Source organism: Dicentrarchus labrax, unplaced genomic scaffold (assembly GCF_905237075.1).
Source record: "Dicentrarchus labrax unplaced genomic scaffold, dlabrax2021, whole genome shotgun sequence".
Lineage (NCBI taxonomy): Eukaryota > Metazoa > Chordata > Actinopteri > Moronidae > Dicentrarchus > Dicentrarchus labrax.
In genome coordinates this window covers 15,217,027-15,332,122 of record NW_026136714.1, presented here as the reverse complement: position 1 = coordinate 15,332,122, position 115,096 = coordinate 15,217,027, and the positions used below count along the sequence as shown (strand labels likewise).

The window sequence follows — 115,096 nt, the reverse complement described above, 5'->3', positions numbered from 1 at the left end:
TACAACGTGATTAAATCACTTTGAATTGTATTGTTTGTGCGAAAGGTGCAATGTAAATAAAGTTTAGTTTAGCATTGTGTATATTTTGGATATGTGTTTATATTTATTGATATTTTATATTTGGATTCTTTATAGTGGCGCTTTTGTTCTACTTTGTACTGCAACTGCTGCACAACAAACTTCCCACCGGATAATTAAAGTTCTATCTTATATAATCTTATATAATATATGCGATAACATAAGATATAGGTAAGCGATGTAACCCTGTAGATCTGTAAATTGGCGTTAGATAACTCATAAGGGGAAGTGACAAAGTCATAACCTCTACTGGGCAATGTGAGAGAGATCATGTATTATTACTATAAATAATAATTGCAGTGAATACATCAGATACACAGATTATCAATCAAAATAAAAATGCATAGCATGAACAGAAACGTTGATCCTAACAAAGAGCGTTTCAGCTACGATTCCTCCTCAGAATGAAAATAGCCACCATGTGTTTGGTCATGTGACCACGCTACGTGCCCCAGACGACGTGCGTGACGTTACGTTGTAGGCTTCGCTAGTTTCCTCAACCAAACACTCAACTGATAATTGTGTGATAAAAACTGGAAGTCAGCCGGTGGACGAGGGGCTACATATTCAGAAAAAGCACGCGAACCCAGCGGTTCTCGTCGTTATAAACAAACTCGGTCGTTTGTGTACTGAAAGCGGTTTCACTGGCGAAGCAGACGGCGACAAGAATCCTGCTTTTAAACCCACCAAAGGTTGGTTTTTATTTTGCTGTGGCTGTCGAAAGGCGGGGAATACAAAGCGACTTGTGGTCTAATCTACAAGATTTTGGACTCACTGAAGCAAAAACGGGAATACTCCAAAAGCCTGTTCGTGCTGCTGTGACTGGTCAGCGATAGTACATGGATTATCTGGTAAGTAAATGAGTCGAAATGCTGTGGTATTTGCTTATTACAACCAAATACTGGTTATAACGTTTGGTTTCTTGCCAGTTGGGCTCCCAATCAGACAGTGGTGTCCCTCAGGTGTGTGAGTATCAACCATAAGGTGTAGCTTTGTTGTTGTTTAATGCTAATATGTCAGCTCTAGTCTGTAGATTTTGTCAAGTCAGTGTTGTGTGAACAACTGGTTGACCCAGACCCCGGTGTGTTTACATGTGAAACACGATAACTAGCCGACTAGCTACACCCTTAAACTACTGTTGTAATGTGTTGTAATGTGTTGTAATGTGGCATGGGGATGTTATTTTCCATAAAACTCACTGCTGCTGCTGTGGATAAAGCTGCACTGTGCAAGTGAGACTCTCTATAACTGTACTGGTTGAAAATATTAGTCCTCTGCATACTTGTAATACCTGTGACCAAGAAATTATTACAGTCCATGCCACTGTGCCAGCTTCAGTCTGAGAGATTATGGTTTTTGGGCCTTTGCCCACATTGTAGGGATGGGATGGGTGCTGCTGAAAAAATACAACAATAGAGAGGAAGCTGTAACTGAAGCCTTTTCCCTGGGAATGTATAAAGCCAGAGGAAAAATAGTACACAGACATTGTCCTGTCATCTCACAAAGGGGGGGGGACAGTGTGAAATGCAGTGAAACTTGCCCACCCAGTGTTATCAGCTTGTTTATAATGGGCCTCCCAAGATGTGGGACCTGAGAGGAACTTTGAACTTCTTCTTCAGACCGTTCTTGAGTTGAGATTACAAAGTCCTATCCGGCCACTGGCACCAGCACAGTCGTGCTACAGTTAATACAAACTGATTTATGTCTATTATGCCTCCTGGCCTCGGAGTAACAGATCTTATGGGGAACAAAGTGGGGCATTCACAGTTTACATTCACGGTTATTGTGTAACCTTAGTTGCACGTTAATGCAAAGTATTGGGTACCAAAGGTAAACACAGGACGCATTGTTGTGAATTCACTCATGACATGTAATAAAGAAATTGATGTCTTGTTTTTCTTGTTTCAACAGTGCGTTTATATTATAGTCAGTTTTAGTTTTGCGTGCATGCTAAGAGGAAAAACAAAGTGCAGCTTACTTGCTCGAGGATTTAAGATTTTCTGTGACAAACAGTTTTCTTTGGAAAGCTGCACAGCTGTAACTCTGTGGACTGTTGGAGCCGACTGCTTGGCTGTCCTCGGAGGTCAGGCACTCAATAGGCGCAGGGCCTCCTTCCGTGCTGTGAAACACTAGAGACCTGGCACAAAACCCAGGCCAAAACTATGTCTCTCTCTTTCCTATAAATCAATATGAACTTGTCACTAAACCTTTGACAAATTCTGCTAGTCTTATGCATGCTTTTAGGTAATGTTTTAGACCAGTTCCAAGAGGATGGGATGAACAGGAATGTAAGCACTTAATTATTGCACACTGCTGGGTAATAACTATGGTTTGAATCATGACTATGGCAGAGAGATCTGGCCTATGGTGGATTCTGTTTCAACTGCGAGCTGGAGCATGGTGAAGGACTGTACTCCTGCATAGTCAGCGTAGTGTTAAAAAAGACCACACAAAATGACAGCACTGACAGAGGAATTTGGTGCTAGCTGTTGCCATGATACAACCTTACCAAATTACAAGTGGACTGTGTGACCAACTCTCGGACCCTAACTTGTTGCAGACAGGACACATTGAATGTGTCGTGAGTGACATCGAAGAGAGGGCACTATGTAAGAAAACCAAACTATGACTGTATTGATCATTTCTGAAACCTATGCAAACATGCATTATTCTTCTTTGGAGGTTTTACTGTAGCAGACACTACTTTTATAAATAAAGACTTTTACTTTGTCTTTTACTGCTTAATGCTATTATGCTTACATGGTCATATTTATGCTGCGGCTATTCCAGCCTAATGGCTGTAGGCAAATTTGCAGCCTGTAGACTACTTTTTTTTTTTTTTTCCAACTTACACAACGTTTGCCTTTGTTGAGGAGATGACTAGTTGTTTATTTCTGCTACACATGAGTGACTAAACCCTCAGGTGAACTGACATTCAGTTATTGTAGCTCTGCCCTAAAGGAAGCCAGTTCTGAAAAAACTTCTGTTTTAAAAAAAACAACCCAAATTTTGTTTTGTGTAGAACAACTAGTGTGGTTTTTATGGAATTTAGCTTATGTCAAAGACCCAGTGACAGCAGCCGCCAGGCATTGACCTCAAACCATATGGTAATGATGGGTGTGACAGATAACTGAATAGAGCCTTCTCTGCTAATAGGCTGGCCTGCACATCTACTCATCCAGCTCATGTTCACAAACAATAAACACGAGGAAAAGTAAGACTAAAGGAAAGGGTGATTTTTTAAAACTTAGGTAAGAAAGTGTTGTAAGAAAGGATGTTTCTTGTTTATATATCAAATTATCCTTGTCTTGATTTTCAATTCAAGCTGGCTAATGATTGCATTTTTGTGTCGAGATGGTGAACCCTAAATTTACTCTTTCCATATTTCTGAAAAGACAAAGTATTTTAGACGGCAGTTATATCACAGGCATCAACTGAGAAGTCACTTATTCAGCTGTCAGACTATTAATAGTTTTGTCAGACTAAAGTGACAAACACCTGTTTTCAGTTAGTTTTAGATTATTACCCAAGCTACCTGCCACCTGTTTGCTTTGTCGCTTCTTTGTGTCATAGTTGTATGTAGGTTGGAGCAGCATTAAGCCTTTGAAATATGACCTGGTTTGGCTATTTGGATATTGTAAGTATGATGGTTGAATTTTTATACTCTTTTAAGCTATATTGTGAATAAAATCTGAGTGGGTGCTGTAGATGCTTGTTACTAAACGGGCATTTAGCCACCTCGATCACATGACAAACAAGCAACATAGTCTATAAGTTATCATCGACCCAGAAAGTCTTTTGTATCCAAATAATTATCCGTCTCCTCCTTTGCAGGCTCTTATTTTGGCAGGATTAACATATTTCTTAATTGATGACTTGTGAAGGTATCCTTAAGAAATCTGTACTTCTTATACAGAATACCAGTATTTGTCAGTGTTGGGCATTTTAGAACATTAAAACTACAGTATTTTCTCTTCATCATTTTTTGAAATTCATAATGAGCCACTAACCACCCAGCAAGACCTTTTTAAGCTTTAATCTGCAGTTTGTGAAGAAGACACATTTCCTAGTAAATAAGCTTAAAATGATGAGCTTGAAATGTGAGAATTCCTCTGATGATTGCTATCATTATGCTGAAAGCATTTTAGTGCTTGATGCCACTAACTTACAGGAGTTAACAGTTCACAGGATGTTTGTGTTGTTCCACAGATTGCTCAGGGAAATTAACAGTATTTTGGAATAAAAGGTTAAAATGATTTTTTTTTTTTTTTAAGGATAATTAGCTTTTGCCTTTATTTGATAGCAGACAGAACAGAAGCAGACAGGAAACGGGGGAAGAGAGGGGCATTACACACAACAAAGGCCAGAACCGTACCGGAGATGGTGCAGTTATGTGGTATGTGCCTTAACTATTCGGCTATCAGGACACCCTGTTGTTTATCTGGTCAACACTAAGATCACACCTCCATGAAAATAAATGGTCTTAGTCGAGGCCTGCATGTGTTTTTGGCTGACCAACTGTATTTCAGAGCAGGCCTGTCCAAGGGCACACAGCAGGCTATAGCATATTGACATCTCACCATTGAACACAGGAAAGAAAACTGATGGGAAGTTCTTGGCAGCATATAAAAACAGCTTGTTAGCCTATGGGATGCAAGGCCGCTGCTACTTTTTATCTCAGTTTTGTCCTCTATCTGACCGTGTTCCACACCTCGCTGGTGTTGGCAGAGGTCTCCTCCACCAAGCTCCTTTCAAAGGCAAATAAAAATGACCCATTGTACGCAGATAAGAGCACCAAAAGTCTCACAAAAAACATTCAGCAATGTTTGTGCTTTTTGTATGTGGATGGATATTAAACTAATCTTTTTCTTAATCCATCGGTGAGAGCAGATTTACCTTACGGTTTAAGTTTGAATGGACGTTAAACCTTCCCTTGTATTTAAAGTGCATATAGCCTCCAGCTGTAATGTGAAATATAATAAATACCTCTCAGAGCAGAACAACATTCCTGAACCCCCGTTCCTGATTTTAACCTGCCAACAGCATGTCACCCAGGTTTTTGTGTGTGCTGGCTAGCTCATTGCAGTGATTCCCTTGTCTCTGTGGAGAGCGCTAGTGAGTCAGCATCTTTGGGCTACAGCAACATCCATGTTGCTGTTGGAGATCAGGGAATGTTTATGGGGTTTCATAATGCTATGATCATGATCAAGCACAGGCACTTTTCCTTTCAGCAGTTCCTTGTTGATGGACCATTGCGCTAAAGAGGCATTAGTGAACTGTTTTCGTATTTTTTTATTGCATTTCATTTCCTTTACTTTCTCTCAGGCCATGCCAATCTCATTGCTGTGCCTTAGTAGAAAAACAAATAAGAAGGACATGGATAGGTGGAGGGATTTGTTGTGGTTTATTATGCTTTTATTTTATTTGAAGAGTATGGGATGGTCCATAAAAGCCCTAAGCAAATACTTTATCACTAACTCAATGAATGAATGAATGAGCATATCTTGTTGAGACTATATAAACTGCTGTAGAACAAGCCTATTCTATACAATCTAGTGTTACATGAGTAGTTGCGTTACAAAAGATGTCCGTACTGTATATGACATGCACTGTTCAATGAAACTTCGAAAAGATTATTTTCTTGTTTTTTTTTGTTTTTTTTAAGAGAGAGAGAAAGAGAGATGTGACAAAGGTTCTGGGCTGGATTATAACCCAGAAAGTTTTACCATGTGATACTGCTCCTAAGAAAATTAGACACAAATTAACCCCAGGGTTTTGGTTTTAAACCAGATAACATGACGATGGACAGTAGTCATTTTTTGGAGTAGCAAAAAGCTAATTAGAACTGCATTCAATTTTAAATGGTACAAGTAGAATCCGAGCAAGAAATGGTTTATGTTATGTTGTTAATGTTATTCTATAGTGCATACAGTAGTATGTTTGTATTCTTCAACAATGTAATCACATTCTAGGCTACCTGTAGTCGGTGTAACTAGTTGTCTCTATATTACAGACCATACAGTACTGTATGTCAGCAGGTGGTGGAAGCAACTCTCAGACAGCTGAGCTGACCAAAACAAGCTATTTGAACATGACTCACAGTTCTCTGACTTGCGACAAAGCGTCCCACAACAGTTATTGAAATCCCCATGACCGCTGTAAGCTCAAGTGGTCGATCCCTTCATCCTCCTCCATGCATAGAAAGCAGTGGTTTCTCATACTTCACAAAGCAGTGCGTACAGTATGGGCATAGTGTGTGGGTGGGTAATGGTGACTAATCCAATTTGTAGTCTTATTCTGGATCCCTAGTTGTCACTGAGCCCCTAATCTCTGTGGAGAGAGAGATCCTCACAAACTAATCTCAAGCTTGTGTCCGTCTGCTAAAGCTTGTGGCAATAGATTTTTATCTTTCTATGAATGAATAAGGGAAGTAAGCACAAGACAGCCTTCAATCATGCTCATCTACAAAAACCCCCCTGTAATGCTCAGATTTAAAAAGAAATGTCTTGTGGATACAGGCTGCTGACAATGAGACGGTGAAGGGCTGGACTCATGTTGTTGACCTGACACTGTTGTGCTCAGCTACTCCTGATCCTCCTCCATCCATTCACTTACTCCAGAGGCTTGGCTTGTTTGTTGCCGGGGGTTACGCTTGTTGCTGAGTACAATGTCGGAGCACATGCAGCTCTCCCTTGCCTTGTGCAGGATTGGGCTTTACACGGTAAGAAAATGCATACACGCTGCTATCTGTTTGTGGGGGAACGGCAGGGATGTGCTGTGTTGTGTGTGTGCCGGATTGAATACTGTTAGTTCTGCTGGGGTTTCTTTCCTTGTGTTTTGAAACAGATATTGACCAAGCAAACAGCGGCTGCTGCTCCACTGTTGCTTGGTCACTGAATGGAGAGTACGCTCCGATTCACGAGAGTGGGTGTTCACATAATATTAAGGTGGAACTGGTGGACGTCAGTACTGTGAGATGTAAATTAAACCTATAGAGAACAAGCTGTCTTTGAGTAAAGGCAGCTTCTCTGAGAATAAAAACAAAGGTAGATTATGGTCCCTTTTTATTCCCTGTAGCTCCTAGCAACTGGCTTGGTCAATGGCTGTAGTTCAGACAGTCTTAAGTACAGTGCAGTTATGAATGGATCCATGAATATTATGCTCCAGAGGCAATGGCAGATATCTTTTTGAAGTTGTTTCTGTGAGAGAGGGGTTAAAAATTAATATTCTGTAACACTGCAGTATTTACTATGATAATTACCTTAAATGTACACTCATTGATCACTGTGCACATTAAGTACTGTAATGATTTTGAGTAAGAAAAAAACAAAACAAAACAAAAAACTAAAAAAACTGTAATGCACATTTCTGCTTTTATGATTTTTTTGTAACATGTTTTTAAATAGTTGTATTTCAACCATGGCTGATGACTCATGTTGCGTATTGTCAGGTCCCCTGTTATTCCCTAACCAGCTGGTGAAGCTTTCTCAATGAGCAATAACAGAGAGGCTTTTTTTTTTTTTAAATAGGAGTGTTTTTAACAGAAAGCTTGTACACAGCTACAGTACATGGAATAGCGTATAGTACTACTGTTCATATGTTGTATGGAATATGTTGGCACAAGGTTTTGAAGGCAGGTAATAATTACTGTTTCTGGTTATAACTATTTACAGTGGCGATTTGACAGACCATCATGGACCTGTCATATTAAAGGGGGAAGTGTATAACATTTAGGGGGATCTGTTGGCATTAATGGAATATAATATTTATAACTTTGTTTTAATTAGTGTATAATCACCTGAAAATTAGAATTGTTATGTTTTTGTTACCTCAAAACCTTCAGTCACCACAGGTCACCTTCTATGGAGTCTGCTGTGAACTGCCATGTTTCTACAGTAGCCCAGAAGAACAAACCAAACTCTGGCTCTAGATAGGACAGTATATGTTTTTCATGTATTCCAGCCACCGTAGTTTTTCCTTTGTGAGAGAAGGATAAAGCGCGGGAGTTGCAATCTGCACCTTCACTACTGGTTGCCACTAAATCTTACACACTGGTCCTTTAATAGGACAGTTCGCCTTAACAGCCACTGGATATAATTGCATTGCATTCAATAAAGGCTCTAATGATGTTTTCTTCATTACCTGCCAGCTCAATAGCCCATTGAGGAGGCTTCATCCTCTTGGGACCACGAACTGTATACCGACAGACATTGTTATTCCGAGAGTCATCCTGCTAGCATGACAAAAGAAATGACTAGCAATATTATACATTAATTGTTAGCCTCAATAAGCCTAGTAGCATGAATCTTTTTGAAACGTTTTTTATGCTGTGGTTCAAGTTAGCCAGTTCTAAGTAAGGTAAACAGGCAAGAACAAAACAGCATTATGTGCCATATAATACTGTGGTGCGCAATGGAATACAGTTAATTGAGAACCCCATAAAATAACAACATAACAATTTGATGCAATTTATGACAAATTTTTAACCTCAGTTTAAACTGTGAAAAATTCCATGCATGTGAAAAGAAGGTCAAATCCCCCTTGGACTGTTTCAGTTAATTTTCAGATTTCAGAAGATTAATGAGTGCTTAAAAAGGGGGATCAAACTGAACTGGGAAAACTCAAGAAAACCTTTAATTGTTTCTTTACATTGGCCTAATAATTTACTTAATCAGTAGTTTCACACAATATTTACTGTATATTTTGTTGTATAGGCTTATTATCTCTAGCTCTGAACCGGCTCTGTATGAACAACAAACCATTCTTGTTATGACTGCATATAATCTGTGTTTTTGATGCTTCAGACTCTCCCATGTTCCAGCTGATTGTTCTCTGTAAAGTCACTCACTCACACTGTGCACAACAAAAATAGCAGAAGAGACAGCATATTAGACTTTTGTCAACATTGTACAGTACTTTTCATCAGTCTGTGTGATTGCGATGTCAGGAATGCCAATCCGATTGTAGGACAGAGAAGCATTGTTGATGCCAAATGTGTCACAACCAACTTGTTTGTACTTAACTTTTTGTTTTACCTTTTTGATCCTGATGAGGAATAGTTATGTGTTTGTAAAGCAAATTACACTGTTGCTATTTTTCTAATATTCCAATGCACCTGCCCAACCCTGGTGCTACTGCTGTATCATTATTGACCCAGCAGAGTCTTATATTTCCATAAAACACAATGTTAAGCTTATTAATGCTTCATCACAAAGTAAAAGCCATGAATTAATGAGTGAAGCAGTTTTTCTAACCATTTTGATGAAAATGAAATGCGTCTGGATCTGTCTGATTCAGCAGGTGATTGATTGATCAGATTATACATTTGCTTCACGGTAATTAATCAGAGCAGCATCTCATAGTTTGTGTAAATCCTGAGCTTAACTACATGGGGTTACTGTGTATCTACATGTGTAGCTGTTATGTGCCCCCTCAAAAAAAATTAACTGCGTGTCATACTATGGTGGCTACGGATGCTACATGGGGACAGCAAGAACTTTGTTTGGCTGCTTGTGTTTTCTCCTTCACCTCTCTGATGCTGTAGAGACTATTGAGTGAAGCCAACATGAAGCATGCTGGAAAAAAGAGCTCAGTTATCTTCTCCTCTTCAGTAACACACATCCAAGCCATTCTCTCTGCAAACCTTCTGCTCACCGCAAAGCATGCTGTCTATCACAGTGAATGAAACAATGTATATACAGCAACTGCACGGAGTCACATATTCATTCACCTTCCCACTGTCATTTGTATCACATGAAACAATGTGTGTGGGGAATATAGTAAAGCATTATAAGGCCTAACCCTCAACTGCAATATACCAACAACGTGTTAAGTCCAACGCTGAACTATAAATCAAAGCCCACACTGTAGGTGTCTGTGTTTCTGTCTATTGTGTCTAAATCAAGCTCAACAGTCCAACCCCAACTCTCTCGCACTGTAGAGGGATCTGCTTTTTGTATACGTTTCCATCACAAAATCATGTGATTTTTCAGTGCAAGACTGCAGTTACATTTTGGTTTAGTTCTTGGTCACAGCAGGTGCCATGATGGGACTTTAGATAAGTGACCATGTGCTGTGGGTACCATAGCTACTGCTCTTTAGACCCTGTCTTTGCAGGGTGCCTTAAACATTAAGAGTCTAAGTGATCATATTAGGTACTTCGTGGTCACCTCATTATGTTATTAATGGAGTGGAAAATGGCTGCTCCGCTGATTTGCTGGCTCCAACCCCCAGGCCTGGGCGACATCATTCAGCCCAAAAGTCTCAAGGCAGGTTCATGCTTAATTTGGAAAGAAACCCAGCGGAGTGTGCATGATGAGAAGTTAAATAACACGGTTGCACACTACCTAAAACCTGATATAACATGGATGTTGCAGCAGCACCTCCATACAGGACTGGTTGAAAGAAGCAGGAACTAGATTGGCCTGTTCATTTTTTGGACAATGGTGAGAACTGATTGGAGGCTGTAGGTTTTTTGTTATCAAGTTTAATCACAGTAACTTGACCTACATTATATTTTTGCAATAATGGAAGAAAACATTAAGGTTATACAGATAGTAGTTGATGGTACATTTGCTATACCAATGACATTTCACATTTGTTTGTGTTATACAATAACAAGGTTATCGGTTTATAGTTAGATAGTATAGTTATAAAATGGAAAAAGAACAGTTAAAGTTGTGTGTTTCGTACAGATGCCACCGCAGTGGTAACACCTGCATCCTGTTTACCATATGAAGATAAAGGGTAGTAGAGTAGTGTACGAATTTTACGCCCTTTTTTTTTTTTTTAAAGAAATAGTGCAGAATACCAGTGTCTCTGTATCATTTACTGGATCCATTTATCATCTCTTGCTGAAGGCTGTATTTGACACCTGAGTAGGTAGAGCAGTGTGAGGATGTTTTGTCCATTCTTGTCTCCTGGGTTTCTGTGCTGTGTCCCTGCATAGGGCTTACTTTTTTCCAGTTACCACAGGCCTCGTAACTGTTTGTTTCCACTCATCAACTGTGAACAATAACCTCCTCCTGTTAAATTTGACAGTTACAATTAGTTGAGAGTTGTGGTTGTTATAATTCCCAGTGTCCTCTCTGTTTTTTGCCTTTAAGTTTGAGATGAGACTACTGTATATAGCAATCCTTAACTGTTTTCAGTCAGTATATTATTCAAGGTCCCGATCAATATTTTATATGGAGCTGCGGCAAAGTAACAGCTGGCATTGCTTGTATTTTATTCCCTCTCCATTAAGATGAATATGTCCTACTGATTCATGCAGAAGCATGACAACAAAGTTGAACTGATAATACGTTTCCATTAGATAGCTCAGCTAATAGCTGTTGAAACAGAGTTAAAACAGTTCGGCTTAGCTTGCAACTTAATAACCGGATGGCTCTTGTGCCACTTTTGTTATGCCTGCTTGGTTCTGAATAGATAACTGCTAGACATTGCCAAATGGCTTCAAAGTTCAAAAAGACCCCTTGGTGAGGGTACAAAGTGGGAAAACACAAATTATTGACCATGGTGCTCTTTGAGCTGTAACGTTAAATTTCTAGCGTGAACAGTTTGATTTGTAATGCAATATACATGCAACATTTCCGAAACAAGGGCACACTTCACTTTCTATTTAAATTGTGAAGGAGTTTTGCATAGCAGTGGCCAGTTTTGTGCGCTCCAGTGTGCTGATTCATTTCAGTTTCAATTCCCATTCATTTTGTGTTCAGCAGCTAGACTTGTTATTTAATAATAACAGTTTTAAATTGTATTAACTTGTCAAAATGTAATGTATAGAATTAATTTTATATTTATTAGCAGGTGTTGTCATATTTTCAACCTATTTACACTTTTGTTATAGTTTGACAAATTACTCCATAGTCTGCCAGCCATTCCATTAACACTTTTTAGAGAAAGGCAGGTTGGTATATCGATTAGGGATTGCTGATGCCCCTGTTACTAAAGAATCCAGTAATAATATGAAAGACACTATCTTTCTCAGCAGCAAGAACTTCTGTGATTACCTTGGGTTTTGCCCACTCTGTAGAGAGAAGAAGTGAAACAATAAGAGCATAACAAAAAATAAGCAAACTTTTACTTCATAATTCAATGTAGAGAGTGTTGCACCACTGTACATTTGTAATTTTTTAGTTGTTGACAAATTTGTCTTTAAACACACAACTTTTCATTGTTAGTGTTAGTATGCCAAAGAAAAACTTGAGTTCACAAGAAGAAATCCCAATAGTAGTTTTTAGAGGAAATCCCAACACCTACCTTTGAAACTGTGCTATTATTGTTCGACCAGATAAATCATCCTGTTTTCAGGAAGAGGTATTTTTAGCTCTTTTATCTTGAGATACTGCAGGCATTGGGTGTAATCCACTCATCTTGTTAAGACTTTATCTCACTGATCATAACATAAAATGAACTCTGTATATTCCATATGTCCCAGTTTTAATTAAGTTAGAATTGTGTTAACCATACATGTTGTTTACCAAGTACATTTACTACAGCTGTGCTAAAAATATTTACATTGAATGGATTTGTATTTATTTTTAGTTGTATTAAATTGTGTCTTGAATCATAATGCTCTTTTGAGCTCAGACCTTCAGAATTCAATGCAATAATAGGTTTAGACAATTTTTAAAGCCCTTGGGACTCATGAATCCCAAAGAGTTATTGTTTTTGTGATGCCTATTATGCCGTAGAAATGTGTTGCACAGTAAATAAACTCTCCTTCTCACAGTGTGTAAGCAGAATACATTTTATACTTGCTTCCGTACTTTTCAAAGGCAGGATGGGAGCAGCCATTGCCCTATCCTGCACCATGAATATCCCACACTTCAAAATAGCCATATGACCTGGTGGGATGATGATTGAGAGATCACCAAGGGTCACCCACCCACTATCGAGTACTGTTTCCGAAAACCTGGCTGGCTGTCCTTACTGATTTGTTTTGTAGCGTCAAGGACATTTTTGGATGGAATTTGGCTCTGGTTGTTTGGGAAACTACAAAGAATAACTTCCTGTTGGAGATGTATTGCCTGTTTGGCCTTTGTGTAGCATGTATACCAGGAACTTCGAGATTTTTTTTAAGGACCACATCCTCTCTAGTTGCACGTATTGTGCAGTGGTCATGCCCATGAAGTTCTGGTACTTTTTGTGGACTTCAGTGAGGTTGCAGCCATGTCTTAATAGCCAGAATATTGAGCTTGACTGAGTTGTGCCACGCCACGCCTGGGATGGACCATTCCGACAACTCCCCTTCTCAAACAAGTGTGTGTTGCGAGACTCTGGGCTGGGTATTGTTTAAAATGTTTGGATACGTACCGATACAATACCTTGACTTCAGTACCAGTCCCTGAATGATTTTTTGATACCAATTTTATTAAATTAATTTTAATAAATGTTATTTTAATAAAATGAAATTATATTATGCAGTTACTCAAAGTGAGGATGCTGTTCAAAGATCTGGGAAAGAGAAGAAGAATATAGAAGAAACTTATACAATATTGGTACAGTATTGGACTATATAAACAATATAACTCTTAAGTCTAGTCAGTCTGTCTAACCCGAAGAAGAGGGGAGTGACTGTGTGGGTGACGTTTGTGATGTTGGGAAATAGTGGCAGAATGAGAGCTGTTACTTTCTCAGTGCTGGAGTGGGTCTGACAACTTCAGGTGTATTTCTCTCTGTTTACCATTTGTGGGTCTGTAAGAAACACCATGTTTGCCGTCAGAAGCGTTTTCCACGTCAGCTCGAGGTTATCCAGTCAGGAGAGGATTCGCCTGGGGGTTTCATCTCATGTGGTGAATGGACTCAACGATGACCTGATACAGGTTAGCTAACAAGCAGCACAATGTGACTATGCCAAGTGGTTTGTTACATAAAACCACCTGTATGTGTAACAAACAGGTTGTTTGTTAGACAGAACCATTTGGAAAGTCATTGGAAAATAATTTGGAAAAGGCAAACAAGAAGTAGTCATGGCAGAAAGGAAGCCTCATGTCAGGAAGAAAATCAAACTACTATAATAAATTAATAAAATAGATAGTAATAAAACGGTTGTGTTGATGCTGAAAACCTGCGTAACGTTTGGGACTGATAAGCAGAATCAATAACAGTATTGGTATCAATTCCCATCCCTGAAGATGGATTCTCCTGTGATCTTGTGATTCTGCGGGTTAGGGTGGTGTGTGGGTGGCACCAACAGAACCGAGGAGCAGTTACTTAGGAGTGAAAACTTAATATTGTCAATCACAGGAAATGACACATGGATGTGGTTCATTGGGTTATGGTGGCAAAATGATGACAAAAATCTGATTTGAAATTTGATTTGTTTTGATGCCTCCAGGCTCTGTGGCTGCCAAATCTAATCTTTCTAAAACTCTGTCCAGTGCATGAACTACTTATAAGTCCAGTTCACTTTTTATGAGTTCTGATGTGTTTGTAACTTGACAGTGCAATTGAACAACACATTAATGATGTAAATTTTTCGTAAATTTGTTTCAAGTCCAGGAGCTAGGAGCCAATGTGCTTTGGGATCAGTGGAATATCTTGAATTTCTAGCAATAATTGATTTTTTCATGCCAGTGAGAATTAATTTTGATCTGTTAAGCCGTATTGAAAGAGAACCAGGAGTAACATGCTTTGAATAATAATTTGTGTCTGATATAGTTTTTCCACAGAAAAGTTAAATTACATGATAAAAGGTTCTAAGGAGATACATCTACTCTTCCTCCTCATTGAAAAATCTATAAATGTGCAAATATTTTTCATTTCGAAAGTTCGAAACTGGGTGTGAGACATCTCCCACTTCACTGAAAAGCCCATGTGTCAAATGTATGCGCACTGGAGGTTTCAAGTCTCCACATCACACTTGTGTAAGTTACACATTAGACCACGATTGGCCTCCAAACTAGACGTGATGTGACAAAGTAATCTCATGCATCGTCGTAACTCAGATTTAAGGTGAGAACAGAGAAACTTTCCCCTTCAGCAGATAATATTGAAACCAGCTCTCTACAGTTAAACACTAAACATAGATCTTTCTCCACAGTAATGGTACAACGTCTGAGTGAATAAGCCAAACATTTTAGAGAGGAGGGAGACTTAAAATGTTGTTGCAACAGATTTTCAAAATGTACATTTGTGGCACCTTTATGATACATCACCATTGCTCTGTTTATACATTGAATAAATCAGTTCTGCTGGCCTATATTTTTAGAGGCCTCGCTCACAATACCCTTGATTATGAAACCTCTCCCTGTAGGCTTTTGTTGTGAGACGCCTTAAAGCATCTTTCTGTTACACAATAGTCTTTGTCCCCATGACATGACATGGACCCATCTTCACACTCAGCTCAGGGTCTGAAGCACATATTGTAATATGCTTATCCACAAGACATTGTAACACATGAGTGGGTTGCAAATTCCTTTTGTAATCCAACCCGGAGGGCCTCTTTCTTTTTTACAATCAGTCTTTTTGGCTACCAGTCATTGTTGTCTTCAACCCAAGTGATTTAAACATTTTCAAATTGACTACATCAATAAAATCGAGAGACTACTCTTTACTCTGTTTCTCTTGCAGTTTTTCTCACAGTCATTCTACTATTGATTTAAAGTTTTCTCTAAATGTTTTAAGTTTAACCATAGCCTTTATATTTAGCATCTGTATTGATATCAGCGATATTATACAGTGGTTTTCAAATTGGGCTTCAGGTACCAGTAGGGGTCTTTGAGTGGCTTGTAGGGGGTCCCAAACAAAAGGACGAATAGAATATGTAAACTTTTATCCTATTTCTTGAAAGTTGAAGCAAGGGTGGAAATAAGGTTGGCCATTTTGACTCATTGTAATTTATAGTGAATAATTGTATCATTCATTGACTAGGAAGACTATCATCTTATCAAACATAAACTAAAGTAATACTCAGACGGGATGCCTTAAGACAAAATCCTCCCTAACAGTGAGTCTGTGGTCTAATGCGTATCAATTGTGAGGGTCCTTCACATGAAAAAGTGATTGGGAACCTGTGATAGACTATGTTGTACTTAAGTTCTGTGTCACCATCATGCATTATCAATAATTAATAACATAATATTGATATTGTGATATGCAGTATTATATGGTTTGATATGGGAGCTTGTTATCATAATTCAAGATTAGACAAGACAATTATGTAGTTAATTAATGACAGACAATGAATTGAATGAATTTTAATAAGAGATTTATCATTTAAGCCATTTTCAGCTTCTCAGTTGTATTACTTTGTTGCTTTTATTTGTCTTTTTTTGATTAATTGGACAAAACAAGCTTAGGAACTGGGGCAGGCACTAACATAAAAATTGGGAAAATAATCAAGAAGAGTCAGATGGAGTAAAATTTTAAATAATTGTTAGTTGTTGCCCTAATTGTAGTACGGTTGTGTATAAATATCCATGGAAACACGGATAGTCATCACTGTATTACAGCTGCAACTTGGTAACTCAGACAAGGTATATTTGCTTTTCATTCTCCATATTTCATTCGGTGAGTTGCCAAATATATTACAAGACATAAACTAAATAAAGTGAGAGAGTAATCTGAGTCATAGCTCCACCCTTCACAACAGTCATTACACAGCCATCCCATTATGTCTGACATTTCTTAATTGCCTCTTTCTGTTTTTATTTTTAAGATCCTTATCCCTCGACAATTCAACAGCAATTTAATGTTAATACATTCTGTGTTATTATCATACAGTATGTTGGTGTTACATCCGATTCTAATACTTACACAGTTGAGCTTAACATTGTCAGTGGCAGCTTTTTGCAACAAATCACATTTCTAAAACCTTTTAAAAAATTAAAATGGCATGACCTGCCATTTGAAATAATTAGCTTATTAAAAACCAAAGTTGGTGATTATCCCTGCTGTGAACCTGTCTAATTATCATTAATATTTCTCAGCCATGAATACCTGTGTAGCCCTGACAAGTCCTTTTCTCCCTTTCATAAATGTTGGCGTTCATATTTGTGTTTATCAGTCTTGGAATATAATGAAATGTTGAAAAGAAGTCTTTCATCTGATTGTGGTTGATTGACATTTTATCTAACAACCTGCAGCTGGTACATGTGGGCCAAACCTACTTTTATAGCCTTTTTCCAATGGCATCTTCGAGTGACTACACATGATTATGTTGGAACCGTTCCACAGAAACACAGATTATTGTTTTCCAGTGACAATTACTGCAAGATGAGCACTTGCCGAATGTGTTTATAGCTGTAAGGGTGAGCATCAAAATGTATGTAACTAAGTAAACATTGTTTCATTTTCAATGTTTACATTAACATTTTGTGAGCTTGGATTTAAAATGTTCAGTCAGACCTTTTCTCTTTTAGGTTAAATATTTGAAATGATAGTGAGTTTTCCAGCTGGTATGCTAAATGTATGCCGGTATCTAAAATGTATGCTTAGTATCTCAAGTGTACTTAATCCAGAGAAAACCTTACAGTTGGGGTTAGAAACTCACAATATTTTGGTTCAAATTACTTTTATAATTAAAAAAAACTCTATGGATTAGACATTCACTGAATGCATTATGTCATGCCCCATTTCACGCTGATTTGTGATTTGGCCAACCTTCAGTCCATTGAGGGTCCATTCAGAATAAACTCATGTAATCAACTTGATCAAATTGTTCTAAGAAATCCGGTTCTTTCTTATAAACCAGGGGATAAAATATGGCATATACAGTAAATGTTCTTTCTTATTACTTTCTATTTTTGGAATGTGTATAAATCTCTGCACATGTTCACCCACTCGAATTAAGATGCCTTTGGAAGACACTTCATGTATTCTATCATTTGGGGTTCAGGTTGTATTGGTCTGTTGGCAAGGACTGATCCATGGCCTCGGCCAAACCTTACTTGGCTATTGGAATTAAATCACGAATCCCTAAACAACAAAACCTGATATCTGACACGGCTCAAACAAAAGATTGATACTTCATCACATTAGAAATTACATTTGTTATCACTTAACAAACAAAGATCTCTACATGGAGTTCACATGTGCTGTAGGTAGCTCAGGAAACAGGAGGAGATACATGAAGCGCTTTGTTTGAAAAAAATGTCCACAAATATCTACAAATGTTACTTTTGTTTTCCTATGAGTATGATTCTAATAGAGACTTCAGGTATAGTCACAGAGCCAGGAACAATCCTTCACCCAATGTCTGACGATGAGTGTCAGCACCACAGTCAATACAATCTCTCAGGGACTCACTCTAATTATGACAATGGAGCGGGTGCAGATCATGCTCCAGTTACTATTTCTGACAGCTCTATTTTGCAGCGGCATATAATAGGCATCACTCCTTGTTAAGCACAAGCGATGAAATTAGTCACTGCTGTACCAGAAGAACCAAATCAGGTCTTATGAACTTTTTAAACAATGCTTTATGTCGAAATGCCACTGTGAACCCAACAATCATTGAGCATGAGCTTCCTGCCTGTGAGATGTGAATATTATTATATTATTACACTTTGTGGCCGCATGAATGTTGTGCCCACTGGAGCTTATTCCAGCCCCCGATGTAATCCTCCTTGATATCAATGATGAGAGAGAGACTCAATCCCATAAAAAGGGGTTTCCTCGTCCAATTTTTTTCAATGACTGCAGACATTTTTGGCCTCATGTGGGGGAAGTGGTGTGGGCAGCGGTGTTGTGGATGTCTGCCCATATGCATACAGGCACATTTAATCATTTATAAACTGTTAGCTTCCTACTTAATGTTTATGTGATTCAGGGTTAAAAATAAACCCTGCCTTCACACAGTGGTGTGCACAGACACCCTGCAGGCTCACTCTTACATGGATATTTAACGTCCAGGTGACCAGAGCTGGTGCAGGAATTTGTCTGTAGTATTGAAAACTACAAAAAACTGAAGTGATGCCTATGTTTAGAATTGTGAAGTTTTACTTCTTCTGTTAAATGGTAAAAGGCATTTGTAGAAAATATCATGTTCAAAACAAGATATTATAAAAAGATTGTCACAGAAACTCCTGTATTATATCAGCACGAGTATCAAAAATGTTAAATGGTAACCAGCCGTGGCAGTGAATAAAGTGTGAATTAAGTAGAATTTATAAAGTCGTAGCATTTTCCGATCCCAGTATTCCCATATGTAAAAGTACAGGTACTACTCGGAAAATTAGAATATCGTGTAAAAGTTGTTTTATTCAGGCAATTCAACATAAAAGGTGAAACCAATACATTCTATAGACTCATTACATGCAAAGTAAGATATCTAAAGCATTTCTTTGTTGTAATTTTGCTGATTATGATTTACAGCTTATTAAAACCTCAAAACCAAAAACTCAGAAAATTAGAATACTGTGAAAAGCTTCAGTATTGTAGGCTCAAAGTGTCACACACTAATCAGGTAAGTAATCCAAAACACCTGCAAAAGGGTCCTGAGCCTTAAAAAAGTCTGTTTGGTGTGTCTGGTTTGGTTTAGAAGAATTCACAATCATGGGGAAGACTGCTTATCTCACAGTTGTGCAGAAAACCATCATTGACTCCCTGCACAAGGTGGGTAAGACACAAAAAGTGATAGCAAAAGAAGCTGGGTGTTCTCAGAGTGCTGTCTCAAAGCACATTAATGGACAGTTAAGTGGAAGGCAGAAGTGTGGAAGAAAACGGTGTACAAGCCGGAGGGATGACCGCAGCCTGGAGAAGATGGTCAGGAAAAGGGCCATTCAAAAGTGTGGGGGAACTTCATAAGGAGTGGACTCAGACTGGAGTTGCTGCTTCAAGAGAAACAACACGCAGGCGGATGCTGGACATGGGCTTCAAATGTCGAATTCCTGTTGTCAAGCCGCTCCTCACGAGCAAGCAAGGCCAGAGGCGCCTTAGCTGGGCTAGAGAGAAGACACTGTTGGCCAGTGGTCCAAAGTCCTCTTTTCTGATGAGAGCAAGTTTTGCATCTCATTTGGCAACAAAGGTCCCAGAGTCTGGAGGAAGACCGGAGAGGCGGAAAATGGAAGATGCATGAAGTCCAGTGTTAAGTTTCCCCAGTCTGTGATGACTTGGGGATCCATATCCGCTGCTGGTGTTGGTCCTCTGTGCTTTATCAAGTCCAGCATAAACGCAGCTGTCTACATTTTAGAGCACTTCATGCTTGCTTCAGTGGACCAGCTTTATGGGGATGCGGACTTCATCTTCCAGCAGGACTTGGCACCTGCCCACACTGCCAAAAGTACAAAATCCTGGTTCAACAACCATGGGATTATGGTGCTTGACTGGCCCGCAAACTCACCTGACCTGAACCCCATAGAAAATCTGTGGGGCATTGCCAAGAGAAAGCTGAACGGGAAGAGACCAAACAATAAAGAAAAGCTCAAGGCCGCGATTGAAGCATGTTGGTCTTCCATAACACCTGAGATATGCCACAAGATGGTAGCATCCATGCCACACCAGATTAAGGCAGTCATTCGTGCAAAAGGGGCCCCAACCAAGTACTAAGTACAGATGCAAGATTTTACATTCAGAGGCCTGACATTTTTATATTTAAAATCCTTTTTTTTTATTGATTTCAAGCAGTATTCTAATTTTCTGAGTTTTTGAATTTGAGGTTTTCTGAAGCTGCAAGTCCTAATCAGCAAAATCAAAACAAATAAAAGCTTGAAATATATTGATTTGCATACTATTTGTCTATATAATATGTAAATTTCACCTTTAAAGTTGAGTTACAGAAATACACGCACTTTTTCAGGATATTCTAATTTTCCGAGTAGTACCTGTATGTGCATATTGATTTTTGTTACACTTTTTAAATTTCTTTCTTGTGGTAAGTGGTACCTCTTTTAGAAAAGCCAAAAGCACTGTATAAGAAACTAAAAATAAAGCATGCTGGACTATTAATGGTATTACTGGTCACAATATAGATCAACTGAGCTCCGATCATCACTCTTATTTCATAATCTCATATGGTTTTATATGAAATAACACTTTCACTTATACTGTTGCTGACATTTAATCAGTTCTCAGATCACATGGGCATCTAATCTTCCCAAACTGGTTCTATCCAAGATGAGTACTGATTTCCTGACATACTTCACCCCAGTGTCATGGGAAGTGAGGAAGGGATCGTGTTTGGACATGCTTAGTATGTCTGAGTGAGCTGCTGATTCCAAGAAAGGGCAATGGCGCCCTCTATTGTTATTGAACAGACACTGTTGTTCATCTCCAGCTGCATGTCCCTTTTTTAAAATAATTATTGTGTGTATAGTGTGATTTTTATTTTAGTTTGTGTGTGTTGTTATGACATCTGACAGTCATCAAGTATTATTTATGTAAGAGGGGAAATATTCTATACCCAAGTTGGGCAGTTTTTGAGGCTGACGCTCCAAAGTCATATAGCAGGTTGGTTTACAAAGTTAACACAGCGTTTTACAGTGAGATATTGAAACAATGCACAAAACAAACTGAGACTAACAGCAACAACACATCAATAAAACATCACAAAGGGTTACTTAAAAACAAGTCTATAAAAGTGATTAAAAGCAAATTCTGTGCTGCTTTCCACAGAAGAAGGGTGGTTGCAACTCACCTCAGTGGAATTCAAGACTTGTTAGATGCACATTACAGACACAGAAAAAGATTGTTGCTATTTACTGAATTGTAAACTTGCAGAAAGTTACCACAAAACTTTTAACCGTCAAGTACAGCTGACAAAAGAGTTTAGAGCTTATAAAACATTCACCTCAAACTGTTGCATGGAAAGTTACTGGTCTGATGAGTCATTTTCACCTTTTTAGTTGGGGATGATGCTAGGAGAAAGTCAGAAGATGTCTTAATTCCATAATATCTGTAATTGTATTGGCAGCCATCTGTTGAGTCCATGATTGCTCTGTATATTTGTGTAATGGGCAAGAAATATGAGACCACCTTGAGGACCCGGTGAACTCATCTGTGCAAATACTTGTCCTCTCATGATATTCCTGTTTTTTAGGATGATAACTTCCCTTTAAATGTGACTAGACAAATTCAGGGGTGTTTTTATGAGACAAGTTTATCTTCCAATATGACTGGCTCTACTGTTCACAGAACTCTTATGGGATGTAGTTTAGCACAGAGTGTACATTTGGTTCCCAAATCCCCCTCATCTGTCAAAGAGCTTGAGATTTTCCTTCTTGAAGAATAGTCTAACATCCCAGCAGACACAGCTTAGTGCATGAATGACAGCATTCCAACACAGACTGAAGCATGGACTCGATTCATTGGAAGAAGCTTTTGAGGTGTTAAAGTTTGTCAATAAGTCAGTTGTTACCAGTCGGGCTGCAACTAATTATTGTTTTGTTTACCATTGATTGATCTATCAATGATTTAATTTGATACATTTTTATTGTTGTTAATCACACATGCCCATCACAGGTTGTCAAAGTGATACCTTCAAACTGCAGTTTTTTGGATCAACAATTAGAAAAGCCCAAAGTTATCCTGTGTCCAATGACACGAAACAGAGATGGATTTTGAAATGTGATACTTTTACTTGATAAATTAAAGATATATTTTTGTCAATCAACCGATCTATTAATAAAATAAAAATATGTTTCACTTCTAGTTGCTAAGAGCACTTGCTTTCGAGATGAGCAAATTGGCAACAATGGGCAACAGATTTGACCAGCATTCTTTCCTGATGAGCTCTAAGGAAATTTGAAAATTTTCCTGAAAGTTGCTACAACCTGAAGGCATTTTAATTTGAAACCAAGCTGAAACCTTCTACAGTTTTGTACTAATAGGAGGCCTTACTGTTGTTTTCCAAGTATATCAGAACTGGATGCTGAAACACTGGCTTTTCAGAACTAACACAGATAATGAAATTCATATTTCAGTAAACAAAATTCAGTTTAATTTCTCTTGTGGTAAAAGACCATAAAATTCACTCATGCGTCCTCTGGGTGGAGCCATGTAGTCACTAATCAGCTTAGCTGCAAATGTACTACAGAAGTTTATTATAATCATTTCCTCTGAAACAAACTTGTCTCACTGGTATTAGATGAACCTAGGCTGTTGGATGCAATGCATAATATGAACCATGCAAAGTAAATCATATGCTATAATATTCAATGGGTCAACTGAGGTTACTTATCCTAGTAAAGTAAATTCCTTCAGTCTTTTGATAAACATTTTACATCACATATTTAACTGTGGTTTGTTTTAAGAGGCATTAACAAGCATGGTCATAAGAAGATGTATGGAAAACCTTTGCGCAGTTAAGGGCAAACTGAAAGTGGTGAATTTTTGGTGGTATTTGAGGCAATGTGTAATAGCATGCAAAAGCCACATCAAAGAAGTGCACCATTTAAAGGATTTTGTCTGAAGAAAGATCACAGTTCTTTCTCCAACTTTATTGTGTGCAATTGTTTTCACTCTTTTAAAACAAAAGTTCAAGGGGCCAAAAACATATGAAATGTTTCCAAACCCTGCGTCACTGATGATTGAACACTTGAGTTATTTGCCTTGACTCTATTAAAAGTATTAACCTGTGGGTATTTGATTGTGCCCTTTCTCTTCCTGTTCTTGATGCCACATTAACTTTACATGGGGATTTTACTAAGCAGAGTACTTGAAGAGAAAGATGATCAGACCCTGATAATCACTTCCAAGTAACATCTTCAAGGCTCAACACAAGTTAAAGCCTATTTAAGATCTACAGTCTGAAATCAATTCCCAAATTAGAAACGCCTTGAATCTTTTGATTTTGATCTTTCCGTAGAAGGTTAACATCGGGTGATATCATTCAAGTTAGTTTCTCTAGATCTCTGTAGCCATTTCTGACATGCAGATATTTTCCCTGTCCCCTATCATACTCATTCATCTACAAACTGTCAGCTGGATGCTCTCTTTATGGGGAGCGGGCAGGCCTCTGGAAAGGCTTTGGCTACCTCTGATTCAGGTTGCACTGTGTAGTATCATAGGTAGGCCTGTATTGGATCATGGCACAGTTGGCCTCTGTCTGTTCTTTCCTGTCTTTGACTAAGTAAACGTTTCCCTCTGTGCTCAGTCGTTTATGGAAGCTCCTTTGCGCAATACTGCCATACGCACATCCATCCATCAGCCTTGGCTCTTCTGTGTGTGTGTGTGTGTGTGTGTGTGTGTGTGTGTGTGTGTGTGTGTGTGTGTGTGTGTGTGTGTGTGTGTGTGTGTGTGTGTGTGTGTGTGTGTGTGTGTGTGTGTGTGTGTGTGTGTGTGTGTGCCTTTCTCCTGTTTGTCTGGTGTTCATCTCTTCTTCCAGTAAAGTATGATTTTGTTAGTAATGTCGTCTTATGTTCTTTCTGGATCACAGCAAGCTGTTGCACAGTCTCACATGCTGTTAATCTGCTTTGTGTTTTATGTAATTATTTATTTTGTCATTTACCAGGGGCAATTCCACAATGATTGTTTGCGTAATTATGTTATAATGGACAACAGACACATTTGTTTGAGTCAGACAACTATGGTAGACCTGTTACTAGAATAACAATTTTGGTCGTCGTAGTTAGAAGATTAGAAAGGTAACTGGTTGATAATCTGCAATGTGGTTTCATGATACTGATTTGATTGTTATTTCAGTGAGACACTGAGGATGTTTAGCCATCCAGTAGGTGTCAGGATAATGCAGACAAACATGCATTGAGGATGGACTCAGTGAAGAAGTGATTACAGTGATTACATACAGTAGTTCCTGAATGATATTGGTTTGACTCCTGGACATTTACCAAGATTTTGATACCTTACAGTTTATGTTCATAGTATATCGCTGTCATTTTATTGTAGGAAATTCTGACTATCAACCGTTTTCTGAGTTAGTTAAAAAGTTAGCTCAGTTATATTGGTATCATATATTGACTTTTATGCCTGTCCCTGAAAGGAAGGAGGATGGGCTTGTATGATGTGATACGTCTTTTGTCCCCTTTGAAGTCGGAAAGACATGTGGAGTCCATTGGCAAACACTCCCTGTGTGGGATTTAGTCATACAGTTTGTATAGCGGTATTCTACACTCACATGTTTCTCTGGTTTTCTGTCTTCACCATCTTTCACACACATGTACACTGCAGTCAGAAAGTATTAGGACAGTGACACATGTTGTGTGCTGTTGACTCTGTGCCCCAGCACATTGGATCTGAAATGATACAGTGACGGTAAGGTTAACGTGCTGACTTTTAGCTGTAATTCGAGGGAACAGCACACTTCAGTGTATGAATCATAGCCCTTTTTATAAATACTCATCCAGATTCTAGTTGATGTCAAAATAGGACAGAAACCATCAGATCCTTTGTAGACACTTGGTATCTTCACTGGTGATGATGGTGATCTTGTCAGATGTTTGAGAATCAGTGTCCTGATGCAGTGTGAGTTTTATACCACTGCCCCTTAAACACCCTTAAAGCTAAAGTCACTGTAACCGCATTGTTGTTTTATTTTAAATTGAACTCCAAATGTAATGCTGGAGTATTCTGCAAAGAAGGATGACAAACATTTCACCATCATAATACTTTCTGGCTGCACTGCATACACACACATACAGGTCAGTTACTTTCTGTCTCCTGGCCAATGCTCGGTCCTCACACAGCTAGTTGCATATGGATATGCACCATATAACATCTGTATATTAGACAAGCACATGTTTAGCATTTATTGTCACTGGATGATCTAAATGAAAACCAGTAATGCAGGCGTCATCATCACTCAATCTGGCGTCAGAGAATCTCCCATACCATGATTCAGGAATAGACAGCTGCTGGGTTACGAGGTCACTGCAAAATGTTCTTGCTTGTATCAAAAGAATGTGACACCTGTATCACATGGTGAAGAAGTCCTGCTCCCAGAACTTCACTTGGGTGGGGTTGGACCAGTGGAGGCCACAATCTGGTTCTGATTTACTATTACATAAGTGCTTTTGAGACTGTTTTTTTTTTTTTAGACGTTTTGCTTTGTAGGGGAAAAAGCTAAGAAAAATAAAATAACAAACAAGAGAGTGGTTCCAAAAGCAAATGTGGTGTGAAACAGTTCTCTGGGTGGTGTTTGATTGGTTTTCACTCACAACGGAGGGCATTTTATCTAGCCACCCCTCAAACCCTCCAACAACCCCCATCTCTCCACAATTAGTGGGAGGTGAATGGGTTTAGATGGAGGGTTGAGGGGGAGCTGGTTAAAATTGGCGCCCATAACAGTCCCCCTACAATGGAGAGGACCCCCTCAAATGGTGGGTAAACAATGTACCTGAACCAAACAGCAGGCCGTGATAGAGGCATTTGCCTGAGAGATGGACTCAAACTAGCGATGATGGGGTGAGAAGAGGTAGGTGAAAGTGGAGTTGAGATTTTTGAGGCTGGCCCTACAAAGAATCCGCCAGTCACAACTGAGGGGCCCAAAGCGTGTGATTATTAATTACTGATGGCTTCCCAGCCTTTGAAAATGAGGGGGCCGCAGACATCACATGTGTGGAAGAGGCAGAGGAGCGAAAGGCCTGTCATTACCATCACAGAAACAATGTTCGAATTTGGCTGTCATGCATTTTTCCCTAATTGACTGTTTTGATGCAGTTTTTTTTCTCCATTTTGTTTTTGAGGGGGCACTGATGCCCCCATTCCCCAGTCTTGATGAGGAGAACTTGGTGGGCTTTCAGCTTCACCCAGCAAGAACCTTCCGGAGGTTCTTTGATGGCAAGAAAAGCCACTGGAGACCTCAGGGGCCTCATTGGCCTCCATTTATGTATCGGCACCATAACACTCCATTTCTGATTCCTGACAAGAAATGAGTGAGGAGGAAAAGTAATGTATGAAAGGCATACAGTGTGTGTAAGTGAATGTATGTGCTATATGGAGTGTGTGTGTGTGTGTGTGTGTGTGTGTGTGTGTGTGTGTGTGTGTGTGTGTGTGTGTGTGTGTGTGTGTGTGTGTGTGTGTGTGTGTGTGTGTGTGTGTCTGTGTCTGCAGGGTGGTACTTTTTTGTGTGTGTGAGGCTGCAATGAAAGGGGGAGGCCAGGGACCCAGAAACCACATGAGGGGTCTCCTAATTTGCATAATTAACTGTTGACACTAACTGTGCTTAATGAAGGCCTATTGAAGTCATTGACCCTTTTACACAGCCAGCCCCTGGGAATGAGACAGAGGCTCCTCCGGCAAAGGTTAAAACAATGTGTCTGGTTAACTTCCGACAAACGCGCCGAAACGCCCCAAAGTCTCTAAGATTCATGCTCAATGGAAGAGGTTATGGCACAGAACGACCTGCGATTTCCCAAACCTGAAATACCACCAGATGTTTGGCATGGGTGTCTCATCCTTCTTTCTAATTTTGCTGTTCTACAATCATTCAATTTTATCTGTAATACACAAGCTAATTTGAGAGCAGAGTTGTGTAACAGTATCAGATAGCGTAATTTTTATCAACAATTGGTTCCAAAAAACCTTGAAATATGTTTTCAATTTTGTAGACATGGTTACGAAAAAGATCTTTTGCAATAGTGATTTCTATTACAGTCTGCAATGTTTATTGGGAAGATGTTATTCATACAGTAAGCAAGGCAAGGTCTCAGTTAAAATGTTTTTGACCAGTTACTTAGGTAGCCTAAATTGTTTCCTTGTTTCCTGTGTGTGGGCCTTGTTTTGTTTATAAGACAAAAAGCATACAGTAGGGGAAAGCACAGTATTAAATCTGTTATTTCTTTAAAGCAAACATGTAAAAGGCATACTGATGTCAAACTATTGTTCATTTTTATCAAATATATATAGTACATATGGGTCACATACTTCCACCATGTTATAAATCTAGGCCTATAGCATATGGTGTGTAACTAAAAACACTCTGGGATTATGCTTGAATGTATGTATTATAGATAGTGTTGTGTGTGAGGAGCAGTATTTGGGGTGCATGTGTAAGTCAATTATTAGAGAAGGGTGGCACCAGCCACTTTTTGGCCATTAAAACGCCAGAAATCAAGTGAAAGCCGACAGTGTGTAAACCAGAGGTGTGTGGTTAGGGTGGGCTGTGTGCCTGTGGTTCTGTTGTAGAAAGCACTCTTAAACACTGACACACCACTTACTACATGGCTGTGATCCTTTTATATAGCCTTGTAAATACCGGTAGGCTCATTCACTGTTGCTATTTTTGTTAAAAAAGTTGTAAAATCTGATGGATTATTGAGCTTATTGAGCCTTTGTACGTGGGGTACACACTCTACCCGGTGAACTACCAGGGTGCCCCTAATATTAAATCATTTTAAAGTAGACGAAGGAGAGGTACAGTTTATAACTTTGATTACCATTAACCACAAATATTCAATAATATAGTAAAATCTGTCACTGCAATGTCTCTGACCTCACACACTTGTTCTCAAAGCATACTTTAGCAGACTTTCTGAGGTGGTCAGGGATGCTTTTAATTACATAATATGGCGTGAATGTCCCTAACTACATTGATGAATTACCCAGTCAAATCTTATAGTATAGCTCAACAGACTTCCCAAACACAGATTCAAATGAATTGTGCCAGATGACGTTTAAAGTCATACAAGCTATATGCAAAAGTATGTTGTTGTTGTTTTTTTTTATTATTCTTCATATAACCCATAGATACAAGAAAATCTCCACACAAGTGGTCACTCTGATGCAGTTGAGATGCATTATAGTTATACAGATGTGGACACTGAAAAGGTATTCCTGACCTGGGAGGACATACTGTAGCAGTTGCACACATGTTGAGTTTCAGCTACTGTAACTGTAACTGTAATTCTATGAAGCACCTGTGAAATATTATGGAAAGGATATGCACAATAAAAAAAGAGTTTCACAATTACTTCGGGGTAGAAAAACTTCTTGTAACAGATGGCTTTTGTCTCCTTATTGCAACCCACAATATGCTGCAGTCTTCTAAATATCAAAGCACGGTGATTGTCACTTCTCCAGAGTCCAGCTGTCTTTGATGTGTTATGACTAATTTCTTCTTATGCTTCTGAAACCGCTTGGTGCTCCCTAATGTCTAACAATACTCAAGGGTCATGATCCTTCTCTTCCTGAAAATGTCCTTCTGTTCTCTTCTTGACGTCAATATTTGTAGTTCACTCCTATTAATGGGTTTTCCATTTAGTTGGTCTTAAAAGCCTCCAGAGGCCTATCTACCATCCCCTTTCAGGGTTTGTAGAACAGAGGGATTCTCTCCCTATGTAGTTTATCTGAGATCGCCAAAAGAAGCTTTTCTCTTCTCCTCTTAATCTGCACACTTTGACGTGTTCAACGAGGTCATCGGGGATGTTGTGAACGATCATTGTTGCCTGGCCTTGTTTGTATGATGTGATGTGAGGAATAGTTCACTCTGCTAAAGAATCAAAGATTTTCCATATCCTGTGAGAATCTATTTGCATTGAAAAGGCTTTTCCAGCTTGGCCCCCCCTCCCACTCATCAACCTAATTCTCGGCTACCACACAATGTATAAAAACAGATTTATTGTTCGGTTGGTCCCCATCAGGTTTTTTTCTTGTCTCAAAGGGGCCTAGAAATAGTTGATGAGGAGGGGTCTTTCACATTTAATGACAATGTCCTTAAGCCTGAAACTTTCCCACACTTGTGTCAGGGAGAATGGGGGCCCTAAGATTTGTTTTTATCAAAAATGTAGTTAGTCGTCGATAGATAGATGCTGTATGAAAATGTGCCATAACTGATGTAAGTGGGACAAGTGCCCTCCCCATCCACCCACCCTTTTTATGTCTATGAGATGGGGCGCCCCCCACCCCCCTTGGTTCTTGCACACTGGTTTCAGGGCCTTCAAAAGGGGGCCCCTCATGCTTTGATCCTCTACATGGGTGCGGAAAAACATCTTTTTGCCCTACACTGTGCCCAGGAAACCAAAGTTTTTGCCGCCGCCGTATGCTAATGTAGCCAAGCTAATCACCCTTCCCAGTTACAAGATTTATATACCATAATGGCACCCAGTGGTACCCCCTCAATTCTGTGGCCCCCTTATCTACCCTCCGGATGTCCCATGGAGCAAAGGTGTCTTCTGTCTCTGAATGCAGCTGCCTTGCCACCACCTCAGCCTCTTGCTTTCTTTTGCAGAAAGAGGGTAACATGAAAACAGTCCTGTGGGTGGGCCCCTTAATGCTGTCCCTCTCATTCTCTATCTAATGTACTTTTCCAGTAAATGTCACAAAACACACAGGAGCTCCAAGGTAGGCTCCAGACAGATAAATGTGTCGGGGTGGGGGGTGGGGGGAGGAGAAGCGGTGGCCCCTCAGTCCCCTCAGCATGTCTTGTGGACCTGCTGCTTGGATTATATTTCTCCTCTCAATATCGTACCCATAAAACCCATTTCATCTTCTTCCCATCATATGAGTGAGATCCCTCAGTGTGACTGATTCCACACTTTGAAAACACATTCTCGTTTAGGCTTCCTTCTTTTGCTCACTACTCTTTAATGCTGTTAAACTTGCTGTTATTATGGTTTCAAGGGACACAGCTTATGAACTTTGTTGACGAGGGGACATTTGTACACTTGAAAGAAACAAAAGTAGTGAGCTATTGGAAAACACAGTTCAGTCCTAGTATGTCCTGTGACCCATTCCTGGCCCCTCTGAATGGGACAAATGTGGAGCCCGTGCAGTGCTGGCTGAACCCGCCAGAGCTCTTGGATCTGTCCCAGGTTCTCCTCAGGTGAACTCTAGTCCCGCTTGTTGAAGGGGGGGGCATGTTCTTTCCAATAAAAGGGCAGTAATTCAAAAGGAAATCTATTTTTGTTCAACTAAATATGAGGGATGTGTGTGTTTTTGAAACTTGGAGATTATGAATGTGAAAATTGGAGGTAAACACTAGCTCAGGTATGAGACTAAAAAAAGCATCTCCCCTTCTCTTCCAACATGATGTCTTTTTGTGGCCTCTTTAACATTAGTCCCTGAGGTAATCAGTATGAATCAGTACATGTACACTTTGATCTGACATATGGCAGCTTTTGTACAAAATGGGCAGGCATCATGCCCTACAATAAAGTAAAACTCATTAAACTAAGACATATTAAAAATCTTCAATTGTGTCCATGGAAGCCTTCTTTCAGTTGTTACACCTAAGATGTTTTAGTATGTACTGTTTTAACTCTCAGGGATCCAGATCAGCACTTTGTGTTTGTGGCTGTGGTGTGAGTAACATTCTCAGGTACTGGGGTCAGAATTGGGAGATAAAGGTAGAGTGAGTCCTGTAAGCCTAAAACCAGTACATTTTCTCTGGAAATTGTCTTCTGTAGGGCACCTTTTGTATCTCTTCTTAATCTTACACAGAGAATGTTGTTACCGTGCGAGCCTACAGATATGATACAGGTAGACCAAACTCGCTTACATGTGCACTGTGCACAGCATAGATTTCAATAAATTCCTGAGCTGGTCTGCTAAGTTGCCTTTGGGATGGTAAAACCAAAATATTTAAGGAGGCCATTAAGTGCTTTTTACTATCTGGAATCCTCCAACTTTGGTCTAATTACTTCAGATACTTCTCACTGCTACATGCTCCTGTACACTCATAATGTAACTGCTGTCTTTAATTATTGACGTAAACTTTAATAAAGGTGTTTCGTGTACAGGAATGTTGAACGTAGCACATAAAGCTGTTATAGGTAACAGGTTGTTGTAAGATTTTCCTGGAGTGATACAGAAATATACTGTCATTGCATTGCCAAAATAAATTCAAATCGATGTTCCGGCATATTAAGTTCAAAGCCTTTGCTCTGTCATTAGGAATGGTGCACTTTGTATACTGTCTGCGTGTGTGTGTGTGTGTGTGTGTGTGTGTGTGTGTGTGTGTGTGTGTGTGTGTGTGTGTGTGTGTGTGTGTGTGTGTGTGTGTGTGTGTGTGTGTGTGTGTGTGTGTGTGTGTGTGTGTGTGTGTGTGCATGCGCATGTGAACCATAGCAGCGGGCACTTACTGCCACATCCAGATGGTGCTAGAAACAAACAGGGCTACGCTGTAGGACCCCTCAATAGGACCGTCTAGACTGGTCCCTGACCAGACAGATACAGCCTCCCATCAAATTAGCGTTTGTCAGATTTATGGTAATGGTCCGCAACAGTCTTCCTGTCAGTGACATCAAGATTTACAGCACTGACACCCATCCCCACCCCCCTGCCACACAAATACACACATATACAGCATCCTCATCCTGAGCACTCCCTTTATCCCACTCGCTCATACAAGTGCACCCCCCCACCCCACTCCATCCTTAATTTCTTAGCCTCTGCTCATTGCTACTGACCAACTCTTACCTGCCAGCAGGCCTTGTCTGCACTACTGGGAGGAGAAGTTGTCGAGGTGGTTGTGTGTGTGTGTACATCAAGGAAGTTAGTAAGATGGCCATGAAGTCCCCCAGTCTTCTTCTCTAAAAGCATCACAACCCCAATGAAAAAAAAGACCCTCTAGGGGTGGCAAAACCACCCAAGCCCCCTCTGCCTCCTTAACAATGGGTTGTGTCAGGGTTTCCTGTTAATCCTCTGTGATGAAGCTTGAGTGTTTTTGGGGTGAAGGGTTGGGGAGGAGGGTGAGGTGGTGCATAGAAGCTTGGGGGTGTGTGTGTGTTTGGGTGGGTGGGTTGTTTGGTGGGGGTGTAGGGGCTTGTTAGGTTGGTGTAGTTTTTTTTTTGGGGGGGGCACAGAGATACTGAGTGGTGGAGAGTTTAGAGGGCGAGAAGCGGAGGAGAAGAAGGGATACATTATTGGTGGTGGACTAGTGCGAGTGGAGGACGGAGAGAGAACCCCATGTATGTGGATTAGCGTCGCCTCCTCTTTCATGTCGGCGTTTTTTGGGTGGTAACCCGATCCCTGTGCCCTAGCACTAGTGAGCCCAGTGGGAAAGACTTCCTGACAGATATCCCGTCCATTCTCAGCCCAAATGTTTTTCCAAGGCTGGTCCTCTGCCTTTGATGTGGCCTCCTCCTCAACCACGCAGGGTCACCAGCTACCATGTCAGGCCAGATAGTAGAAGGCTAGCACTGGAGCTGCTTACTGAGAAAGGGAGAAAGGGAGAGAGGGAAGGGGGGGGTCGCTCTAGGCTGTTGTTGAAAAATCTTGCCCCATAGTCTAGACCTGTCTTAGTTGTCTCTTTAAAAAGTAGACTTTACGCCCCAGATGGTCGGTTGGTCACATCACCTCATTCAGTCAGATGAAACTCCACCTTGCACCTCTGTTCCTAACATGCACCCTCATTTTCCACTATTATTCCAAATATGACGATATTCCGTATTTGATAAGGGTCATATAAACAGCATATTCCCTTTGGATATTCCTAATTAGGCCTTACTCCCAGTGGATCCTTTTCCAATCAAGACATGTGGGAAATGCCGATATTATTCAGGTTTTAGAAGCATTCTTTGAACATGTATACAGAGCATTCAGAATGCGTGTCTCATTTGAGGTTTTTACCCCAGTTTGTAACACATGGCCTCTCTGTTATTATATCTGTGTGTTGTAAACAAACCAACTATTAGAGATGCATGCACAAAAGAAAAGCTCATGTTTCTGGTCAGAAGGAGAAACACACCGACTATTAAACATTATCAAAGAGTTGGGTATCAACTGGGTGCAGAACATTTTTAAGATGGTGGTTGAACAAATGACAAAGGGAGGCTATGTGTGCGTGGTCGAACAAGTCTGCAACCAGTGGAAAACTTTGAAGAAAAATTCCTCTTTTGATGCAAAGAGGCAAAATGACCCAAGCAGCTCCAGCTGTTCCACTTTTACCTCGGGAGCAACATGACTGCAGTTTGAGAAAGAGGGAAAGGGAAGCAAGAGGAGAAAGGAGGGAGATTCCTCTGTAGGAAGTACACTATGTCACTGCATGTAAACAGGAAAATTAGTGGAATATTCATTTTCACTTGCGATATAAACAGCTTGGTAGGAATATTGCCTCTTTTGGAATAGGGGAAAAAACTTAATATTTTGTGCATGTAAACATAGTCACTGTGCAACTGAGTCTTATGGAAATGTTCTGGTGTTTTGGGCAGGTTAGATTTGGCTTATAGTGTTTTGTCCATTTTGTCTTTACGATTTTTGGTTACTAGAAGATGCTAATTCAGTTACAGTAACTGAGTTATCGCAATACATTGCTTCTCCCTTTGCAGTGCCATAGATGCAGTGTGTTCCAGTAGAAAGCTGGGGGGCGCTCTAACTTCACTGTATGGCTGTGTGTGTGTGTGTGTGTGTGTGTGTGTGTGTCTGTGTGTGTGTGTGTGTGTGTGTGTGTGTGTGTGTGTGTGTGTGTGTGTGTGTCTGTGTGTGTGTGTCTGTGTATGTGAGCTTGTCTCCTTGTCCAGACACCTTAGCGTCAGGGCAATAGTGTTCTAGCTCTAAAACAAGGACCAGACAGACAGAAGTGGGATGAATGAATTGGGTAGCAGGGGTGATGAGAGAGAGAGAGAGAGAGAGAGAGAGAGAGAGAGAGAGAGAGAGAGAGAGAGAGAGAGAGAATGTTGCTTCAGAATAAGGGGATGATGTGCCTGCAAAACAGTGACAAGCAAATCAGCTTTAAAACGGGGCCTCCCCGTACACACACAGACACGCAGGCATAATGGGTTGTGAGTTGTTTTGTCGACTTAAGTAAGACACGGTCTACTTCACCAGACGGGATGTTGAGCTGGTGCAGACAGGGTCATCTTATTATTACTGTATGTCTGTCATTTCAGTCCAGTAGGTCTCTGTGATATTGTGTTTTAAGATGTTGAAGTCAACAGTAGACATATTCAACATTCACTGCATCAAAAACACTCCTCACAACTGGATGTGCATTGTCGAGGCATGGAATGGGAGTGACGCGTATCCCCCAAACGTTCCTGTGTACTCTTTCTGTGTGTGTGTGTGTGTGTGTGTGTGTGTGTGTGTGTGTAGGTGTCTGTGTTTGTACAGGGATCTATTTCTGATGCGGGGGTAATGAATGGCACCTGTTTAGTGTCCTTAGTTGGCCATCATTTTTGAAGTGCAGTAAATCTTGTATTTCATCACCCGTGGCTACAGTTGAAAGCGTGTCACACTGCTCACTGCCAATTCCGCATTTTGTTTGTTTTATCTCGCAATTAAGGTTTTAAGAAACCAGTCAATCATGCATGTAGTGACAAGCATCATGCCTCCGGTACCATCTCCCCTCAGGGAGTACATTTGGGCTGCCACAAGAGGCGAGTGGGGGTGGGGGTGGTGGTTAGAAAGGCTGGTGGAGGAGGTGTTATCAAAACATCAGGAGGACTTGAGCAATCAAACGTCTTGGTCTGAATGTGTGATATGTTATGAAGCAGAATAAAGACTCGTTTGGTAAGGTGTGGCGGGGTCCCAGGCCTGAAGCTGTCCGTGGTTGGCGCGGTAACAACTAAGCATTGGGAGAATCCAATGAGCAGCCTAGTGTGTCTAGTATGTCTCTCTCACCCCTTAACGAGAATGGCATGCAGTGCGCCCCACACACCCCCTTCCCTCACTGTACTGAACCACACTGTGTCCCACCGTGCACCCCCCATCCAGCTTCAAAGCGGCAAATAACAACAACAACTGAAGGGGGGGAGAAGATGAATGAGGATGAATGAATGTGCCCCTTCCAACCCCCTTTGCCCGCACACCCCTCCACCTCCCCGGCTCCCCTCTACCCTTCCTTCCATCCCTGACAGACTGCCTTCCTACATGCCCTTCTCCGCTCCCGCCCTCCGCTTACCCCTGGTTTTGCAGGCCTGTGTTATGACTGTGGCCGGTGTGTATTACACACATATCTGTTAGCGCCGCTCCTCCGTCGGGACGCCCATATAAAGGACTGTCATTTCCAAAGGTCAGGAGTGAGCCCTGCACACAAGTGTTGTCCCGACACTTGGTCTGGAAAAATAAAAACGGCCTGCTTGCCCATCCGTGTCCTGTGTCTGTCTGTCTACTGTGGGTATGACTCTCAGAGGCAAGTGTCTCGGATGTCCTTTCCCCTTTCTCCTCCTCCTCTCTTCTTTCCTTTGCTAGCTCCACTGTTGTTTGGAAATCAGGATACCCAGCTTGTGTAAATTGGCAGCCAAGGAGGAAGTCATGGTTTGCTTTTTGGTGTTCCTAGTTATTGGAACTTCTTGGAGGTAAATGTGATACTGTAGTTTTCAACAGGCATTATTACCCTCATTAGCACCATCGCTGGGTCGAGTGCGAACAGTTCAAGCATATCAGTTGATGTGTAACCAACCTTTCAAGAGGAAGTGTGCCACGCCACTGGCGTGTTGAGCAAGGACACCACCCACTGTGTTAGTTTTCACTGTAAGTGGACACGGTTTGTGTGTCTGAGCCTTATGCTACACAAGTATACTTAATAAGTAGGATGGCTGTTGGTAGCCAGCACATCTGCATTTTGGTGACAGATTTTCTTTACCCATAGTTACCAGATTACCCCCCCTTTTTTTTTTTGTTTTTGTTTTTGTTTTTGCTAAAGTAAAACATGTGGGCAAGTTGTATGCCCAGTTCAGGTGAGGAGGCACTTACCAATTTATGTGTCTGCCTTCCTGTTTTCCAAGTTTTCCATTGGCTGTAATGATGCTGATTAGAGGCCAATCACTGATGATCACTGATAAACCATGTTTGCAATATTTCAATAAAATGTTTCCTTCAGAATACCTTTACAGGTCAACATTTTTCTTTTTGACATACCACACACACACACACACACACACACACACACACACACACACACACACACACACACACACACACACACACACACACGGATAATGGTAGCCAAACATCTGGATACAGACACAATGCTATGTAATGATGCTAATGATCCCCAACAATCTGCTAATCTTTTCTGTGCAAGACATTGGATTAATTATTGGGTGGCCCTGACTATTCCAGCAACCGCGTTAGTTGATGCTGCACACCCGCTGGTTTTAGCACTGTGCATAAACAGTACTTCTTCTATTACTATTAGCATTTGTGTATGTTCCTAAGCAGCTTGTTTGGTGTACCTCAATTTGGAACATGCTGTAATGCCACTGCCCATTTTCCTGTCCTGTGGTGTCTCGACTGTAGCCAGAGAGTACGAGAGTGAAACACGAACTAGTCTGCTGTGGTGGTAGTGGCTTCCCTCTAACCCACATTTATTACCTCTAAAAATACAAAGTCGTTTTCTAAAAAGAGCCCGGCTCCTGTTCTGTCCAACTACATCAGGTGAATTTGCAACACGATGGATTATGACTCATTGGCAAAACGGTTTTCCTTGAGATTTTTCAGCTCCTTTTCCATATATGTACTCTCCAAATATGTTTTTACAATATGTGTATCAACAAACGGTCACTTCAGGTCAGCAGGCTTCATGGTGGTGTCTGCATCCTATTGCGTGTGGTATGACTTGGGACATTGTTTAAAGGAAAACATTAGAAGTAATTATTTTCCTTTCATACCACTGTTGTCCTTTTTTCACTCTGAATATGGGCTTCCCCATCCTTTTATACGAGGCTAAATGCTATTAAGTTCAGCATGTGTAGAGTTATGGAGCTGCCCTGACCTATTCTTACACAACCACTGATAGACCAGCAGTAGTGTCTTCAGCTTCTGTTCTTGTGTGCTCGAGCTCTGGTCTGCTGCCAGGAGGCCCAGTTATGTCACCCATTAAATGTCTTGACATCTTTTTCAAATTGGAGGCTAGGGGGCTGTTTTTTTTCCTTCTTTCTGTCAGGCATCTTTTAAGGAGACTGAAAAGAAATGAAAAAATGCAGCCTGGCTATGTCTTAAGTGATATTTATATTCAGCAGTGTTTCTCATTTACATAAAGCCTAGCTAATCAGCTTTCACAACAACAATGAGGTAATGTCTCGGCAGGTCTTTCAGGGAAGCACAATTAAAACATGTCCAATCCTATAAGAGGCAGCCAATCAATAAAGTCTAGGAATGGCAGACTTTTTATGGGCAGTGTTTTGGCAAGGAGTTCCAAGGTTTTATTTGTCTTTCTTAAAGACTGTCCTCTTTTTAAGGCTTCAGTGTCCTCATAGTAGTTTAATAGTAGCCAATAGTAACAAAGAAGTAAAGTTGATAAGTCTCCATATGTTCTTCTTTGTCATAGTAAATGTGAGAATATTTTTATAACTCAGTCACTTCCACCTTGTGTGAATGTACTGTAAATCACTCCAATAAAATTTAGGGATCTTCTGACTATGTATTCAATTTCCAGTTTTAATCTCAGCTGTTCGTCAGGATACCTTGGAGATTTTCGTGGGTAGTCATCATCCTCGACCGTCTCATTTGAGCTCTCAGTCTCCGTGACACAGCACACTGACTCTCAGATCATTGAGTGTGTGGTTGACAGGGTAGGGGCCTGTCTCGAGGTAAGCAAAGGCCTTTAGACATATTTATTTTTCTCCTGTGAGCCTTTTGAGCAACCTCTCCTCGTCAATCTTGTGCTGTCAAAGAGGGCCAGAGGTGGGAGCTTGCATCTCTCTCTCTCACAGGGGCCACTGTGTAGGGACCCCAGGGTCAGGCCCTGGATGCTCATTTGGTAACTGTTGTGAAATCTTCACTGTACGTGGAGGGAAAGGTGGTGGGAGTTGTCCTGCATGTCTGCTCCCACATAGCCAATGAAGCAGCAACCTTCTCTGTTCCCTTCTCTATCGTGTACAATCGGTCCAGTAATCCTTTCATAAGGGGGTGAATAAATAACAATCATCCAACTCATAACAACTTCATAGCTACTCCAGTTCTTCCGTCCAGCTCTTACCCCATGCCTCCCCTGAAAGATCAACTGTCAGTTTGGGGGATTAACGGTTGAAGGGCAGATTTCACCTTCCACACGTTGCTTCGGGGAGCGTAGGTTGAAGGTAGAGGTGGCAAGGGGAGAAGAATGACCTCACCAAACCAAGTTTTTACATGTGTTCCTGCGCGTGTGTTTCTTATCTTACCGTTTTTCTGGAAGAGGAGAATGTTTCCTGTTTGAGCAGACTGGCGGGTTCACCAAGGAGTCGGGGGGGTCGGGTTGCTCAGCCGACGTCTGGTTCTGTTGAAGCAGATTCCCCACATCTCCATCAAACAGCAGCTCTGTTTTGGCACGGCTCTGAAAACTGACCCTGGTGGTCACTGATGTCTGGGGGTATGTGGAAGAATTGAGGCTGCAACACTCTTTTCTGCTTCTTTTCTTCCACCACTATATGAATTACGCAGTGTTTGTATCTTGCAGCAATTGCTACTATTCTAAGGAATATTCTCGTTAATTTATTTCATTAATCTCAAGATAAAAAATTGAGGTGCAGTTAAAATATATATATTTTTTTATAGGAATTCTTGTTGTCTTGTACTAAAACCTAAATCCTGAACATTTGCCAAAGATACTTGAATGTTTGTTTATCCTCTCATTTGTTTATATCTGCTCTTCCCCACCAAGGTACACATTTGTAATGATATACCCAAGCACACCTGGAGAATGTGCGCACAGATGTGGAGTCGTTCATGTACACTTGTGCGTGTGTTTTCCTTCCTGTCAGAGTCTTTGATTGAACAGGGTAGCAGTGTGTTGAACAGGGTCGTCCCCTGACAAGAGCAGTAAGCAATCTTGTGTTGATGTTCTTCCACCTGAAATGTGATATAGTAGATGGGAGACAGAGAGCTTGTGTGTGTGTGTGTGTGTGTGTGTGTGTGTGTGTGTGTGTGTGTGTGTGTGTGTGTGTGTGTGTGTGTGTGTGTGTGTGTGTGTGTGTGTGTGTGTGTGTGTGTGTGTGTGTGTGTGTGTGTGTGTGTGTGTGTGTGTGTGTGTGTGTGTGTCCTGCCTTGTCCAGACTGGTTCCTGTCTTGCTAATAAAAGAGATCTCTTTTTAGTTTTGGATACTGATCTCTCCACACAAGTTTAAAGATCTCATTCACGGTTCACACTGCATTTGCCCCTTAATGTCTCACAGCAGGCCCTCAGTCCCAGGCCGTGATTCATGGAGTGACAGGTCTGCCTCTGGCCGCCATAAGGGCCCTGACAGACAGGGTCCACACACATAGACACTGCAGACAAAAACATGTTGCATCAGTGCTTGGATGCATTCATCTAACACTCCTAGTCCCCTTTCACATCACTTGTAGAATTTTACTCTGTTTGACATGATTACATTAAGTCATAAAAGCCAAAGATCTTGTGGTTTTATTCTTTGTCATTGCTCATTCCTTTTTTTAATGCTTCCTGGTGGATCATGGTTAAACATTTTTGCTCCTGTGTTTCATAGACCAGACCCTTTTTAGGGTTTCCTGCTTCATCATATGAAGACAGCTGTAATGCCCACGAGAGTCCTCTTGCAGAGTCAGGGACACAAGGGTTTATTTCAAGAATATCCACTCTAAGGGCAGAACATGTTGTGATTCCAAATGCAGAATGTTAATCACTACCCTGTCCAGCCCACGTGCTTTTGCTCTGTTTTGCAACACATTCATTGATTTGCTTGTTTTGTTTCAGTGTTTCCGGGCACTGTGCTGTAAAGGACCCCCGCCGCCAAGACCAGAGTATGATGTGGTGTGCATTGGTCTGACGGGTGCTGGAAAGACCAGCCTGCTCTCACGCCTCTGTAATGAGGGCAGCGACGGCATCGTACCCACAACAGGTATGTGAATATTACATATGCACCTTTTTTAGTGAGAATGCGTGTGCTTAAATAGAAACCTCCACAGATACATCTCTCTTAGACCATCTCTCCTCCCTCGCACGTGCACTTTCATGTTTCAAGAACATCACAGATAGATAACACTATCCAGGTATTGCAGCTCTCCAATAGGGTGAAGCCTGTCTTCAGTGCGTCTTCCAAAGTCCCAGCGCTCATGCAAGAAACACTCTGCTGTATCTCACCAGCCAATACTCAGTTTCAAGAGGCTTTAGGGTTAGTACATCATTCTCTTGGTCGTCAACGCTCTGCTTTCTATATACGCAATGCAATCCCTCAAGGACACTGACATTCCTCTTTCCTCCCCTGGCTTTGTCAGGAGTCCGCTTTGACTTGTTCCAGTCCCATTTTAGATTTAGTCATTGTGCACTTTCACCAGTAGAAGCTAAATATAAAGTAATTCCCAAATGTGCGGCCTGTGACTGTTAGTGTGTATATCTCTGTGGCAGGGGGGTGGTTCAAGGGAGTGAACGCCTGACTGTGTCTGCCACTGAGTGGGCCTTAATAGATAAAATATGTCGATTACCTACCTTAGCGGAAAATTATTATGATTCAGCTGTCAGCGCTGTCTGCGTCTCTGCCAACATCTACAGAGGGAAGATCGTGGGGAACAATTAGAACAATTACTGGGGAAGTCTCCCGTGTGTCTCCCCCCCCTCCCACTTCTTACTTCATGATTTTTTACACTGTTGCAGTGTACTTAAAAACCACATTTAGCAGTTAATTCAGATATTTAGAAAATCATAATCGGTTGTCTCTCCCATCTCGCCTCCTGTTTGTGAATGTTTCCAGGAAAGGAATTCCCACCAAGACAATTTAGGATAATTTGAGCAACATTAAATCTTACTCTTTCCCACTATATGCAACCGCAGAAACAAACCGCATAATACTTGGTGGCACTTCAGACATTAGTTCTATCCTCTACTAACTACAATATAGAACAAAACACTTCTCTGTTTAGCTTCTCTTGTTTTTCTGTTTTGCTAACCCGGACCACACAAAGTGTTATTTTCTTTCGTTTTTACAATACAAATATGTTGTCAGGCCTCTTTGTGTTCACCAGCTGGTGGTTTGGAAAAGGTACACCAAATATCCCGAGGAAACTAACTGATCTCAGCCATTTTCTCACTATTGAAAGGCAATCCAGCCAACATTCCTAAAAGGTGACTCTCATCACTCCTACCATATGCCATCAACACATATTCACACACACACACACACACACACACACACACACACACACACACACACACACACACACACACACACACACACACACAATTTCTTGACTACTTCATTACAATAATTTTCATTTCTCTCCTCTCAGGTTTCAGCATCAAAGCAGTGCCATTTCCAAATGCAATCTTGAATGTAAAAGAACTGGGAGGTAAGAAATGCATGCCAAGCCTCAGCCTGTAAAGCGTTCAGAATTTAATTTGACAATTTCCCCCTTTGTCACATGAAACCCACAGTGTGAATCTGTCAGTGAAACTGTGTAAGGTGAAATGGATAGTTTGACATTTTCTTGTGGGCCAACCCGGATTTTAGCTTAGTTTACTGGCTGCAGCCCCCACTAACTAACTAACTAACTAGCCATGTAGCTATCTGAATGTGGTTTTGGATTTTAAATTCCTTGTGAAAATGTAGATTTTAGATATGAAGTGGAATATATATTTAAAAGCAATTGCAAATAGAGAATAGTGATTTGCCGTTTCTTTGCAGCTTAAGATATTAAGATATTGAATTCTTTTTTTAATGATTTAATTTTACATTATAAAATAAAAAAAACAAAAAAAAAACTTTAATAATTTACCGTACTATACAAATGTGCAGATTTGTCTTGTTTAAATTTTTTTTTTAAAATGTTTTCCTTTTACATAATAAAACCTGTTCTGGTATCATCTCTCAACCATAACTGTTTACACAGATAACTGTGTACGCCAAAGATGTAAAAGCATGTTTGTTTTTACCTCCCGCAGCATCACACCTTTCAGTCACAGACTATCATTTGTATACAGACGTCAGGCCTGTTAGTGTTTTTTGAAGTGGCTGTACAATCTGCTCCCTGTTATTCCTGGAAATGGGCAGCACTCGAGGAAGCCGTTTAATAAGCACAGATGAGGGTTCTTGAGGTGGAGATGCGTAAATGAAACAAATGCAATGGGAGGCTTCCAGTCCTTAAAGGGAGCCTCAAGAGAAAGAGAAATCAGGACTATCCCTTCTCCTACAAGCAACGTAGTGACACAAGAAAATTCCTGGTTTTGTTGAGAGTTTAATAATTTATGTTGTTTTCTGCGCTCTATAGGCACATGACAGGTGCAGTACATGTTTTGAAGGCTCACCCAACTTAGCCTTCTGAAAAGATGAAAAACATACACGCACAGACACACACACAGAGGCACCAGGGGGACCACCAACGAGGGTGCTACCAAATTTGGACAGAGCGCATTAGGGGGTTTTCAAAAGAGGTTTTTCTGGATTGGTTCAAAGCCAGTCTGGTGGGACAGTATTGTGGTTGGAAAAACACCTGTCCCACGGATGACACGTTTGATTTAGATACGTTAGTATAGGTTGCCACCACAGCAAAGGATGATGAAATCTGTTCTCTTTGTCTCTTTGCCCCCCTGCATGGACCTTTACTCCCTTTTCTTGTAAATACACAGAGCACAAGAATTTGAGCGATTTATGGTGCCATCCGTTATAGATGGGTTGGAGAGGGTAAAAACAAGCACATGATGTTCTGACGCTGCTGACTACTTTTTATTTGGAGCGCAGTATTGGATTTAGGTTTCTGACCGAGGTGAAATGTTGACATGAAACCCAGTTGTTTGGCCAAGTGAAGGCAGACTGTTCCAGTTCCAAATGTATATGACGTAAATGTGGAGTCGGGAGAGTTGGTGCTCTTGCATAATGTTCCACTGGTCAGTTTGTGTAATGGATTTTTCAGATCATTTTCTGATTAAAGCAGCCCTTTTCCGAACTGTTTGTAACTTACTCAATGCTTCCCATTTGTGTCAGTATTCTTCTTTCCTCCCCTTTCCCTATGGCTTTAAAACAAGCAAACATGCCTGGTTTAGTTTTATGTTATTTTGCACTGCATCAATGATGCAGAAAAATGACACAAGATGTGACGCACAGACATCAGTATTCCTGACCCGAAAAAACTTGTTTTACACAATACCTTTGTGGCTTGTTCTCTTCACTCAGCCTTGACTAAGACAAGCGCTTGTTGAGAAGCGTGAAGAAGTGAAGCACTTCCCATGTATTTCCTTCCTCTCCCACTGGAAAGCCCATTGAATGTCAATGAGGTATTCTCCCTTTACAGTAAGAAATGTAAAGCAAGTCTTGCATATGCAGGTCACCTTTAAGTGCCGGAGATTGAACAAAACATTAAAGGCACAAGCGCTGATACATTAACTATTTGTGACTATTTGTTCTTTTTGGTAGAGTAAGTAGAGCAGTTAAAACACATGAAATCCTCCCTCATAAAAGCCCAAGCCTTCACGCTTTTTATATGCAGTTATTCTATCCTTGCTGTTTGCTTGGCAGGGTAAGCCTGATTATTGCTCAACCCATTTCATCTGGGAGACACAAGTGGTTAAAGTCGAACAGGAAAAAGGCATATGGGAAACAAGCAAGTGTTAAGGTCAACACCTTTGGCACACAGAGAAATCTTGCATACAACAAAGAGCAGAGACTGACCCTAACATGGCACTTGGAGTTAGTTTAGGAGCCAGTTCTCCTCTCTATCAATAAAATGTTGCAGCCCATGAACTCATGTAAGTATAGTTGCACACAACTGTAACTTTATTTGTTGCTAAGCCTGGTAGTGCATTTTTAACTGTCCCTGCCTTGAGTGCTTTGGGGCAGATTGTCATAAGCGCAAGCTGTCCTTTAAACCAGAGGCACAAAGCAGCTTATGTACAGGCAACCCTGATGGTATGTTGCCTGTAATGATTCAAACCTGACTATATGTTTATCTTACTCATGCATTTGTCATTGAGGTCCCTACTCTCGTTTTCATTTGTTTTCTCTCTCATCTTCACCTCTGGTTTCCGTTTTTGTTTTCTTCCTCTCCTCTCTGCCTCCCATTCTTTCTCTTTACCATTGCCTCTGGATTGTGCTTTTGCATCCTTGTAAATAACCTAGTTACTGCAGTGTCCTGATTTTTAAAAAACATAATGCAAGTGAGAACCCCTGTTCCCTTAATAGGAGTAAATGATTAAGAAAAACCAGGTTAATACAGATTTTTTTTCTGGAAAAACTAACTTGTTTCTACATGTGTGCATGTGTATGACAAAAAATCCCACGGGCATAGTACGGCTATGACAGCAGAGTGACAGGATAAAAGAACAAAATAATGAAATCCAACCATCCCAAGTCCAATTGAAGCTTTAACTGAAATAAATAAATAAATAAAATCAAAATCCGTTTCCACAGCTGAACAGCAGACTATTTGTAAAAATCAGACATATGTGCACGCTTAAAGACAAACTGTGTGGTCTCTCACTACAGAGCCTGTCCTCTGCTCAAAAAAAGAGAAAATCATTCATCACGCTGCAGTGTCACATATCACCAATGCACATAAAATAATCCAACCTTGGTTTAGAAATATGGAAGGTAGGAGATATGTAGACGTCGTTGAAGAAGGTGAAAAATCATCTTGTCCTCTATCAAGCCATTTATCAGAATATGAGACTGGCACAATGAAGCAATATCCCCTGTATGACACCTTGTATTACTTACTTAGAAGTAATCTGAACATTTCATTAGAAATCAAATGGATACCCAGGGAGACTTGTGCATTTTTATTCTAAGATTGCCCACATGAAGAGATGGATACGCTATTCATTTCATCAGTGGCAGCATCTCTGCAGCAAAACTGGGCATCAACATTGTTAAATGAAAGCCCTTTGTACTCTGAATGAAGTGTAAGAAAGTGCTTTCAGTGGGTTGACATTGAGAATTTTGCATCTGGTGATCTTTAGTCTGGCAAGCATTTGCTACCCAGCTGGTGCCAGGTATGGGGATTAGGTGGGAAGGGCAACTCCGGGGACACAGGGAGGAATCTATTAAGTGCGTGTTTGAGTGTGTGTGAATGTGAGTGTGTATATGTCTGGACAGTGACATGACGTCAGGTCTAGACGGGCCATTTCACAGTGTGCATTCATGCCACGCAATGACAGCTGATGAAGTGGTCCTAATAATCACCACTCGTTGCTGTTGAGACTTTCGATTTGATGTAGAGTGGTAGATATTTGCACATGCAGTGTTCTTGTTTAAGCAGTATTTGTCACCAGGCATACTTTATTATATATTATATATTTCCAGTATACTGGAAATCTGACAAATTATAGTAAAAGATGTTTACTTCAGTGTGCCAATTTAAAGGTTTATGCGCTTTTACTTGTAGATGATCATGTGTTTGCATAGTATGTGTGAAAATATGATAGATTTGTGTAAAGTTGAACTTGTCACTGCGGTTCTTATTACGTATGTAGAGTCCATCTTATCATCCATTATAAGTTAGCATGCATACATACAGAGAACATGAGGGAAGACCAGCAAGATGCAAGAATATCACAGAACATTTACCAGTTGTCTATGACCACCAACAGGCAAAGGAAGTATGTGAGCACATCTCAGAACAAAACCACTACATTGTAGTCATTGCAGACCCAATGTGGTTCTTATTAGTATCAAATAGGACCACAGTGTGTGTTACTTTGCCCAGCAGGGAAGCTTTTCCTTTGCATAGAAAAAGTCAAATAATTTGTAAATTGTCATTTGGGTCTAAAGCAGATGCTGGCAGTCGCAGACTGTTCTGATTTGGGAGTTCTGAGGACAGACGTGTAACTGATCTCTATTAGAGGCCTCATTCAAGGATATTACTATATTTGATGTTGGGTTTTTTGTTGATACTGGGTGAATGGTGCATTACAGATATTATAAGGGACAGCCCATTTATATCTTGAGAGTGCATTAGCCCGAGCCCACTTTTGAAGTTCAAATTTCGAAAACATTCAAGAACAGCAAGAATTCCATTTTAACAATGCAGAAGTGCTAGGTCAATTGTGCAAGGACCATGAGGACATATCCATGTGCACTTGATATTACTATATAGGCACAGCAGCCTATATCTGGGTTGGGTAAAGTGCAATATAAATAGAAAGGGCGTGGTTAGTAATCATTACTTCACATTACTTGTCTATAACTATAAACAGCTGTTTCAGTCACAGTGGCATATGATGCAAACGGCTCACCCAGTGGAAAGCAGGGGTGAAGAGTGGCAAAGAGAGAATATACGGCCAAATAACTTACATACAGTAACACAACTTATTTATCTCAAATATTAAGAGTTGCCACATTTCTGTAAACCAGATTAGTCAATTATGTGCATTAGGCCTGCAAGTAATTTTCATTATCAATAAATGTGCCTATTTTTTTCTAGAGTGATCGTTTGGTCAAAAAAATGTTTTTAAAAAAAAAAGATCCCAGTTTCTTAAAAGTCCAAGATGCTGTTGTTAAATGTCTTGTTTTGTCAGTCTGAAAACCAAAGATACTGTATTCATAAAACAGATAAAAGCAGAAAATCTCCACGCATGGCAAATTACTTTAACAATTAATAGTTTATGAAAATAGCTGGCAATTATTTTTCAGGCGATCCACCAATCGATTAGTTGACTAATTGTTGCAGCTCTAAATGAGAGGGATTGATGTGTGTTTCAGGCTAGGCCTCACACAGGAACTGTTTACTTAAAAACAGACAGTGCTGAGACTGCAGGTTGATGGGTGTATCAACAGCTGAAGTGTTTTCCACCTCACTTCAGCTCCAGCCCCAGCTCATTCCTCAATGAAGTAAGCAAACTTTATTACTAGAGGCCTCCCTCACTAGTCCCAGCGCTCCCTCCCCATCACTGTATTGTAGCTGTTTTGTTCAGAGGAAAAACACTGTCTGTTTTTCGTTAGTGAGACTTCAAAGAGGGTTGCTTTCAGTGTTTCAACTTTCAAGAGTGAAAAAAGACCCGATTAGCAACATGTTTGTGTTTTGTTCAACATAAAAGCCGGCAAAAAGCGTGAACGATTGGAGGCAGAAATGTATGAGAAAGTGTTGCTCAAGCCTACTGTGAATCTGAAACCATACCTGCTTGTATGCTTTTATACCCAACAACAGAAAGAACCAGCCTCAACAGTAGCCTAATTTAAACCAAATGGAAATATAGGGTAGTAGGTTTCAACTGTGTTGACTCATTCTTTAAATGTAGATCATCCCAAGCTGTGTGAATCTGCAGATGAATTCAGAAACACCAGCCAGTAAACACAACTGAGAGAGTATCTAAATTCAAGCAGAAGACTATCTGCTTTTAATTTTTGCTGTATAATTGCTTGCTTATGTTTTACTGGCATTTGCTTCTAGGTTTGGTTTATTAACTCATAGTCGCACTTTGGTAAAGAAGAAAGTAATCTGATCTCTGAAACATCATTGCCAGTTGTGTTTGTGTAACCGGTAGATGTCTGCTTTTCCCATTTCCTCCTCTTCCTGTACAATCAGCGTCATGACTTCAACAGAATCTACAAATTCTACTATTCTCTTTATTTTCACAACATGTTTTGAGCTTAATTTTCTGTCCCTGAACCCTAACCTGAATCCTTCAATAAAACTGCCTAGATAATCAGATACACCACAACAATTACTGTACATATACTATAACAGCCAATAAATATTAATAATAATAAATACATTTCCCAATATCCCTGCACTTTTTCATATTGTCATTCTTTATAAAATATTATATTGTTTTATTTTATTTTATCGTGAGTAAATGCTACGGTGCTTGCTTTTAAATTTGAGCAATTCATCATTTTAGAAAATACATAACACTACTATAGCTGCAACTACCTATTGTTTTTGATTACCGGACTAATTGTTCTGTCTATAAACTGTCAGAAAATTGTCAAAAGTGCTCCTTGCACCAATTTCTTTTTTTTCAGTCCAAGACCCCAAAAAATATACAATTATTATCACAGGAGACACAAAAAACAGCTTATCCTCATAATTAAAAAAACATAATAAAAAATCAGGACCTAAGTAACATTTGACATTTTTTATCAAAAAATGACTTGAACAATTGATTGACCATCAACATTAGCTGTCAATTTAGATCCTAAAAACTACAGCTAGAGACTTTACTTAACATGAATTCAAAAGCACAAAGGTATATGAAAGTTTACCATTGGTAATTTACTTTTCTGACAACACAACGGAAAAAGAATAATAAGAAATGTTTCATAGACTGGGAAGTTGGCTGCATCAGTAATGAGTGGTAAGCATTTCACATAACAGTGGCCTTTAGCGGTTGGCTGTGTATATGCAATGAATCATCAAATGTCTATGAAGCATAGCACATGTACATACAATACAATCATTAAGATTCATGTCTTCCAGACCTCAACCCATGCATAAATGTTAAACATTCATATATTATATGCAGTGGATTGAATAAATAATTACACTTTCAGCCTGTCTGTATTTGCTACAGAGGGTTGAAAAAGTCTTGCTTGGTTGAGTGAAAGAGGGAGGGAGGGATGGGTGGGCTGGGCGAGGTGTTTTCCTCAGATCAGATTTCTATCCATTTGATCCCAGAGAGGGTTACTCTCTGACATCACAGACTGACATCACATACTTGTTTTTTTCCACACTGTAATATTGTCAGAAATGTTGAAATCATAGCATTGATTAATATCTTGTTTCATATAGAACGCATAAAATAATTTTTACAGCTATAAAAAATATGGTCTGCAGTGTTCAACTTACAGTAGTATACATTTTTCCTGTGCCCTTCTTTTGTCTGCTAGTGTAGTGCTTTGATTCATATGAAAAGATGAGTACATAGAAAATCTGTCACAAAAAGATATTACCAGGAGAGCTGTAATGATATTTAACAGGATAACCAATTAACAATGGTAAACATTAGGTTTTAGGGTTATTCCCTCAAAAGATTAAGATTAAATACCCCATAGCTGATCCACAATTTTGTATTAATGTTTAACAACTCAAACAGGGATGAAATCCATCTTGGAAAAGCAAAGAAAAAAGAAAAAGATACCAATTTCTTTTGCCAGGGGTAGCCTTAGTAGACCATTATGTATTGCAGACACAAGATACAGTACGTTTTATGATATTTTATTCTGACTGGAAATTGTTGCTCTGTTGCCATTACTAACATAAATGGTAAATGGACCTGTACTTGTATAGCGCCTTTCTAGTCTTCCGACCACTCAAAGCGCTTTTACACTACGTGCCACATTCCCCCTTTCTCACACATTCACTCAGTGATGGCAAAGCCCATCGAACAGAAACTAACGTATTCATACACATCCACACACCGATGCACAGCATCAGGAGCAATTCGGGGTTCAGTATCTTGCTCAAGGATACATCGACACGTGGCGGGAGGAGCCAGGGAAAAAACCAACAACCTTCCGATAAGTGGACGACCCGCTCTGCCTATGAGCCACAGCCGCCCCTAATAGCTTCCTTTGTAACTCTCTGCACCTATACATTAACCAACAGCTAAATGTATCAACTCCAGGCAAGTGAAAAGGATATTTAAAGCTATTCTGGGACATGCAAGTCGTATCTTAAGCTAGAAGTGGACATTTATATAATAATAATATTTAATGTAAAGTATCCAGTTGTGTATTATTCGGTTAAGTGCAGCCAATGAAACATACCAGAAGAATTGGGCTATGCTGGGTGATATTTTTAATGAGTTGATTGCAAGGAATTCATTCTTCGTGTAATTTCCTAAACTTAGTTTGTGATTTAGTTTCATGATTCAAGAGCCATATATTATTTCATTTACACAATCAGGACCCATAGAGTGAATGAATGAGGCAATAGGTCTTCCAACTGATGAGTCAGAACTTGACAGGGTCAGTAAAACACATGACTTTTACTGACATGCTATTTTTACCTCTTGTGCTGCGCTGTTGATTTTTGGCTCATTACCCCTCAGTGAAACCATGTTTTTTTTTATATATAATTACAAGCTATAGCTATAAAGATCATATAAACAAAAGTCTTAAACAACAGAGAAGTAGAAAGGAAGGGAGGAAAACAAGCAAAGGAATGAGGTCTTACTCATGGTGCACTTATTTGATTAATGATATGTAGTAGGGCTGCCAGCATCCCCCAAGAATCATGACGTCATGTTTGGAAATCCTCCTGTCAGACCAATAGGTGGCAGAAGTTGCCAACAAGATCCAATGAGACGTGACGGACATTCCACCATTTCCAGGCAAAGATGAGAGAAACTTCCTAGTCAATCTCTCAAGTGCCACTTTGTCTGATAGCTTTCCACTCCAGTCAGAGGTGTGAGTAGAAAGAGTGGGGGAGGAAAGACGGAAGGGAGGGAGAGCACAAGGGAAGGGAGGTAAATGTCACAGAGAGCACTTCGTGATGTTTAAACATTTGCCAGCCTCACAGTTCGTCACTTCTTGGCAATTACCTTACTATGAGCAACAATAACAAAACAGGTCACGAGATTGCAAAGGAAGTAACCTCAACAGACGGAGGAGGATAATTTTAACCAGAGAAAGCACAACCTTGTAAAAGAAAATGCATGTACTTGCGTATGCAATGTGATGGGACCCTCTAGTTGTGTGCTTACAAGTTTGGTGAGCGTGTAGAACAAACAGAACGATTTAATGAAAAACATGTGCAGCTTCCAAATTAGTTCATGAAATGTAATCAAAATCTGAGAGCAGAAGACAAGATCGTTATTTTTTACATTAGACAATATAAATCTGAAATTACAATACTAAAGTGTATTTGAGATAGGGAAGGGACTTGTTGATATACACGGCTGGTCCATAAGTTAACCAAAATTTCCCTCCTCCATCCTGCCTGAACATCTTAGTAAGGAAAATATCAGTACACAGTTCAGAAGTGATCACTATTTTAAATGAGAAAATCAAATAAAACCTTTTTTTTTTTTCAAGATTATTGTGATTTATTTTTGTTAAGATAAACTGGGATATCCCTGTATTGACTATATTAAATTTATCTTTGGAGTTACAAAAACGCACCTCCTGCTGGCTTGAGATTTGTAGTTTCCTCATTAAAAGAGATCAGCAGCTGTGGTGAACTTGTGTTCAGTCAGTCACAATGGATTCCAATAGTCACAACAAAGGAGCAAGATGTCCCATTGCGAATGGAGCATGAGTAACATGGAGGATATGACTGGCATATCATGGCTTGTGGTGTTGAGTGAGTTTGTCAGCATCAATGAAGAGAGGGCGACAGCAGACGCTGTCATCGGGCAGTCATTCCTAACCTTTTTTTTTTTTTTTTTCATGGACTGAATAGTAATATGATTAGAGTTTGCCATAAATGCTAAACAGAAACAGCCCTCTCTCACTGCTAGGCAAAGGAACAAAGGTTGTAGATGTGCTTGTAAAAGGTTGAGCATTTCCAGATCCAGTGTACTGTAGGTGTCCAATTTGCAGACAGGACATTAAGTCATACACGTGTGTTGAAGCTGAAGCTCCAGTACATTTCTTTCTGAGTTTTGGATTGAAAAATGATGATCTGTGTGAAAGGATTGTTTATTGACAGGGACATGGTTGCTGAAGATTGTAAAGGGACTTTATTGCCCTCAAATGAGCCTGTCAGAGAATGTCCCAGTGAACTGGCCCTGCTAAGCTCCATGAATCACATGGCAATGTTTTGCTGCAGAGAAATGTAAGGTTATGGTCAAGGCAGTGTTCTGCATCTACTAAAACAAGATGTTTGTTTTTGGGTGTGTGTTTTTTTAATTTATTTTTTTGGGGGTAATGTCTTGTTCTTGTCATATATCTTCTTGTATAATATCTCCTTACTTATCATATCTACCTCTGTTTTGTGTTTATGCACATAAGAAATAATAAATAGAAAGAGGAGAAGAATACAAAGCAGATGGGCTTTGGACAGAACTTGGGCAAGTTCCCTTAAAGTGAAGAAAGTTTGCAGGATTTTATTGTAAGAATAATTAAAAAAAATGATGTTTGTACACATTTCTCTAAAACGTATTTACTTCCTTCTTCAAAAGCATTGCCTACACTGTCAGTGAGCAAAAGAGCGGTCTGGTAGTAGAGGGAGCTGGTGGCAAAACCGACACGAGTGACTCATTTTGTGAGCATGTAGGTCTCCTCTTCAAATTACTTACACTAACAAATACAGTTGCTGTGAACTAAAAACCGTTGTGAGTGGATGTTCTTGCTCCAAATTAGCACACAAAAAAGGAACCACATGTCGTTCACTGTGAACGCAATGTCAGTGTGGCCTTGAAAATCATCCCAGACTCCTTTCGAATAATCCAGTGAATGTGTATAATTACTTTATAGACTTTGGAGACCACTCATCTGTTTTAACATTGACTTGTGGAGCTGAGAAATTTGGCATAAAATATGTAAAATCCCCCCTGTAATGCTGAGTGATTTTAGTTTTTACAAAAAACAAGTTTTAAATACTGTGTATGTTTGACCTTATAAATAGTACAATTGTATTAATATCGTAATTATATTTCCTCCAAATGATTGAACACCAACATCGCAGTAGTAATTGCTTGGAAATAAACTTTTTACATCTTTACCTGGAAAATATTTTGGTGTTCTTGTTTACTGAAAATCTATTGTTCAAATCAAGATTCTATGGATCGTACACCTCAACATGTCTATTCACAAACTGACATTTATGAGATTATTATTTTTGATGATGCACAGCATGGCATGTATATCTGTCAGTAGGAGGTTTTTCCCGTGACAACAGCAATGTCAGTTATGATAATTACCAGTCCCCAAAGTTGACACATTTAATGGCATCACATCTGTCTACAGGAGCTGACAACATCAAGAAATATTGGAGTCGTTACTACCAGGGGTCACAGGGTGTAGTCTTCGTATTGGACAGTGCCTCATCAGATGAGGACCTTGAGGCAGCACGTAACGAGCTCCACTCAGCCCTGCAGCACCCGCAGCTCTGCACACTGCCTTTTCTCATCCTTGCCAACCACCAGGACAAGCCTGCTGCGAGGACGCCAAACCAGGTAAAATACAGTGCTATTGTCAATTTATTCCATCCAATGCATGTCTACTTGAATTAACTTCAGTTTGCCTTTCACAATTAAGCACTGCAGCTTCCACAGATTAATATAACCTTACTGTCTCAATAAAAAAAAAAGAGGCAGTTTTGCATTTATAATTGTACACATTTAGACACACTCACCAGTAGCTAATAAGTATACACATTTACGTGTCATTCCCCTGGGAAACTGGGAGTGGTGGTGTTGTGAAAGCACCCCAGGTCAGGTCCAAGTCAAACTGGTCTCCAGTGAGGGGCCAAAGTAAGAGCTATCAAAAGATCTCTATAAATGAGTGTTTTGGGAAAAGAGAAACCTCATTTGGAACAGAGAAACCAAAGCCTCCTCCTGCAGCCAAGTCTAGAACAGGAGCTTGCAAGCAAGTCCCTTGTGGCTGGCCTGTATCAACTGGGCCATGGTAAGGCTCAGCCCCAACAAATAACATGGGTCTTATGCCATGTGGGTCAACCCCCTCAAAGGTTAGGTGTGGAAGTCTAGTGCATTGCCAAGTGGTTGGTGGCCTGAGGCGGAGGCCATGACGTGCTAACCCATGGCTATGAAAAGTGGCTCTTGAGATGTGAAATATCTCCCCTCTGTTGTGGAAGCAGCTTGATTTAATATGGGACATGAAGCGGTACCAACTAGATATTTTTGGATTCACCTCTATCCTCAGCACTGGCTTTGAAATTTTAACATACCACAAGTTTGTAACTGGTTATGAAACAGTTTCAATTTAATACTGATGTCTTTATATGACCCACATAAACAAACAAGACCATCAGTGAAAAGACAGGCTATTTCTGTTTAGTTATTCTTAATGCCTGTCACTGGGTCAGGTCAGGTAGGATTCCCCTTGAAAGCAATAATACAAGGTGGTAGAAACAATACCGTTTTTGTCCACAGGGTTGGCCAAAATCAACACAAAATGGAAGATCCTTATCATTGATGGAAAGACTGTTGCTTCTACCCACAGGACAGCAGTTTGGGCTATCCAGCCATTTTATAGTTTCTTGATAGGTTCAAGAGAGGGCGCCACCTGGGTAGTTTTTTACAGGGACTTCAAGACTTGTGGGGGAAAACAGAGAAGCCATGGGGCTGACTGTGTGGAATGGCCTGCTCAGTGGCATTTTGTTTTGGGCTGCCTATAATGAACACCATGTTTGGATCAAGTGGTGGCAAAAGCTATCCCTTTGCAAAAGCCACTAAACCCAAATGCACTGTGAACTGAACTGGGAATGTCTGGCTATAGCCCATTTGTGCAAAGTCTTAATTTTCACACCTCATTGAAGGATAGGGACATGTTATCCAATTGTGCCATGTTCAAAGCCTCCATTACTGATGTTGTTGTAGGAATTATGGTTAGAAGGTCTTTGGTGCCTGCGGTGACTGTACCCTAATTACCTGCTGGTGGACACCACCGTTGAGAGAGGTTGTCAAGCTAAAGAAAGAGGCTTTTCAGTCTTGGTTTGCCCAAAAGAATTCTGAATCAGCAGACAAGAATGTGGAGTCTGGAAGGATTGCAACTTCTGTTGTCGCAGAACCAAAATCTTAAATGTGGAAGAAGTTTGGGGAGATGAGATTGACTTTTGGTTGGCCTCAGCAAGGTTCTGCCAAACCGTCCAATTATTCAGATTACTCAGGAATGATTATACATATCACCAGAACCGATACTTCTGTACCAAGTTGATCCCAAAGTCTGAAAATGTGACTGTACTTACAGTACCATAGGTACCAGGGATTCAGTTCTTCCGGACCTGACAGAGAAACATATAAGCCTACGCCTACAGCAGCTTTTCCCATTAATTATAGACTGTGGCAGCACTAATTTCTCCCGACATGGTTTCATAATGAATTTACAATATTTTTACACTTCTCTCTAACATCGTGTTTTGCACCATTGCTTCAGCAAAGCATCTCCCATGGCACGTTCACACTGCCTACCTGAGAAGCGCGTGTGCGTGGCGGAGCATCCTAGTTTTTCTTAGTCCGGCACCCATATGAACAGATTAGGTCACACCCCCCCACTGAGTGGCGCGTCTCACATCTCGGCTGTGGCTGCAGCGACGCTTCACTAGAGAGTCGAGGTCTCGCCTATCTTTTCCACGCGGTTCCCAGCAGAAATAGACCGTGAAAGGGTTCTGTTCATAGTCATATCAACAATATACCAGCAACATATACACCTTTCACAAAAATATACATTTATTTTTAAACTCAACACCTCCTGTATCTGTTTCAGATTAAAAGCTCTCTGGCATTTCTGTGGACAGAATCCATTCTTATGTTAACAATGTAATATGTTTATTGTATGGTATTTATCAAAGGCAAACTCAGTTTAGAAAGATAGGACTGGCAGCAGCAGCTCTGCAGCAGCCGCACAGCTGACACGCTGTCGGTGTAAACACTGCGCGTGCCAGATGCAGCTGTTCAGCGCTATAGCCTTCACGCGCTGCTCAGGTCAGCTGTGTGAACCAAGTGTCACTCCCAGTACAAGTATCCAGGATCAGTTAACTTGTGGACAAACTCCCCTGCTGTACCGTCTAGTAACAGTCGCACATGCTTCAATTATTGGTAATTGTATCGACAACTAAATTTCTGGTATCTTGACATCCCTAAGAAGGAGGAGTAGGGGCCTCTCAGCAGGAGAGGAAGACCGCTGACCTCGACTGGGAATATTATAGGGCGGTGTATGAGGAACCATTTGAGAAACTGCTGAACACAACAGATATTGCCTCTATGGAGGAGGCAAAGTTGTAAGACTTGCAAGCTTGGCATATCTTTTTGGCGAAGGTTACAGATAATCAAAAAGCTCCCTGGGGCAGGATGCTTAATGTGTTTCGGCTGTCTCGGCTGACACAGTATGCTTCAGTTATTAGGGTATCAGTCTGCTTATCCTCCGGGGTCCTTCTTTTGCCAAGGTGCTGGAAAGGAGGCTTCAACCGACTGTTGAACTGTAGATACAGGAGGATTAATGCAAATGACATCCTGAATGTGGAACAGTGGACCAGCTTTTTACTATTGTAAGGACATTGGGGGTAGTGACTGAAAGAACACACAAGGGACAAAAATGCATTGGTCTTGCAGGGTGTCTTGGCTCACCTTCAGGGACAAGAACATCCGGAAGAACCTTTGATGAACCACTGCTCCCTCAGATTGAAAGGAGCCAGTAAAGTTGGCTTGGGGATCTCAATAGGATGCCTGAACACCTCCTTGAGGTGGCACATCCAGCTGATAGGAAACCCATGCTGGGGGTATTTTATATTCTACCTGTCACCTGCCACCATGATCTGGATCTGCAGTAAAAGTATTCATTTGTTAATTGTCATCAGTTTTTAAAGAAATACGTTGTTTTGGTGAAACAGCTATGTAAGCTTGCAAAATTGTTCTATTGCAAATTATCTTTCAGCATAGTCTCTCCTTTAAATGCTCGACCCCTGACCGTGTTGTTAAATCTTTATTTTTAATTCAATAATTTGTTTCATTTTCAGTGTAGCAGGATTTTCCAATCCCAGCAATTTTTTTGTAATACATTCATCTGTTTCACCGGGTTAGAAGGGACACAGGGCATGTGCTTCCAAGATGCTTGCTTTTTATCTTTGCCGGTAAATGGTCCATGAAACAGGTTTTGAGGTCTGGAACACAGATTCCCCAATTTTTTTGTTCGGCTGTTTTCCCCCCTTATTTAAGTTATAGATTCTAGGTCGTTGTTTTTTGGCAGGTCAGTTTTTGGCATTTAATCTTGTCATTTATGAATAGCATAGTTCTAATTTCAGTAAGTCCATGTCATTTGACAATTCGCTTGTGTGACATTTCTTTAGGGTTGCAGACTCCATATTGTTCTGGGCAGGTTTTGCTCTAAGCCTCTCTATGTATTGACTGAGCAGGAAACAATGTACTTCTGATTGAGCATCTTACCAGCACTGGGAAACAAAGAACCCCATGAGTACAAACCTTTTTTGTTCCAGTTTTTTCCTTTCCTTTTTCCTTCCTCGAATCAAAGCAGTTTGACACTCCACCAACAGACAGGCTGTAATTGTTCAGAGATAGTAGAAATGTCATGTAGTAGTCATGGAGTAGTAGGTCATGTCACCACCTCCCCTCAGGACAGAATTAATCACTGCTAGTGGAGGCTGGGATAAAATGCAGCACAACTAGGGTAGTCTATACCACCTCTTTTTCTCTTTTTTTGTCTTCCTCTTTGCTAGGGCATGCTCTACCACTCTACCTCACTCACAAAAGGAGCCTCTTGGAGGAGGATGTTACGGAGAGCATTTCCTGTGCAATGTTCCCTTATGTTTCAAAACCCTGGAACCTCACTTTCCTGCACACTAACAAAATCACACATACACAAACATATATACACACATGCATCATCTGCAGAGGCCTATTTAATGTTTGTGGAGGATAACAAAGGTGGATGCCTGGAGAGAGGACCATCTGCATTTCCTAGCCTAGACCACCGGTGTTGCTGCTCTTTAGTGGAAAATGATAGAGAGGAAAGTTCTATACCAGATTCTGCTGTTGCCCAAACTGAATGTGCTTAAGGAAAACCTATGACTCCACCTGGATAAGTTTAACTTAGTTTAACTAATTAGTATGGACTGGTTGCACTTGAGGACAAGCCAGTATAGTCACACACAAAAAACCCACTAATCTTATTGATATTTTAAATGGCAACTGCTTGCTTTAAACCCAACAACACTGGTTTCTTTGTTGGCCCTCATAACGTAGCCAATTAATCCGGTCTGTGAGCTGCCCACACTTGCCCAGCGGTCTTAGCGTGATGTGTCCTCTGCCATATTTGACCCATCGTTGCATCAGTCTATCGGAGTATTGACTTTTCTGAACGGTTTGCAAACACTGATGACACGTGAGACTGGCTTATGGGGACGGATGGATGAGATGAATGTCGCCTAAAGGCCTTGTTTGCACCATGTTGGATGTGCTATTTCAGTTCATAATGAAGGACTTACATAAAGAGAGTTGAATAGGGCTGCTGATGCTGATGTTATTTGCATTTGTTTTCATACTGTGTCTACTTCTAGCAGCCTAACATAATTGGGCGTATGGGCATTTATGCATTGTCCGTGTTGCTGTTTTGTATTTATTTGTCGGCACTGTCCCTTTTTTCTGCTATGCATGTTCTTATTAAACACACACTGAAATAAATCCATGCATGAAGATTGTAGTACTTTCTTATTTTCAGCTGCTAATATCAATTTGTTTTAGAAAAATGCCACGTTCATACATATTTTTAGTTTATTTATGACAAGCTGGTGATTTCTCAACATAAGGCATTTAAATCTTCTCAGTAGTGACAGACATATTGCATTAATGCATTTAATTATGGTCTAATAATACACTTTTATGGGTCTCTAGGGTTCTGCACTCATAGCACTGAACTCAGTTGTGGGTACAAACAAGATACTCTTATTTGGCATGGTTTTCTAAGTGTGTGTGTATTTTTTGTAATACGTTTGTGTGTTTGGAATTACATTGCCATTATGAGTGTTACCAAGCCTGTGTGTGCATATTATCATCTGACTCATGGCTGTGTCACTGAAGGAGCTTAGTGTTCAGTGACTCATGAGTAATCTTTGCTAAGATGGAACAAAATTTTAGACCAACTATGAAAGACATCAGTGACTCCACCTCCATTCTCTTACACTTTGTTACTTTGCCTCTATACCTGTATGTCAAGATCGTGAACAAAATAATGACAGTTTTTGTCATTAATGGCAGTATAGCTTCAGGTAATATTGTGTGTAAAAATGAGGTAGAAAAAAGGGTGGAGATAGTTAGCCCACTCAACCACTGGAGAGTGCAGGAGGGCAAACCCTCTATATGTTAACCAAACATTTGCTCAACATCCACAGGGGTCTCTTCCTGGAGTTTGTTTTCAATTCTCCCCAGGTTCCCATGCTATGGCTTTTAGTTCACTGTAGATGTGTTTTCACCTTGGTTATGGAAACATATAAGAATAAAGTATACATGCTGTAATAAAACATAATTTATACAGCATGCTGATGCAAATGAAGAACAGGTATAGACCCACAAAGAACAACTAACAGGTACTTATTCATGCACTGTGGTTCTTAAAGGCACATGGGATGGCTTTGTGTAACCAAAAGTACTTGTAATGATTGTATATACATTTCTGTGCCACTGGTCACAGATGGCACCCTGTGGAGATTTAGAGATCCTTTTTTTTACAAATCAGGGAGAGAATTAAACTACATATTACTCTCCTGCAAAATCTGCAAAATGGCAAATTAGCTTTATTTTATTACTTCATTTTGGCGCATATGTTTCCTAAGCATGACTCAGTTTTTATCCACTCTTAGCAGCCATTGCTGCTTTCTAATTGTAAATTATTTTATTTTTATTCATTTATTGGTTTTTTTAAAAAACAGTGTATAATAAAATGTATTGCACCATATATTGCACAATGCTAATTTCCATCTGTTGTCCCTGTGTATACAATCCACATATAACAGTATAGAAATTCTACACATAAATAAATACACCTATAGAAATGATCAGTGCTTAATTAAAATTGAGTTTAAAAAAATTAAGCTTGTAATTATTAACAGAATTGGAAGGGTACATTTTTCTTTTGGCCCCTAACTTGTGTATGGTTTGTTTTCAGGAAGTTTGGGAATATTTATATGTGCACATTATTTATTGATAAAGGTTGTCAAAATGCTCTACTGTAGAGCTGAGTTGCTTAATATTAAATGAAAGTTACACTAAAAGTACCAAGGTACATGTCAGAAACAGGTGGCAAACCACTTTTAGCACTGGTCTTGCTGGTCCAGTGTAAGTGCAGTGTGTCTCCTCAGCTAAGGATAAAAGCACAATTAAAGATATGCCACTTCCTATTTCCAAGATTTTATCCTCCTCAGCAGCAGGGTTTTTGGGAGCATCGCAGCAAGGCCCTCAGAGTGAACCCTAGAAATCACACACAGTATCACTCTTTTATAGGCATCTGGAGTATGTGTGTTTGCACTTTGAATTACCTCTCTGATTGAATTTGTTGCATAGCTGCTTTCGCTGATTTTCCTGAAGAGTAATGGTGTATCATACGATATATTTTATGTTGTTGTGTTCTCAATGTAGGCATATATACAACACAATTGCTACATTAAAAAGTTTAAAGCGTATAGTGAGTATTCCCAGAACCCTGTTTGTAAGTCATAATTAATGTAATCTATTGCACTTAACAGTCATTTTCAGCTTATCCTATCTCCCAGATCAATACCAGAAAAAGTGTCTACATTTGTCATACATCCTTGTCTGTTTCCACAGGACCCAAATAATCTCACATGCACATATATCCTTTAAAGGTAACCATATATACCCAGTATGTTACGAATCTTTTCATTATTTAGTAGAATTTGAAATAGCTTTTTCCGAGGTAAACAAGGGTCAATGCAGATTGCTTTGAGATGTTTTGGGCCAGTGGAGCTACTTCACTCAAACTTTTGCTTCATAGAAGCTGTACACTGTTCATTAGGTCTCAGCCAGGTTAGGCAAGTAACATTGTACAAATAATGTACATTTTAGAGAAGCTGAAAGTTTCTTTTGTAACTAATTATTCTACCAATTACATTGTGAAGTGGAAACAATCCTCTTTATTTTCTTGGTCTTTATATTCTGTAGATATGAAGGCCAAGTCATCTTAAAGTGAATTGTTTAAATAGCTAGAGTACTTAAAATAAAATAAAATAATCTGACTTTTCTTCTGAGTAAAGTCTGTAATAATGTTTAAGATGACCGTAATTCATAACACTTTGAAAATAACCTTTTCAACAAGAGTCATAACCTTTGATCCACCATAACAATTTGCTCCGGAAAACTCAGCCTGCTTACATCCTTTGTAATCCCTTTGAAATGTTTAAATGATTTAAGCATGTCTAAATGTTTATTAGACAGGTCACTCTAAATTAAAACAAGAAGTCATGAATAAGGTTTTGTATATACCATATGTGATGCATGGATATAATGCTGCAGGTCTTTCCACGGTGTTCCCCTTCAATCCCCTGACTCCAGTACCTTTCACACGGGAATACGGTTTGCTAGGGTCCCTGTGACATTTTGAACTGTCTTCAACTGTCTAAAACCTTCTGTACAAAGGCATATGTGGACAAAATTGGATTTATTCAGGTGTCCCGAGAATAAACTTAGCATCCTCTCAAATATGACCACTTCAAGTCACTTCAAATTATATTTAATATTTTTAGGGGCTCATATTTTGTACCCATCTAATAGAAACTCAGAAGAATCCCAGTCCACAAAAATGTAATTGCTTGAAGCAAAAGGCACCAAAAAAGAATAACATTTTTTACCTTAAAACAGCTAAGCAGCTTGAAAATACAGACATAATGATATTTGCGTGCACACAAAATCAATATTGTTTAGGGGTTATCTGGAATTTAAAATATAGTTTAAATTAAATCAGAATAAGGTTTTACATAATAAATAACTGATGTAAAATACTTTGATACATTGATACTTTGATCAGATTGGAATATACATATAATGATGTAAAAAAAGTTTGACTTGAACAGAAATCTGCTGAAGCACATTATAGTCATTTGAACTCATTGTTTCATAATTCGTTTCAATATTTTAATCATCTTAGTAACATCAAGCCTCAGTTGCCAATTCTTCTGCAAATTATGTTAAACGTCCTACATGGAATTTAAAAGGATGCTGAATGTAAATATGAAAGTACGGCTGAAACAATTGCTCAAGTAACTTGATTTCTAAAAATCCTCCTTCGTTTAATCCATATAACTGTATATAGCCATACAGCCCACTGTGTTTTGCGCTGATGATTATTATTTTTGTCACACGTTGGAGAGAGAAACTAGCAAGGTGTGAAGAGAAGAGACAGGCTTTCAAATCGATAGAAAGTGTCCAAAGTTTGGGAGAATTTTCTGCTAAAACAAAACAACTAATTGTACTGTACAGTGTGTCTCAACTAAACCCTAGACACAATAGCACAATGTCTGTGAAAAACTAGGTAGTTAGCAGCTACAAGTCCAATCAGATTACGTGTGGCTTCTGGCTCCGCAGTTCCGAAACGCAGCCAGAGGTGAAGGAAGGACCAGATCCTTAACTTAAGTAAAAGTACTAATACCCCAATTTTAAAATACTCCACTACAAGCACAGCGGGCCACAACAGAAGCTTTGCCCCCTTGCTGCTGAAGAAAAACCTAGAGGAAACACTTAAACCATTTGTTTTTCATTTTAAGAGGCCCGGTTTATTTTCTATTTTCTATTATTTACTATTGGTCTTTAAGAATATTTTATTTTTATCTGATTACTCGATTAATTGATGTTATAATCTGTAGAATACTCAAATACTAAAATAATCGATAGCTGCAGCCCTATATGAAAGCGTACATTGCCTTGGAAAATAGTAATAGTAAAGTAATAGTAAAGTACGCGATAGTCAAGTACGCGATCTAGATCACAAAATCAGATTAGGCCCACAGATGAATGAAATTATGTTTGAAATTATGTTTTGTTGTGGAGTTTTATTAGAACACGTATTGGATTTCCATCTGAACTCTGCAAACCTCCAAAGACAGCAGCTGCATTGCAGGTTCATGCTTCTAGTGAATATTTGACAAGCACCACCCATGAAACAAGCCCAAATTTAGTTGATCTGAATTCTATTGGCAGCTCCTCTGGCGATGACACTATACACAAATGACGTCTCCACGTTGGCCCTCTTCTCACAGCAACCACTCTGTTGACAGAACAAGGTGGCTCATTTCCTCAACGCACACACATACTTGCATTTGCTAGTGCGGTTTTCTGGGGCACTCCTTGTTTACGGTGTCACGTTAGTGACTTAGGGTGGTTCTGGCGCTGCTAGAGCGAAGGGTGAGAGAAGGTGGCAGTGGGGTAATGCAACTCAGTGGGCCTGTTAAGGCTTCACTGGGGCCCTCTGTGCTGGTGCAAGTTTTTTTCAGGAGCAGGGTGGGTCTGGAGGAGGTTGAAGGAAATGTGGGACAAAATTCCTTGTTGACATCAATCTCCTGCCGTTGGGGGGCCCAAGGAAGCTGGGGAGGAGTGGAAGGGAGGTCACCCTGTTGATATAACACCTCAACAAAGCAGGTCTGTTTGGATGGATGGGCCTAATGGACTGCATCCATGAGGGGCTCTTGTTTTAGAAAATGCTGTCAGTGTTAGTGGGCAGAGGTTCTATTGGCACGTGTGTTATCTGAGGAAGAGATAAAAGACAGAATGAAACTGATGATACATTGCATAAAGAGTGCAGAAACCAATGGAGCCCAGGACTGAGTCACAGAGAGGGAGAGAAATAACGGGATAGAACCATCTTCTGTGGAAATGTGAGAAAATATACAGGAAATACAGGAAGACAGATCAATAAAGAATACTGTAAACAGGAAAAAGGGCAAGGCTGCAATATCTAACCTTGAGAACTATGATGATGTCTCCCTGACAAAAGCAATGAAACACTGTGGTTGAAGTCCCCAAATGACTGAATAGGAAAAGCGCCCCCTCATGCTCTTTCTTTCTCGTCTCTCTCTCTTTCACACTCTCAGTCCCTTACTCCTACACACACACACACACACACACACACACACACACACACACACACACACACACACACACTCAAGTCGATCCAGTCCGGAACAGTCCCTTTATCCTTTAGTCCATTGTGAGGAAAACAGTGCCTGGTATGAATTGGAGCACATCTGTTTTCAGTGTACCAAAGCTAAATCTGATGTTGCTTATGCATTGTGACAAAGTTACACCGTACAGACAAGCAGCCACTAAATGCGTCATACAGTTGCGAGATTTTTGTGCTGCACCAGTGAAAACAATTATGTGAATTACAGAAGGTTGGTGATTATTGCCAAATTATGTTTTTAAACACTGTTCCAGCTCTTGTTGTCTGAATTTTCAAAAAATCAAGACCAAGAAGCAGAATGGAGACAGTGACAGATTTTCACCTCCTCACCAACCAGCATGCAAACATTGATCATTAATCATCAATTTGCCATGTTTTGACAGAAACAGACTGGCAGACGCATACATACACGCAGTGTATGTGTGACGCAGACATTGTGTGTTTCATATGTGCCATATGTGCCATGTTTTCTGCCTTCAGTTGATCCTAGAAGGAATAATATTCCTCATAAAAAGAATATTTTCTCTTGGCTGCAGATCGCTGTTGACACAATTACAAGCCAAGCCGAGAACATCTCCTCATTTGTTGTCAAGACCTGCATAAACAAGCCTTTTTTCTACAGTAGGTCAAGGGAAAAGCCTCTCAGAGGTTACTGTAAACCACTGAGCTTGCCCACAAACTTTCCAAACAGTTTTCAGACCATCAGAGTTAAACTGTAATTATAGATTCAGTGTCTTTATAAAAGTAAATGCACATGGTGGCTGCATGACTTTATCTCAGTAATAACTTGATATAATTGTTTAAGTACAGTTGGTGAATGATTAGATGAGTTCTGGATTATGCTAATGGCACACAGAGTGGAAATCCCACTCTATGTGGGAGTACTGCTGTCACCAGCTGTTGTGGCCTTTTGCACTCACAACATGTCTGCATCTATATTCTACCTTGTAACACATACATACGGTGTATGTAGGAATGTGTCACACTTACACACACACACACTGGGGGTGACAGACAGTGAAAGAAAGCATTACACATATCCTGAAAAGCCATCTGATTTGTGTTGAAGTGAGACTTTGCATCTGCACTGCATGGATGAAGTCACTTTTGGCCAGTTGCCTTGGATTTAACCCTTCATTTGCATGTTCACGTTTGTTTATTCTCTCTCTCTCTTTCTATATATATATATATATATATATACTCCTGCACTGCACTTACATTATTCTTATTAACATTTTTGTCATTTTTATTTAAACTAGACGGACTGCAGGGAGAAAAAAACTGTGTTTGAAACTGGATCTGTACATTTTAAGGTTCTCAGTATATGTTGTTTTTTGTAGCTCCTTAATATTGGAGAAAAGAGGGCATGCTAATTACTTGATTAATGTTTCCCACAACTACAATATCAGAATACTATCAGTTCCATTGATAAAGCACTAGAGACAGGAAGTTTCCAATATCTGGCCTCTCTCACTTTATGCCTTTTTCCCTTTTCTTGCTCTTTTAGTTTTGATTCATCTGCCGGCTGTGGTTACCCCAAACTTGACACACAACTTCTTTCACAGCATTGTGGTGAAATACTGGCTATAAACTGCAACAGTTGCTGTACTCTGAGATTTTTCTGTCAGAAATGTATGGTGATAAATTGTACAAGTCTGTACGTTGTTTTCGTAGCATATACATGACTTTATGTTTTAGATGCATCTACAGGGTAATAATTGCTTTATGGTCTGTCAACCCTTAAACTACATATTCTTTGATTTCTTTCTGTCCTCCCATGTCTTTCGTCAATTTTAAACGAAAGGTTTGCTAGCCTTTAGCTCTAAAAATGTTGAATCTACTCCAGCATGTGAAAGCATATAACTCATTGGAAGGCGTGTTTTCTGGAGGGAACAACCTCGCCAACCCCACAGCTGAGTGGGTTTCTCTGCAGCCTGTTCTGTTCTCCTGTGGTCCACAGGAATGTGGCTCACACAATGATGGAAAACCCACAACCAACAAATAGTTTTTCCCCATGTAAGAGGTCTCATTTGACCAATGCCTGTGTGCCCCTTCTGGATACACACAGTAGAAATTGGAGCGCATTTGCCCAGTGGGGGAGATTAAATAGATCACTGTATGACAGGTGTGATTGCATGTGTTTGCCAAATCTTATAATTGATCGAGGGGTTGTACTTTTTTAAACGTCTTAATTTCGTTTTTTCTTTTCTTTTTTTTGCTGTAGTATCTAAGCTTATCCAATAACTTTACATTTCTAGTAAGCTCAAAATGTAGTAATGGACAAAAGCTGTGAGAGAACATGATATATAATTATTGCATTTGTAGACAGTATTTTAATACATTGCTGGACACTATCCTTTAACCAGTGTCATAGGTAATTTCGTTAACACAGGCTTAAACTTGTATTTACTCTCACATTTCTGAGATTCACACCCAATTAATGGAGATGTTCTGATCAGTGGCTGGTTGAACTGTCTGTGACAGCTATAGGTTAGGCCACCGCCAGAGATTAAGAGGTTGGTTGGGTCATGGTGTGGGGAAGTAGTTAGCCAGCCTTTTTGTCTCTATTATCAGGCTTCCTGAAATAAAGTGGGTGGAGTGGCGGCATGGGGCTTGGTCGGGCTCCCTGTTTGATCATTGATCTCCATGACCCCATTTGAAGGGTCTTAATCTCTCAGTTGACCTCATCAAGGATTTTTTGAGGAAGGGTGACAGGGGTGTATGTTGACTGGGAACTAGCAAGAGCATGAGGATGCTGTGGGGAAAGTGATGGGGGTGTTTTTCCACTTGAGTGGAGAAACAGGGGTGTAATGAACCTGGAAGGTGTGTGGATACACACGTGTGCACATGCACAAGTGTATGCAAATCTGAAGTTATGGAACATTAATACAGGCTGCTTATATATTTCTGACTGCTTAACCACAGATACGCACACCTTAGTAAATTTCGCCATAAAAGTTTACATAGGCCTATCTCACCCACGCTCAAGGAGTTACAGGCCAGGTTTTGTTGTCTTGCACAAACATGTCTTTTCCAAGTTTTGTTGTGCAATTTCTGGTAAAGAGTCATCAGAATCACATTGTTTAGACAAATATGTCTGCTTGCTCTCCTGTTTTCCCTTTCTTTTTCCTCAATTCAAAGCACTAAAGCAGAGCTGTAGTAGTAGTAGTAGTAGTAGTAGTAGTAGTAGTAGTATACCTGATAAAACAAAAAGGCACCAAAATATGTAGCAGTGGAATCAATATCCAGCTGGCATAAAGATGATTTTCTATCCTAACTCCACTGACTGAACATGAAGCCTTCCTCTGAGGGATGTTCTTCCATCATGCAAATGTCTAACTCTATCCCCAAAGAAGATTTAAGGCTAACTTTCCTTCAGCCTTTGTGCCTTACGTCTCCAAGGCACTACTCTCCATGACAATAAGAGGATAACGCCGTCTCTGTCTTCAGGGCTCAGAATGTTGTGACAAGACTACCAGACTGCACCCTTTCACATACATCTGCACCACATTGAGCTGCTCCATGTGCTAAACCATTGAGATTGTCCATATCCTCCTGATGGTGCTAACTGACAGTGTTAGCACCACCATTAATATTGCCATAATAATTTTGTACACTTATGAGTTATAATATATTTATGTATATTTCTTCATAGTAATCCATTACTTTATTCTTTTATAAAGGTTAACAATGATGCTCCATTAAAGGCACAGCCTTTAACTTGTTTAAGACAATGATTATATAATTAACTACATATCATGGACCTCACGCTATTGGGCCACAGCAAAGTGCTATTGGATCTGAAGGAATTGAAAGAATCATATTTTTGGGGCTGCAACGTGCTCAAAAGCTCTTGTCAGTTCTCAGCGTAAAATTACGTATTCTGGCAAAATGGCTAAAGACCAGCCCCAACGGCACGTTTCACTGATATGTATGAAAATTGGCACACACGTAGATCTTGTCCAGACATACAAAAAAGGCTGCAGGACCCATCCCCCAAACCCAACAGGAAGTCGGCCATTTTTAATTTAGTGGTCATTTTTGGCGGTTTGCACATGTTGTACTTTAACTCCTCCCCTTAGGGAATTGACCGGATTTACTTCAGATTTGGTCAGTGCAATCTAAACACCATCATGATTAAAAGTTGTTTTCATTGAAGGGTGTGTCCGTAGCGTCAAAAATAAATGTTTCGCCAAGAAACAGGAACTTGTTCTAACTTCAGTGTATTTTGTCCAGTCTGCGCCAAAATGCACATGTCTGATAAGAGTCTGATAAGAGCAAATATCAGCGTTTGTTTTAACATTTAATTGCTTTTTTAGGAGGCTAAACATGCTCCAAACTCATGAAACGCGACACACATTTAGGCAGTGATGAAAATGTACATATTCTATGGGTCTCGCACTTGGGTGTTGGCTAAATGGCTCAAAAACGCCCCCTAAAGAGATACCGCTTTGTTGTAGCTGAGCAAAGGACAATCACCTACTGGCGATCAAGAGGAATTAGCACAGTGCATTTTGAACACATGCTTTCCTCTACCAGACATTGGATGAGGTCACTGTTTGTGACTTATTTCCCAAACCGTCTCCTTAGTTTAAAATCAAGATTAACATCCAAAACACCCAAGGGTTGGAGCAACTGACGGATTCAGGTGGTCCATTTGATTTGATTACAGGGGATAACTCAACACAAAGTTGTTTTGAAACAAGTTTTGTGTGTAATGACTTCTGAGAAAAGATGGAATTTTCAGCCTCCTTTTCTTTGATTTTTGTTTTGCTGACATAAATCACAGTTTTGCAATACAGTTTGTTGAGGTCACTGTGTTTTCCTTTCTTTGTAACGGCTGCTTCTCAGTGCAATTAATGACTGATGATAAGGTGTTTTAGTGCACTCTTTATTTTGAGGCTTTCATGTGGATTGCAAACATCTACCTGTTTTGTGACGAGAAAAAACATCATGACAGGAAGAGCGAAGAGAAGAAGAGATGGGAATGTTTTCATTTGAGTGTCTCTGGTATTCAGGCCAAACAATTAAGTCGCTCTTTTAACTCTCTTCTTCAAGACCTCCAGATGTGCCTGAGTGTTGTCAGACAAGGTGTGTCGCTCTAACACGTCCATCCATGAGCAGCTGTGCGGATGTGCTCATTTATTCGCGCACACGTGGAAATCAAACTGTTGTGTTTTACATCAACAAACCTTTCCGCCTTAATCTCTCTTCCTTGTTGTGTCACCCTCCCACACACACACACACACACACACACACACACACACACACACACACACACACACACACACACACACACACACACCATGGTGTTATGTGGTCAATTCACTGCTCGCCCTCAGGAATGCAGCTCCACTCCAACTACACCACACATAGACACACATACATAGTGGTCTCCCTCTCCTTTACTGTCCTCAGCTGGAAAGGTTTAAAAAACTAACTTACACAAGATCCCTGGGAAGGAAACCATAAAGAATGGATTTGATGTGAAGAGGAAAACCACAGTGCTGGGTGAATTGTGATAATGACAGACGGGACACTTCCTGGCTTCTTGTTTTGAGGGGGAGATACTGATCTCAAGCAGTGTTACCTAAGATACTCAGTGTAGCCAGGCACAGAGATTACACTGACGAGGCTGAAGAAAAGCGAGAGGGCCAAGGAAACACAAAGCTGCAAATGAGAACGTCAGTGCCCCAGAACTCCCCTTCTCTTCCCTTCTTATCTCTCTGCCCATCGTCTGGGGCGCTTTTATCAGCAAACCAATTGTATCCAGGCCACGGATTTTGCCTGTGTTTTTATACATAGTGACGGTGTTATTGAACAGTCTTATCAACCTGCCACCTCAGTGACGAGGAAAGGATGGACAGCTCCAGCCTTTTTTCATACATTCTTAGCATGTAGCTTATCTTAAAAGAAACAGTAAGGTGGCTTTATTACTTTTAAACCTGGGAGGCAGTATTCACCAAACATGATTGGTTGTGGCCTGAATATCTATCTCTGTTGACCCTGCTTCTTGTATCTCATTATTATCAGCCTTCACATGTATGATCAAGTGGTGTTGAAATCTATTGATAACCACAAAGTGACTTTGATTGTTTGGGGCTTTTTTGGGTCTGTCTTTGCAGATCAGAACTTGGAGTTCAGATTCAGTATTCAGGATTATTTTCACAAGTACAGCACCATTGAGGATGATAGTTCTTTTGTTCTTGACATTCACAATTTGCTTCCAAGTGTTCATAGAGATATAGAACATTTTGGGTGTCACTCTGATTTACATTAAAGCTGTTTTGTTTGACCAGGGTTGTCTGATCATAAATCTACATTCTAACATTGAGTGGTCTCCCAGAGTTGCCGCTGAGTAATGCAGGTGGTAAGGCCATATGTTTTGGCCTCCTCCAGTATACTGCTGCTTGCGTATTGTTTTCCAAGCCTATTTCCCATGCATGCTGTACACACATACAGTAGACAAATTCACATTGATATAATGATGCTCTGCACTCTGTCCAAGCCTTGGCGTTTTAGCGTCTGCATTCCTTCATGATACAACCACCTCCAGATGTTCTCCTCCTATACTGTACCCGTGTAGATTTTTTTTCCTGAAAAGGCAGGGAACCCTTGCTTGAGTTGGATTTCCCCCCATAAAGCCACTTTATTTGCCAATGTTTTTCATCTCTTCAAAAGACTTTGACATGGGAGCCCCTCAACAGTGCATTCTGGATAAAACATTAAGGGAACCAGACCTCACAAACAAACTCTCTCCCTGTCCTAAAAAGACAGACGACAGCTTGAGATATATGACTGTGTAGTTTTATAAAAAGCAAGAGAAAAACTTAAGTCCACTTCAAGACCGGCATGTCCTCAAGGTTTTCTTTTATCAGACTCAGGCAAAAAGAATATACTCTTAGATGCATTATTCATCATATAGTGACTGTGATGACTGCGTTGTTTTCTGATCAAATTAGACCACCTGCTTGAGTCTCAGTTACACATTCTGCCTGTATCTTAGTCTTGAATCGCCCAGGAAAGGAACGCCTTTTCTGATGCTGATGCAAATTGTAGATGTTTTATTTAAGAGTTATATCTTTGTTTTCCTGTCCATCTTGCAACCAACTTACCCCCTGTGATGGCAGACATGACTGATCTGTGGGCTTGTCAGGTACCATCAGTGCAAAGCTGGTGCCATGTGACGCCCCAGGCGGCTTGCCAAGAGCTAATTGTGCTAATTGGCAAGCGCCAATCCTGTAACAAGGCTTTGAGGGGTGACCCACCAACACAGATGAAAGCGCTCAGATTTGTCTTGTGTCAAGGACTTGCGGGTAATCGGCGCGTCCGTTGACCTGAAGGCCAGGAGGGCAGGACCACAGCTCTGTGTGTGAAAAGACAAGAGGATGGGAGACATGAACTGGAGGATCCTTCCACCGGGTCTTTCCAGACTGCAGGATCTGGAGATTACAAATTACATGACTGCAGACTGCTCTCCTTAAATCCCTGTACATAGAACTTTATGCATAAAATACAGAAAGATTTTCATGGATCCAAAATTTTGCATCAGGAATGTATGCATACAGACATCTATAAAACCTGTCCTTTAAGTTAAAATATCTTATTCCCTGAGTTGTGTGCGTCTGAAGTCAGTCCAATGCTTTGGTTTGTGCAAAACAGTGGAGTATATATAATCCACTCTCAGGATTGATAGATGAGCCCAGAAACCAGACAGAAACTCTCCCAAGGGCTTTAACAGTCACCAGGTCATTTTACTTTTGCAGCTTTAGTTGTCTGATAGCCTTAGCTTGGGGTGGAGGGTGGGGGATGTTTGGTGCTGGCTGCCTACGATAGTGAATCGGTTTAAAATCTGATGAACATATGCCTCAGTTTGTTCCTTCAGCTGTTTGTTGGTTGTCTCAAACTCGTTCTAACATGTGTAACATCAAATTTCCAAAATCCTTAAGTGAATTTCTGTACTTTCTGTGAACCTATGAAGGGTGTTCTCATAGCACTCACAGAACCTTGTGCTGGATTGTCTGCCCTCATACATAAGACCAGTCTGACAAAGACATTCATTTGGCTGTGAATGTGTAGAGAAAAAGAGACTGTCTGGGAAAGTGACACTGAGAGAAAGAGGCAAAGTGTGACGGCCATGTAGATTATCAAAATAAGAAGACTAAATTTAAGTCTGTCAAAATACATTAGACTGTGGAGTTTTACTCAACGGTCAGATAAGAAGTGTAATTTGTAATTTTGGCACATTCACCTTTCATTATTGGTGAACAAACAGACTCTAAATCATGTTATGGCCATATTTTATGCAAGCTTTCTGATCCTGGTACATACCTGGATGTGACCAGTGTACATGTGCATTGTGGATCACAAATCAGTAAACCCATAATAGTACAGTATATTTGACAAACTATATTAAAGTCAAGCTGCATCCAAATTTAAAACATATATTGCACGCCTGAAATTTAAGGACCATTGGTTTTATTCATACTGCAGCTTGTGGTCCTGCTTGACATCAGGTGAGCTGGGATGTTTTCGACTGTTGTTAGGCAACCTAATTGAAACTTTTATCTCGCAAAGCCAGCATGCAAACACTCACGAACGGACTAAACTAAACTTTCTGTTTCTCATCAGTTCTCTTCAGCCCCACTGATATTTACCGACGGATTACTCTTACCCAGAACCCAAATAGTTATTCACTGAGTTGGGATGACTCAAATGGAAATTTTGGAGTCTAGGTGCTGCTTGTGTTGTAGGAGTTGTAAATTAACACTTTAATGTCTGACCTCTTCCCAGTAAATGAACAATTTAGCAGTGCATTCTTGATAAAGTGTATTTAGATTTATCTCGTCTTCTGCAATGTAGGTGGTATCATACTCTGAGTTACTGTAATATACTGGCACTTAGCCAGAGGGTTTGCAATCTTAAATAATAATGCTGTGGCTTACTGTACTTTACTGTATTTGATTGAAAACATGTTACATTTCATCATAGATTAAAGAAACCTCAACTGTCAGTGATCTGGAGTTTTAGAAGATTTAATTAAATGTTGAATCTAAGTGACTGAAATATATTTTACTACTTTCCTTTGTACTGTAATCAAGCGTGAAATACAATATTACCTAATTATAGCAGATTTTTTTCTGCATACCTGGGTTGAATAATGTCTGGAACTTGATACATCCCTGTACCCCATATCCATTCATCCACATAATACAGTCATTACTGCGCTCCTTTGCACTGGTTAGATATTAAAATGTAACAAAGCAGAAGACTCAACAATCAGTTTAGAGCATTAGATTTTGTTTGCCCTGCGCTGAATTGAAAGACAGATCAAACACAACTCCCCCTTTGACTTTGTTACACCTGTGACAGCTCATGTTGGAGGGGTTAAACTGTGTGTGCCAGAAATCAAATGAATGCACAGAATACTTGGCAAATCACTCTTCCCCAGTGCAATGTAGCTACATGAACATGTAAACTGTCTGAGTTTTGCAGACATTGCTGCAGGGCAGAGGGAATTACACTGTCACACAGAGGATATGGAGCTGCCGTGAGATCCTCTTGGCACATAGTTGAAGACCATCCAGGTGGAAATTGGTATGCTCCGCCGAGAGGGAGGTTAGGAGTGAGGTAGTTGCGTGGGAGGTGCTCATCTGCATCGGCAAGCACTGTCTTTCATGTAAACAGTATATGGCTTTACCTGTTGTAGCTGTCGAGAAGAGGTGGTTTGTGATGTTAGGTGTGTAAGCAAGGAGATGTTAAGGCATGTGTGCGTGTGTGTCAGATTTTGCACACCTGTACATTCTGGGGATTCATAAATCATGCCACACAGCAGAGACACGTGTTCGTGAGATTTAGTTTGTATCTTATACAAAGAATATTATATATAATATTAACTCTGATAAAACAAATGAAGGTATTCTGAAGACATTTAGAAAGGCCCATAGACTCACTGATTGTGGTATTTTGTATTAATTTAAGCTTACATAACCTCTTATCCAATCACTCAAAACCTGTTCAGCAGTTATGCTCAATGGTGTATTAGTGTCTGTCTTCAAAGCTAGTAGTGGAATGGTTTATTATTTATGTATATAATCTATATTTTAAATCAGCTTCTTCCTTAACTATTTTTACTCAAAATAATCCCAATACCCTTTTATAATAGCCATATATTGTTCATGTTATTGATGACATACCAAAGTGATGATAAAAACAGCTCTTTCTTTAAGTTGATTATGCACATCAGCTCCAATGTTACAGGTTGTTACTAACAGTACATGAATAAGAGAACAATGGGAAATGCAGAGCATTACGGTGACACATTGTTATACTACCGTACTGCTCTAACTTTAGAATAAAAAGCAAACTGTACATTCTTACATGATGTAACCTGAAGTTGGAAGCCTGCATTTGAAAAGGTCTGCTAAAAAGTTTGATGACAGTATTGACTGGGGAATTTCTAATGATAGAAACACAATATTTTCTTTATATAGGCTTAAAAGATGATCTGGTAATATTTGCTAACTCTGTCTGATACAATTCAGACTTGCCTATGTCAATCCAAGTGGCTGTGGTGACATATTGCATGTTTTCCTTCCCTCCCTGCCTAATAAACTGGCTATAAATGTTATTTACTGAGTTCAGTAACAAAAAAAAATGAACCAAGCGAAATGCAGAAGCAATATTGAACTTCCATAATACTATACTAATACTAATACAGTAGCAAACAAATAAACAAATTGTGTGGCTTTGGTGGAGAAGCAAATGTATGTGGCTACTCACCAAATATTACTGGGAGTACTGATTCAGTCTTGTCAAAAACAGCATTCTTTCATTCTCAAGGCCCAGCCAAAGCCGGGAAACGGCCATGGCTACCCTGTCTGCAGACACACACCAAGGTTAATGGCTCTCAAAAAAGTCTACCAAAAATGGAGATCAACAGGATTTGGAAATCCACCACAAGCCTGCCTGGGTATGATTAAAGCCACAGTATTATCTCAAACATTCTTCAAGTAAGATAACATATCTTGCTAAAGGGGTTACTGAACCGTACTAACTACTGCTTTCTACATACTGAGTGTGTATGCCATTAACCAGTTCTCACATCATTTCCAGTTAGTGAATAGGTTGGGTCTGGTTGAGACATTTAGGTTTGGATTATAAATAATTAGAAATGTCCCTATATTTAGAAAGACTTTCAGTGTTGTCTAGTTGCATTTGCTTTTTGTTTTCATCTGGCCAGTACACATGGACGCCACACACCCTCGGGACTAAAATGTGATCTGTGTCTGTATATGCTATTTGTATAATCATTAATCCAACTATTCCACGTGTGTTTACACACGTTATTTATGTGTCGGGTTGTCTGCATGCTGTCCGCATTGTGATTGTGTCTCAGTTTTCATGCGGACCCTAGAACAAATGGGAGGGAAATGGTGTTGTGAACAAGAAAAGACAAAGCAGACGTAGTAACGTTAGACATGATACAGTACTGCCTTTTTTACTTCTCTTTTTTAGTTCCAAGAGTTATTTGACTCTCTCAGACACAGAATTAATTTTTTTTTTTATTCCACCCTTACTGTAGTAAAGAAAAGTAGTGATGACTGGTGGTAGACAGAGTATGTCAGCAATGCTTTGTGGAGTCAGAGCAGGAAGGAAGTTTGCACAGTGTGCCACAGACTGTACCAACCAGAAGAATCACAATGTTTGGGTATCATTTGATAATTGTTTCAGGTATAATTACTGCAGCAGAAAATGAAGAAGCACCAAAATACACCTATCAAAAACATATCTCCTATGGATTTAAATACTAGTCACATAACATTAAACTGCAAAGAATAACACAATGACTATTGTTATGATCTTTGATGAAAATCTCAAATCTCTTTTTAATCCATCATTTCTCCACTTTGTCTAATCCTGAAAGTCCATATGATGTGAACAGTAAAGAAAGTGGTTCCTGACTGAAATTATTTTTTAATTTTTAATTAATTTGCTTTTTTTTTTTTTTTTACTTTTTTGAGTTTATGTTTTTGGAATATTCAAACCAAAAGGTCTGTAATAGAGAGGGTCTGAACAGCTGACAAGGAAAGGTGACCAACAATGGGAGCATTCTTCCTTCCTTCTAAACTGCTGCTTAAAGTCAGCTAGCATCAGTCTTCTTCTCCTAAGTCACTCCCACATACATCTCAAGGCCTAACGTCACTGTTTGTAGTGCGTGCTACATTGAGCAGTTTCACTGTTCTAGCACAAGTGTTCGTCTTAATCGCGCCAAATGACAGACGAGTCCCCTGGGCTGTCTGAGCCACATGAGACGCTTCCTCCTAAACTTCCTGTGATCAGGGTTACCCTCCCATCGTGGTTGAGACAAAAGTCAAAAGAAGAGGGTGAGAAAAATATGATTACATTATTACCTTAACAGATAATTTAAGGTTGGATGTCTTAACTTCACCACATCTTTAATTCAACTGATTCACCAAACAGAGCTTCACAGTCACTTTCATTCAGAAAATGTCAACAAAAAAATCCTTTGATGGCAGCTATACAGTTTAAATGCCTAGAGAAAGCAACACGTCATGACATGTCTTTTCATCATATTGTGTCTGTTGCAATTCAAATGATTTGCCTCATATAAAGCGCAACATCATTTGTATTTAAGTTCTGATTTCCATCGAGTTCAACCTTTTTTTCCTCCACAAACTTTCCCCTCTGGGAACAGTTCGATGCTGTTTGTTGGAGCTGATGTGGGTGGTGTGAGCCATGCAACCCTGCCACCCTGCTCCAGTGTCCTCGTCTGTCCCTGTCTGGCCTGCCCACCCCTCCACCTCCCTCCCGCAGTATCCTTTCTGAGGGCCAGCTCCTCTGAACCCAAACAACAGTTCCATTTGTTTTGCCAGGGCTGGGAATGCACTCAGCCATCTTTAGCTGTGTTTCTGCCAGCTACACTGGATGCCAAACCTGTGGACCTAACTCATATGCCAGCTCTTCCCTTTCTTTTGCTTCTTTTCACTCTGTCTGCCTGAATTTGTGACCGTGCCAATGTCTAAGTCAGTGGTGAAGGGTCCTGAGAAGGGACCATCTTTGTGGCCATTTCATAGTGAACCTATCGCACTGTATAGGCCACAATCTAAGTTGATGTTACTGAGGGACAACACATTTCCACTGCAGTGAATGAATGGTTGAGGAGTCTCCTGTTCAGACTAACCAGCAGAAATACGTTGTAGATTAGTGATGCGTAATATTATTTCATTGTAATCTTTTGCTTAATGCCTCTGCAAGAGGTTTTAATGCCTCTGCTTTAGTTTTAGAGTTTGTGGTGTTGAAGCTTGGACCACTGATGCCGCACCATTTTGCTTTATAGGCAGGGATCAGTCTTATGTCTTAAATCCACAGAACAGACACTTTGACATTTTGAATTTGTTGAATTGATTTCCAATTTTTCCATTTACCATCAAACACAATTCAACTTTTTTTTTTCAAGTTTTCCATATGTGGCACATTTAGAATGCAAATGCATCTTACACTTATTACACATACATTTTATTTTTACATTTAGCATTTTTATATATTAAAAATCCATTTGACACTTTACATACATATATTCCTTGATATTTTTCAGGATGAAAACATTCTAAAGGTAATGAGTCATATGCCCTGCATAATTACTTTCACCTTATAACGGTTGTAACATTTTCATTTAACAATTTTTTACAAATTATCATTGTCAAAACCCATTTTTTCCATTTTACATCGGCAAGATTTCTTGAGCAATTTTTTCAGCTATTTGCATTTGAGCAGCCACTGCTCATTGGAGACAAATAGGCCATGGACTAGACTTGAATGCCTCATTGCCCAACACTCCTCCATCACCGTTGTGTGCGAAATGGATGAGTGAGTGTATGTAAACACTCCATAGTGTCCCAGCACTGCTCACAGTGCAGAACCAATTTGGAAATCTTCAGATTGCTCTTGAAGGTCTTAAAGAAACACAAGTAGCTGATAGCAATCACTCAGTCTCAGAGATCCGGTTGTAACCATCACTTCAAACAATCCCTGATGCTGAATTGTTTACTAAGAGGAACAGTGTGCAGAAGTTATGTAACAAAAACAAATGAACAGATTGTAAACACGGAAAATCAGTTCTAATCTGTTTTATCTGAGCAAGATGCATTACTGTTTCTTGAGGAATTGATTGAATTGCATGGACCTACATGTTCTCTTTGCGGCACATGGTAAAAGCACTACTATATTTAAATGACCAGGACCTCAGGGGAAGGAAGGCATCTCTGTCAACTTGACAAACAGGACAACAGAGAAAGTGGGTGAAAACGTATAGCCAGGGCAGCTGAGCAGAGAAAATGAAGAAAGGGGAGTAATCTGCTCGGTCTGGTACATTACCCATGAATGAGGCCTGAGCATGTCAAGGGACTCATAGAGGATGCACTCTGGCCTTAGGATACAAAGAGAGGGCATGGCCAGTCACTTTGTAGCACTTAAATCCACCGCTCTCGCTTCCACACATCCTTCACTTCAGTCATTTCTGTGTTTTTTGTCATTTTGTGTTTTGGATCCACATCACATCCTCAACAAGTGCGTGACCCTTAGCTATTTCAATGCTACTACTTGTGCACTTCAACAATTAAATACAGATCTATTCCTGTGACTAACAGGAAGTGTCTCAGGAATTGTAGAAAACCTGATGTATTAACAGAGAAATTAATTAAAATAAACCAGAATACCGGGGTGACTTTATGTCATCTTGTCTTTTTTCTTCCTTTCATCTTAGTGTCAAACTAAGACTAAGCATCACCTGCTTTCTTGTCCCTTGAGTTCTTATCTATGTAAGTAGGCAAACACCTTGTAAACAACTGGCCATTTGATCCCCGTGCCCCATCTCTCTCCACTTATAGAACCAAGTGGCCCCTTAATGGGGATGTCCCGGCTGGCAAGGGTGTGTCCAGACTTGTCCCACAGCCTTAGGCCCCCCCTCTCAACAACAGAGGCCCTCCCTGTGAATCATGGAGATGCCTTAGAATGGATATGCTCATCTTTCAAGTAAATTGAGCAGTGTTATCCTCTGGGCCTTACAGTTACCATGGAGGAGATCTGATTATAGCCACATACTAGGTGTTCATGGCTTATTCTGTGGTTATGATGTCATGAACACAAGCAATGCCCATGACCTTAGTGCAACACGTTTATGTGCATGGCTTTATCTGGGGCAACAGCAGGCAGTGTAGGGTCTGCATTCCTCCATATGTCCATTATGATCTCATGACATGTATGACTATATTGACCTTGATTCAAGTGCACCTAAAGTGTATTATTACAGGTAATAAAAATGACCCAAACTACTGTGCATCATAAACAAGAGACACAGTAATGTAATGATACTTAATGTAAAAACTACTTTGATATATTTCCTTCTGCAGTGACTGAGTGCATGTGATGCCACAATTCAACTAAATGATTGATAACGGCATGGTACTTCATAGTCCAAAATGGGTTTGGTTCTACACATGAGTGTAATTACTGTAATAAGACAGTATTAAGATAACAAAGCAATGCTTCATACTGTACCTTTTATGTCTAATACACCGTTTGCATGCTCAACAATACTCCACTGATCTTTTGTTGAGCCTATTGTATTCTATATTTTAATTGTTTTCATTTGAACAGAAGGTCAGAGGTAAGTTACAGTGACAAGGTGCAAATGTGATGCACAGTTAATTCCAGATCTAAGGGTCTTAACAACGTCACAATCTCTGGGCAAAATTAATATTTCTGCAAGGAACATATTAAGTTACACATCAGGTGGTGATGCATTTTTGGCGTTCAGAAGAGCAGCTTTGGAATGTTTCAGTAAATCTGAACTGCCTTAAGAAGATGCACCCAGACGTTTTAAGATATTTTGTTCTGCAGTGCAATACAAGGGCACACAGACATTCACTGCAGACAGTATTGTGTGGGACTTGGCAGACACCCCCTGAAGCGTCTTTTGAAAAAGGTTACCTTGTTTGCCCCTTGAGCTATTTTCACTCTGCCTCTCTGTCTGGACTCGCCAGTCTGTGAAAATACTCCTCACTAACCTTACCTTCTCCTCTCTCCCTCCCATCTCATGTCTGTCATGACATCACCAACATCAGGTATCCAAAGCAGACAGCAGTAAACGGGCGTTTGTTTAATAAGCATTATTAACACACCTGCTTTGCAGCACATTCCTGATTACACGGTCTAATGGGACGGGCACTTCAAGTAGGATTAGTCGAGCCTGGGGGCCTACACCTGAACCTTAGTCCCACTCTTATATGCAAACATCTCCTAACTCAAACAGAAAAGGATGTGGAGGAGTCTATTGTAACCCAGCTCCGACAGTGTGTTTGATCAACTTGTTTACCCATATACACCAGAGGCTGTGATCCACCCTGTTTATCTGATAACTGTTTTTAAATTGAAAAAGCAAAATTATGACTTGAAAGAATAATTCTTTCAGAAGCCAAAATATTGTCTGTATGTACTGAAGGCATTGTAGTTAATACTCCCAGAACACAAGTTAAACAGTGTAGTTGCGTATGTGTTTTATATTTATATTTTTATATATTTTTCTTCCAAAAAAAAAAAAGGGGGTCTTTAGTTAAATAACTTGCAAAGCATTGGACCAAAAGACTTATGACCATGTGACTTTTTAATCCATTTTAAGTCATTTTGTGGTGCTAACGTTTAACTACACTATAGTTAGTAGTTAACTTGCCAAGAATGTGCAGATTTCACCAGTGTTGCGTCTCCATTGGTATTTTTGAGGTGAACTTTGTTAAATAATCACCCCCTCATCCAAAATGTGATCAAAGTATTGCTGAGCCACTGAGTCAAAATCATCAGAGTCAAAATCCTAATGATGTGTTTGTTTTTGGTAGCACATGTTTTGTCATGCCCAAAGTGCAATTTGTCCTGTTGCTAAGTGCAAATATAAAAGAAAATCTGTCTCGTTTCCCACACAGAACATTATTCTTTCCAGTCCCCAAGTGGGTGGTGGTAATTGTTGTCAATTTTTCCTCTTAAACTGTGGGCATAGCACATAATTGTCTATGTACCACCGACATGTACCAGATTTGCAAAACCACCTATTCATCCTTTTTTATCATTTTGGATACGTGAGCACCAATTTAAAGCATTTCCCCCGGTGTGCCATGTTGCATTATACCATGAAGGAATTGTGGGCTGGTAGTATGGCTTGTTTTTGGTGTTGGTTGGCAGAGAAGAGACAATTTTGGAAGCAGGCACATGTAAGTGTTAACTTTATTACATTTTAATTAAAAAAAAGATTATTTTTATGTAACACCAAATTACAAAAGCAGTTTATGTTAGATCAGTGAATCTGTATTCCTGCAAGCATTCTCTGTGTAAATGTCAAAAGGATATGACTAAGCCCACTAAGACCTAATGGAGGCTAATGGTGAAATATTAAAGGTCTCTGATGTGACATGACCAGAATGACCCTGCGTGGGGAACCTTGGCAGGGAGTCTGCCTAATGTCTGCACCCTGCAGCGTGTCCAGTCCTCAGCACTGACATCCTCTCAGAACACTCTGCTTCTGCTGATTATATTCGGGCACTTACTGGAAGTGAATCAAATTATTTTGGGTGTTTGAGAAGCAGCAGTGGCATAGCTTCCAGATGAAAGCTGTGGTAGCACTGCTTTCTAAGGATGTGGATGCAGACGCACAAACAGGATTCGTGTCTCCTGCTTTTATTCAGGGAAGGGCCAGAGATCTTTCATTTTTCAATATAGGGAGCAAGATGTTAAAGGCTTTTTCCTCCTTCCTGCTCTATTTAAATGGCTCCTTTAGTGTCTGTTGTGCAGGAGGGGCTTTCCGCTACACAAAATATATGATATTGTGTCCTCTTTTCTTTGGTAATCCTAGCCTGTGGAAAGATTGTCTGTTTATTACCTGTGGAAATGAACTGCCAGTCATTGACAATGGAGAGGATGGCATTCCAACTCTCACAATTACTGTTGAAAACTGTATACATCCGGACAATGGCATGTTTAACGGAAACGTTTATGTGTAATGATCTCTCGTAATTGAGGCCTTTTGAAGTAATGGATGGGTGTTGAGGACCGTTATTGTTTACTTGACATGCACACCAAGCAGTTACAGTATGTTCACACCTCCAATGGAGTCATTTCACCACCACATTAGTGGTGGGAGAAGTACTAAAATCTTTTACTTAAGTAAAACTGGCAGTACTACAATTTAAAAATACTGTGTTGCAAATAAAACTATTGCATTCAAAATATTACCTCAGTAAAAGTATATAAGCATTATATAGAAAATGTGCTTGAAGTATAAAAGTCAAAGTACTCACTATGCAGCCAAAACGTTCTATGTCATACGTTTACATGCATTAAATATTCCAGTTTTTGCCCTTACTCCGAAAAGAAGAGTATTCCTACCTACCTATTTACATGTGTAATGAAAATGAATGAGCTGTGCATACTCCAAACTGTTAATGACGTACTGTACGTCCTATGGTGGAATTTCCCTCCTTTACCTTCCTATTCCCTCTTTTTCAAACTGGTAAAAGTGGACTAGCTGGAGCCGCTTGAGACATTCTGCCTCTTTGCATCATCATTTTTTTCAAAGTTTCCAATGGTGGCGGACTTGTTCGACCATGCTAACACAGCCTCATTCTTTAATTTCTTCATCAACCTTCTTAAAAAGGTCAAGGTTTAAAAGTAGGTGTGTTTCTCAGAATAATAGTGGAACATTTGTGCGCATATAAATGTTACATTATTTTATATAATAAAGATTCTAGGCTATTATTGTTGCAGTAACATGTATGCAGCATTTTTATAGTTGTAGCTATTTTAATGTAGAGCTAATTTTACAATATTAAATTACATTGTATTTTATGTGCTCATTATAGGTTTTTAAAATGTACCAAATAAATGTAGTGGAGTAAAAAGTACAGCATTTTACTCTCAGATAAATAAAGTATTATCAAATTAAGAATTGTAATCAAAAGCACAATGGTTCTGTAAATGTATTTAGTTACTTTCCACCACCGCAAAGCATCTAATTGAACCATACATATTTTTAAAGATGCAGGTGATACCCCTGTAGTACTTCTGTGCTGTCTGAACTGACAAACCCAAAGGGTCTTAATAAAGAAAGATGAAAGCATTGTAAAGGAAGCCAGACAATGAAAATGAACAGCTCTTTGTGCAACTAAACAAGCCACTGCCAAGTTTTGGAACAAGTCCAACTGCCACAACAATGCTCACTCAGCAAAACTATACTACGCTTTGATTTGATTTGACTTTGATTTAGTAATTTATGTTCAATTGACTCTCATCCAAAATGTACTAATTTACTCCCCACAGGGAAGGCTTTATTTAATCACTCAGATGTAATTTGACGATAAGAGAAGTTCTTTCTCAAGATTCTCACCTCTGCTCTGAGTAGGTTTTAGGTCCTGTAACACAATGTATACAGTTACCTTCAGCTGATAACCTCTGCCCTCAGAGGCATTTCGTTCCCTTCATGAATGCCTGCTTAATCTGATGAGAGTCATCCGATAGAAATGTTGTGCATTTAATGAATTTACACTATCTGCAAAGAAAATTTTTTTTGGTTTTACTTTCCTGAATGCCACTGAAGTCATCTTATAGCTGTAACAGCAACAGCTGTATCACTAAAGGTTAGATTATTTCTACACCCCTGAGAATGTAGAAACTGGTTGAACACACAAAAACAAAATAATTGTACAGTCTTATCAATATATCACAGACAGCTTCTCTGTTTTCTTTTGTTAAATACACATTCAGGACGTTTATTTAAACATGTTTCCAAGATCTTTGGGATGGGTGATAATGATTTTGAGCTTTGCAGCATAGCTCTGACAGTTTGTGTTTCTAACGGACATCTCAATGAAGTGATAGTGTAACTATCTCTTTTAGTTTAGACATTTGTTTGACTCATGATTCATTAATAGAGAATAATACAAACACCATGAACTGGTGGTTAAAGCCACGCCCAGCCTTTCCTCAGAATGGGTCAGTGATGCTGTACCTTTGTTTTCTATAACACGACTGAAAAGTTTATCACACAATTTAAGCATGAAGTTTTAAAAAAAAGGTTGGTAGGATACTTTAAAATATGTGCCAACATCAAGGAATTTTGTAGATGCCCCAGATTGCCACTGAATTGTTGATGTTACCATAGTGAGTTCTGTATGCAAACTGGGAACAATTACACATACAAATATTGTTCAGGCAACTAGATTATTGTAATACTCACATATGGTTCATGTTTTCTCATGCCATGTGCAACAATATACAAAGCCATATTTTTGAGCCACGTCTTAATTATTTTGTGTTTTATTTATTTATTTGTTCAGATGAGTTTATGTTCTAGACTCAGGTCAGAAAACCCCACAGTTTCTTAGAAATTGAGACTAGAGAAAACCAGAGCTGTGTATGCAGTTGGTTAGTGGTGTGATGATTCATGGTTCTGAAGTAACTCACTGGGCTACATTAGCTCCAACAGCTTGTATTGGGCTTCTGTGTTATTAACCAGAAATTTTAATATCTATTAATAACTGTTGTTGTTCCTGCTTTCACTGTGATTCTCCCATGTTGCAGTCAAAATGATCTCCCTTAGTGGCCTCTGTTTGTCTCTCTCTCTGTCTGTGAGTGTGACAACTCACACACATGTCACATGTCCCCCTTTGCCCCTCGCTCAAAGGAAACACAGACTTGGCTCTGTGTACCAGCTGCTTGTGTGCCGGCTAAAAGAGTTTGAACACTGCGAAAGATATCCCTTACGCACAGCACACTGTGTTCTGTCCTTAATGCATTGATCAGTTATTTTACCTAAAGAAAACCTTCAAGACACAGCATGAACTGCGCTCACTGTAAAAGCAGATACCACAATGTTCCATGGTTTGGTTCATAACTAATATGTTGTAGCACAAGAAATAAATTACATTACTTTTATGTTAAATTTAGATTTATATTTTTTAAAAGAGAAATGTTTGCCGTGAATGCCTAAATGGTCACTGTAGTCCTGAGAATTCTTCTCCGCATTGTCATTTAAATTTCTACATATAGATTATGAACAGCCGATGTTTTTAAGATGAATATTGTGTTTTGTTATTCTGTCTGTAGAAAGTAATTGTTGTTAAGCAATGCCTGATTTTCATGTCTTATTGAACAGTATTCCCAAAAGACTGACAGCTGTCCCTCTCCTATTACTGGCAGAGCAGATGCATACCTTTTTAGGAGTTCTTCTTCCAAGCAGTTATAAAACTACAGTCTTATAAGAATGTTTGCATCACATTGTACAACAACGCACCGTATTACATCTTGTCGATGCTCAAGTCATGTGGCTGCTAAGAAATGTGTCTAAATGCGTCGGATTAATGTATCTCTTTCTGTGCATAAATGCAGATCATGGCTACAGTAAAGGTGTAGACAGACATATGACAGCTGTGATAGCTGAGGATTCATAGATGGTTGATAAGTACATTGGTAGCTGGATTGAGCAGATCATCAGAAATGCTCTTTAACTATTGTACTAATGGACAAAGTTAGTAAATTCAACTGTGACTTGTTTGAAATATGACACATCTCTTTCCTAGCCACATAATGTTCTTACTCACCCTCGACAGGTGGTAGACATCCAGATGGCTACTTGAATGTTACATCCGATAGACCTCTTGCTTTGAACCATTAATTAGTTCATAGGTTCAGAGCATGTTGCATGTAGGTAGTTACACTGCCAAGTATGTAATGCGTGTCCTACCCTGCATAACTTATGGAGCTCATCACATGCTGAATCTTGCCTGCCCTCTTTGCACCTTCAGTATATAGCGCATTAATGTGATCCAATAATTGTTGGCACACTATCTGGCAGTTATGATCAAAACAGGTAATTTGTTAAAATTGCGGCTTTCATGATGATTAATCTCACACAATAACAGGCAGCATATAAGTATATATCATGTTCTGGTAACCATGGAGTTGTAGGATTTTCTAAACTTTGTTCAGACTCTTTTACAAAATTCACTGGAGCTTTTAATCCACCAGGATTGTAATTTAACCTACAAAGGGGCTTTATTCTTATCCTAAAAAGGTGTAAAAACTAGCATTTCAGAAATCTTGACATAGAAGTTCACCTATCCATAAACAGTTAATGACACAGTTTAAAAAATGACACAGCCTGGGGTCCCAGTGATACTAATTTGACTCTGCAGCCGTTTAAGACCCCTACTAGCCCAAAGAAATCCCAAAGGTTTTAGATTCCTTCTGTAGCTGGAGCAGTAATTCTATTTTCAGAGCCCATTGCAGTCACTTGACATTGCACAAAGTGCAATGATAACTTTTGATCAAACTGTGTTGGGAATAGTCCAAGCCGGAAGTGGCTAGTCAACCACTGTCCTCTGTCACATTTTGCACATGGTGAACTTGCAGGTCTTGGCACACATTGGGTGGTGGCTGTGCTCAATGACTCATGTGGCGCCCAGTGTCTGAAACTTTCGTCAAACGTCTGGCACATGGTGTGTGTGTCATTGTGGCCTGTGACGCTGGTGGCTCTAAATTCCCCAGTGGCTGCTGATTGGTTGTGTAGAAGATGAGGCACAGGTAAGGGCCAATCAATGGACCTTAAGAAGGAAACAACAGAGTGTGAGCAACTCCGTTACCAAATGGCTCTAACTAACTTGTTAAGATCACCCTTACAATACCTTGCACTTGCGTCATTACTGAGTGGAAATGTCTAATTATTGCCAGCTCATTTAGAATAATCAGCAGGATGAAAGTTGTACATCAGTCACAAATGTTAAGGGATATTTTAGTTTGAGGAGTTTTTGCATCAAGTATTTTTAGAAATACCCCCTTCTGTTAATTGCTTTTTAACAGGATTATACAAATGTTTCTTTTTGGTTATAATGTCAGACAAATACCATTGACAAAAACAACAAGGAAAAGATTTTTATTCTAACTTTCATTTAACCAGGTAATCATATTGAGAGCAGGATCTCTTTTGCAGAGATAGAGATAGATTGGAGAGATATGAGCGCAGCAGAAGAAATAAAAAGAGATATAAGACACACAACAAAACACATGCAGTCGCACACAAGAACAGAGGGGGACACGTCAAACAGTAAGATGATTAAACAGAATGACAAATCCACATCTCATTAAAAAGATTAATGTCAGTCTCTCACCAGAATTGTTGTTTTCACACAACTCTGACAGCTACCTGTGATATGGCACCAACACGGCCCTTTGAATTTTTAATCCAGTCATGAGTGTGTGGTGCTGTTGTGTATTATATGTCAGATGCCTGTTGATTGACTTTATCGTCTTTATCACCACAAGTCGTGATGAGTCCTGATGGGTGTGTTATGTACTCCCTCTGCTTGTTTTTGATTGTCGCAGGCTGATTTTTCAAATAATTTTTTGTTTTTTTAAGCAAAGGAAGGGCTGGTGATATTAAAAGGCCTGGAGGGGGGCATGTTGGCTAGTGCATAAACAGTGGCGCTCACGACAAAAGTGATGCTATGCCTAACGCAGCACAGCATGTCACTATTGCGTTGGCTTGCCCTTTGTTTTTTCACATACCTCATCGCCGGAATAAGCTCCGGTCAGTGCTTAATCATCATAAGGGCGGTCTGTGAGTTATAACCTCTCTAAGACTTTTCATCTAGATTTAATCATCAGTAGTAAGCATTCAGACCCACCAGACAATCAGTAACGGTTTGCTGCAGCCCCATCAAATGATTCAGCAGATGTCAGTATCCTTCACTGGGTTGCTTTTGCCTTAAGAGAGTTAAGTAATGTTGCAAAAGTAGAAGTGAGCCAATATAATCTTTCTTGTTCTCTCTGCAGAATAATAATTAAGAGAACTTTCAAAAGGGCTCATTGCCAGTCTTGTAAAGATGAGATCATTGTGCAATGTCAAATATTTTTTATCAGCTAGACTGCCAAAGATTGGGACTAATGAAACTGCAAATTGAGTGCAGTCAGCATTTCGAACAGACACTCTTTTCGAATTCTGCTAATTTCCCATTAAAACCCCTCTTCAGGATGCCAAATGAAGATGAATGTGCTCTAAACTTTAAAGGTCCAGCTGCTGCATAAATGTTTCTGGTGCAGACTTTAGACACAGCACTAGCAGAGAGACCACCGTAGTGTTTTCATAGATTTTGGAAAGAGAGTGGGAAGCGTTCAGATGTTCAACAACATCATATGCAGCTGTGTGGTTCTTTTAACTATTTATGTTTGTGCTTTATGCTTCCTATCAAACTACATAAAGAGAGAGATTGTAAAATACCTTGATGGTATAACTATTGAATATTTGTGCAATCAATGAGATCAGATTCTCTCCCTGTGTATGCTGAGTGAGTAGAGACTGATGGAGGTACTGAGGGGGAGGACGGGGGATGAACAGCAGGAAAGCAGACAGGCGGAGAGGGAGGGGGGTCAGGTGGCGTGACTTTTTACTCCATGGCTCACTGACCTTGACAATGGAGCCACAGCCAGCGACTCGGATAGCTCTCTCCGATAGCGTCTCTCGCTCTCACTCTCTGCCTCGCTGTCTGTTTCTCTCTCTCACTGTTTCTCTGTCTCTCCCTCTTCCTCTCTTTCCCTTTTTCTCTCATCCCTCTCTCTGCTTGCTTGTAGCCACTCTAGCCTGCTGGCTGTGGCAGCCAAAATGCATTACCACCTCTCTGCTGCAGCTCACCCCCTCTTACCTCACGTCTGCTGTTTTTCCAGACAAGCGGGTTTAAAAAGTCAACTGCGTATTGAGCCGTCTAGACTGAAGCCGGTCAGCAACCATCCCTCCCCACCCCCAACTCCCCTCCCCAACCCCCGACTTGTGAGTTGCTGGCTACAGTGGAAAAACGGATGAGGAGCAGGTGACCTTGCTGAGCTCTGTCCCTCATCTCTAGCCAAGAACAAAACGGCTCTATGGCCACATTATATAAACATATTGACCACAATGTAACAGTGCACTGAAACCCAAGCTCAAGTTGTCCCTGGACATGTCGACAGCGTGAAAGAGGTGTTCTTTCACTGTAATATTCTAGGAAATATTCAATGATAAATGAGTAATAACATTGTTGATGGCTATTATAAAAGCTGATGTGTGACAATTTTTTTGCGATTATTGTTTTCACCACCTGAATATAAAATTGAATGAGAGTGTTTGACTGTTTACATGTAAACAAGATAAATCCATCCAGTTCCTCTTTTTCTTTACAAGGTGTTAGCCTTTTAAATGAGAGCGCACTCTCTCCAGATACAAATGGCAGTGCCAGAGTGAACGTCCCACTCGGCTCCCTGTTATTCTTTTGATGTTCGTTTTTATGAGTCATTTTTAACTTCCTGTTTTGGATGCCAGTAGCCACTAACTGATTTACTTAACGCATGTTTGTAATAATTGTGGTTCATGTAATTTTAGAGTGCACAAACAAACCATTTATTTGGGCAATCAGTAAGAGTCAGCTAACAGAAATTTAGTAGTAAAGTAGAAAGTACAGTTTGTGGCATTGCACAGCTCTCATGTTATATTAGCTATGAGAAAAACACCACATTATTCTTGCCAGTGTATTATTTTCCTCCTGTCAGTTGATGAGGTGTACTGTATGTAACCCTGAAGTGTGACATTCCATGTAAAGCACTGTGTGATAGTTTTTTAAGAGGTGTCTCCAGCCAGCCAGTGGCTATGTGCAGTAAGATGACACTATCCTTGCTGGTAAAACAGAGCACTGACAGCTTGATTTTCCAGTAGAACATTCAGCTGGTACAATTAAGCATCTTTAAATGGCAGAGTCTGCCTTTCAATATTGTGTAACCTTGTCATTGTGTGATATAATCATTTAATAATGTAACTTAATGCAGAGATGTTTAAAAGCTGCTTCAGCTCCAACAATTCCTGTCAGGTTTGCAGTTCTGTCACCTACTGGGAATGCAAGCATTGCCACTGGTATCATTAGTATTTCTTGTTGGGTGAAGTTAATAATGAGGAACTGTTGAGGCTCAAATAATCAGTCTCTGTTTCCCACAAAGTCTGTGATCTCTGTGAAACACTTTCTGTTTCTTAACAAGCAGGACAACAGAATATTGCCTCAATGTTGGCTGGAGAAAGAGCAACACCTTTGCATTTTGCATGTGGAACAAAGTTCCCGACGCCAGTCTGGTTATCATATCTTCTTACAGTTCTTGGAAGGAAATTAAGTAGCAGGATATTTGTCACTTCTACTGATGGTGAACGGAAAGTTCTCACGACTGTTATTACATTTGAAAACAGGACAGAGTCACTGTGTGGGGCAACATATTTGGCAAAGAAATTCTGAACTTACATTTCCATGCAGTCTTGCTAGGTGGCCTCATGTCAGACTGCACTTCTAAGAAGGAGAGAATTGGGAGTCCAGATGTTTTTGCTAGTAAATATATCTGACTCTTTCATACATGGTGAGCCACTTTTAGAGGTACTGTAGCATACATTTCCATAGCGCCCGTTAACCTCTGTTTGTGTGTGTGTTGTGTGAGTGATTACACAAAAAAGGACTGCAGACCCTCAGTGTCAGGAGAGATCTGACAGACGTGTACCCAGTGCTTCATCCTTCCCACCTTGGGAGGCAAGGGTTGGAAAACCAGTCAAGCAGCACATATTGATTACCCTCTAGAGAATGTGTGTTAGACCTTCGAAGCGCAATATGTGAAGCTACTTAGAAACTTCTCGATTCTTTGATGGTTTATCTCTCTTACATCTTTGTCTATCCTGCTAGTGAAGCCCTCCCGCCCACCTTCATCTCCGCTTTCTTTCCTTTTCCCACCCATACAGCCTTTCTCATCCTGTCATCCCTGGGCTGGTGGTCTGTCCCTTTGGGAGGTTAAGGGGCTCCGTGGGTGAGAGGGCAGTCGGCAGGTTGTGCGGGCACCGTGCTCGCCTTTTCCCACAGCCCGCGTCAAATGCTGCTGAACCCTGACCCCGGTGGGTCCTTACTCTCAAAATCGGTGTGGAACGCAATTCAGCCAGCCAGACCCTATTCAGGACTGGACTTTGCATTGGAGGAGAAAAGAACCCCCCCCCCTCCATCCCAATTGTGGTCTGTGCCCTCTCTTTGTCTGCTGGTCAAGCAGGGTCGGACGACCGGCCGCCACTAGCCAGGACAAGACTTCCGAAAAGCCTATTCAGCATGTGATTTGACCCCCAGGTTCCATTGCTGACTCACAGGGATCAAACGCTGGGAATCCCTGGGGGTTGTCTTCCATGGAGTTTTTCATCTATTGAAACTTACCCTTTTGACAAAACTCAAAGTTTCCTTAATGGCATAGTAATGTTTTACAAATGTGGGACTCCTGGAAAAATTTAACCCAGGCTCTCAAAGTGGCTAGAGAAGACTTCTGTTTCAGTCTCCTTTGTTGTTAAACACCTCACTGTCACTGGGTTTATGCATAATTAACTGAAAAAGAAGAAGCACATGGGGCAGCTTTCATCCCGGACAGTTGTGGTATGAAAATGTTAGTCAGTGCTGTTGCTGTGGCTGCTTTTGCTTGGGCCGGGCCACAGTGTTGGCTGTACACTCCTAACTTCCTGGTAGTGATTAAAACCAGTCAGAAGCAGTTCTGTAACAGAGGGAATTAATAGTGCATAAAAATAAACACATTTCCTGAAGTACATTACATCTCACTTTTGATGCTGAGCCTAGGGAGTACTGTAACTATGCATATACACAGAGACATCACTGATGTGTGGATTTAACACATTTGTAGATTTTCGCAGAGTGACGTACACCCTACATGATTAGAAAAAGTTAGAGACAAACTTGAAACAGCTGGAAAAGGTGCAGTGGAATGTGTGTTGTGTGTTTTGGACAAACAAGCTGTGGTTTCATTGTATCCTTTATTTTATGATTATTGTTTCCTGACTAGTCTTTTACCCATTTGTCTCCTCTGTTGCCATTCAATATAAGAAACCTCTCTGTGTATATTTACAGAACACACACACAAACATGTATACATGCATAGACACAAAGAAACAATATGAAGATGTGGTTGTGATTATGAATATGAGAAGGTATACAAGGCAGAAAAGGTAGGAAATCCCAGAAACCTTGAATTTCAAATATTATAGTCCCATGGCCTACGAGTGTGTGCGTCTCTGTTTGTCTGTGCAAGAGAGGGTGAATTTGTGTGTGTGTGTGTGTGTGTGCCAACTCCAACTTGACGCATGGTTTAAATCTTTTGCAAAAGGGGAGCACTTTGATTGTAATGCCGCGTGCTGTGTGCTGAAGCGGGGGCCTGCTGCAGCTTTAAAGCTGGTCAACTGTCAGGACTGGAACGTGAAAGGGGGGCCCCTGAGTGAAAGGGGTGGAGGGTCCCACTAGGGGGGTCCTGGAGGAGGAGGGGTGGCTTGTAACGGACCTCCTCGGCTTTGAGGGCCCTCTGTGTGGGCTGCTACAGCAAGGCGGCCCTCTTCACAAGAAGAAGAGAGGGAGGGCGGGCGGGCTCAAGGGAAGGTGCTGGCGCATTGGCCCCTGCAGCAGGGAGCATGGGCAGGACGCCAGCTCCCCCGTTCAAGTCTCACAGACCAGATGTTCCTTGTCAGGGAGCTCTGGCCTTTAATAAATTGAGTTACTGTAAATCTGTAATAAGGCAAGGCAAACATGGGCACCCCAGCTCCCCCACTACTCACACATCCCAGATATTGTGCCCTCACAGACTTTACTTAGTGTCCTACAGGTCAATCCCTGGTGAAGGGGCCATGTCCCAGCTACTGAACCTGCCAATTACTTCCCAACCTACACAAGAGGACGGATGTTTTTCTTCCCCTTTGCCGCCAACCCGCACACTAACTACTGTAACATCACCAGGTTTCTGACCTTTAGTCCTTGATCTCTGTCAGGGACCTGACCCAAAGAGAAATGTATTTTGAGATGTTATGGTATAACAGAGACTCTTGGCATTAGATTAATAATCCTGTTCGGGCAAGTGTCCAATCAGATTTGCCTGTTTTAATGTGCCCAGTTCTGAGAGTTGCTCGTCTGTTCCTAGATTGTTTAAAGAACTGATCATGTTTTGATAACAGCTTGTTCATAATCATACTGTATCATCACTGTATTATTATGCTTAAAGTGGATAAACAATATTGAATTATCACCACAGTCTTTAAGTATATTTGAATGTCTGTTCTGCAAATACAAACTGCATCTGCTGTTGCCACTACCAGACCTTAGGCACGGATCATTTACCCAGGTAAGAGAAGCCAGTGTTTTTGGAAGTCATCTGATTTGCTGCAAGAAAAAGAAAAATAAATAGCTCTGTGCTACTGAAAGGGTCAGGAAGAATGTCCCCTGTGCAGTCTTGCTTAGATTTACAGCGCATCTGAGGATGGCTCTGATCTGGCAGTGGTCAGTTGGCTTTGAAGAGAAGTGTACCGCAAGTGAATCACTTTGAACCTGCTCTGAACTGAGCCTGAGGGAGACCCATGGTCCCACCTGAGTGGAACAGGACAGTAAATCTAAACGCAGCTCAGTTTTTGCATTGTGACATAGGGACTTAAGTCTTAATTTGTTGCCTGCGAATCCCCTGGTCAAACAGTTCTACAACTATGGCTTGGTTCCAGGGTGGCCTCAACCCTTTACGTGCTCCTGGCTAGCCTGGATTGTTTCCACATCAAATAAAATGACTAAATTGAAGGTCCATATCTTTCTGTCTTTCTTCCACTCCTTCTCTCCATGTTATTGAAGATATACTGTATATGAAATAATGTTTTGTCACAGTCATTTGTTTTAAACTTGTACAAACCTTTTTTTCTTCATTTGTTTTAAGCCCAGGTGCATGGTTCTGCAGGGGTCTTTGCACTCCTGCAGGCACACGCAAACCACTGCAATTACATAATTGTGACTTGTATTGCTTTTAAAAGATTTGAAACATCAAGGTCTTCAACTGTGCCAAGTGTGCACCGCTCCTTATTGATGATTGGCTTGTTGGTCTTTAGTACTCCTGAACTTCCTCTTTAACCTCCTTCAAAAATATGCCAGCCACCAGATAGCCAATGTATTTTTAAAGACAAGAAGAGTGAGGAAGCGATTGTGTCAGAGAGCAATGACAACTCCTCCAAGGATGAGAGTGTGAATGAACTGTTGTGGACATGTGGAGATGGGGCAGGGTTTGGCACAAGGACCATGCTGGCTCTTTTATAGTCTTCACTCTGTGCTGTGCCGCCTGCTATCCCAACAAAATTCAGAGGGGGCTCATGAAGTCCTCACTTCATGTAATCTGGAAACAAAGGTGATAGTGTCATGTGCCTCACCTTCAGCTAATACTTTCACTTACCAGGTGATCAGGTCATTATCTACCTTGGGGACAGTAATCTCCTCAGATGGAAAACCTTGGGTCCATCGCCCAAGGTGTTACAGCCTTGCTTAAATTAGCTTTAGGTTTTACTTGCTGGCCAGTGGGCTGTTTCATTTGACACCTCCCACAGTTTGTGGTGCAATGTTTGTTTTTTCACAGTCTTCCCAAGTGTGCCTCTCTTGGGGACCTCCGGGCTTTCTCATGTCTTTAAGGCTCTTTAGGTAAGCCGGAAAAGCAAACAAAGGCATATCTATTATATGGTAAGTGGATCTCACATTACCCTCCCATTTCAATGCAGTCGCCAGTGTGGGCCACTTTCCAAGTGACTGATATTTTCACAGGGGCCAACATGTCAGGGGATGGTGTAATTGATTGTCTTGGATATTTGAGTATGCCACTTTCCCTAGTTCAGAGACCCCCTAATGCTTCCTTCTCCAGTTGTATAGCTTACTCGTGTGGTGAGGTTTTGACACATGACAGTGAAGCAGGATAGACATGTGGTCATGGTACATATTAGGACAAGGGCATTGAAGGCCATATCTTCCACTGAGTGAGACAGTTATTTTAAAGCTAACGCCTAAATACATAAATAAAGATGTGGTTGGACGCTTTCTGCTGCCTTTCCCATAGGTCACTTTATGCACACATGCTCTTAAGTAGCCTTTGAACAAAGGATGTTATTTTTGTTGAAAAAAGGATCCCTGCTGAAGTTTATCCAAATGAAAACCTCAAGGCTGAAATCATTGGTTCTCCAATGAGTTTATTGAGTAAAGCTCTCCTTGCTCCACAGAGGAGTTTTGATAGTTGCCTGCAGGAAAGCAGTGTTTAAAGGATAACATATCTGTTTGAGTAAGTCTTTTTTATCAGCTTCTCTTTATGTTTTGGCTTTTTTAAACATGGCTGAAAGGCAAAATCTTCTCAAGTGAACGTTTCCTGTTCTTCCTTTTATGATCTTATTACTTAAACAGGAAGAGATTATTAGTATTATTTGATATTATTGAATTTAGTTTCGATATTTTTCTCAGACTTTTGGAACCCGAGGCAACTGCAAGAGCCAGACTCGGCAGAAAAAAATGCCCTAAATGAGAAATTGAGAGTTGACAGCGCAGGTCATTTAACTTTCTTTTACGATACTGATCTTCTGTAGGAGTGTATCCAACAAACCTGCGTCTGTTCCATCTGGCTTTGCTGTTAGCCCCTGCAAGAATGAAACAACTGACTTTAGATTTCCAAAATACGTGTACATAGCGCAAAACCATTGAACCAGAGCAAGTCTTTTTATCAGAAAGATCCTGAACATGGCATGTCAATTGAGTGTACTCTGTTTCCTTGGACCTCTGCCATTGCACCCTTGAGAAGGGCACTTAACCTGAATTACTCGGCACAAACTCGACTGCCAGAATGACTATAGGAAACATACAGGGTACAGATAATGACAATGCTGCATGGAAAATGACTTAAATTTTGAAGTCAATAAATCACCATAGTAAATTAGGCTTGCACCTAGAATTTTAGAAATAGATGGTTTATCATCTTTGCACCTTTTTTTTTTATCAAAGAATGATAGTAAGACGAACAAAACGTTCAATTTAATTTAGAAAAAAGGCATTTGAGCACAATGCCACCTTCTTTTTAGTTTTAATCCTCAGAGATTTGCGAAAAGAGGATATACATTTGTCACACATATTCTCACTCATATATTGTCAGCAGCCAACATTATGCACCTTCATGACTACAAAATTGGGCTCAGGCATCTTTCTCTTCTCTCTCATCCAGTCTTCTTTTCTTTTTTTGTCTGTCTGCCTCCCTGGTGTGTTTAGTTGGTCAGGAGGCCAGCCAGAGCAGGGCTTTGCTGGCAGTAGACAGCCGCCAAAGCTCTTTTTTATCTACCAGGATATCCTCTTGACTCCACACGATGCCAACAGTGACCATCACATCTCGTAATCTGGCATAGGTCATAGAGCAGCTGGGTGCACGTGCCATGCATGCCCATCTACTGTCTTAAGGAGCATGAAGTTGACTTGCCAGGGTTGGAGCTTAAGATTAGTTGACTAGCTGTGCAGCCACTCCCTGCAGACACTGGGTCACAAATTGTCAAACATAACGACCTGTCATTTTCCTCCAGACCCATTTTCCAAACTGTAATTGCTGAATTGTTTCTGTTAATCAACATGTGAAATTTTAGACAAAAGATCTTTCCAGAACAAGTTTATTTTGGTTTCTTTCCTGCAAATAGCCTAGATACTGATTTCCAATAGCGATTAAATTAATTAACTTAGAAATTCCTTTATATACACTTTCCCACCCTGTCCAACCCCCACTTCTCCTTTATTCAGTCATTAGATTGGTTACATACTTGAACACCCATTTAGATCCTCCATCATCAATCAGTTTATCATCAAATCTTACATGTGTCTGAAGTAATTGTTAAAAGCAACTGCAATAATACAGTAATACAATTGTCTGTAAAAAATATAATAATGCAGCCCATGCAAGTTGTTTGTCATTGCACTGTCCACTCTGCACAACTAGTCAGAGTCAGAAGTCACTGTAACTATTCAGGCGTGTTGCCAGAGAGTTCCGCTTTCCTGAGTTTTATGGCTCTCCAACAGTATACCCCAGTGGCTAACATGGCTGGATTCCAGCAGCGGGAATACAGTTGACACAGACACAGGTGATTAAAGATTTTTTGACACCCTTATGCATGCATAAGCCGCTTTCTCCTATGCACAGGGCAAGGCCCCCGTTCTGTATGACCTAGAACAAGCTAGACTGGGTGACCCAGTGGTCATCCTAGGAGCCATCTGGCAACCCACGTCTTGTGTGGCTTACCCTTCCCACTGCCTCACGCAATTCCTTAAGCAAGCATAAGTGTGCTTAGGAGGACTTAATCTCAGAGAAACTGGTTTGGGCCACACTGTCGGCTGCCAGTGTGGATGCACCGGGCTATTCATGGGTCATGGGGTTCCTTCTGTCATCTAACACTGAGACAGAGTGTTTGGCGACGTTATCCTCTCCGCCTGTGGTATGATTAAAATCTCTGGATTGGATGTGCCCTGTTTATGAAATGTGGCCCGTATGAAGGTGTTTAAACCAGCTAGGTATTAAATAAATGTGGGATTCTTAGTAGTATTTCAGACTATTCGTGTTATCATGACAGCCCAGCTTCTAAAGCTGCACTGAAAACTTGACAAGTCATCTGGTATCGGTAAGATCAGTTGTCTGATCTGACCAACGATAGAAGGCATTTGCTGGACTGTGAGAAGCCCCTGGGTGTGTTTTGAGGCAAGGAGGGGAAGTGAGAGAAGCTTGAGCCTGTCTGCACTTGCACAGAGGTCACTGCTGGCCTTTTGACTGTCTGCCAGTGCAGGGGCCAGAGTCTTCCAGAAGAGGGCCTTGGCTACAGGCAGACAAGTGAGCCAGCCAGCCAGACAGGCAGCCAGCCGCATCGTCTGCAGTCTAGGTCTGGGGCTAGAGCCTGGACTAGGGCAGCTCAAGTTACCCAGACAGATTTGTTAACACTGTTTGGGTCCGCTCGGCTTTCTAGCCAGGCCTCTGAGCCAAACGCGGCTGAGGTGACTTAATCTGTCATTAAACTCACATTACACCCGGACAGAGACTCAGCTCAGGGGCAGAGACAGCACTCACTCTCCAACTCACTGGCATGGCTGGCTGGATTTGAGCAGACACAAAGAATACCCCCCTCCTCCTCCTCCTCCTCCTCCTCCTCCTCCTCCTCCTCCTCCTCCTCCTCCTCCTCCTCCTCCCCATCCTCCTCCCCATCCTCTTCATGCCACACACCATGGCACAGCTAGACAGCCCAGCACGGTCTAGACAAAAGCAATTTCACTTGAAGTTGAAAAGTCATTTGACAGTGTGATGGGCACCTGTGTGGAAGTGGTGGTGTTTATTGGGTGCACAGATGTATTTTTCTTCTTGAATTGGAAAAGACTTATTTTAAAAAAATATTGAAGTTATCTTCTGTTTTTATTTTAAGAATTTGTTTAATCATCAAACTTGGTTTTATATGTGCAGAAATATACACAGGAATACTATGTGGATGCTCAACAGATTGTGATTCAAGTCATAATGTAATGTTTTGCATGGCTTCACAGCATTGGTATTTCTGCAGTGATTGATGAATGTCCCCTTTCCAGCCTGTGTGCTTTAAAACACTTAATCTGAAAACCAGATTACAATAATTAGTCAAAGAAACCAAGAGAAAAAAAGTCTACTTCAGGAATGTATCATCATGCTCTTCATACTTTAACAAGATAAATATTTTAATATATTCTCTCACCTTTTTAAAGGATTTATAAATACTTACAATCCATATACTAATATAGACACATTCCTTTAAACCTTCACAAACACAAAACAGGGAAACTGAGCATGAAACTGACTAAACAAGTATACATGGTTGGAAATTGTAGCTCTATTGCATCAGTGACATTATTAGAATTTAGATTTTTTTCTCCGAGCTACTGACAGTAACATTTGTCTTGGTACATTCCTCACTGGCTATCCGACAAACAGGAGGAGATGGCTGAACTTCGTTCACATTGGGCAAACGAAATTGCTTCCATTACTCTCGGCTTGAAAATGTCAGAAACCCTAACAACCTGCAGTACCTTCAGTGGAGGTCTAAGACATTGTTTCCCTCTGCTGAGATTTGTTTTTACGTAACAGCTGGTTCTGGTTCTCCCCTCAACCTCACTGCGCCCCCACTGTCATGAGCTGCTAAAAGCCAACATATGAACTTTATAATCAACTGTTACAAAGAGCAGTGCCAAGCCAACAGGCCACATACTTTTCAGATAAGAAAGCAGTTTTATTTTGTTTAGTTTAATTATATTTTACTTTATTTGATTTATTAACTTTGGTTGCATTCTGGTTGCAAAGCTGTGTTTGACAGTTTCATGGCTGTGCCTTCATGTATTTGTGAGTAATTATGTGAAGAAAACACATTGTGTATGGAAAACAAATTGATGTGTGGACAGGGATGATGCATGGCTTCAGTGTGTGAGTGTGGCCTCTGAAAACTGTAATGCAACAGTAAAAACAAAAAATTTAAATAACAAAATGATAATCCTGGTTTGTTTGACATGAAAATTTGCTGATAATTGGCCTTAAATGATGCTGGTTTGAGACTAGTGGCATAGCTGTTAATGTAAACATTTATAAAATGTATATGTCATTGCTGATATTTAAAAGATGATACCCATCTAAATATGATTGGACACACTATTTAGTTAATACTGAATGTTTTGACTGACCAAATTCTCTGGTTTTTCCGGCAGGTCAAGAAGTACTTTGAGCTGGAGCCCCTGGCCAGAGGGAAGCGCTGGATCCTGGAGGGCAGCACCACCGACAACATGGAGGCAGTGAAGGAGATCTTTGGTCAGTTCATTAGCCTGTTGGAAGACAAAGACACAGAACCTGCAAGGATATGATGCTAACGCTGCTAATGCTAAGAGACATTAGCGGCTAACGACAAAGAAACACCACATCCTGCTGGTGCCCATGTATACACACTCATGCACAAACATGTACACACAAAGAAAATAGAGCAGATGTTGTCCTCTCTTTGAGAAGTGTATTGTACATTATCCTCCCTACACTGAGCTCTCATTTTTCAAATTGGAAGAGTGTGCGCAAGCAACAGTCAGCCACTACAACCTGACAGAGGAGAGCCGCCATTAAACCCACCCAGTGTAAAGCAGTTTGTCAAGAAAAATCATTGAACTTTGCCAGAAATGGAAATCTTGTTTACTACTGTCTGTGCCATTGTAATTAAACCAATGGCTTGTGGGACATACGGCATTCCTTCAGTCATCTTTGGACACTAACACACACACTCTCGCTCTTACTTACACACACACTCTCGCACACACACACACACACACACACACACACACACACACACACACACACACTCAAACTGGAGGCCAGCTTGTCTGTAGATATGTTTAACATCTCCAGTGATTACTTTACAGGATGTTTGGGTGGGCACTGTTGATGTTCTTTCCACTGAGAAGTACTGTATGGCTGTATAGTGTGCTTCTCTTTCTGACTCTAACAACGAATGTCGTTGTGTGATTGGAGTGCATAGTCAAAAGCCTTGTGTTATGTACGGTAGTTACATATCAGTGTGTCACACCGTGTCTGAATATCTAATCTGAATAGTGTAGTCTGAGTATCTCCATGGGGTATTATGTACATGCAGACAGGCATATTGCTGTGTACCCTCCTGTGCAGTCATACACAAGTACTACTAATCGTGTGACATAGTGCTACGTGACTTTATGGAGAAGTGAGTCCATTTTGAGAAAGTGGGAACAAATCTGAAAGCTTTTATAAATGTGCAACTTAGAATATATTTTATAGCTCTGTATGTTAACCTCGTAGAGCTCCGTTCAGATTTTTTATATATCATACCACACTTATGAATTCTTTCAAATCAAAGACCAAAAAAGAAAAAAAGAAAAAACAACCGCGATCAACAGGCTGGATGTAGCCACAAGGTAGACAAATGTGATGGATTTAGTTTCATTTCAGTGTTAAGCAAATGTTGTTTTTTAGTTGTTTTTTTTCTACATTACATACTGTATTTTTTTTTTTTCCTTTTGAAATTGACATAATCCCTCTGAACACTGGCTAGCAACTCCAGTCTCCCATCAGGGTGGAATACAAACTCTATCAATCAGCCACAGCAACAGCTGCATCTGACAAGTCCCTGTCCGACACCCTAATGCCTTCCAACTGTCGGTGAAGACCCCTCCCTGTCTGCTGTTTATCACGGACCCCCGTCCCAACCAACACTGCCCCTCTACTCCAGCTCCGCTCCCTGTCCCCATTGCTGCTCAGTGGGGCTTTTATCCCACATGCCATCTTTCAGCCCGGCTGCCCCTGTGTGGACTCGACACCTCTAAAATGAGTCGCATCGATTGTGCCACAGGTGTGTGGTTGTCCCCAAGACGTGCTTCAGTAATTCACAATGTTCACACCTCCTTCCTGCGTGCTTGTGTTTTGTTGTTGTTGTTTCGTTCAGTATTTTGTCCTGTTTGTAGAGATTTAATAACTTTTTGTACCTGACGTGAGATCTGCCAGGTAGTTTATTGCAGTCTGGATCAATCGGTGCATTCAGGCGCTTGAATGCAAAATAAATCTGTCAATTAGGGATTATACCAATGTTGGACTTTGCATATCATCTGCTCACACATAGGTTTTAAGACATTCACTCCAGCCGGTTTTTGGGTTTTTTTTTTGTTTTTTTTGTATTTCTGTTTTTTCAATCAAGTGTTTTGTCTAAAATGGCAATTAAAGTTTAAAAAATTTGAATACTGTCCTAGTTGTTATTTACACTGTGATTACTTCTCTTTGTTAAAATGTTTGATATTTCTCTGAGTGTCACATTAAATGCCATAATGTCTCTTGTTTCTTAATGTGTAACCTTATAATGGGAGTATGGTTGACAGTTTCTAGGTAAAACAGTATAAACATTTTCTGCCTTCACAGAATAATGATGGAATTGTGTAGCTCATGTTTGTAGCGTTATACATCATGTTATCAGTATGAAATGTGTGATGAGCTGAGTGTTCATCCGTTTCTGGAAACATTTTCTTCACAGTGTCTCTGATTTGTGATTTAAGGTGACCTGTGGAAATCCGAGACACTGGAAGATAATCTGGAAAACGCAGATGAGCCGGTGGAGGTCGAGCCAAAGTTTAAAAAAAGAAAAAAAAAAAAGTCAAAGTGTAGCAGCTGAAGAAAGTTTTGAGTGGAAAGTTAACCGAGTGAGACAGGAGTTCCTGATAAATATACTCTACTCAGTGCTACCTCTGCCTCCCCTTTTCTTCTCCTTTTGCCCTTCTTCCATCTCTTTCAAATTAACCGTGTGGCTTTAATACAATGTGTGTCATGCAGGTTGCCCTGGCGACTCTTTGATCCTGTTTTCCAGTCTCTGCCTCTGAGGCAGACGTGCTTCTCTTCAGTCTGCTGCACACCAGCTCTGGAAGCTGCTGCAGCCCTGAGACACAAACCATGGGCTGCTGCGCTCGTCTCGCTCCCCCCTCCCTTCTTCCTGTCGCTCTCACTTTCTTTCTGTTTTTCTGAGTCCTCTCTATCTCTCTCTTCAAACCATTTTTTTTCTCTCTCTCTCTCAGGTTGTCTCCATCTCTCTGTCTCTCTCTTACTCGCTCTGCTTCCCTTTGGTCACGCCAAAGCAGCCCTCCCTCAGTATGGGCATCCAGGATGCCCAGGGGAAGGGAAGAGGCCAGGACCTCAGCGAAGCAGCCCTCCTGGGAGAAAGAAGAGAGAGAGAGAGAGACAGGGGACCTCTCCTCCTCCTCACTCTCTCTTTCTGTCTGTACAGTTGATTTTATTCCCCTGAAAAAGATGTAGCCAGTCCTCTCCTCCCACACTGGACCTTTACCTGCTCTACCTGTTTAATTGCTGGTGTCTGGCTGTGGTGTTCTGGGAGTTTTTTTTCTCTTGTCCTCTTTGGCAGCACCCGCTCAGTGTGGCTTACAGATAAGAAGGAAGTTATATTGTTGTTGTTGTGTTGTAATACAGTCCAGACTTTTCTAATCTGCCTGCGCTCACAGTTTTCATTACCAAGCAACAATAACGGAGACTTGATGTTTACTGCGTTGGATACAGTATCTCAAGAAAACTTTCAAGTCTCTGCAAGTTGATTTTTATAATTCACTAAAATGAATGATAATTAATGACTGCCTGGAAGGGAGGAAAAACCCCTTGAGGAATCTAACTAACTATTGCAAGCCTAATTGTTGGCAGTAATATAAAGAGTATATAGATATAAAGGGTGATTTGGTACAAAAGGTCAAAACGTGCTGAAATGCCAGAGCGTTTTTTTAAGATTCTGCATGTAAAGAACGACCCCAAACAACAGTAAATTAAACTTACAGTGCGCAGTAAAGTTCAAACCTGCTAACCACTAACTATTCTCCAACATGAAAATCTTAAGCCTCCAGCATAGTTTCTTTTAAAACATTTGTCTTTTTGGTTTTGATTTTCATTCACGTCATTACTAATCTTCTTTGCTTTCAAAACTTGGTTACAATACACGCACATTACAGTCAGTGAGAACACAGGGAATCTTCCATCAAGTGTGGATTGGATTTAAACATGGCCTGTGTTGAAGCCAACTCTCATTTTACAGTGTAGGAAGACTGACCACAGAATGAATGAAGCCATGTGGGTTTTTGTAAAATATTCTCACACTTTTGCCACATTTCATTTCACATATCTTTGTCGGCACAACCTCAGCATGACTCCTTAAACAGTAAAGTACTAGAGCTGCCTGTGTGTGTTTTCACTGCTGTTCACATTTATTTCCCTCAATAATCCCAAAACACTATCTGATGATCGACCCAAGTACATTTTTTTTAGCATTTTTTGATCTGACAAAAGTTTAAATATAACCTCATAACAGAATACAGTGAAATTGTATTATATAAACACAAGTTATAGGAATTACAGTGACAGACTTTGAAGACTTTTGTATTTGTCTTTTTGGTTTGGAAGCTTTAATGTAAAGATGATTCAGTGGACGTTTACATTTTGGCATGTATGTTATAGTATATAATGCCACATACAGTATATTGACCTACCAGAAGTACAAACAAATTAACCCTGTGAGCTTTGTGAAATGCAAATGCGCGACCCGACAGGGAACCTAACTTTCGTTTACAAGACAAACAAAAGCAGGCATGTTTTCTTAAACTCTGCAAAGAATGCCCTTTTCTCTCTGTCTTCTCCCGTCCAGTGTGTGTGGCAGCATTTCTGCTGATAAGACCCAGCCAGGAGGTGGAACAGATGTTGCCCTGACATCCATCTGGGCCTCGTGCCCCTGCTCTGCCTCCCACAGCCGATGCTCCACGTAGGACACCCCACATTCCCTGGGGCCCCTCACAGTGAGGGGCCGCTCCCACAAAAAAGAAAGCTCCCCTCCTCAGGATCCTCGAGCAGCGACACAGCCTTGATGCTCTTTCATTCACAACTTTGTGCGTGCGTGCGTGCGCGTGTGTGTGAATGTGAGAGAGATACCAGTCAGTTATCAGACGGGACCTCTGGGTTCATTCGAGGTGTTTCCTCTTTGTTTCAACGCTCCTGACTTCATGACTCTCTCTACACACACGCCCAATTGAAAAACAAACAAAAATGACGGAAATGCATCAACGTGATGTAAGCTAGTGAGGAAATGTTCCCTGGACCAAATAATCATTTCCAGATATGTGCGATGACGGTTCCAAAGAGGCACAAAATGTGCAGCACTTGGGACTGGTGTCACTCCACATGTTTTAATTTATTTAAAACCAGCAAACTGGTAGTTTTGTTTATTCTGTAGCTGCGAGAGCCAAGCGGTCCAGTTGGCTTCAACCTCAAATGTCAATTTCATTTTAATTCGATGGATTAATGCTCATGCAGCAGTTGTGGATAAAAAGTTTCATCTTTAAGCAGCCAAACCATATTGGTGTGAAACAGTAATGGTAATGATTTACTCCACTTCACACTCTATGGGGCACCAAATGATTACATTATTTTAAAGGACCAGTGTGTAGCATTAAGTGGCATCTGGCAGTGAAGTAGCAATACGCAACTAACTGAACACTGCTCGCGTCTGTATTTGACAACCTGGAAATGAGAATGGGGCTGTGAAGTGAGTAGGAGAAACTATGGTGGCCACAAAACTTGCAAAAAAACTATGTACAGCCAATGTTTGGTTTGTCCGTTCTGGGCTACTGTAACGAAAACACAACAGTTTGTGTTGGTGGTGATTATACAGTAATGAATATATGTTACATTGCACCTCTAGGACAAAATGAAAAATTTAATCTGAATCTATGTTTGTAGAATCTAAAGATAATTAGACAATAATACAGTTTACATTGTTGTGAAATGTATTATAGCCTTGCCTGTATAAAGCCAAATAAAACTGATTTTGTTTAACTTACGTAGACATCATCAGTCTTGTTCTGTGTGTAGATATTCATTGATTTACCAGTAACTTGCAGGTGTTTTTTTTTTTACAGGAGGAGATTCCTCCAAGCTGACGTCCCTGACATTGAGCGTAAGGGCGGAGGAATCCCTCCTGTCGTGTATGTGATCGTGCAGGTTTGTGGTCGAGCTGTAAAACTAATGAATGGTTCCTCTTCTGCCAAGCAGTGAGTAAGTGCACTTTGCTGCAACACGCCACAATCATTATTACCACTATATTCGACTTGATCCACTTGATTTTTCCTTCGTGGTGCTTTATGAGTCACTAAAGTTTTATTTTCTTTTGAACTTGAGTTTAACCCTTAATTACACTTTGGTTTACCTGAGGTTAAAGTTGATGTAACCTTTGATCTTTACTTGTCCATACATACTTTTTCAGTTGCATTATATCTGATATATGACCATGATACATGAACACACATCTGAGTCAATTAAATTAGTCTGAACATTTTTAAGTCAAGTGGGAATTGAGGATATTGGGCACTGAACCAGACAGCTGCTACAGTCATTTCTTTCCAATCCATCCTATTAGTCTAGACTGGTAGCTCAGACTTGCTTATTATCACTTAACAAAAGATTTCTCTAAATGTAAGAATGCATTAACCCTCACAAATGTGTCTATTCCTGGAACAGACTTGGCCTGAAACTAAGCTCTGCATTCCCAAACTTCATTCACTGCCTCAGATTTATGAACCAGCATCTTCACAAGTCTGAAAAACTGCAACTGGTCCACAGCAGGTAAATCTTAGTGAATCTCCGGTTTCACAGCTATTTTTCTGTCTTTTTATCTTTTGTGGAACGTCTGGATCTGTTTGTTTTTCTGGTCCTACATTAGAGCAATAAAAGCTATTAACGATACGTTCTTTCTAAACTGAGTTCTACCTTAAACGGCGCTGAAAGAAGTCTTGAGTTAAAGAACAATGTGTACTGTACTGTTATCTTATTTTATAGCTGGTTTTAGTCAAGCTAATTTATTTATTAAATATATCATTGGGGAGTTTAATCTATAACAGTGCTTTCAACAGTATTTTATATATTTTGTATATAAAACCTTGATCTTTAAAATAACTAGAGCTCTCAAATAAATGTAGTTGACCAATACAATATTTGCCTCTGAATTGTAGTGGCATAAATTGGAATAAAATAGAAATACTCAAGGGAAGTATAAGTACTTAAAAACTGCACTTACTGAGTAAACGTACTTACTTTCAACCACTGCCTTTAAAAACCTTCCAACTTATGAATCTACAACAGAGGATAGTGCTACAGTATCACAAGCATTTGAAGATCTTTAACTATTTGTGAATTTGAGGTTAAATCAATATGAAGCTTGTAGGTGTCCTGCGTACATTTGGATATTAAAGGACCTAAACTTTTGTCCTCGAGAAGTTGAGGAAACCATGCTGTGCAATTCTGCTTTGGCCCTTTGTGGCCACCTAAACGCCTCTTGTTTTTTCTGCGTGTTTGAATGCCTCGTCTGTTGGGTGACTTCCGTGGGATTCCAGCAGGCTTGTCACTCAGATTGTTTGTCCTGGGGACGAGATCTGTGTGAGTCCTGTTTCTCTTCCTCTCTCCTCGGCCCAAGTGCTGATGGAGACCCGCATCCCAGGTGGCCCACACATCAAAACAAGGGGGATCACAGCTCTTGGTTTTCAGACAAACATCACTCACTTTCTTTGTTGTCTGAGGGACAGGGGGCATGGCGGTTTATCTCCAGAGGATCTCCCCCGCTATCGCCTTCCACCAGCCCACCGCCCCATCCCACAGGAGCCGCTAAAAGCAAATGTCAGTCAAGGAGAAGGCGTTGCATTCCTTCAAGAGGTCAATTAGTGGTGGCCACTGAAGGATCTGTTGCATGTTTAAGAAGAAGACTATTTTTAAAAAATCTGTTAAAGATCAGCCAATCCAGTTGCAGATTTATTTCGTTGGCGCAAAACAAAACCCCATCGGGTAACCTTTCTTTATATGCTTCTATATGATGACACCTCTGTCACGTTGCAGTCCCTGTTTTGAAGAGAACTGCCCTGCAATCCTACCGCACACAGCCCAGTTTAGTCTACTGCGAGTTATTTGAAGCTGAGCCTGATTCACAATGTGCCGCATATGAAACCCATTGCTCTCTCAGGCCGTGTGATGGGGCAGCGGCTCGCAATGGACCAGCTCCTGACCCATCTGTGCAGGTGATTCTTGCTCCAGCTTTCCCCCCTCAAGGCCTGTAAGAAACAACCGTGTCTAGGGGACTTTTATGAGCGTGACCTTAACATGCCCGTCTCGAGTGGTCTAGACTCAGCGCTCTGTTTATTAGAGTCCTCGTCCCATTGATGGCCATTGATCAGACATTTCGCTTTTTTTTTTTTTTTAAACAAGTAATTCTCTCTTGTCATAACTCTTTGAAGACAGGGCCGACGTGATGCTTTGACCATCCTTTTTGTAGAATTTACTTTCACGGCTCTGAAAAACAAGGGGGGGGCTCGGACGTGCACTGCCTGCCTGCAGTAGAGAGGCAGATGAACATGTGCAGAGTACAGCTGTGGTTTGGCTGCACTCTAACAAGGTGGTGAGACTTGCTTGTAGTGTAGACACCAGTTTTAAATCTGTATCGCAAGCGTCAGGATGGACGGATCTGGGTGAAGAGTTGTTGAAGGGAATAATTTCTGTGATACAAGCAGAAATTAATTTAGAGCTTTGCCCCTAGTGACATTACTTTAACATTAACAAAACACGAGTGACATTAACTTCAACGACTGTCTTTAATCATAGTTTTTACAAGCCTCTGCCTTTGATAGCGAGCCATTGCAGTGAATGCCACAGGTGATTAATCAGTCGTTAATGTAGTAAATATTTAATTGTCTCCTTTAAATTTGGCCTTTTATACATTATGGTCTGTTTGGTGTGCTGCGTGGCACCGGGCCAAACACTGTAGGTGGATTAGCTCGTTGAATCCAAACAGTTTACGGGGAAAGCAGCTCCAGTGACGACACTATGTGGGCAGCTTGCAGCTCTCAAAATACAAACGTTCCGTGTGAAAGCAAAAAAAAAAAAGGAGAAAAAGTGAGTCTTTCACAGGAACAATCTAGTAAACACGGTTGCTGCGCAGAGAGAGAACACCTGTGTTTTACCAAAGTTTTGGCACAGAGCAGCTTGATCACCGCCGGAGCCATATTTGGTCGACTGCAAATTTAATGTTGCCCTTACAGCGATGACGAAACGCACCCTGAGTCAGGCAGGAAACTGCAAAGTCAGTCACAAATAAGATCTGAGTGGACAACAGAAACAGGAGAAGGTGAACAGCGTGGTGCTGAGATGATTCAGCTCTGCTGGAATAGCAGGCTGCAGACACAAACACGGGTTAGATAGTGGGAATTAGCTTAGAGCTGAAGCCAGAAATAGTGTTTAAGGTGTTGGGGATTAGGGTTAAATGTCAGAAAGGTCAAGTAAGGGACCAGTTTAGATTGGCTTAGGTAGGTCAACTGGCAGCTCGAGTCCTGAGTCTTTCAGTGCTTTTACAGTAACCAGTACAGTCTTTACCATGTAATGTTAACCAGACCCCGGCCTCCCTTTTTTTAAACAAAGTAAATCCTTAATGTAGATTTTTGTAAATGTTTGTGGAAATTTAGAGACAATTTGGCAATTTTAACTCAAATTAAAACCCACTGAGATAAAGCCCCTGTCCCCAGTTTTATTAAACATGTTAGTTATTTCAAATTGATAAAGCTGAGGACAAAATAAACCCCAGCTTTAAAAGAAAATGTATGGAAATAAACATCTTAAATGTCTTTCAGTCAATTTGAGAATCATGAAATGACTCCAGTCCGGGTGTTTTGGGATCACGTGGCAGCGCTTCCTTTCTGTTTACTGTTGAGAATTGAGCCTAAACATCCTCTAATGGGATTAGCCAATAGGAGAAACCCAGAAGAAGAAAATATGTTTACTGACCAACAACTGTATAGTCATAACAAATGTATAGTTTAGCCTCAAAATATAATTAGCTTGTTTTCAGAAATGTCAATGCAATCCAGTGAAAATATTTTCAAAATAAAATAATTTTAAGATTTTATTGTTTTATGTATATATGATTTAAAATGTTACATTTATAAATAAATAAATAGATAACTTTAATTAACTTAAGTACTTTTAATTTTGACTGAAGATGATCTGTTTCTACATACGTATATTTTAACCTTATTTAAGATTTAATTTGAATAATTCTTCTTTTAAAAATATTTCATTATGCTCTGACGCTGAGAAATGCCACTGTGTCTGGATTGATAGAGAAGCAACACATCAGATAAAGAGCGCAGCTGACAGAATGAATGGATTCATTTTGCACAAATTTGGTTTAGAGTCACATGCAAAAAAATATGTCAAACCCAAGATCTGATGGCTGTGTCATTCAATCAAGTAATATTCTGGATGTCTTGTGCATCAATTCATACACATTACCCCACAATTTAGCATATAGTGGGATTAAAGAGGGTAAAAACTGTAACTGTGGGTAGTTGTACTGAGTTATTATTGTTATTAGCAACTGTTCTTAGCAACAGTGGTGAAATGCAACCAGGTATTTACTCACGTACTGTACTTAAGTACAATTTTGACACTCACTTGTTCTTGAGTGTTTCCATTTTGCTGTTTTATACTTCTGCTCTTTCTATTCAGAGGGCAATGTTGTACTTTTGTACTTCACTACATTTAACATATTTAGCTACTTTGCAGAAAAAGATGTTACATCCAAAACATATAATGAGCTTATAACATATAATTCATTGTTATAGTAAATATTACAATGTTCTCCACCTCAACCAACTTTTAGTAAAATAAAAATGCTACTTTGACATTAATCAGTAATTCAATAATAGAATATATAATAACACTCACAGGGGCTATTTTTTTACATTATGAGCACTTTTACTTTTCATACTTTAAGTACACTTTCACAGTCCGGTTTTGTACCTTTACTTCTATAAAGGACGTGCATATTTCCTCAACCGCTGATTAGCAAGTAAGAATTTATATAACTTATATAACTGATTAATGCTGTTAACAGTCATTAATATCCTGTTGGCAATGTCAACAACAAACACTTTGATCCAAACTACTGTAAAATTTCATACTTTTGAGGCTTTTTTTCACCTGGACAAAAAAAAAAAAAAAAAAAAAATGAGCTGCTGAAAGTTGAAGGAGTGACATTCTTGCATTCTCCTCAGCCTGTCTCTCCTGTTGCTGCCCAGCGGACAGCCCCCCCCTGAATCTGCCTGGTTCACATACACAAGATTAAGTAGCAAAAGTGACATCCAAGACCAATCGGGCCACCCAAGAGAACCGCAACCAGCGGAGAGGCTGTCAGAGCCCCCTTTTGCAACATTAATCTTCAAGCCTCTCCTGCACTGCCAACTCACATCTCCTTCAAACAGGACAGGGAGGTAGAAAACTGAACTTTCCCTCCCTGAAGGTTTTCTCCTCTCCATCAATTAACTCTTTGGGGGACAATTCATCGTCACCCGCCATGTGCCAGACAACTTCAAACACTGGCAAAATGAATTACTTTTCCAGACATTTTTTAAAACTTGCCTTTAATTTGGCAACAAGGAGATTAGTGTGGACGTTAGTTCAATTTGTAATCGCCCTAAATGCCCCCACAAAGGCATGTGATGCAGAAATGACACTAAAAATCATGCTTTAAAGTGATTTATGTCTGAGAAAACTACATTTAACTTGTCTGCTGAGGTCTGTAGAGGCATTTCTATGGTCTGTTCCACCCATTAATAAGATGTTAACATTCAGTAATGGAATTTATCTTAGACGTCAGAGGACTGTTAAAATAGACATTGAGGGATCAGCAGGCTAACTGAGCTACAGCTAACCCCTTTGTCTTCCTTGCTGACCAACAGCATCTTTGATCTCTTTCAGGGTAACTCTCGCTGTGTGTGTGTGTGTGTGTGTGTGTGTGTGTGTGTGTGTGTGTGTGTGTGTGTGTGTGTGTGTGTGTGTGTGTGTGTGTGTGTGTGTGTGTGTGTGTGTGTGTGTGTGTGTGTGGTGGGGGGTTATCCTGACCTTCTGGGGCAGGGTGGTGGCACGTCCAACCTGATAGCGGTGTGAATGGGAAAACAGAAAAGATGAATACAGCAATTGCTAAATAGCGGAACATGAGTGTCTTATGCTGTGGATGCCTTCAGTCCCAAGAGAGGGCCTTCCTAACCCCAACCTTTCTTCCGCCTGAGACCTGAGAAGCAAAGGGGGACGTCGCGCCATCTAACAGTGTTCCTTTGAAGAGAGCGACGCTGAAATCAAGCAGCATGCCTTGAATACTTTCTGCTAGTTTTCGGTGAGACTCTTTGCACATGGCTAGAAACCTGATCTATTGGGACAGTTTGGTGATATTTATATTTTTCTTATCGTCAAGAATGTCCACGAAAAGACCAAAACTAACGATGAAAGTTAACCTTCTAACAAGTATTGTCTGGGTAGCTAAAGCGCATTGCACGGGCTGACATGTTCCTTCATTACATTGGACACGGGTGCTGTAGTTTATGTTGATTCTTTCCCACCGACTGTTCCCTGCTGTCATAAATACCCACGCAGGCACTAAATGTGTCTAAATCCACAGCTGAAAATAGTCCCTAAAACTGAAAACTGTCCAGCAGGTTTATGAAATTATTTAACTTACTTTATAAAGTTTATATCAGTGACCTCTTTATAAAGATATACATTTTTACATTCAGTTTGTTTAGCCAATGTATAGAATATGTTATTTTCTGACTTACTTGTTATATCCAGTACGGAAGCGTAATTCTTTTCTGTTTTTCTGAGTAATTGTTTCTGTTTTTCGTGGTCATTTTTCATTTTCCCCCCCTTTTGTTTTTGACATAATTAAGTTTCTGTAAAATATATGAAGAAACTCTTTATGAATAAAATAACTTATTCTAATCAAGCCAAGTTAATCCAAAAAGCCATAAATATATAAACAGGCCCTACTCATTAATTTGCACACCCAGAGATATTAAAGTTAAAGTCACCATGTTATAAACAGTTTGGTAAGAACATATTAATCTCACAGTATAAATCATCATATCGCTCATTCTTTTAGATGAACTGACCCTCTAACAAAGTTGGACAGCTTGCTGTGATTATTTTGGAGAAGCTTCAAAAATTAAAAGAAAAAGATAATACGACTAGCTCTTTTTGTTGTCTCACTGTACAGAGGATTATAAATGACGCACAAATAATAAACAGAACTCTTCAGTTAAACAGGTTCCCTGCAGCGTTTCTTGCTACGAGCTTTTGTTTGGACAACCAGAAGTCATCATCAATCTGTGATCTGTGCCCTTCAAAACAAGCTCCAGTCCACACAGTGTGCCCCCAACCACACACACACACACACACACACACACACACACACACACACAAGAGAGAGAGAGAGAGAGAGAGAGAGGGTAACAGGTCTTTGGCTGCAGACGAGCAGGGTTGTGTGCCTCATCGCCTGGGTTGGGGAGTTCATAGTAGTGAGCCACCACAGACAGCAGTAATCATTAGGTCATCGTGGGCCAGAAAGCAGTTTGTGTGAGTGAAGGTGTACGTGTGTGTGTGTGTGTGTGTGTGTGTGTGTGTGTGTGTTATTTAGAGAAGCTCATTTAACAAACATCTAATCATCTTGGCACACTTTCAAACTTCAAAACTTTCACATCAGGGGTTCCGTCCAGCTGCTGAGTCAAAGCAGGACGCCCGGCTCGATAACGGCCTGCGTGCTTTCCAACAGAGTGTAGGAGTATTTTTTTAATGACAGGAGGCTCAACTCAACTGAAAATAAAAACAATTCATGATGGATTAGGACTTCTTCCCCAGTGGAAAACACCATTTGTAGACACAGAACTCCTACAGGAATTCCTTTTTCTTACTATCTGGACAATTTTTTCTTAAAATAAGAGAACTTTTGCAAAAACATACTTTACTCCTGGGAGCCACATTTCCCTGTCAGCTCTATAAAATCCAAACGCATGATTGAATGAAGAGCAACACAGATTGTGGTTTGTTTTAGCATCAGCCGCTGAAGTTTTTTATTGTATCTTCCAGCTGGTGAAGCCAATTATTACTTAACCCATAAAACAATAAAACATTATGACACTGTTAGTGACTGAAAACACTATAAAACACTAATAACGAACAGGTGCTACACTGTATCAGTTAGGGTTAATCTACTCAGCACATATGTAATCTACGGGCTATGTATAAATGTATTAAACATGCTGTATACAGTATGGATTAATTTCACAGGAATTAAGTGACGTCTTTAATCCTGTTTATACGCGTTGATTAGCTAGCAGGCTACTTTTGCTTGCATCTATTATTTATTGCCATACACCTAAACTGCAAGTACAGAACAAGACGATTATTTCCTATAAAAAGAGCACCGTGTTGATTTTCCACCAGGTTGTGCAGAAAAAAGTTAAACCAACTAGGACTTTTACCTGCACGACACGCTTCCCATGCCATTCTGATATTGACAGTAGGCGGTGGTTATAGTGGAGATGATTTAACTGGACAGGAAAAGTTCATTTTGTTAATGAAAAACTGTTGAATAAGAAATGTGTCGCAGTAGTCCGCAGCATTGAACTATTATCTCTCATGCATCTGGCCTGAAATCGCTGTTCTTCTGGAAGGAGATGTTGGTGTTCAATTCTTTTAAATGTAAATTCTGAGCTCCACAAACGTGGCAGCAGGAATGTCCCAGACAGTGAGAGAGATATCTACAATTCTGAGAGGATGCTTGTTAGCAAAATGACCAAATTCATCTCCTTGTTAACCTGCCACCCCCCTCTCTCTCTCTCACCCCTAGTAGCATTAAATAATGCTGTTGAGTATGTCGGTCTACTCTGCCAGACTCATTGATCCTTTATCTGACTGAGAGTTTGTGCATGTTACAATCTGTGGCCCCGACCATGGCTCTGAAATATCGATAGCCTAACTGTGCTGTGTATTGATAAATCCACGGCACTGTCCAGGGTGCTGAAGTAGACAAATGGAACTGTAATTGCACCTTTTTCTCTTAGTCCCACCTTTCTGTCGGTTTCTCCCTAAACTATTTACTATAAATATTAAATAGCCTGTATACTCTATAGTGTCAAAGGGACAAGTAGCAAGGTGTAGTAGCAGAACAGCAAGAGGATAACAGAGACACTACTGCCTGTAACATTCCTGTAATATTCTTATAATATTCTATCATTAGT

The 115,096-nt window shown here is 40.3% G+C and overlaps 1 protein-coding gene across 2 annotated transcripts; it reads left to right on the top strand.

Annotated features, from left to right (window-relative positions):
* Positions 1-538: 538 nt before the first annotated feature.
* arl15a (ADP-ribosylation factor-like 15a) lies at positions 539-102,191 on the top strand. 2 transcript variants are annotated; one of them, XM_051421915.1, is made up of 5 exons: positions 539-929; positions 40,487-40,631; positions 42,016-42,075; positions 53,568-53,776; positions 100,151-102,191. In XM_051421915.1, the coding sequence occupies exons 1-5, from the start codon at positions 918-920 to the stop codon at positions 100,301-100,303; spliced, it is 579 nt and encodes a 192-aa protein (XP_051277875.1). In that variant the 5' UTR covers positions 539-917; the 3' UTR covers positions 100,304-102,191. The 2 variants fall into 2 exon arrangements, with proteins under 2 accessions (XP_051277875.1, XP_051277874.1); XM_051421914.1 differs by lacking the exon at positions 539-929 and adding an exon at positions 6,685-6,799.
* The last annotated feature ends 12,905 nt before the right edge of the window (positions 102,192-115,096 follow it).

Excerpts from the sequence above, each read along its gene's own strand:
- arl15a (XM_051421914.1), top strand. The coding sequence starts at position 6,746 with ATGTCGGAGCACATGCAGCTCTCCCTTGCCTTGTGCAGGATTGGGCTT. Across the intron at positions 6,800-40,486 it reads GCAGGATTGGGCTTTACACG|TGTTTCCGGGCACTGTGCTG; the intron begins GTAAGAAAATGC and ends GTTTTGTTTCAG. Across the intron at positions 42,076-53,567 it reads GAATGTAAAAGAACTGGGAG|GAGCTGACAACATCAAGAAA; the intron begins GTAAGAAATGCA and ends ATCTGTCTACAG.